This window comes from Astatotilapia calliptera, chromosome 4 (assembly GCF_900246225.1).
Source record: "Astatotilapia calliptera chromosome 4, fAstCal1.2, whole genome shotgun sequence".
In the NCBI taxonomy this organism is placed as follows: domain Eukaryota; kingdom Metazoa; phylum Chordata; class Actinopteri; order Cichliformes; family Cichlidae; genus Astatotilapia; species Astatotilapia calliptera.
Genome location: NC_039305.1, coordinates 28,248,383 through 28,392,561, shown reverse-complemented (window position 1 = coordinate 28,392,561; position 144,179 = coordinate 28,248,383). Strand labels below are relative to the sequence as shown.

Genomic DNA, 144,179 nt, shown 5'->3' with positions numbered 1-144,179 from the left:
AAAGCAGGAGGGAAGAGAATGCTGCAGGCTTTTTGTTCCTCCTGCCCTGTTCTAATACCAATAAAATATTTACATTCTTTCTTCCATCTTGGACTGACTTCTTGAAATATTTGGTTTCTGCAGACTTATTGAAAAGTGATAAGAGATTTGCTTTAGATATTATGGACCATGCTGTGTCTGAAGAAAAGCTTTTCACAGATTTGTGCATTCACACTGTTAATAGGGTCTAGTGTTTGGAGAATCCTGTGCAGGATTGTTTGAAGTTGTTCTTTCTCTTCTCTCACTTGCAGCACGTAACAGTGCCATATGTGTTTTCTGCTGGTTTAGAGAAGGGTGCAGGAAACAGAACACATGACAAACTACCTCCAGTCTTCTCAGCGGACATTACACATGCTCTGTTCTAGCAAGTTGGCAGAGTGAAAGTCTGCTTAATGTCAGATTTGACATTAGCATTCTTACACGCAGCCTTGCTGGTTAGTCTGAAGCAGTTCAGTGCTGCAGTGCATGTCCTTCTGTGGTCCCAGTAATAATTTTGCTTGCCCTCTGCCTTTGTTTTCATGGGCTTTAGACAAAAATCTTGGTATTACTCCAGAAGGTGGTAATACAGTGGAAGTTGTTTGCTACGTATATTAAACATTAAACATCATAAACACCTTTCTTACATGAACTGTAGGTAAGAATGTTTCCACATGTTACACAGAAATATGATTTAAAGATAAAGTGTATGTGAATTTAGAAGCCCTAATAGTACAGTTAAAATCATATCACAGTCAACACAGCTGTCCAAATATAGTTCAGTGATTAAAATCTTTATGGTGGTTGTAGTTCATGAGGTCTAACAGCTGGAAAGTTGGTGATCCAGTTCTGGGCTCCTTCAGTCTTCAGTCTTTTGGCAGGTTACTGAACCCCAGTATCTCAGGCGTTGGTGCACAAGACTGTGTGGTCCTAGTGCCAGCCTGAAGCCCAGATAAATTAGGAGTGTTGCATCAGGAAATGCATCTGGTATAAAACCTTGACCAAATCAAACATACAGATCATAATGAATGAATATTATATAGCAGATCAGTTCCGGCATGGGTTATCAGCATCTGGCTCCAGTACTGTTGGCTGTCCAGTTTGTAACTGAAAGAGGAGAAGGGCAAGGTGTGTTAGCAATAGAGAGTGGGAGCAAAAGTTGGTGGTGAGAGTAGGGACTTTAAATGCAGAGACTATGACTGGCAAAGAGGGAGAGCTGACTGATATGATAGAGAGAATGTAGATTAACTGTGTGTGCAGGAGACCAGGACAAAAATTAAAATTACTGAGTGGAGTTTTCTCGCCAGGCCAACATTAGTTTCCTCTGGGTACTCTGGCTTAACAGGCACTTAAAGTGTATATAATACAGCACTCTTTGGTTAAGGACTTAATTAAAACACTCTATAATGTAATATTCTCACATTTATATAACATTATTTTTAATCCTTGTGCTAGCATTCAGTATGGACTTACAATACAGACATTTGTTTCATGATTATGAGCTTTTTTGTTTTTAGTTCAATAAAATACAATTGTTTTTGCAAATTTTTCTTGCAGTTCAGTTGATGAATCGAAGGGCAGAAGCAGCTGCTGACATTATGTGTGGTTGTTGGAGTCTGGTAGATGTACCCAGGCAGTCGTCAACCCCTGTTTGATCCCTGCTTTCCACACAGAACTGGTCCTCCAAATTACATTAACCAAGCAAAGCCAACTCGATATACCCCAGTGCTTGGCCAGTGTGTGTCTCTGTGTATTTATAACACTAAGAGAGTTAGCATCTTTGAGTGTGTGAGAGAGAGTGAGACAGACAGAGAAGAGGAAGGGTTAGGGAGACAGGCAGCATGGCGCCGTCACTGCACCAACCCTCCTGCTCCCACTCAGCCAAGCCACTCTGCATGTGTTCTCTAATTCAATAAGGACAACACACTGGGAAGTGTGTGCAGTTGTGTGTGTGTGTGTTTGTGTATTTTACACAGGGTCAAAGAGCCATTTAATCTGCTCCAAAACAAGTCAAGAAGAAAAAATTTGACCAAATAGAATTTTTTGAGCAACTTTACCGCACAAAAAATGTTGTTTATTTTAAACACATATAAAAATGACTTGTATTTCATTTGACCCGAATTTGTGGTAATTATAATTTTTTGTCTTTAAAACTAAAAAAAGGGAAAAAATCTAAATCTAATAATTGCTTTTCTTATTTCTAAAATATTTTTTCTACATCTAAATCTGTCCAAGTTCTGTATGAAGTCATACTTCTAGCACATTGGTAGGTAAAAAAATAACATGTCTTTGTTTAAAAAGTGAAAATGTAATTCATTTTATTTTAATTTAGTTAATTATCTGTTTATTATTTGTGTGCTGTTAGTTTTATCATCAAGTTATTATTACACCAATATTCTGCCCATACAGACTTATATGCATAAGCAAATTATTAATATTTATACTTGTAATTATTTCTAATTATAAAATTATAATTTACATATAATTATAATTCATATCTTATATATTCATAATGAACATGATCTGAAGTGTAATTAATTCTTTATTTATATGTTAAAATAACTCATTTATTTAATTCTGATCATAAAAAGTACCCATAATCTGCAATTCCTTTAATTATTTATATTATTTATTAATATATAATATTTGTATTATTTATTTAGAATTGATAACGGCATTTATAATGTAAAACATTATCAGTCTGTGTACAGGTGGATGTCAGCAGACGTAACACGGACAGTGTTTCAGTCACAGTACAGCTCTGTAACCACGACTAAAGCATGTGCATCTGTGTTTACCACTTTAAGATGATGCATGCTCATTGTAATAGCATACTACTGTTACAAACATAATATGCCATTTGAATAAGATTATTACACACACACACACACACACACACACACACACACACACACACACACACACACACACACACACACACACACACACACACACACACACACACAGTGAAACAATCAAAACACAGTGAGAGATTTACTGATGTTAAATATGTGACAAGCTTAATAACAAAATCTCTCCTCTCCCCCTCCCTCCTCTCTCGCTTCGATTCTTTGTCTATCAGAGGGCGATCAAGGTCCGCCCTATTCTTGCTCGACCATTCTCTCTTCACCACCATTGGTAAAGCAACCCTTTTCCTGGAACGTGATTGGTTGACTGAATTTCTCACTCTTTCTCTCTCTATCTCACTTTAACTCCACCTCCCGTCTTTCTTCTCTATTTTTATCCACCCCTTTCCCCTTCCTCTCTCTTTCTCTCTGTACGTCTGTCCAATCATTGTCTCGACTATCAATCAGCTCTGACAGAAAGTGAGGATCGCATGAAAAGAAGAAAGGGTGGGGGAAGAGGGGGAAACACAGCATAAGGAGCTGTTAACCCCACCCCACCCCCACCCCACCAACCCTCTCTCTCTCTCTGTTTTTCTTTGTGTTTTGCTTTTTCTCTGTTCTGAGGCAAAGTGGAATGAAAGCAGGGTGGGCATTAATCAAAGTAACCCTTTGGAACAGCCTCACACTAACGCAGAGACACACACGCACACCTACACACACACTTAAATGCACAGGTCCATGCACATGGACATAAGAACAGTCCTGCGAATAACAATGACCACAAGTGCACGTGCACACAGAAACACACACATACACATTACAGACCCTAAGTTTCCCTCTTCAAGAACAGATGCCCTCTCTCTCTCTCTCTCTCTCTCTCTCTCTCTCTCTCTCTCTCTGTGAGCTCAGCTGGTGGTAGAAGTGTATTCAATTCCCTGTAGAAGAGGAGAGCAGCTGGCACAGCTCTGTGTGTGTCTCTGTGTGTCAGGGGACATAGGGCCAGTAGGGTCTGTTCTGGCTAGGTACCACCTGACACAAACACACACACAACAAATAGATGAATGTGACACTAAAATGATGCGTGGAGCCGTGAAAGTAATGCACTGCAGTCATCATACACCCCCTCTAGCTCCAGTATTGTGGGAAGCTGGTGACATACTAAGAGTAGCCGGAGAGTAGAAAAGAAAAGGGTCAGAGAAAGAGAAGTGGTGTGAAATAACACACTCTGACAGAATGGACATATTCATGTCTTTTACTCACTAAAGTGGGCTTCTATAGTTGACGTTACATCTGTTAATTATGGAGCAGAGGAGCTGAACATACCACATGGTCGGCAGACAGTAATTTGTTTCTCTGTGTTAAAAGTCCAGTGTTTAACTAATCAAAATCTACTAAGACCTCCAGTACTTCTTGTTTTTCCTTTCAATGCTTCAATTGCTTGTATTGACTGGGAAAGCAGTGACAAAAGTCTTAGTCACGGCTTTCTTTGTAAAAAAATATAACAGGAAATCTAGGACATTAATACATGTGTATTTACAGCTAACCATATAACTAATTTGGTCCACAATTACAACTGGTCAGTTCGATGAAAGAGACTGTCCTTGGACTATTCTGCCAAACCCTTTCTCAGCCCATCTTCAGTTATTTACTCTACTAAATAAACTAGCAGCGCTCACACATGACTCTTTCTTTTTCTGTGTACGCTGGAATATTTACACCTCATTAAATAATTAGCTATGTAGTAAAAAGTGCAGTGCAAATAAAATTATTTGCATAAAGTCACTATCCTAATGGTGGTTTTTTGCCAGGCCTGAGTCATTTATTTTTTCAAATTCCTCATTCAATATTTACAAAATTCCATCACAGATACAAATTTTGGTGAAGTTACGTATGGTTGACATCAATGGACATAACATGTGAAACAAGCAAAAATGGAGAATGTCCCATTCATGGGGAGGTAAAATGAACATAATATATATAAAAAGGGGGTTTCATAACAATGTGTGACAAAATTTCAGATTGTTCAGGTTGGCTAACTATATTTAATGATGTTTTTAAACCTTCTTTAGTATTTTCATTACATAAGTTCAGTCAACCCAAGTTCTCAGATTGGTTCAGACTAAATTTTGAAGCTTAAGTTCCCACTCTCTCCCCTGGGTGGACTGATCATAATACAGATAATATATATATCAACATTGTTATTGCACTTGATCGACATTAGTGTGAATTTACTCTCAGTTTCTCTCCCCTATGTTCCTGCTCCCATCAAAAATTACATGTCTATGCAAACACTATTCCCCTCACATCATCTAAACTCTTGGCTCCTCCCCCTTCTCTGCTTGGTGTTTTGTTTCACAATCACATATATTGGCTGCAGTGAGTGAGAGCATGATTGGCCGAGAAGAAAGAGGAGCATCCCATGAAGATATTTTTTGGCAAACTAGAATGGAAATTCTCTATTATGGCAACACCACCAATTTATACAAACACATGAAATATGATGAAAAACAAAAGTACGCAGCAAAAGAAACAAAGAAAGGAGGATGGAAATCCTCCAGGCAGACCCAGACCCCAGTCTCAGAGACCGAGGTCACTGTCAGAGTTCAGAGAGGTAAAGAATATTCAGGTTTCTTTATAGTGCTGAAAGTTATGCTTCAGTCATGACTCATGTCATGAGCCTTAGTTAATGTTCATTTTCAAAGTGTTAGCAGACTAGTTACCTGTAGACTTATATTCAGATGATGTATTAAATAATAAATATTTAGCCCATTGATTCATATCTATTTCTTCACCAAAACCAAAGGTATACCAAAAGTATCCAGTGTACAAATGGATACAAATGAGCAGTTGAGTAGTTTAACATGTGTTATGGAGCCAGTCTGAAGTGTCCATTAGAAGAAAATCTACTTTGGCATAATTTTTTTTACTGAAATTTGACGTCTTTGTACTGTATATCACATTTATGTACGACGCAGTTTCAGAGTGGCCGTGGGGAAAATTCATTAACACTAACAAACATCAGCAGTACAATCTGTTTTTAAATAAGGCTACATGTGACACCACAGTTTATGAATGACTACAGTTCGGTCGAACTTCACCACCTGAAGGGATTCCCTTTACCTTTCTAAAAGGAACATTAATTACTGCAACTGATGAGAGACAATGAAAAGTAGGTGATTATTAATGAATCTGACAGTGTCCACTCATTATAAAGCAAAATGTCCACTTAAGTCAAATAGGTATTTCACTTAAAATATCTCAACATTACATAGTATATGCCTCAAAAGTCATTTATAGCTGTATACTAAGAAGAGGTTGGGTGCTGCCTCACTGTTCAGCACCACATCTCTACCAAAACAAGCTGCCAGTCAGAATGTGTTGAAGCCAGAAACAATGTGGACTGGACAGATAATCACTGATAGCACCTATGCACTGATGACATGTTACCTCAGGGTTGGGTTTATTCTTGATCTCTTTTGGCATATTTCCACACACCAAACCCCAGTTGATGGGGCTACTGATGAAAAGAATAGAAATTAAATTTATGGGATCTAAATCAGGTTGTAGAATTTAAGGTGATAGTTACTGCTGATAAACACACACGAACACACATGCTCTCACGCTTTCTAACACAAAGTTATCAGTTCTGATAGTGACACGTTAATGGATTAGCTTCATGTTATGGTGACAATGATAGGGTGGCGTGGGTGTGTGAGTGTGATAAGCAGATTCAATGGACGTATTGATTCTGTACTACTATGCAACATCCTTTTGAGCATGTGCGCCCATTGCTTTGTTTTAGAAAAGAGCACCATGGCTGTTTAAAGCTCTGCTCTTTAGACCTCTAGCTTCAGTGAACTATTTTATAGCAACAATGTATTAAATGAAGTTGTGTCACTGACATATTCTAAAATGACATCTTTGCAGCTATATTCAGCTGTCTGTCCCAGAGACAGTATAACATATAGAAAAAACATCCAGGTCTGAAAAGTAAAGTGTCATAAACCTGGAATTCTTTTAATGGCCATCAAATGGTTATAACTGTGGGTGTGGCTATTAAAGACGTCTGGTCCTATAAGTCTTTGGGCAGCAGCTCCCTTACTTAAGCTCTATAAACACTTCTATGTTCAGTCACTCATTTAAAGTCATATTGAATAAAGAATTAAGGCTATTTTATAAATCTTGGTCATAATATTTTAAATTAAGTATTATCAGCTATACGCTTAATGCCTAATGGCCTTGCCTAAGCAATAGTCTGCTAATACTTTTACTAGTATTAGCAGACTAATAAGCAGAAATGTGTGTCATGTGATGGTTTCAAACAGAGTCCAAAACTGTGGGTGGCATCATGGTGGATAAAAAAATCCATCTTTTATACATAATTTTGATTCCAACCAGAAATTTACTATTTGTTCATTTAAACACATTCCAGCTACGTCCTCTACAACTCAAACTCGTTAGGCTTTTGGTCACATCAAAGGTTAAAAGATGATAGTTTTTTGTTTTCTTCTATTCATCTGATCCCCTCTCCCAGGCTCCCCGTGGCCTCCTTTTTCTCTGAAACTTTGCTACCCCATACATTATACTTTGCATTTTTAAAGTTTCAGATCCTTTCTAATGTTCTAATATTGGTCCTGTTTAGATTTGTTTAATCCTTTATTCTTCCAAATACAATCTGAATAGTCCGATCCTTCACTTTATATTTTGGCAGTAATGACAGACTAAGGGCATCTTTTTTTTTTCTTCAGATTTTTTCCTTTTTTCTACGTAAAATAAAATAAAATAAAATAAAATAAAATAAAATAAAATAAAATAAAATAAAATAGAATAAAATTGAATTAAATTAAATTAAATTAAATTAAATTTGCAGGTCCATCTGCATGATTCCTTTTTAGTAGCAATTATAACATTGTTTAAAAAGCCGTCACTTGACCGAGTTGTCTTAGCCAATTATAAGCCCGTCTGTTTCAAAGAGTAGTTGTAAAACACCTAACTAATCAGCTGCAAAGGAATGTTTTATGGTTTTCAGCCAGATTTTAGAGCTCATCACAGCACAGAAACAGCTTTAGTGAAGTTAGAACTGATCTTCTTATGGCCTCTGACAGTGGACTCCTCTCTGTGTTTGCCTTACTAGATCTCAGTGAAACGTTCGATACTGTTGAACACAATATTTTATTACAAAGATCAGAACATGCCATAGACATTAAAGGTACTGCACTGCAGTGGTTTGAATCAGATCTATCTACCAGACATTTTTTTCTTGGAAACGAGGAGTCTTCTTCAAACATTATGGAATTTGTCAGGGTTCTGTGCTGCGACCATTTCTATTTATATCATACATGCTTCCCTTAGGCAGTATTACCCAGCTTTATTTATCCATGAGGCCAGATGACATACACTAATTAGTTATTTTGCAGGAACATCTTAAAGGCATACAGGGCTGAATGACATCTAATTCGCTGCTTCTAAATTCAGATAAAGCTGAGGTTATTGTACGCTGTCCTACCAAATCGTAGAAATATGGTGTCTCAGCAGATACTTTGATATAATCACCTTGGCATTGGTAACATTACGAGGAATCTTTGTTTTAGCCGAATATGTCCTTCTATGCACATATTAAACAAACTGGCAGGACTGCCTTCTTCCATTTGTGCAATTTCTCTAAAATTAGAAACATCCTGTCTCAGTGTGATGCTGAAAAATTAGTTCATGCATTTATTACTTCTAGGCTGGACTACTGTAATTAATTGTTATTAGGATGTCCTAAAAACATCCTGACAAGCTTTCAGTTGATCCAAAATGCTGAAAGGGACCAGAAAGAAAGAGCATATTTTCAAACCCTCCCTTAGTTCTGATGGAGATTAAAAGAGAGTTTTCTGCACTGTTTAGAGTTTACTTGCTCCTGGCTGGTTATCTGATTGTTAGGTTTTTTTTCTCTATAATGGTAGATAGAATAGTTGCCTCAAAGTGCTTTATATTGTAAAGCACCTTGTGACAACTGTTCTTATGATTTGACACTATATAAATAAAACTGAACTGAACTAAACTGCTGGGAATGAAGTGCTTTATTTCCCTTCTGAACAAAGCACTTCATTCCCAGCAGTTCGGCTGGTAGGAAAACTGTGGGTGCTTCTATACTTCCCCCATTTCAAAAATTATAGATTTTCACTGCTTCAGAATATTTATCTAGCCTTTCCTAGATCTATGCCTCGACACAGTCACAACATCGTCATTTCCCCAGGGGACAGGAAATTCTTTCGACCCATTGATTAGATTTTCCTTCTGACAGTTGATTGTTATTTTATATAAAAGCCCAATAGACTCAAGTGAAGTGTCTCAAAGGCTGAGATCTATCTAATAAACTAAAATACATTTTTTTCCTTGTAAATGGGGAGTCTTCGTCAAACACTAAGGTTAATTATGGAGTTCCTCAGGGTTCTGTGCTGCAACTATTTCGATTTATATTATACTATTTATACATACTTCCCCTAGGCAGTATGTGAGTGGGAGAATTCAGCTTCTTCTTTAAAAAAAATCTTACAAATATTATTAAACATTAAAAATAATTCCTTTGCCAGTGTGAGTAGGTTAAAAAAAGGATGGATTGAATCCTTATTAAGATGTGTTTGGAGCATAGCAAATATGAAAAGCTTTAAAGTTTAAAGACTCTATTCATATTTATTATATCTTTGCACCCCTTGAGTTAACTCAGCCACAGGTGAAAAATTACCTGTTTTTCTATAGTAGTCACAATAAACACAAACAAATACACAGTCTAAGACGATATGTTCTAGAACACATGCAAGCAAAAAGGGCGTACAGTCATTTCTGTATGTATTCACACCCACGTGCAAAATGATCGTACACACAGACAGAAGGTCGCCAGTTTAATTAGCTGTTAATTCCCAGAATGCAGCCCAGTCTGGAAGCAGAGAGATCAGGCTGCTTCTTTCCTCTCTCAGCAGTATATGTTTGCTCTGCTATCTGATTTCATGAAGTTAAGGCTGATGGTGACATGAAGCTGCAATTTGCCCACAATTTATTGAGTGAACTGGAGTGGAGAGTATACAGTATTTCACAGCTGGCTGAAACTACAGTCCTAACTAAAACGGCGCTGCTGAACTTGACTGGAGAAATGACTCTTCAGCTCAATATGAATTATGCCATTTTTTAATGTTTTAAGCAATTTCCTGAATTGGATCTAACCTTACCTAAAAAAAGGAAAAAGAAGTTTTATTACTTATTATTATTATTACTTGTAGCAGGTGAAATGATGCTAGTGTTGCAAAGTGGAGTTAGTTAGAGTATTGTATTGTATTGTATTGTATCTTTATTTCAGACATATACAGAAAAAAAACAATATAATATATACACAAGTACACATACTTGCATTTACAAATACGAATATATATGTAAATACACACACGTATGTGCTCAGATAAAACAAAAAAAGAGAATAGAGTTAGTTAGCTTTGAGACAATTGAAATATCAATACAGAATACGGAAACTGAGTCAGCCACAGAGAGTATAAAAGACAGACATAGCTACCACAGTCATCTGTTGGTTTCTAAAGTTCTCTTTTCAAACCTCAAAATTAGCATCAGTTTTATCACTATATCCTGTGGGTGCGGGGTGGCGGCTATATAGCTAGCTATAATTCACCTATGCAACATGTACTTTGAGTTGGAGTTACTTTGTCATGTCCAAGACAGCTTTGCCATTATAGTGACATTTGCTTTATACTCAGTCATACAGCATGCTGGTCCCTCCGTTTTGTATACCATATATGACATACAATACATACAACAGAACAACATAATAAAACAGGACAGTCATATTTCATCACTGTTTTGGCTTATGCTAGCTCGTGCTTGCACTCGGCTAATGCTTCACCTATACAGAAACATAGAATACCTCTTAACCAAACAGCGTTGGGTAATTATTACCAACGGTTTTATAAAAGAACATTTTTAAATGTAGAACTGCTATATTTGTATCAAGACTGAGCACCATACTGTGCCTGGTCAAACCATCCGCATGTGAAAATATCTAGATGGGCAAAAACCACTATGCACTATCTTTTCCAAAATTATGAAAAACAGTATTTTACTCAAATGTTTCCTGACATAAATGAGATTTAACAAAATAACTGTACACATGTAAACACATGCATGTTGTTGTGAATATTCAAAATGTCCTGTTATGGAAAAGCTATTTATCTGCAAGTTATGTAATTTACTTACTCATTTAGAATTAAAGGAAAAATGTGAAATTTTGACAGTGTCCTGATTCACTGACTTTTATAAAAACAGGTAGGTCATCTGGGCTACACTAGTACAGATTGGACTGCATTTAGAAAGACAGCACATTGTTTTTACCCACATAAAACATAAGCAAATTATCAAACATAAAGACATTCAGGAAACATGATACACACATACATACATACACACACTGACGTTTAATAATGGTGTCAACAGAAGCTGTGGTGATAGTGATGGATGGGGGTGGGACCTACAAAGGGCAATTGAATAACCTCTAAACCAATGAGAAGAAAGCTAAATGACCTTTGGACCAATCACAGCACTTCCAGATCAAAGGTGATCTGAGGGTAAGCGCACAGACAATCTGTCCATCTGGGAATGAATAGATGGAGGAGAAATTGTAGGCACGAAGAAAGAAGGAAAAAAATCCTCTTTTTAAGTTAGTAATGTAGCAGTAAATAATGAGTACCAGTTGTGGTTATCTTTGTCATAATTTATACATTTGTTCCAAAGACCTCCAACATCTATACTGTGTTAGATAGAATGTATATAATATGTAACTATTTATATAAAAAAAGACATTCGTGTATCAGAAAGATGCAACTTCACATGAGAGATAGTGGCCACATTGATGCAATCCAATGAAGACTAGTGACCATGTGACACTTCTTAAAGTGAAGAAGAGAGTAACAAGAGAATAAATAAAATGTAAATCATGAGCAGAGCGCACATACCATATTCGCAGGGTATCTATGAGTCATTAATCCAATTCAATTAAGTTTTATTTATTTTTGAATATCAATGGTTATTTGTAGAAAATGTAATTTAATGTATAGGTGGTTACAACAGCTGCCTGAAGGTGCTTTATATTGTAAGGAAAAGACCATACAACAGGCTCAGGGAGGGCAGCAATATGCTGTTTGTGGGGTGAGGACAAGTGTCGTCTGGAATGATCTCGAAAGATATTTTTGAAGATTGTATTTTATCTGGCATTGCAACAGTTATGAATACATATCTGCATGATTTTTAGATTTCTATTTTCAAGTTTAACTTTATATGGATAAAAGAGGGGCAGAACTGGCATCTGTTGTTAACTACAAAATCCTAAGAATATAGTGACTTTCTTTAACCATCATTCAATGGGTTCTGTCAAACTCTATGTCACCCAATTTCCTTCGGGGTCAACCTTCAGGATCAATAAAGTTTTATTGAATTGAAAATGCCCTTGGTAAGTTTTTCAAACATATTATGCAAGGCATTTAACAAAACTGTGTGAGTTTGTGTGTGTGAGTGTTGAAGGGGTGCACTTCACCATTACAGCCATGTGTTAAACATTACAACCAATCAGAGGGTGTAACACACAAATGCACAAACGCTCATGTGGATCGAGTGGGTAAATCAAGGTATGTGGACTGCAACACAGTCAAATTGATGGATAGGAAATAACACAAACACACACAGTTCGTTTTATTTACAGCTACTGTCAGGTGACTGAGATTGATTATAAATGAACACTGGCTCATGATTAGCTTGAACACGATGGTGTATGTTTGTGTGTGTCTTTGTGTGGGTGTGTAAGCGACGTATACTTCTGTGTTTTGTAGGTTGATTGGCTTCACATTTATGAAGAGAATAATGAATTGCAGTGGTGTGTGTGTGTGTGTGTGTGTGTGTGTGTGTGTGTGTGTGTGTGTGTGTGTGTGTGTGCAAGTGTGCAAGTGTGCAAGTGTGTAAAACTGCATGAGATGAGATGCAGACCTCAGCCATTAACAAGTGGTTGTAATTAGCTGTATTACCCACATAAATTACACATGCACACACACACACACACACACACACACACACACACACACACACACACACACACACACACACACACACTATTATCATCATCATCATCATTATCATTGTGTGGGCATGCTCAGGTTTCTGTTTCTGTTTCTGTATAGTTTATAATATTCTTACATGTCAAATGTTTTCAAATGTTTTTAATTGTACTTTGTTTGGAAAAGTACTATGTAAATAAAGTTATTATTTTATCTTGATTGTACATCATCATCCTCTTCATCCTTTTGTTATGTCAAGATTACGTGTTAAATTCTGAACAGTCATACGAGTGGATACTGCACAGAGCCCTCATCCTCTCAGGCCTCTGGTAGAAGAGATGAGTTTGGAGAAGAAGACATACACACCACACCAACCCTCAGGATTGTGTATACTTGATTTCCCTCCTCCAACCACCAGTCAAGGTGGCTGGAGGAGGGCAAAAGACAAATTTGAAAAGTTAGACAACCCAATATTATTCTTGCTTGTGAACACAAACAGCTGTGGACATGACTGCATATCAGAGCCAGATTATTTTTCCTCATTCAGCTGGGATCAGTTTGCCCTCCTGAGTAGAAGTATTTATGATGTGGTGTATTTTCAATCAAGTGTACTTTTTATAATTACCCCCTGGAAAATTCATGTAAAATGTTTTCTTCCACGAGTTGTTTAAGAAAGAGTTTCCACCCCTGTCAGACAAAAATCAATACTTAACCTGAGCTTCCCCAGTTAACAGTGTGGCACAGTGAGATAAATGCCACATACTGATTTTGTTTTAACTGAATGACATGCCAAAAAAAGAGTTAACTTAAGTTCTGTGATCAAAGTCAGACATTCAACTATTGTTACAACAGCTTCCAGTTTATGGAACAGTTTCCAACCCTGTTTTTAAACTGTTGTTGTTGTTGTTGCTTGGAGTGCCTTGCATAGTGTGTCTCCTCTATTACCCACATCTGCTAAGTCCATACAGAGAAGGAGGGAACTCTGTTACATTTATTGAGCTCATCAGCAAAGTCGGGGAGTGTGAGATATAATAAAGCTGTGAACGAACTCGTTCTACAGCATCACTGACTGCAAGCTCTAACTTGTAAATGATGCAGTGAATGATGGTAAGGTTAGGGTTGATCTCTCAGTAAGCACTGTTCCTGTCTCTCCAACCCATTACAGCAGCTGCACCATCAGGATATCTTGGGAAATCCCCCAGGAAATCCCCTCCCCCATTCCCCACAACAAATCATACCCCAAAGTGTGCTGATACCTCTTCAACACAGTAGTTAGATAGTTCAGATAAAAAGTCATTGCAATGTTCTTCAAACACACACACACGCACGCACACACGCACGCACACACACACACACACACACACGCGCACGCACGCACGCACGCACGCACGCACGCACACACACACACACACACACACAACTTCACTGTGAGGTAGCACAGCTCCCACAAACACTCCAACACCAAGCTGCCATCACACGTCAGTCAAAGTCTGCCATGACCAATCAGAAAGGCCTGTCACTTCCCTTTTGTCCTGGATACCCTATGGTTATTGTTTAGACAAGCAGAACAGACAGCCATTCACACAACTGTGTGCGTGTGTGTATGTGTGAAAATATGAGTGTGAATGCCACTGTGACAATCATTGAGAAGCTCTGGCAACCACTGGATCAAAGCAGACTGAGGCACCATGTAGCAATGTCATGGTAACATCACAAGACTTTTTTACTACTTTTCCATAAAACACTCTTTTCAACACATACAGACACACTGAAATGCTTGTGTAAGGTTATATAGGATTTCAACTTATACTCACAATTATACTTTGCACAGTTCACAGTCTTGCAGTTACCACGTACCAGAACTTTCTTTAGCAGCACACCAAAAGCAAGGCCAAAATTTCAAACCAAACCTCTGTTCACGTCTATTCAATCATTTCTTTTGTCATCTGACATAAGATTTATTTATTTTTTTATAATTAACTCTGCATTTTCACACAGTGGAACAAACAGTCTTGCTACCTCTGGTTTAAATTCAGCAGTCATTTGAATCGGGCCAAATATTTTTAAGATAAAAGGGAGGTTTGGTTTCCAAGCGTTTCTTCAGCTTCCATGGCAACATGATATAATTAACCAACCCCTCCCAATGAATGACAAACTTGAGCTGATAGCTGTTTACTTTCTGGGTCCTGCTGAAGCCTTGACAGGTAGCTTTCACCATCGTTTCTCCAGACAGATCTCTTTTCTTTTTTCTTTTAGTGAGTTCTGGCGTCTGGCATTTCTCCACACAAGGAAATGTTCCAACCCCCCTCCTCCCGGTCACAATTTTTGTTTATCCTTCGTACTAGTAACTGCAACCTTTGACGTGTACAATTTGTGTATTTTCTATAGAATTTACTAATGGAGCAAAATAAATAAATAAATCAGCTATTTTGTGTATTCATGTCCAGGGCATAAGGCCCAAGGCTAAGCCTTACAGGGCACAATTTTGGAAGCTCTGCTTACCTAATGGTGAGACGCAGAGCTGTGCTTTGGTGTGACTTTACTATTCTAATCCAAATTTCACACAATTAATATGCTATTAATATGCTTATTACACAGACTTCATACAATAGAGAGAAATGGCACCTTTCACCATCGTTTCTCCAGACAGGATCCTGAAATTAATTATTTTTTTTAAGCCAAGTATGACTTATAGCGGAGTGCCCAAGTAAGTGTCTGGAGTAATTTTAAGAGTGGTAAGACTCATTTTTGGAAGCCCAATACTTATAGAAAAGAACACTGAATAACGTACTGTTAATGTCTGGCCTGGGAAATGTCATTTATTTGTCTTTAGGTTTTTGCATCACCTAGTGGTTAAATAAGTGAATAGCAAAAATATAACAAAAAAAACTAGCATACTAATTCCTTGTAATATTTATAATTTAAACTGTGAAAATTAGATTTTAAAACAATGTAATATTTATGGTCAGCAAAAAAAACAAACAAACACCTGGACTCAACTATGGTTTTAGACCAAATAATAAATAAATAAATAAATATGAAAAAATTAAATTAGATGGCACTGTAGGCCTTTTACTTGTTTTTTTTGTGAAACTGAAAAACAAAAACAAACAAACACATATGTACACACATGCTTACACACATATATAACCAAAGATTCTTCGGTTTATTTAATTCAGATCATTTTTCTGCTTCCTGGCTCTTTCACCTCCAACCCTTCTTCTCATTCCCGCTCCCTCTATTTATCAGCAGCCTGTCTCTATATGTTTACATTCACACTGGGATAAATGGTTTTTCTGTTGCTAATTGCGGCTGTGTGTTTTTCTGTTGGCTGGTTTTGTGTTTCTCCAATCAGAGCTCTGAGATCCTGCATGGAACCTGCTTGTTTTTTCAAGCACAGAGGCATCATTTATATTGTGTGCGAATGTGTGTGAATGTGTTTGTCTGTGTGACCCAGTTTTTGCTATCTCATGGGCCTAAAACGTGCCCCCAGATTCAAAAGATACTTAGAATTTACAGCTCTGTATCCAATTACATTTCATTTTAGGAATATGCCACAGATACAGGTTTAAGGTAATGTTTAAACTCCAGAATCCTAATTTCATGACGAGGTTGGTAAAAAAAAAAAAGTATATTAAAGTAATAACTGATGAGTACCAAGAAGTGGGCGTGTAGCTGTAAGAAGCCAATGACAAACAAGAGTGTTTCATTCGAGGGTGGGATGTTTTTTTTGTTGTTTATATTCACTGATTCATCTTCATCTTTGGCCAGATGGTGGCATAACAGGCTGCTCTGTTTCTTCCAGCCAAGACTGGGTTAGATTTTGTTTAGTTTGTATTTAGTGAAAAAGATGGAATACAGCCGCCCAGCAGTATAAAGGTTCTCTTTTTGCCTCTCATTAAGGAATGATGGAAGTTCGATGATGAGGCTGTTTATGGTCCTGTTGTGGGGCCAGTTTTGGTGGGCACAGGTCTGGATCACTATACTCTGAGAAGATTATGTTTTTAACTGCTTCTGGTGCTGATCAAAACTCACCATGTCTATTACTATAAACACAGAACTTGATTTAACATGTTTAAATAGTCCTGACACATCTGATACAGACTATGAAAGCAGGTTAAACAACACAGTCCAAAGATCTCCAAAAAGATCTCTGTTGTACCTGCATGGACACCAGACCTTCTGTGATCGTTTAACCTCTACTCTTTAACTTTTCAGTCATGGGTCCCTCCAGGTATCTATTTATTTTTTAGATATGAAAAATGTATTGATCTTTTTGTTTAAATTCTCAGCCAGTTTGTTAAAATGTTTCACTGGTGCTTTTGGCAAGTTTTTAGTGGAAACACCTAGCAGTCTCCAGGCATTCAGCTGGGTTCTCTCTTAGTTGCTCTGGAGATCTCTGGAGGTTTCTGGAAACTGTGCCTGCCTGCTGTTGTTGGCAGTGACTCTTTGCCTGTCACTTTACTCATTATGGTGTCACAGGCTTGGCGTTTTGAAAGTGCTAATTAATTTTTACAGCCAGGGTCCCAGCTGGAAAGCACTGTAGAAAAGTAACGTAATTACATTTCCACATCACCTAAAGATGAGGGTTTGCAGACAGAACATTTGGCCATGCTCAGACAAACCCAATCAAAACCTGAGACGTCATCTACTCTGTTTCTTTAGGAACAGGGTTATGTCATGGCGAGACATTACGATGCCAAAGAAAAAAGAGACATAACTATTGGCCACAAGAGTTCCTAAAGTAATTTATCAGTCCCGGCAGCCTACTTGTAGTCTAAAATAATGTTGTCTAAAGTTACCTTGACTCACTGGACCTCCAGCCAAAAAATTAAGTCAGACAGAAAAAGAATTCATGGAAAGTTGAAAGGTTTCTATACATATATTACATATATTTTGTCTATTTACTGTACAGAAAGATACAGATATAAGCTTCTTTTGACCTTACAGTCTCCCAAAGACTTACCATTCAGGTTTTCCTTGTATATCAAGTAGCACAGTTAGGGTTGGGGAGTTGATCAAATGGAACTGTCATTACTTTTGTAATCACACAACAAATTGTAACTTCAGCTATTAGCCAGCTTCACAGTGACCTAGTTAGAAGTTCTATTAGTGAAATTGTTGAGATCTCTCACCGTCCACTGTCACCCGCCTTTCACCAGTCAGGCAAAGATGGCTTGTAATTAAGATATTTTTGCATTTGCACGAACTAGTGGAAATGTATTCGCTTTTTCTTTTTCTTTTTCTTTTGGAAAAAGCGAATAACTTCCCAACGCTGCTCCTAAATAAGACTGGAAGTGCAGCAGAACTTTAACAATAAATGTAATGTAAACTTTTCCTCTAGAAGTCTATTTGCTGACTTTATTCTGTTTAGTTTGCTTTAATCAAGATGAAAATGATTAAATGAAGGAAATGGATGACTGGGAAGACACACACACACACACACACACACACACACACACACACACACACACACAGAGAGAGAGAGAGAGAGAGAGAGAGAGAGAGAGAGAGAGAGAGAGAGAGAGTTTTGACCGCCCACCTCTCTCACCAATGTTAAAACTAGGTCTCTTTATCAATTTTCATCCCTCCCACTCTCTCTCTCTCTTTGTCGTGCTCTCTCTCTCCCCTTCATGCACACTATGTCTCTCTCCCCTTCTGTCAACAACCCTCACTGGTGATGTCAGAGCTTAATTAACCAATCACCAGGAAGCCAGTCCATCAATGTCACGCACTTGGCCAATCATTTGCCACATTCAAATTCTCCACAAGCCAATCGCAGCGAGCCTGCCTCGGTTGGTTTGTTGTAAAACAAGGAAAAAGAGTCTAATCTGCTTACATGCAGTACACATATTAGGACAGCATGATGTGTTTTCATGAATAAAGGAAGGTACTCAAACAATATGGGGAGGTGGGAAAGTCTGGTCCATGTTTGACAAGTAGTCCCTGTCTCTCTCTCTCTGTGCATGTGTGTGTATAGATATACATACATATATTTTCCTCTACCACACACTTAGACACACACATCAGTGCCAAATCAAACAAAGTGACTAATTTTAAAAATTTTATGTCAGTAAAAGGCAGCTCCCCTTCTGTATGTAAACACCTGCTGTAATAAGAGCCAGACCATCCTGAGAGACTGGATGATGATGTTGATCATGTTTTTTTTCCCTGTCAAGTTAGAATAAATTCAGAACACATTCATTACATTACAGCCTTCTCACCCTTTAACAGTAGAGTATATTTTCCATCTCTTTGTATTGCTGAAGTGCACTGCATCTCATCTCAGTGTCAGCTGTCACAAAACTGGCTCTCTAGAGCAAATGTGAATGACTTTTATGTGCTTATGCATGCATAAACACATAAAAGGTCATTCACATTTACTTTAATGTGGCCTTTTTCACACTGATCAACAGCTAAAGAACCTTTAATGTCACAGTGAAAACTACATACTGGATACACAGTGCTGTGCAAAAGCCTTGAGCCACCCCCTTATTTCTTTGCATTTTATTTCCAAGGAGCCAGACCTTCTTATCATTTTTAAAGTGATATTGAACAACAGTTCTCCAGCTTTCAGAAGGTTTTCTTTGGACATTGGGTACTTTTCCACTCATTTTCGGTCCAATCCTTGTGTTCAGCTTTTTCAGAGGAATGTTTTTTTTTTTGCTTATATAGAATCATTCAGACATAAAACAAACGTAACGTAACCTAAAGGATGAAGTGATCTGGTGTCTACACATATTATACCAGACAACGCAGTAGATAACCAATTTTAAATTGTATTTTTTGCCACTTTGTTACTAGCAACCTGTCAAAAAACACTTAATTTGTTCTAATTTCTTCAATTGACTCTACAAAAGGTTTCAAAGTTAACACAGTTTGACAGGCATAAAATTGTGTTTTTGTATCAGCAAGGTGACTCCCAAAGAGCTATTAGCTAAAAACTATATCTCAGCATGATGTGTAGCGTGTCCTTAAAAAGTGGAGGGCAAAACAAGAAGTGGCACACCTATAAAAATATATACAGCAAATGAAAGGTATCTGAAAGACATGTCCTTAAGAAACAGGAAAAACTCCAGCAATAGCCTGACACAGGGCCTGAGAGATGCATTAGGACCTTCCATCTACTATTCATTTATTGGTTACTGAAGCTTTGCTAGAAATCGCCTTAGTGGAAGTTAAAATGACAGTAAACAAGTAAAAGTTACGCAAATTACACAAGAACTGAAATGAAAATCAGTGGCAATGGGTCTTGTGGAGTGATGAATCCAAATTGGAAATTTCTTACTCAAATTATTATTCAAATTATCAGTGAATGGTGTTGGTGATCATGCCAAAATTGATGGAAATATCAATGTAGAAAAGTGCCATCAGATTTTGATCAATAATGCGATATCATCAGGAAAGCATCTGATTGGCGACAGCTTCATTTGTCAGTATGACAGTGATCCCTAACGGGTAGAAAAACACACAATAGAACATTATCATTATCTGCCTCCCCACAGCAGAGACCTCAATATTATTTAAGTAGTGTGTCCTAAGAGAAAATGGAAAAGAACCCTGGAAAACTATTCCAGAAAACTACTGACAGAAATTCTAAGAAAGCTTAAATAAAACTGTTTAGGCTGTGTTAAAGAATAAAGATGATCGTACCAAATATTGACTTTCAAGGTTGTCAGAATTGTACACACTCTGTTTTGCCTTACTCCTTTAAGTATATTAGCCCATGTTTCAATAAACCTGTTTCCTAGTTTCCTGACAAAATCCATCCATCCATCCATCCATCCATTCGCTTATCCTTTTCAGGGTCGCGGGGGGCGCTGGAGCCTATCCCAGCTGTCATAGGGCGAGAGGCAGGGTACACCCTGGACAGGTCGCCAGTCTGTCGCGGGGCCAACACACAGGGACAGACAACCATTCACACTCACATTCACACCTAGTGGCAATTTGGATTATCCAATTAACCTATCCCCACAAGTTGCATGTCTTTGGATGGTGGGAGGAAGCCGGAGTACCTGGAGAGAACCCACGCAAACACGGGGAGAACATGCAAACTCCACACAGAAAGACCCCGGCCTGATGGTGGAATTGAACTCAGGACCTTCTTGCTGTGCGGCAACAGTGCTAACCACCGTGCCACCGTGCTGCCTTCCTGACAAAATATCAAGAAATAAGGAGTGGCTCAAGACAATGATAGATGGTAAGTAAGAGATGGTAAGAGATGGACAAATCCCTCCACATTCTGAAACTGCAACTATGTTTAGATAAAAGTCTTCTTTGTCTTTTGACTGTTCCCTTTAGGGGTCACGACAGCATATCATTTGACTCCATCTCATCCTATCGCTAGAATCCTGTTCTGTGACACCATCTCTCTGTATGTCCTCCTTCGCTACATCCATGAATCTCCTCTGGGGTGCTCCTCATTTCCAACTGCTGGGCAGCGACATATTCACCATCCTTTGTCAAATATATTACCATATAAAGCACCTTAAGGCAACTGTTGCTTTGATTTGGTGCTATATAAAGAACAAAGAGAGCAAAGCACTCTGTTGTAGAGATACGGTACTATGAGGTCTTTAAGATGAGATGGGGCCTGATTATTCAAGACCTCATATGTGAGTGTGAAGAGCAGCTACATACATATATACATATTTGTTTAATATACACACTGACGGCCATATCCTGAACAAAAGTAATGCCATCCAGGGTAAGTATCTGGTTAGACAACTAGTTTCTAAGATTTTTAAGGTCAAGTAAAGTAATGTTAGTTTCATCTGAATTTTTGCTCTGTGCAGAGGACACACCAAACACCTTCTACATCTGTACTGTTCCAGTCCCCCCCCCTACTCCCAGAGCATGCTTCGGCATCTGTATGTTGTGCAACATTCTTCTTTGTTGAACTCTCACTATTTAATTCTTGCCTCTGCCTTCACTTGCTTTCTCTGATTTCTAAAGTCCTATTACAGACTACCATCCAACGTTAGACAGCTATATTTTCCCCTGATGCAACTTTGAAGTCTTCTGTCTCTTTCAGATTGCACCTTCTGCAGAAGATGTAATCTAGCGGTCCCCAACCTTTTTTGCGCCACGGACCGGTTTATGCCCGGTGTTGTGCAAAATCTGTTAGCATCCATACTTCTGCATTTCTCTCCTTAACACCCTACCTACTCTTTCACAGTCTTCTCCATTGTCTTTTTTTTTTTAATAAATAGACCAGTTTTTATATAGCTTTTCTGCTCTATCTGAACTTCACACAAATTGTACATTCACCAACCTGCATCTATCTAACATTCAACATTAATGGGGTTAGTATCTTGGTATGCAGACTGGAGGAGACTGGGATCAAACCACCAACCTTCCGGTTAGTAGGCGACCTGCTCTCCTACCTGAGCTACAGACACCCCACACAGACCGCTCTTATCATCAATCTGTTCCCCCATAGATCAATCAATCTATCTATGAAACTGTATATAGTAATGTATATAGTAATAGTGTTTTTACAGCTTAGTAAAAACTTAGCAAAAACCTTTTGTAGACCCCTTGTAAGTAATCACCCCTCCTGCAGCCACCTGTGTTAGGAATCACATGAGATAAAAGGAGCACACTTGTGTAAAGTCTAAGAGTTCCAGTCTCTGTGTATAGACACTATAGATACTCATATATTTGTATTGTAAATATGTGTATTTGTCTGTATTCTGAGTATATTTTTCAATCTGTAAAACACATCTGCGTAAATAGTTTGAAGACTTCACTATCTTTTTTTTTTGTGACTGCTGCCTTTAGGGGTCGCCAGATCCTATATGCAAAAGTGCTTTCGGTTCTGGAAAAATGCATCTTCATTTTGTGTTGTCAGCAGCTGAGGTGGCAAAAGCACAGACTTTCTTTACTTACCTAGATGTACAGATAGCTGCAGTACTTCAACAATAAAAAGCTGAAGTACTGCAGCAACGTTTTTATTTAAGTAAAAGGGAAAAAGTACAGGCTTTCAAATGTACTTAGATTAAGAAAGTAAAAGGTAGCTCCTTAATGGATAATTCTACTAACAGCTTTTGTGCAAAGGTAGCTGAACCTTGGGATATGTTAATATGATAATAAAATAATATTAGTACATGATAATACAAAAATTGTTCAAATTTAAAGTCTAATTCTAATGAATTTACTTAGCTTGAAGTGTGTTGTCTAGGACACATGCAGTGAAAAATATTTTATATATATATATATATTTATCTTCCCCTGATTTGTAGAGGGTGACTTTACCTCCACACATAAACAGTAAAATAAGATCAGTCAGGCGTTGAAGTGGAATTCAGCAGGTTGGGAAACCCGAAGGTCAGTGTAGTGGTTCAGCATGGAGAAAAGAATCACAACTTACAATAATTTCTAATGTGAGCTTCAGTGGGTTTTCTTAGTGTACACGTTATGATCAACTGACCTGCTGCTCTTTGTGGATTTACACAGCTAAACTTAACAAGATGTCTGCAGTTTCACTAGCTTTGATGGTTCATGTCCATCCTCTGCACTGAAAGTCTTTATACTATACAGTATGCGGTTGGTATAAAGCTGGAATTCAGTGATTGAGTCTGAATTCATCATTGTAAATGCAAATTTATTTCTGCATTTAATATAACCTAAATCTTACCATGAGCACCAAAGCCACTGTGCACAAGTCCAACACAGAACTTTACTGTGAATTCACCACAGTACTGCAAACTAACCTGTTTATCCTGAACAAAACTACCCAGTATTTTCAGGCAACATCTGAATAACACAAAGTTTGTATAGCTTTGCTTTGCAGAATACTTCACAACATGAAAATATATAATTCCTCAACACATATCATATACACATGCAATATGTGATCAAAATTAAGACATTACAAGTAGGCTTTAAATTTGCAGTTCATCAAACACCCCTGAGCAGCCCTTACCTTTAAATCTAACCTCTCGTCTTTCTGTTTTTCTTATCTTTCTCCATCTCTGAGTGAAGTTAGCTCTCTCTCTTTTCTCTCGATGTGAAATACAACAGCTGGATCTTTAGCTGCAACACACTGTGAGACAAACTGCACACAAACAGTTTGTGTGTTTGCTGATGTTTGTTGAGCTGACATTGAATTTGAAATTACCTGACACTTAAAAATCGTCATTCTTTTCATGCTTCCTCCTATTCTTTTGCACTAGCTAGAGTTTTGAAGTACTCCTTCCGGTCACTTTAACTCCTGTGTATAAACGCTATAGATGATACTGCTGAACCTAAACTAATGAGTCTGTTTTGAAAATGCAAAGAGTAGAAAGTACAGATATTTGTTTAAAAATGTAGGGAGTAAAAGTAAAAAGTTGTCAGAAAAAGAAATACTCAAGTAAAATACCTGAAAATTCTACTAAAGTACAGTAATATTGTAGAGTATTTGTACTTTGTTACTTCCCACTTCTGTCAAACAGGCAAACTTAAGCTGCTGCAGGAACTGTATGAGAATGGGAAATGGTGCGTGATGGTCCCTGGGTTGTTGACCTGCTGTTTTGAGTTTTGTCATTTCCTTTTTCTTTTTGAATTTGGTGAAGTGGTTATAGTCCTCGTTCTTATTAATTGTGCTTTGTGCTTTTGTTCCACTTATTGAGCTTATTATATTTCTTCTTTCAGTTTAAACCGTCTCGCCAAGTGTTCCCCGTCTATGCTTTAGTATCTGTCAGTGATGTCCCCTTGTTTAGTTCTTCATGAGTTATTTTGTTAGTCATCTGTGCTTGTGCTTTGTTTATACTTACTTCCTATGTCTCATTATTAGATTTAGTTCAGCTCTGTGTTTTTTACAGGTGTTTCCACTTTGGCCACATCCCAATTTATATTTACTCCCTCAGTTGTTCTTAGCTCATTGTCATGTCATCCTGTTCCCCTCTGCCTATTTCCAATCTCACCCGGCATTTGTCTCCACCCATTCCTGCCTACCTGCACTCTCTTCTTCACCGCTCTTGTGAAAAATCTTTTGCTTTGGATGTTTGACCTCAGGTATTTAAAATTAGCTACCTTCACTATCTTAAATCCTTGAAGCTTCAAAGTTAAGAGATATGTATCTGTTTCCAAAATATGAATTATGATTTCATACAACAACTGATTTCTGAAAATCTGTTTGAGACACAGACATGTGTAACATGGTTTGAACATTAGCAGAAATCTAAATTGTTAAAGCGTTTTTGAACAAAATGAACTATTAGCCAGGGTCATCTGCCTAATCATAATAAATTACCTAGCCTGAAGTGCAAGCGTCATGGGTCCATTTGATCTTGCACCTGCAGATGACTCAACGGATCCCCTTTTATTCTTCATGAGGTTAGAAGAGTATCAGCATGCCAAATAACCCATTAACCATTTGGTTAATGGGTTATTTGGCATGAAAAACTCACTTCTTGTCTAAATAGACAAGAAGTGAGTTTTCATGCCTCTAACTGTATTTTTATTCATATATGTACAGTGCGTGAAAAACAGTTTACTTCCGATGCTGGAAAACCCTTCAGTGTGGCTGAATTACAAATATTCTGAAAAGAAGAATGGACCAGAATTCCTCCACAGTGATCTGAAAGACCCACTGAAAGTTAAAGAAAGAAAAAAAAAGAAAATATTTAAAGTGGGATAATGTAACAAGGTGATATAGAAACTACAATCTGTGGAAAGAAGGATGGGGGCTCATTCAAATTCATTCGTGAAAGAGAATAAGTACCATATTGTGTTATAATATATACTATATTATCGTACATCTGTTGATATGTCCAATAATGTACATCTGTTTGACTGACACTATTTCAGTCAGACCTTTAATGCCCACTTTTGCCATATTTCAGAAACAAACCATAGAAGAGCAATGTCATGCTAAACGCATCAATTTTGACAATAAAGAGAGGACAATTAATTATTAATAAAACTGAGTCAGAAGCTGTCATTCTATCATTTTTTTTGTCTTTCTCTTGTTTTGTATATATTCCTCTTGACTGTATATATATTTTTCTGTTTCCTATTTATTCTTTATGTCTTTAGTATTCATATTTTTTACTCAAGCACAGTTGGCCTGGAGCACCCATAATTTTGTTGTACATGTACAATAACCATAAAGGGCTTTTCTGTTCTATTCCAAAATTCATCTCTATGACCCCATGTTCGTTTCTACACATGTGGTACAATGGATATTAATAATCATTCTTAACTAGTATTCAGACTTGTCAGATGTATTAGGTAACTTGGCGATTCTAGATGGGCTGTAGGTGTGAAAGTCAATGGCTCTCTGTCGCTCTATGTCAGCCAGACCAAGATACTCAATATGGTGAAAACATTTTTCGGTCGAATTCCTACTAATATTTCATCCATACTAATATTTTTTTTGATTGCATGCACTTTTATTCCACCTATTTTCAGGCTGCACCTTCACCAAGGATCAATTAAATAAGAGTAGCTGCTATCACGCTGAATCTTACTGATGCTGTTATAAATGATTTACCTCTTTCTTCGACTAAATTAATAAATAATCAAAAAATAACAATACAATGCATGGAAATATATTTTTCATGACTTATTTAAATGCATTGTTACTCTTTAAACCATTAAATATAATTACCTATGAAGTAATACATCAAATAGGTCTACGATCAAATATTACGATTAAACACTGGTGAAAATCAAGAAAAGACAACCTTCATTTCAAAAGTATTATTCAGTTTTATTTCAGGATATCAATAATAATTCAATTTCAGCCAAAATAATAAATAATCTGGTAATAACATAAAAACATTAATTTTCTCTTTGTACCTTAAATTTAAGGATTTCGTCTGATTTCTTGTGCCCTCCGATGAGTTGCAGGCGTGTGCGGCAGCCAGCCAATAATATCATCGGAAAATAAACCCATAACGAACCATTGGCTCGGTGAGTTTAACCACGTGCCAACTGACGTCACCTGATTTCTGCAAATAATTTTCCAGACCACGCCCACACAAACGAAGTCCTTTAGAGTGCTTATTAATATTCATTATGTTAGACACTTTTGAACGCAAATAAATGCGGCATCCACGGGGATGAACTAATTGAAAGTAAAAATAAAAGTACAAGAATATATAATGGCTAAGCAGACCATCTGAAACCAGGACAAATATAGTTTTATTATCTCTCTTGCAGACAGAGAAAACAACATTCATATGTAAAAATAATAATTAGTTTCTCTTTGGCCATATTTCTCTCCACTAACAAAACATGTAATGTCTTTTAAAATCTTTAATTATCATCACAACAGTAGAATAGACAATATTCTTTGTAACTCTGGCCACAGGATCCTGTGCACTTTTTTATTTATTTATTTTTATCTTTTTTAAGCTCCCATTGGTTCTAAAATTCATTCACATGTGCAGACTTTCCTTAAATTAGATTTCCTGCATCTGTACCACAGTGCCTTCTTAGTGTCATAAAACATAACTGCATTTGCTTTTGGGCTTCAAAGAAGCATTATGGAAATCATGAGTGTAACGAGTCAATTGAAACTCAATACAACAAACTTTTAGTATTACCTTCTGTATTCTTGTAGTGTTGTAATAGAAATTAATTTGGCTTTGTAATATTGTTGACACAGTCAAACACACACACACACACACACACACACACACACACACACACAATGTGAAAGGGGGGGGGGGGGGGGGGGGAGCATAACTCTTCAAAGAAACCCAGAAGCCACGATCAGTTCGGTGGGACTGAGAACAATGTTGTTCCACCAATCTCTTGCACTTCTTTTGATAATTCAGGTACTGGATAGCTGCCTGCATATTACTTATGATAATAAAATAAGAAGTGTCATTTGGCTTGCTAAATGGCACCTCCACATATGGGCTATGTTTACTCCCAAATGAATTAAATACTTGTCACACACAATAGAAAAAAAATGTCACAAAAAACACACCTAAGGCAGCCTATTGGCCATCACTTCAGTAACATCCATCCCTTCAGTTTGGCCCTGTAAAATAGCTTTGGGACTGGAAACATTCTTTTTGGAAAATCAGATTTGTTTTCAGTCATTTCAGTATAGACCATTTGATCTGCTCCTTGGCTGACTGCAAAACCTGCAAAAGTAAAAAAAATGAAAGAAAATTATATAATAACAAAACATGAATGACAACTGCTTTATAAACAAACAGAAAATGCAACCTTTGTGTAGTATGCACATATATCATTTAATGTGTTTATTCTAACTTCTGATATGTATTTGGTTTAGGCATCAGAAATAGTTCGTTTTAGGAAAAGATTGGGTTTAGACTATAGTAACTTAGTTATAACACTGCTCGTTCTGTTGCTCTCATATATGTGTTACAGAAGTTTTTGAAACCTTAGCACAGTCCAGTATTACCCTTTACATTACAATATAATGTCAAAAAGTATCTTACCGTAGAATACAAGTCTGTTTAGTAAAGGTAGAGTGGTTCTAATGCTTTACATAACTGAGAACTCCTGCACAGTAAAGCATGGTGCTACAGTACGACTGTTTAAACACTAGAGGGCAGGCTGAGCTTATGCTCACAACCATGTGAAGTCATGCCACCATGTTAAAGCGCAACAAAATCGTAATACAAAACACATCTTTGTTCTACTGCCACTAAATAAATACAGTGGGTTAATGTTTTCAAAATCTACATGTTTCAACAGCTTGTTCTTGTATGTTCTTTACTGGTTTATCTTTTAACTGTTTTTCAGTCCTTAGAAGAGGTTAAATTACAGCAGTGAGAAATCGGCCAGCAGGTGGCGCACTAAGCTCAAATTTAAAGGCCCTTGATTCAGTATGGCATTTAAAGGCAGCCTAATGTGCAGCGTGTCTATTGTGTTGATCACGTAAAAACGTTAGATGCACGTTAGAGTCAAGATATACCGCAAGTTGTGTTTAGTCAATAGCATTGCATTGGTCAAGATCTACAAGCTGTCAAATTTCTATCATCATGTACAGGCAGCATAATTAGAAACTAATGGAAATGAGATGAGAATGTCAACCAAGGTATGAACGTTCATAGCTTATAATCTTTTCAAAAACTCTTTTAATTTGAGTAAATGGGGAAAACACACGAGTGGACATGATCTCTGAGTTTAGTATTCAGCTCTCCTCCATCTGTCCATCAATCAAGATAAATAATAAATGTGCATGCCAAATATTCTCGGCCAAAAAACTAACCGCAAGTTGCTCTCCGATGCATCAATCAGCGCATGAATGAATGTCAGATATAAAGCACTTTAGCAGAAAAAGCATTAAAATGCTTGTATGAATGGGTGAATGAGGCAAGTTGTAGAAAAGCACTATATAAGAACCAGTCCATTTACCATGTGACTAAAACTTTGGAAATATGTGAGGTCAGGCATTGTCTGTTATAGCTCAAAACATAATTGTAATTGCTCAGTAAGCAATTGATACATCAACTAGAGAATCTCCTCTTCTGCCACTAATGGTTATCCTCCTTTTCTTCATTGTGGTGTGTCAGTTATAGAGCATTAGCTTTTTTGGGGGTGACATTATTAAATGCCTTTATGTCCTTCCAGTGCCTCTAAAACAGCTCCGACCCACTGAAGGATTGACTTTACAATTAAAACTGCCTTGAAAAGACTGTTGTTGCAAATTGGTGCTATATAAATAAAACTGAACTGAATTGAACTGCATTTGTGTATGCATGTGATGCCTTCATGTTTGTGTGTATAGCTTTGGCAATGATATTCACAGAGTCTGTTTGCTTGTGTATTACCTGAGCCACGCTTTGTTCAGTTAATGGGTTCTCATCCGCCTGTAATCAAAATGACATGAAAAAAAGTCAAAAAGTCAAATACTTAACACACCCACACACACACACACACACACACACACACACACACACACACACACACACACACACACACACACACACACACACAGTGCATTAGATCTGTGGAACAAAGAATAGCACACTATAACCCAGTGACATTCAAACAGTGCTAGTTAACAGTTCAACCAGTCACAATTCATAGTGGAGCTTGTAGCCATGCTTGTGGTGTAGCTTCAGGGCAAGCACCGTCTGGTATGCAATCATTCACTTTAATTATCTGATTGACACAGTTCCCAGAGAATAACTCTTTTCACTTGGATGACGTCTTCAGTGTTACTCTAGCGCCACCAGCAGGTCATAGTTATCAAGTATAGAAAAATAACATGTTAGTCCACATGCTCTCCCACCATGCATTTACCTTTTCTGTTTTGCCCATTCCTCCTTCCTCCCTTCACTGAGTCTTACTCCTTCTCATCCATTCATTCTTACTCTCTCACTCACTCACTCTTTCTCTCTCTCCACGTCACTATCTTTCACATTGGCCTTCTTCCTCTCTCACCCTCGGTCTGTCTGTCTGTCTACAGCAGCTGGCTCCTGTCTGTTTGTGCCTCTAGGTTACCGGTGATGTAATCAAAGAGGACGAAGCCATAGGCTGGCTCTGACATTAGCTGACACCAATCAGAAGAAGAGAGAGAGGGAGAAGGACAGGAAGAAAAGTAAAACAGGGAAGAGAAGGCAAGAAGCAAGTCAAAAAAGCTAAAGGGAGCTACAGCAAATCTTGATGTAGCCGTTCTAATCAGACCAAACACCTGCATTGATTTGTATTTCTACAATCTAACACACTTGTTTTCTGTTTGAATTTCCAATGGTTATACTGATACAATAGGTTTTGGGGAATAACTGACAGAAATCTTACCCTGTAGTTGACTTTCTGTAGGACCTGCTGTGGATCACTCTCCAGAATCACCCTGGCAACAGGAAAAACAACCAATAAGGGTAGAGTTCTGTATAAGCAGGACTGGGATTGCTTATGGGATCATGGCATTTTACATACTAAACATTTTTTTATTTTAATAATAGAAATACCTATCATCATTTTGCCTATAAATATCAGGCAAAATGATCAAAAGGAACTCATATTGACTATTCTAGTTGGATAAACTTTTCTTTCTCTCACCCCCCATCAATGATTTCATCCACAACAAGAAACACTCCTTCCATGTTTTCCAATAAACACCTCTGCTCCACATTTTTCCTGCAGGATAAATAAAAAAATTACACGCGTCATTAGACACGTTACTTAGGATCTCATATGATCATCATCATTTTAAGTTAAAGTTTTTATTCCTCTAACTTAAGTAACTTAAAGTATTCACATTTCTGGCTTTTTAAAAACCCATTATTGCTTTATTTTTATTTTTTGCCCTCACAATAGCTCAATCTCTCCTTAGTCTCAGTTACTCACACACTGCATTACTATTGCATTGGTTCCCATAGTAACCATACCCATCATTGTTTGACTAATGTTGCAATAAACAGTGAGGGACTCTGATATGAGCTTTAACAGGTTAAAATGAAAAAGGAGTACTATTTGTCATTTAGTTTAATTTATTTATTAAATATAATTATTTATATTTCACATTATTTATTATAACACTTTGATGCTACTGAGGCTACATGGAGGACAAAAGCTCTAATTCATTTGCATGAAGAAAAGTCTGAAAAAGAAGATTGTGAATTTCTCTATTTGGGCTCTGATTACCTCTGTATTGTTCTAAACATCATTACAAAATATCAATGAAACCACTCACTTATGCAGTTTTTGTTTTTTCTTGAAAACAAAAAACTTTTTTTTGAAGACGGTACCTGAGGATGTGACTGGTGGAGTCAAACAGGCAGTTAAGTACTGACATCAGCATGAGCTACCAAGAAAAAGAAAAGTCAGTATATGAGATACAAAGATATAAATCAATGCAAATTGATGTTAAAGCAGAATCAATTAGATTTCATGGCCTAAATAAGCTAAATACTGCACATTCAACATATACCAGCTTAGCAAAGTATATAGGTCAGAGGTGTCGAACTCCAGGCCTCGAGGGCCGGTGTCCTGCAGGTTTTAGATCTCAATCTGGGTCAACACACCTGAATCAAATGATTAGTTCATTATCAGGCTTCTGGAGAACTTCAAGACATGTTGAGGAGGTCATTTAGCCATTTAACCTGCAGGATACCGGCCCTCGAGCCCTGGATTTCGACACCTGTGATATCGGTGAATATGCTGCTCATGAGAAGTGTTCTTTTATTAATCATTATAGGTTTAAAACTTTCCAACCAAGCTGTAACCCAAAATAATCTCCACACAACTGCAACATATAGAACAATCCCTGAAAATAGCTTAAAAAAATCCATAAATCCCACAGGCTGTACAAATGAAAGAGACTGTAGCTAACTGAACCTTTATGGTAAATGTTACTGCCCTGAAGCACCTCAATTTGAAGAGCAATTACTAGACTAATTAAGTAGATTTCATGGAGTATCTTATTTTTCCTTGAAAATAATCTTTAGCATTTTACAATAGAAATCATTATTATGTGAAGGTATCGCCAAGTTTTCAATTGTAGTGTATAAACACACAACTTTTTCCAGGTTTTTTTCCGTCTTTACTTTTTTTTTTTGCATTGCACCAAAGAGTATTTATAGAAACACATAAATATTATATTTATGTATTTCTATAATACATAATACAATAAAATATATTGTATTTTGTCTACAATATATTGTAGACAAAATACAATATATTTTATAGTCTTATTTTATATTATATAGTAATATTAATATAATATAATATTAATATAATATAATATATAATATAATATATAATATAATATTAATATATATGTAATATTATAATATGTATAATATAATATAATATTTTATAGTCTTCTAGAAATTTGGACAATTGACTTCATTTGATTAACTTTAAGGAGTATTTTACTTCTAACACTGAATTATTAAAGTTCAAATAACCCCCAACAACGTTCTAACAGAGCAAAGAAAACCCCAACACTGTCTTTGTTTCTTATATTCCTAAAATGTTCATTCTTACTTTGGCTCAGTGTCCAGTGGACATGCTGACCTATTCAAGGTTTTTTGTTTTTTGCTTTCTTTGCCTGTTTGTCTTAATGTCAGTGAAACATTAATCTGACTCTGAGAATGCTGCATAAGAAATGCAACCTTTCTGTGACACCAGAGCAGGCAACTGAATTTAGAAACAACAAGTAATTACCTTTAAACTGTCTTGTGTGCCTACAGCTGAGAATTCCATAAAAAAATATTGATATGAGCCTAACTCTTGTTAAGAGGTTACTACTGTAACTTATGTGATTTGTGTGAAAAATAATATTGGATGAATTTGTTGTTTAAGAGCTGAGAAGAAACAAGAAACCGTCTGGTGACATGGAACACATGCCATTCTGCCTTCAGAATACAAAGCAGAATAAAATTTAAAAAAATTAATAAAAAAATAAAAGCACGCTTATGTGAGTAAACATTTGAACAAAAATGACTGAGCTCCTTTTAAAACATATGCAGATAAACTTGACGTAACATATTCACAATGAATTTTAATTTTATTACTGCAGATGTACTTTATTGGCAGACAAAATTTAATTCACCTCATTTTCCTGAGCACTTCCCACAACGTAGAAGAAAAGATCTATACTGCTCTTGTACACGATGGTCATGCCTTCCAGAAAAGCTATTTCATCTAGATAGAGAATGAGACGTGACAGGGTTAGCATAAGCATGACTTTATTAATTTGCTTCTATATAGAAGTGTAAAATAAAGTTTATTCAGTGACACAACTGCCAAATATATAGTGACAGGCAAGCAAAGGGGTGAGAGGGAAAGAAGGCAGAGACGAGTGACAGAAAAGCAATTAGACAGAAACTTGATATAAAGAGAGGAAGGAGATGAGTCGGAGAAACAAATGATACAAATGAATGTTGGGAAGGAGTGGAACTGATAGATAAAACATAAAAGGGGAGAAGAAAGACAAAGCAGAAGTGGAGAAAATAAGGAATGAAGATTAGGACAAAAGGAGAGATAATGGCAACGTGTTAAAGAGGCCAGGGGTAGAGACTCAGGTATCAGTTGGGTGAAACTTGGAATCCTACAAAAAAGCTTATGGGTAGGTCAGGTTTTTCATCCAAATGAATGAAAACCCAAAAGTTTTACAAGGGTAATACCAACTACAGCGTTCTGCCACAAATAATGGTCTAGCATGGTTTGGCGGGTGGAAACCAGGTCAATGTAAAAAGTGATTTAGGTTACAAGTGACAAGAGAGTGTGTAACAGTCTGGACACTGGAGACGTCTGTGAACATTCAGCACAATACAAAGGGAGGGAGCGACGGGTGGGGGTGGGGGCGCATGCATCACACACCAGAACAGATCTACATAAAACAGAAGAGAGTGGAACTTACTGTCTGCTTTGTGTGTCTTGTTAAAAACATTCCTTTCAAAGGTTTTCTGCTCCTTCATGGAGGGGTAAAGCTCTGGGTCATAGTACTAAAACAGGAACTTTTATGAGTGACTCAGTTTACTTACATAGTGCATTGCTAATAAATTCTAAACTTGATAGTTAAACTTTACCACTTAGTATTTACTGTTACAAACAATGAAATCAACTCAATCAAATGCACCCCTAACCCACACAAACATATCAGCGGCATCCTTTGCACTCACTGTTAGTTACTTTAATCAAGTTGAAGCTGAGAAATCTTTTCTCAGGTTTATCTACTTCGGCCATAGCCACTTATTATTTCTGACTGTAGGTAGACGACTCAGCTGGTGATAATCAGGGCAGTCGTTATTTGTGAATCAGTCACTGAAAACTCAGATTTTGTTTTGTTTGGAAATTTCCAAGTTAGTTGGTAAGCTAACTGACTGGTTTCATATTTACTCTACAGACATTGCTTGTCCTATTTTCTGTCTTCGCTTTTCATTCACCCCCCCCCCCCACACACACACACACACACACACACACACACACAGCAGGTGACTGTCTCTCACTGATCCTGGTCCTGATTGAGGTGCTTTGAAGAAAGGACGTTCTTCTACCCTACTCTCACTAAGTGCTGCTCTTAATCATCAGAGGTCTCTTTCTAATATTGTACAGCAATAATTATTTGGAACAGTTCTGAAATAAACATTGCAGATGTATAAGACAACAATAAGGCTGATCAAGGCACATCTTAACAAATATATTAATGTGTTCCTCAAAATACTGTTTACATTTTCTACAAGAAAAAAGTACAAAAAATTCAGATACAGGGCTTTGAAGTAAATTTAAATTACCCTCAGTAGTAAATGGTTATTGTTTATTGTGCAATGTAAATTTCATGTTTAAGTCATATAAAACTTATGTCCCATATTGTGACTTATTCATGAAAGTACTCCCTTTCATATTTTTGTCATACAAAACAAAGTTTATATTAAAGCGCTTCCATTTTTTCCCTTGTGTAGACCATTGACCCTTAAACCAATACTGATCAATCTAATAAACTTAGACCTACACCATCCTCCCTATTCTGGTATTTTAAAGAGTACTTAGCGTAAATATTAAGCAACCTAACTAATAGGGTTCCAACTCCCAGCAACAACAAACATAAATAAATAAAAAATAAGGAACCACCCCTCACGCTCCACCTCATGATGCTTAATCGACGTAATCAACCTTAATTTGATGCAGTGTGAAAAAAAAAATGCATAGAAATCAATTATTTTTCAAGAAATATTAAATAGATTCAACATCTTTCTTCAACAAAATTGCAGACTGCACAGATGGTACCTTCCCAAAGGAAAAAGTACTATAGCTTACTAGGGTATATATTAGACTTAATAGTCACTATATACAGTAATTGACTTCTATTCATTTTACATCAAATTAAAACTTTGGGTGTCAGATAATTATTTATTAAAAGCTCGACATTTTAAATGAGAATAAGAAAGAAAAGTATGTCTTTGTGCCCCCTTTTCCCTGTTAATGCCCTATCGGCCCCCCTGGCTAAACTTTGCTAGATCCGCCCCTGCACAGTTACCAGCGTCAGCTACGTAGAAAAAGATCCTGGTGTAGAAAGAAATATTAAATAAATTCTAACAACAGCTTATCAAGCTTAAACGTTCTGCTGTTGTTCAGCCGCTGGTTTCCTCTTTCTGGTGCAAAGTGGGCCAAAAACAAACAAGAGAGACGGACTCGCGACAGAAAAGCCGATCAGCTGATCATTTAAGCAGTTTCACGATTGAAGTAGCAGCCGGAGAGCGAGAGGCAGTCGCTTGTTAAGCTTAACGTGGGAATGCTTTACAAACATTCAGAGATGGACTTACACACTTGCTTTACTTCTCTCGGGGATAACTTTGTCGGAGATGAAATGCCAGGTTGCTAGCGAAGCTCCACATGCTATCCAGACCACCGACAGGTCCGGCATGCCACAGCTGCTCTATCACGTGATGCATACTGCTCCGACTGCTAACGTTCTGAGGTCCAATTGAACTCACCTTTGACAAAAGTCTGTTTCCATCATTGTCGAGAATAAAAACTGCTTTAACTGTGTAGAGGGACGGTTCCTGCAGCGATAAACAGAAAGAACATTGAAAATATTTTAGCTTCGCTGAGTCATCTTGGGGAAACATCTTGAACATAATAGCATAGCTTCAGTCACATCTGTTCCTCTCATACCTGGATAACACTTAAAAGAGCATTGCAGCAGCAGCCTCTTTTAAATACTCTCTCATCTACTTACACACACTGAAGCTGCCCAGTCCAACCAGTTTCTACAATTTATGCTGCAGTTTATTCAGTGTTTTAATCTTTGTTGTTTATCCTGGTTTGTTTTACAGTTTTCCAGTTCTGGGAATTATCACATATTTCTACTTAATACATTTTCCATTCTCCTGCATCCACATCTAGACAGCTATCTGTCCATCCCTGCGATGATTTTTCAGACCCGGGACAAAGTTCTGTTATGCACTGACTAGCACAGATTCACAGTCAGAGTGTATCACAGAACTTAGACCAGACACTTAGCTCATCCAAAGTCCAGTATTCCAGGCTCACATAACCAGAGTCCTAAAGCTGTAGATGGCTCAGTCTATCCTTCATTTGATCAAACGTGTTTCTTGTTATGTTGATGCTGACTGAACTTTAAGTGATGAGTAAACATACACGGACATACTCCAACATACTGTAGTTATAGCATATAGCATTTGTAGGTAAACACTACATAACCAATGACAAGTACTGCAAGTCTTTTACTTTAATTTGTCATGTAACGAGGTCATTCTTAATACTATTTTTTACTCCTTTCTTTTCCTTTCTCCATACACCCTGGAAGCAGGTGAAGATGCAGCAGAAATACCTACTCTTAACAACATTCTGATTAGCAAAGTGCACGTGAGGTGTATGCTGACAACTGACTGAAGGAAAGCTAGCAGCTAGCTCAAGTCACAAGGCAAGGCCATAAAAATAAAGACTATTATTTGCTACCAAGTGCAGAAGGAGTTCTCAATATTTTTCCAGGAAACCAGAAACTCTAAAGTATAAAAAGAATATCTTTGATCATGGAGTGTAGGTTATGTCAACCTATAGCCCAATACATATTATATTAAAAAATGTTACATCAAATAGTTTTCATTGGGTCTTCAGAACATGTTTTAGCCGGTAAAGATGCCACTGAATTATGAATTAGTTACTAGGAGACAAATGTACCACTGTCCAATTAAACAAATATGAGTTTCAGGCATGAGAACAGATCCTATATGCTTATGTCTCTGTTCTTAGCTAGTTTGCTAATGGCTACAAGCACGAGTACATTCAGCAGTCACCTAGTTAGTAAGTTTTATTAAGTGCTGAAGGGTCCAGGTGCAATATGTCAGCCATTATTAAGTATTGTGCAGTCTATGTTTAGATAAACAGCAAACTTAAACTCATTAACAGATATCAAGCTGAAGAATCATATTTTGGAAAGAGATTTGAATACTGAAACTTCTGGTGCAATCTGCCTCTGACCCTGTCTTTCATATCCACATTGCATAACATTATGATCACTGACTGGTGATATGAATAACACTGATTAACTCTTCATCATGGCCTCTGTTCCACCAGAGAGTCTGGCAAGGGCCAAATTGTGGTGGCTAGATGACTGTCAGAGCATCTCCAATACTGCAGCTCTTTCTTGGATGTTCCCAGTGTATAGTTTTCAATATGTATCAAAAGTAGGGATGGGTATCGAAAACCGGTTCTTGTTGAGAACCGGTTCCCACTGTTTCAATTCCTTGGAATTGTTTGCCATTTTTGCAAACGATTCCCTTATCGATTCCAGTCGCCCCGAATGACGTCACCACGTTGCGGAGCGTCATTTACCTGGCAGGAAACGGCGCCTAAGCGGCTTAAACGCTCAAAAGTTTGGTTATACTTTATGAGAACGGATGACAACAGGGCAACTTGCAATACTTGCAAAGTAGATATTTCATTTGAGGGAGGAAACACTGCGAATATGCAAAAGCATTTGCTCACAAAACACGCGATGACCTTAAATGAATGTCGTGATTTTAATTCCGCTCCGGACTCGTGAATCTCAACCCAGCAGCAGCGGTAACGTTTGCACGTCTTCTCCCGTTAATGCGGCAGGTAAATAATCAACTAACAGTGCGTATTATGTTAGCGCGATCCGCCTTATTACAAAACCTGCTATTACTGTGCATTTAGTGACCATGATGAGACAGAGTCTGGCTGGCTCAGATGCTGGCAGTTCTCGCTGCAGTCTACCGGTAGCGTCTCCTTTCAGGCCAGGATAGACGAATGTGACTAAGTTTGAGCAGTGACTAAGTTTGTGGTAAAAGGCTTGCACCCATTTGCCACAGCAGATGCCCCGATTTTCGGTAAGTGAATGTATTTAATTGTAGGCAGGGACATTACTGGATATTCTTGTGTAATTGCTACAGAATAATTTATGTTATACTTTGTTATTCCTACAGAAGAATATTTATTTTATTATTTTACAGTTTTTTTTCCCCGGGGACCCTGTGACACCCCATTGAAGAGCCATAGGCTGGATCTCTTAAGATCTCACTGTTGGGTTTGTAAGGCCATGCTACTCCTAAATTTCTATCTTGTTCAAAGGGAAGATATAAAACAAAGTTCTAAGCTAATTGACTTTAGTGTTCTCCTTTTTTTAAAAAGAATCAATAAGAGAATTGATAAAGAATCGAATCGTTAAACAGAATCGAAAATGGAATCGGAATCGTGAAAATCTTATCAATACCCATCCCTAATCAAAAGTGGTCCAAGGAAGGAACAGTGGTGAACCAACGTCATGGGTGGCCAAGGCTCATTGATGCATATGGGGAATGAAGGCTGGTCTGTGTGGTCGGATTCAAGAGACAAGCTGTTGTAGCTTAAACTGCTGAAAAATGTAATGCAGATTCCGATAGAAAGGTTTCAGAATACACAGTTGGAGCATCATGGCCGCAGAACACTCAGGATGCCATGCTGACCCCTATTCACCGTGGAATGTGGCAACAATTGGAATGTGAATATCAGAATTGGACCTTTGAGCGATGGATGAAGGTAGCTTGGTCTGCCAAATCTTTGAATTTTTTTCACATCAAGTGGATGGCATGTATGTCACTTACCTGAAGAACACCTGGAACCAAGATGCACTATGGGAAGAAGACAAGCTGGCAAAGGCAGTGTGATGCTTTGTTCAATGTTCTATTGGGTTCTGCCATTCATGTGGATGTTACTTTGAAAAATACTGTCTCCCTAAGTATCCGGTCTTTAAGTGATGACGTATCAACCCTGCTTCTGGGTCCAAACTACTCTGCGTTTATTAAGGCTGTTGTGTTTTTAACATGTTTTAATGTTTTGTATCTTGTTCTATTTAATCTGAACAAGCCCCTAAAAAAAGGCAGTGATCACTGTCAGCCTCTGTTTTTATTACCACTATACATTTTAAAGCTCAGTTTTTAAAACCTTATGATGTAACTACAGCCCAGCCCATGCAACAGTAAATTAATGACTAACCTCGTATTGTGGATGGGTTATCTCAGTTCTCCTGACTGAAGTTTGGTCCATTTACAGCATCTTGCCATGCGATTGCATGGTAGGAACACAATTTGCAAAATAAAGGATATTTTTAGCTGATGCTGTAATAAAGGAAATGCTAAATGTGGCTCATTTTAAAGTCAAACATTGATTTTAATAAAAAAAAATGAACTGTACTTTATCAATGACCTCTTTGCTGTTTGGTACGGAGCCCCTCTGATGACATGGTCCAAAATATAAATAAATTGTGGCCACAAAATACTACTTCGTGCCCTTGAAATAGTATAACGTGCCCACGAAATACTTATTTGTGGCCACAAAATACTATTTCGAGGGCACGAAATAGGTATAACGCACGCACGAAATGCTAATTTGTGGGCACGAATTGAGTATAACGTGGCAACGAATTATGCGTTTGTGGCAACAAAATAGATAACGTGCGCACATCATATTGATACAATTCCTGGACAGCTGTGTAGAGACATAAGCATAAGAGTAGGCTAAACCTATACACCATGGACAGAGACAGTATGATTGAGTTTTATTTTAGGCTGGGAATGAGCTACAAATGCATTTTGAAAATCCTGGCATTGCAAGGAACCATTATTACGGAGAGACATTTAAACAGGATATTAAGATAAGATAACCTTTATTAGTCCCACACGTGGGAAATTTGTTTTGTCACAGCAGGAAGTGGACAGTGCAAAAGTTATATAGCAATTATTATTATTGAGAGCCCAGTTGCTTTACAGACGTAAGTACGACCTGGACGCCGGGATAGATTTTATTGCCAACCAACTGCAAGGGCCTGGGAAGGATCACGGTTATCGGTCAAGTGTTTTGTGCCCACAAATTAGCATTTCGTGCGCACGTTATACCCATTTTGTGCCCACGAAATAGTATTTTGTGGCCACAATTTATTTATTTTTTGGACCATGTCATCAGAGGGGCTCCGTAGTTTGGTGATCTATTATGTTTCTTTTTTGCTGAAGGGTTGTCGGATGTTCAATACTGATTATAAATTTTACCCCTGTGGCTGATACTTTTATTGTCCTCTTAATTTAATTGTTCTGGTACACTGTTATAATGTTAAACTTTTGAAAATATTTTGTGGCTCATCTACACCTTTTGGACTACAATGTCAGTCTCAAATCTCTGAGATCAGTTTTGAGCTGCAAAACTTGCGCTTTGTGTGGAAGCACAGTTAGCATGAACAAATAAACAGGGTTTAGTGATTTATCATTGTAATAGATTAGTCTCCTCTTGCTAACCACCTTGGCCAACATGTTGAGAAGATAACATGAGTTATTAATAACTCCTTTAGTACATTGACAAGCAAAGCTCTAATGATGATGGAGATGGAGAAGCAACAGCAGCTCTCACCATGTCTGGGCCAGTAAATTGGGCTAGCTAACCAAGTACAGACTTAGCTGGTTTAGCATCTATGTGAAATGAATTTGTTGGCTGAATATTTCACTTGACCTTTTTTTTAATTAATATTTTTAATCCCCTGTGTAGATATTGAGAGTTAACCATGTCCCCCAGTGTTTTAAATGTGCAACTTATAGTGGGGTTTTTTTTCTGAAGGATCAGTTGTTTTAAATGACTCCACTTAATAACAGTGATCCAAAAGAAAAGAACCAGAAAAGGCCAGATTAAAAACAGATCATGTAAATGTAACTTTAATTTCACAGACATGCAATAGTAAATAGGGGGTGTAACCCTATTATTAAGATGCAAATGCATGAGAAAGGAGCAAGACACATACAAGGGGCAGAGATGAAACCAGGGAGGCAGGAAAAAGAAAGAATGAGTCTGAGAAAGACGCATAATCAAAATCTCAACGGAAGTGAAAGAGCAAGATGGTGAGAAGAAGTAAGAGAAAAGTAAAAGAATTACTCAGATAATTTACATTAGCTAGACGTAAATCAAATTATACAGCTGGCATTGTAAGAATCATACGCTGACGATGCAGTTCTGAGTATTATCAGAATAATGTACTTATATTACTTTATTTAGGATGTCAATTTAGAATTGTAGTTACAGTTACATTTATCCAAAAGTATTTGGATAAATATCCATCAGTGCATGGATGGGGATGCAGTAGGCCAACATCTATACCAGTAACATTTGGGCAGTAACCAGTGGCATCTGTAGTATTTTAAAGAGTTGCATTTTTACATGACCTACCTTATACACGAGATACATGTTTTTATATTTGACTTTTGCTATTACTTTTCCATTGCTCACTTTTAGTTGTAAATCAGCCAGTTAATTGTAGAAGATTCTTACTTTAAACATCAATATCAATATAAACCACGATCTCTGAACATTTAGCCAGTGGAAAATGGTTGTAACACAACTAAAAATAGTACACTGATATCAATAAACACATTATCCCTGCTTTCTGTCCTATATATGAATGTATTCCTCTTATAAACATGTAAGCAGCAATTTGGTGCTGTGGCTGTTCCAGCCAATTTAGAGCTGAAAGAAAGGAATGGAAAATGTGAATCTTTCACTTAGATTAAGTTACTTTGTTGTAGTACACATGGTGATTACTTGAGTAGCAAAGCCACAATGTAAAAATACTCAACACTCACAGACTACTTACACAGAAACTACTGACTAGAAAAGTGTAAATAGATAAGTATATTGAAAGTAACAGCCCTTATATTATATGATATTCATTCGTTATCAAGTAGATTTCTCCTGTTATAGATATTCGAGTTGGGGCTGTTGGGACAATAAAGGATTTTGTATGTAAAAAATGCCAAAGTTCTACAGTAACATGCAGTAAAATGCAAAGTTTCTTTAAAATACTTTTGTAAAATTACATAAGAAAGCTACTTTTTGCCTTTGCTGCATATTGTTCAACAATATATAACAAAGCAAAACATTGTGTAGGAGTATCACTAGTTTTGTATGCAAAATGATGCAATTTACGGTCCTTTATAAGGAAAACGATGATAAGCAGGCTAAGATCATACTTTTAAGAGCCGAGAAAGAGTAAACCAAGAAGAAAGAATTAGGACAGATAGAGGTATTCTGGAGAAGCACGGATGAGAGAGAAAGAGAAACTTACACTCACACACGCAGAGAGAGAGAGAGAGAGGGCGAGAGGGAGTGAATAAATGGTGCGCAGGGCAAAAGAGGAGCGAGCGAGCGAGAGAGAGAACAGTGGACGTGGCACCTGCTCTGGTCTACACGTCAGTCCACATATGCTCAACACACGCAGGCATTTAAATACGCAGACCGGCTTTAACCATACCGCTTGTTCCATTAAACACTACAGTGTCCGCTTTACACGCGTGATCCGTGCAGGAACCGAAGCTTTGCTTGATTACCGTGTAGCGCCATCCTGTTGCGCTCCACGCTGGACTCTGTGTGGATAAGTGTGTAACAGCTGTGGGTCAGCCGCTCCACGGTAATGGAATTTACTTCACAACGTAAGAAGTTGTCGCGCTGCCAGCACCATCAGCAATAATATTTGTACATATGACATACACATAGAAAGAAAAAGTGTGACTTTAGCTTCGTGACAAACAGTTACCAGGCCTGCGTGTCCACAGTCAGCTCCAGTCCGAGTCCACTAGCATTAACTTAAAAATAAAAGCTGTTTCTGCTTTATGGACAATCTGCACCCAAGCCCCCCTCCCAGCCTCCCTCCCGCCTGTCTACCACCCCCTTTCTTGCCGAACACCTTAACTGCTATAGTGCAACAAATGTCCCGCACACTGCTAACCAAAATATATAAACCGCCGAGCACATTAATATCCCATCCACCTGGAAATGAAAGCACACTGGTTCCCGTTCTAGTTGGTGAAACGGCGGAGAGGCTCACCGGAGACGTGGAATCCATTGCTGCTGCTGCTGCCGTCGCTCCGCTCGCTCGGTGTGTTGACGTGGACAGCTCTGAGCTGTCACGCCGAGATCAGCGCTTTTATTTTTTTTCTTTCTCTTCTTTACGGAGCCGCCCGGGCGCGCTCACGCGCTCGCAGCAGCCAACCGGATAGAACCATAGGAGTGAAGCGCGATCCCGACGCTTCGCCCTCCTCCCACTTCTTGTCTGTCTGAGCCTTTCACGATAAAAGTCGAGATGCTCTTAAGGAGTCTACTCTGGATAAGAGCAGTTCATGTGCCACATGTAGCAGGCGGCAGTCAAACACACCACCCCGCACATGCTAGTTCGATCCACATCTACAGTAAAATCATTCCTTGATCCAGTTATTTACTGCAATACTTTTCCTAATCCTAGTGTGGTGATGTCACGAATATTCCACGGGGGGGATTGGTGGAAAGTATTTTTAGATCTTAACAAGTTAGATGTGGAAACTGTTCTTTGTGCATTTCTGCTATGATGTAGAAATATAATGACAGCTGACTGGTGAATTTGGAAAAGCAAACATTGTATTTTTACAGTGTAAGAAAATCACAGTCAAGGCTTTACATGTTCCGCTCTCCCTGTAAAATGAGAAAGATCACAAATAAAAACACTGTAAACCTTTTATAGAGGTAATTGGTTATTCTTTTGTGTTCTATTAGAAAAACGTATTCATTACTAAAATCAAATTCTTTGTTTGAATGATTCAGCTGAAATGTGAAGTGCACTGATCATGTTAAGTGGGGGTAGGTGATTATATTAAATACTGTCAAATCTATACGGTAGTCAAACCTCTCTCATATAGTGCTATGTACCCAGATCTTACCTGCAGAGACATCTCAACCTTAGGATCCTGCAGTGCATATAGCCATAGTCACTTCATTTGCATCCCACCAGCCTATACTGTTCACAAGCTCATGCCTTTGTTGTCACCACTGTGTTGCTGTCTCTTGTTTGATCCCCCATACTTTTGCAGATTTGGTCAAATAACCCCATGTAGGTTCTACATTTCTTTTTTTGTCAATGACATAAAAATGCAACAAGTGTTTGTTATTGTGGATTATGTAAGGACTGATTTTTACAGAAATCTGGTACTTTGTAACCTGCTGTATTTCTCCATAAAAGTAGCTATTATGTCTAGTAGCTGTGCTAATGTTGCTATCAATACCTGTGTTGCAGAGATTCGAGGATTCAACCTCTAAATGCTCAAAATATGCATGATTTTCATTCCTGACACTTATCTGCACATTAGAATAAAAATAAATACAGAGCGTGAAGAATGAATATCCACACAGATTGTCAGTTGACCTGATATTGGCTGCTTCTGTGCTTGCCCCAAATATCTATTTTATGTTCTGTAGAAGACAAATGTCCTGTACATGACATTTTATGCAACTTTAACTTCCCAAATCTATCCCAGCTGACGTTGTTCACTCTGGACTGGCTTCCAGTCTGCTGCAGGAAAGTTTTGTTGTTTTATTTATTTATTTGTTTAAGATTCAATTAATCTGTGCATTATTCTTCATAACCAAGCAAAATAAAAAATTACTAACTAAAAGAAATAATGGTATGGAGCACAAAGTATAGCATTTGAATCAAGAATATAGTGATGCAGAAGTAGAGTAAGATACAGAAAAAATATATAGAAAAAGCACACTGAAACTGTACTTCAATAAAGTACTTTTTGGAAAAGTTACTACCACTAGTCCTATCCATGTTCTCATTCAACTGCATTGGGTAGTGGGGGTGGCAATGTCACTGTGGACAAGGTCTGGGTGCTGTCCAGTAAAGGAAATTTTCACTGGTAGAGAACATGGTGGGGAATGTGACTGTATCTAACTGAAGATGGTGAAGCAGCAACCCTGAGGTGATGAAGGCAGACCCATCATTTGAAGTAGTGGTCACACATTCTGTAGCCCTCCACTGCAACCCTAAGGAGATCCTGAGACAGCTGGAAGGAGCTAAGCAGGATGGACGGAGGACCATAAGAGGGTCGCAAAATACTCACAGCAGGATGTAATCTTAGACCTAAATCGGTCACTGGTGACCTGGTAGATGTGAAGAGGTTAAGCAAGCTGTACAATTAACGGCACCGCACAACACACTAAAATAAATAAATAGATATATAAAAAAAGTCCAAATTTGACACAAAAACAATCACATTTGATGAACATACAAAACAAAGGAAGAACAACCCAAAGAGCCATTTCAACAGTTATGTCTTAGTTTTTGTACATTGATACATGAATGTTTTAAATAAAAGGCGATTACTGGCACAGCACTTTGTCTGTTATGACTGGCTTTGAAGAATTACGAGCTTTTTTCATGATGGCTTGCAGCACAATGCTTCCTTCAGAATGCCATGAAAAGAATAAAGATTATGCTCTCCTCCTCTGCATTTATCACGCTTTGTAAAGAGTGATAAATGCAAAGATATGAATTACTCCAACCATATCTCAAATTCATTTCTGGTCTAGAGTGATCAGTATGTATGAGCAAGGTATGTAAGTATACTGTTTCATATCCACCTCCCACAGAGGTCTCACTTTGTAAAATGTCATAGCTTGTGGTCAGTTTTTCAGCTGCCTCAGCCAGCAAATCTCACTATCAATGACAAAGGTCTGACAAAGGTCTCTCCTGGAAATTTAAAACAACAAAGAATAGAATATCTGTAAAATTGTTGTGGTTAATTTGTACTGGATCAAATTTGGTTTGATCCAGTGGGACTATTTATTTGGAAAGGTTTGAAAGAATTAGATGCTGGTTGAGAGATGAAACACTAGTATAAAATTAATTGTAACGGCATTAATGGAAGAGAGAAAATTGTGTTTTCAGATTAATGATGAGGCAGAACCATAAAGCGCTTTGAGGGCTCAGATATAGAAAAGCGCTGTATAAGAACCAGTCCATTTACCATTTACCATATTATTGTTGATATGTGGAACTATCTAAATCCTCTGTCCAAAAGGTATCATTCAAAGAAATCATAGGACGTATCCAGAGGTTTGTACCTTGAAGTCAAATAATTATCACTTGTTAGTATTTTTGAAGACAACACCTGGAGGGACAGAAACATTTTATTTTACGGTACATCTATTTCATAAGTTTAGTTTTACAAATTAAGATTGAAAACATGAATAGGTAACCCCAAAACCATTCCCTTCTTCTGAATACTCAAATTTATTTTTATAGTTTCAGTAACTATATACAATTGAGAAAACAAAATAAAAATATTAAATAGATTAAATCACAAAGCAACTATGGGTGCCTTTCAAAAAAAACCAAAACTTTTTTTCCTGTGCCACGCGTGGACTCTGTGTAATATAATCGATTTTACTGAATACAGTCGAAACTAGGTGCTAATTGATAAAAATAGCAAACGTGGCAGTTTAACTAATGTAAAACATTTTAACATCCTAAAATATGCTCCACTTATTGACTGAGTACAAAACACAACGGGCTACAAGTGAGTGGTAATAAGAGGTATTAGTAAGGATACTTCAGTGTTCCCAAACTACTGCGTGGACGAGCGCGCATTCTCGCTATTAGGGATTGCGCGCTCGAGCCAGTTCGGCTCTGAAGCGTTCTTCCCCATTTCTTCGTCCCCCGTTGCACTCTGGGAAAGCTCGTGTATTTATCGCTTAGAAAAGATGGCAGGCGTGCAGCCGCCACCCCTCCGGAGTCTGGATGATTTCCTCCTGTGTTCGACCCGGTTCGCCACGCCAGATGTGCGTAACTTGGACCGCTGGAATAACCGCATCATTAACAACCTGCTTTACTACCAGAGCAATTATTTCCTGTGCGTGCTTGGCTTCCTGCTCATAGTGGGGTAGGTTTCGTTGTTCTGACGTGGTCAGCACCCCCCTCTCACACTGACCATTCTCTCTCTCATTCTAGTAAGCAGCAAAGTTTATGAATTTGCAGGGTTGTGCTGAACTCCTTTTAGTGACTTGCATTTCAGCAACAGCCAAAACGAACAGGCTCCATGATCATGACATCGTCTCTTGGCCATACAGTTTCACACACGAGAGCGAGACACAGATTTGGAGTAATGAACATCTTAGTCAGATCTGCCAACCTCCATTTCTCGTGGGAATGGAAGAAGGCAGCTGATCTCAACGATCTGTTACAGCACGTTAAAGGAAATGCCACACAGTCCGAGAACTAACATATTTCCTTCCAGTTCTATCCTTAAACCCAAAATTTGAGGTTGTGCACCAAGAGTGTGTGTTGTTTTGTTTGTTTTGTTTGTTTTTATAGAGTAGCAAATTGGGAACAAACAAGTTTTAGAGACCGGACAGTGAGCTCATAGGAAGGATGAAAAGCGTATTAGAAATAAACATCAAACCAAACAACCTCCACATTGGTTCAAGTTTAATTACTTTAATTGTGGACAGACCTCCTGCCTCCATAAACGTGCACTAGGAGAATCTTCTGGACCACACTGAACCAAAAGATTCAAATGCAAGTTGTAACTTTAAGGAGTGGAGCAGATGACTTGGAGGCATATCATCCAGTTTCAATTTGACTAATCAAGATCATCTTCTTATGTGACAAGTACATAAGGTGATGAAAGAAGTTTGTAGTAGTTTCTCTTCTGGCACAATATGGCTTGCTGGTATGCACCACAATTTAGATTATTTACACTGAATGTAAGAAAAGCACTGTTTGTGTTTTTGTTTTTTTTTCCTCAAGAAACTCAAATTACTTTCTTTAGGACATTGAATGCACACACTGTTCATCTGCTGTAGACAGTTTTTCAGACCCACGTTTTTGTTGAACTTTGAATTTAGTTTCCAACAGGACTGCTAACATATTCAATGAATTCATGTAGAGTTACTTTATATAGTACACTTAGTAATATCCAAAGTCTGTATATGACAATAACATAGAGAGTGAATCAGGACAACGTTCATTACAGTTAGTCCAAATAACAAAGGCAGACGACAGATCAGGGGTCTGTACCAGAAAGCAGGATCACTGACCAGTTTCTTGGTCTGAGTGAACGGGGTTTAAGCAGCTGATTTCTCAGTGACTGGCAGAACCAACAGAGAATCTCTCAGTAATACTTGTTTTTTCCTTATTAAGCATTAAGCTCCTAGGACCTGGCGTCCACATATGTGGACATCACATTTTGGGTTGTCTGGACCAAAATACTAAATTTTGCTCTACAAGGACCTGATATCCACTTACGAGGATATTATACTGCCACTGTTCTATCGAAATTTAAAACTAATTTCTTCATATGTGGATGTCATTTTTTTCAGAACCAAAAATCAGGTAAAAAAAAAAAATCACGTAATTCTTTATTTTTACAGTCATCAGGTCCCAATCAGCCCAAATAGCAAAGAGAAATTGAAAATGCATGACATGAAAGAGTTCGGGTCTTTGGAGGTCAAGATGCTAGTCTCATTATGTATATCCATTACTTACAGTTATTCCTGTCTCCTCTCAGGTATTTCGAGCCCTTCCAGCTTTTCACTGGCATGACGGTGGTCACCTTGTTGTTCACTGGCTTTGTCTGGGCTGCAGAGAACCAAGCTCCTATTCGCCGTTTCCGTAGAAACCACCCAACAGTCTCTATGTTGGCCATTCTTGTGGCTAGCTACCTCTTCATATCAGTGCTGGGAGGAGTGGCCGTATTTCTGTTTGGGATAGCCTTCCCTATATTCAGTAAGACAGAAAAATACACACTAAATCGTATGCTGCAAATTTGACCAGATTATGAAAACAAAGTTTGGCTGTTTTGGGAACCTGTGAAGCAGGCATTCTTTTCACAAGTGCATGGGCTTGGTTTTGATAAATCAACATCTCTAAAGACTTTCCAAACCACTGCCATGTGATACATTGGTTTGCTTTATTAGCACTGGAGTCAACACTTGTGAGTTAGTCTGACCGATCAGTAAATTTGTCTTCATTGTTGTTTATCAAGTTGCTTTTTAAAAGACATTTCTGGAGTAGCCAGGCATTAAAGTCCTGATGCATGATGACCAGCTCTACCTACTGAGCCACAGCTAGGTGGTAGAGCAGATAGCATCATAGCCTGCATAACAGCCCCATCTTTACTTCTGTATATGGTGTTTGCCGATCAGTCTTGGTGTTGCAATGTAAAAAACGTTGATGTTTTGACTCTGTCTCTTGCTCATATTTAAATTGAGAGAAGTTATACATATACTGAGTTTTTGTACCTGTGCTTTGATACAAAATAGGATAAATGAGGAGTTGCAGGTGAGCATTCTGGATAAAAAAAAAAGAGAGATGAGACATTAAAAGGACACGTTGTAAATTAATGGTTATTCATTATTGGGTTGTACAATTCTCTCATTGCATTAAAGGGAAATAGTATGACGTGTAAAGGCTTCTTGCAGATGACAGCCTCACGTTTCTGTTGGATTCTCCTGAACCACTTATTGCTTTGTCCTTGGGTTTTCATAGCAATTATAACTCAGGCCATAGGTTTGTTTGTTAGGAAGTTAGTTTAAGTTCTAAAATCAAACTTATGAAATTATGCTGTGGGTAGAGCCATCATATTTTTGGGTTGTCGCTCTAGAAAAAGACTTAAAATTCTAGCCAGAACCACAAAGTTATCAACTTTTTTTGCACAAATTTGCAAAAAAGCAGCTTGTTTGGGGAAAACACAGATAAGGTTCAAACATAAATCGAAGCATGAAAAATTATAAATATTATTATAAAATAAAGGCCTTTATTATTAGGTAATGTGTTACAGATAAGAAAATAGCTGCCTGGTCATCCAAAGATAACATGATTGTTTTTTGGTGTCAATATGGACAGCTGCTGAATTTGAGCAGAAGCTAGAAGAAGGAAAGCAAATAGTTTGCAGAACTTGTTGAGGACTTATTGTGTGTCTGAATGCAGTGTGTGTGGGTCTTATTCAAACAAGAAGCAGAAAAGTTCTGTTGTACAGAAAGTCTTGTCTCTCTTCTTTCCAGTGGTTCTCATCCATGCATCAGTGAGGCTCCGCAGTCTAAAGAACAAGCTGGAAAACAAACTCGAAAGCATTGGTTTGAAGAGGACTCCAATGGGAATTCTTTTAGAGGCCTTGGGACAGGAGCAGGAGGCAGGATCCTAAACAGAATGAAGAAGATGATGGTGGACAATTGGGGGGAGAGATGAAGGTGAAGATGTAGGTGGGCGATAGCAGGGAGAGAAAACAGAGCATCACAACATTACCATAGCGAGAGAGGGGGAGTCAGCCAAAAAATGTCAAGTTGTGATTTGGTTTGTTAACTGATCAAAATCAGAAGTAACAGCATGACTGACAGGTGACAGTCTCAGAAGTCAACAGATATGAAGTCATTTCTGGTCTGTCTTTGCACTTTAAGCACATTGTTTTGCAAAGTCTGTCAATTCACTACATGTGAAGTGATGTAACCATGTATTTAGCTTTCTGTGGATGATATTTCCATAGAGCTTGATAAACTCTAAATATTTCTGGAAATTACTTAAAAAGAAAAACACATACACTCTCAAAGTGGCTTATTTATATCCGTCCAGTGTGTAATATCTAGAAAATTTATTTTTACATCAAAATATGTATTTTGAAAAGAAAAAAAAGAAAGAAACAAAACCATGATTTGTGGGTTTTATTCTGTTGTGAGATCTGATGCCACAATTTAATTTTGTCCTCTGCACTCTTCAAATCAACCGTCTGAACCAGAACAAAAACTGTGCTGCATCCTGTCTCACACTGAATACCAAGTAATCCTTTTTATTTCCATATCCTAAAGTATGACAAAGCTTATTCCTAAAAGCTGTCATATGAGATTATTAGCAGAATTCATGTTAAACCAGCCCAGCCTGTTTACTTTGAATAATGAATCTAACCGCCCAAGTATCAATCCAACCATGTTTTCCTCATACAATTACAAATCAATTGTATAATGTTAACTTCAAAAATGTCTTCAAATATATTTTTCCCTGATTTTTAGTACTCTACTGTTTTCAGTTATTTCTTTTCCCCGTTGACATAATAGTATTATTAGTACTAAAAACTAAAACATCTAGGTTGCACAGGCAAAAACCTCAACTTAAGGCTTCGCAGTGGAACTTGTGTATTCAATCAGCGACTTTAGAGTGGCTACTTCCATATTTTATGTCAATTCTTTGGTAGAGCTGAAGTGTAACGTCCAAATAAATCTGACTGTCCTGCCAATACGGGACATTAGAAGTCAAAATTACAAACTATCTATCAATCCATTTGTAACAAGGCAATAAATGTAGTGTAACCTATAAACATTATAGCATTTAAGCTAATATGGTTTTGTGGAAGCAGCAACAGAAATTGACTTTATAAGATGGATATTTTGTATTAATACAACAAGCAGAGCCAAAATCTTGAAACACCCTTGGTATTGTAGTAACCCAACCTGTATTAACCAAATTTTTTTATAAGTCAGTTTCCTGTTTTTGGTGCTAAAAATGGGGTTGTGCTACAAGAAAATCTTGGTGTGATATGAAGAATGAGGTCAGGATAAATCTGATTGATTGTAGAAATCTTTGAGGACCAGTAAGTGCAGAATAGGTGTATGAAAGAAACAAATTAATATTTAAAAATAATTATTATATCTATTTTCTCAAGAAGAATAAGCTTTACTCACATAGCTCCCCATTACATTCCACATCTTCTTATCACTGGGATTGCCCAGTCTCTCAGTGCTGACAGCTGATTAAACCATTTCAGGAGGAGATCAGTAAAGTAAAATTTTCTTAGAATTTCTTAATAAAGTTTTGTTACCATAAATAAAATGCATTGCCTGCTTTAAGAGCATTTGTGGTAACAGTACACTTTTCTCCTAGCCACACTGATGTGTCTCAGCACAGACTGTCTGAAAATCTTCTTCACTATTTTTCTGGACTGTAGAGAAAATGTTGATAGACTTTAGTGATCTCGCTTGTGACTGAATATATTATTTTAATCCTATTTGTGACTTTTCTTCTGTTCATTTCAATGCAAGTTTGCAAATAATGCTTCAAAAAGGTTCCTCCAGTACTGTTCTCTTTAAACCAGTCATTATGAAGTAAACAATATAAGATTTTGTTTATGTGTGCACTTTTTAATGTTTAAAGAACTTGTTACCCTGTTGTATATGTGCCATTACAGATTTGAAAATCTCTGTTAGTACAGGTAAACACAGCAATCGTGATTCTTATAGATCCTGAACAAGTCATGCTTCTGCTAATCTTTTTTTTAACCATCAGCCAAACCTCTTAATGGTTGGTCTGACCCTGCTTCACAACATAACTTTGGACACTTAAATCCGAGCTGCAAGAATGTAAATTGAAAGAAGTTTGTTGAATGACGATAAAAATGTAACAAATCCTGAAGTGTTGCCTTCAAATCAGCTTAATGTTTGAATTGTGTTTCTTGAACAATGTCCTGGAATGTTTATAGCATTTTTTTATAAATAAAAAAGAATGTCAAACTGCAGTTTGTGCTGATTTTCTAGTAAGCAATGCCAAAAATGGAATAAATTCAACTAAATTCATGTGCAAAAAAACATGATATAGAGATTTTCAAAGAACCTTTGGTTTGTCAGAATGATGTACCAAGTAAATATCTTACAGTAAAAGTATGACAGCGAACGCCAGACAGAGGTCACAGTCAACTAGTTGGCAGGTTAGAATACAGAAGAAATTATATCAATCTATCTTACTTCACCAAATGTTATAAAAAGAGGCAGATTTTAACCTAGGTCTGTCCTTACATTGTATGGCTTTAATGTGCTCGGCTGTGGTTATAGAGCTGACATGACACCCAGGGAAATCACTGTAGCAGTTGTGTGTTTTTGGCCTGTGAGCAGCATCTGAAGGTAGGGAGCATCTACTATGAGGCACTTTGACATTGTATAGGTCAGGGGAAACTCCTTGTTTGCTGCAAGATGATGGAAAACAATGTGATTCACCTTAGAACAGACAGAGATTTATGATCTATATATCTTCTTACTTATGTAATTCTTATTTCTTTGTGCATTTCTGGTGACCCTTCTCGAGAGAGTGAGCACAACCTGAATGCTCAGTTTCAGGTCTGTTTCTTTGCGCTTGTTAACTATACAGTGTTAATTCTAGACAAACACAGTGGAAATTTTTCGGTGTTAGGGATGTAGCCATATGATATGCTCTGCTGGTGATATTCAAAATATCATATTTAGAAATATGTTAGTAAAATTACTTATTAGTCCCTGTATTCTTATTTTGATTGCTGGGAGAAAGACACAAATCACGAGACCAGCAGCCTGTTCTTATATTTCACATTCACTAATAAATTCTAGTAAACTGTTTGCGACAGACCGAAGTAACACGTCTTCAAAATCTGCCGTCAGCTTTGCGTGAACGGAGAGGAAACTTCACGGCCTGTATTATTGTTGTCGCAGGCATTACTTGGTGAGCAATATTTTGTTTATTTCTTTTAAAAGAAGTCCCCAGCTTAAGTAGGGAAATGCTAACACACACGCCAGTGGGTTTTTTTTTTTCCTAGGGAGGGCTTATTACACGTCACCACGAGGGTGCTACTTTAAAAAGGTCCCACCCTCCAGGGCAGTTCTAGTGAACAGAAACATAAGCTGCGGTAGTGTAGGAGAGATCAACAAACACCCTGAGCACACACTAAACCTGACTGGTAAGACAGCATCTTTTATGCCCACACTTATTATCGATATATTAATTACTTTGATGTGCTTTTGTATATTATTTTGTGTCTGTATACTTCTGTGTGAGGGTGTGTTTGGGAGTCGCCAGTGGAGTCACAGCAGTATCCCGGTAATGCTGTATAATGTACGCTACTAACGTGCTTACACTGTTAGGCTCTCGTTGTGTTATGTTTCTTTTTGTAGGGTACAAATAAAATGCATGTGTATGTATAAACGGCTTCTCCGCGATAACACAGTTATCAGGATGTTCTGGATGATCGGGGATAAAAACACTGTGCAACCTGCTGCTCAGGCTCTCCGACTAGATTCCCGTCATATTTATAACCAAGCCTAATTTCAAGAGGCAATGTTACATAATACATGTAAAATGCAATCGTATTTTACAAAGTAAGATTTAACATTTGACATATACAAGAGCCAGCCGGACCAGTAAAGACACACATTAATCCAGTAGCAGAGAAACATTTTTCTGAATTATGATTACTTGATACTTGGTAATAGCCTAATACGCTTTAATTGATTCTTATGGTTATGATCATAAGATGAGAAGACTGATCAGATAACAACAACATTCCTCAATTCTAGCTTTTCATTCTTTTTCCGCTAATTGCTTTTTACATTACACAGAATTGTTTGATAAACTGAGAAGGGGCTAAAATGTTATGATTTAATATTGTTTTACCTGTTCATTTAAAATCCACTCACTTATGACCACAAATCAAAGTTAGCTACTGCTCTTCTGTGTGTAAGAGAGAGTACTGAATTCCTTTGCGTTCACACTTTTTTCACAGTTGTGGGCGCTAACAACTTTTCCGTAGGAAACCCTGAGTTTATTAATCATACTTCCCACAATGAGAAGTTTGCAGGGCTGTATTAGTTTGCCAGGTACCAAGTACAATGCCAGATGACTGTCTCAGTCAGGAGTTCTACACCACCTTCTCTAAACAGATCACCACAGAAGTAAAAGTAAACTCAATTCTTGGATGGAGTACATGGAGAGGGGTTTTCCAGGCAAACATTGGTAGTTACATCATGTGGCTGCAGCGAGTAACACAGGCGTTGTGTGCCAGGCAGGTGGTTACCAAAGACTTTCTAGAAGTAGGTCAAAGTTACTGAGAGCAGTGATACAGGCCAGCCCTGCCCTGTGCCTGCCTTATCTCCTCATACTAACTGTCAGAGCTCAACTGCTCTAAAGCAGGCTACACTGACAGTGGAAGATTACATTTGATAGCTGGAGTTAATATCAACATCATAATGGTGGGGGGTGTAGTACTAGCATCAATTATAGGCTAATCGAAGGGTAATTCTAGTGGTTAGAGCGTAGCAGTAAGAAAGTTCTAACTTTGTTACAGCTGTTAAAATGAATCAGACTTTGTGAAGTTGTAAATGGGACAGAAACTGTCTGGGCATCACAGTTTTGCAGGGCTTTGCACTCAAATTACAACACATTTTCATATGGAAGGGACTAAAATATATTTAATATATTTATTTGCAATGATTAAATAAGAAACAACATCTAAAATTTGCCAGATTGCCTTTTTCGGATTAGGCCCTGATCAATGGAGAATTGGTGTATTTTCCTATCTTCTTTACTTTCCCATTGAGCCACGATATAGAATAGAACCTAAAAGAGCTTCTTTTTGCTTCTTGCAGGAGAACCACGCAAAAGAAGAGACACCACAGCGGTGGTGACCAACATCAAGCTTTATAGTCTGCTTTTCTAAAACTACTGTCATCTGCCAAAACAATGCTGCACCTCAAGAAATACTTTACAGAAGGCCTTATCCAGATGGCCATCCTGCTGAGTCTCTGTGGCGTGAGGGTGGACGTGGAACTGGAGCCCTACCTGCCTTCCTCTTTGCATGACATGATCCTGGGTCCAACCTCAGCCCTCACCCAAACACAGTTCCACAACCTCCGCAATCACCTGGAGGAAGGCTTGCACCCCAAAAATGTTGAACTAGATGGGTTCTCCACAGCACAAAGGCTGCTGGGCTGGGTGCGCTCTTTGGACAGACTACACGTAAAAAAATGTTTTTCTTTTTAATCGTTATCTCTTTAGTCATCAATACTTTGCATTCCAATTATAAGTTCATGCAATTTTAAGGATTAAAGGAGCAGTTTAAAAGTATGCTTAGATATGATTATAGATAGAACTGTCATGTGAGTTTGTTCAGTAACAAGTTACAGCGGGCAGCAGATTTCGCTGACTTAGCACAAAAACCTGAAACATTTACCTCTTAAAATCCACCAGGTCACCACAGGAGTAGGCTTAAGTGTATTTTTACCCACACGTTAAACAAACATAGTTTCAGAAACTACAAGATCAGATCAAATCAGAGTGTTTTACACATATCTGATCTTCTGTTGTAAGATTTCTGTTTGGGCATGCTATATAAAGAATTCTACATAAAGTAGTAGCGGTGCACCTAACTCTAATCCTATACAGCTTATTGTAGGACAGCAAAATGAATGCTTTTGGTAAGACTCCTGTGATCTTGTGAGAAAAGTTCATATAATTGTGAACCTTTCTCCACAGGTTCCACATGCAGAACTAGAGACATGGCTGGTCCAGCGGGAGCCAGAACCCCTCCCCATAAGATCTCCAGACCAGGCATCCTTGCTGGAAAGAACTCCTGCTGAAATAGAGAGAGAGTTGACTGCTCTGCCTGCGGAGCCACAAGCTGAACTTGAGGATGAAGAGGAGAAAGAGGATACAGAGGTACAGCAGTTTTATATGGAGTGATTTGCAACATTCAAATATAGGTTTTTCTTCTGTTTATTTTCATCTTCATGTGCCATGCTCCTCTAAAACCATTTTGACTTATGTCTGAACTAGGTTAAGTGCAAGTGTGTGCAAAGGTTTATTACATGTTCTCTGATAAAATCATCAATAAACAGTCCCATAAGAGAACACACAGCCTTTATACAGGGATGTCTATGCTGTAATAGTTAACACTAGGCCAAAGAGAATTAAGTTACAAGGGTTGACCTTTATCCTTGAGATAACAATGTGTTATCTAGAGGATAAAATCCTGTTCACATGCAGCTTTTACAGCTGTTTGTGAAATTGTTTCTTGACAATTGGCTCTGTCTGTTTAAAGCCTTTTCTAATTGGTATATTGGCACTCATAGGGCTGGGAGTAGGGAGAAATAGATGTGAACTGAGTGGAGATGATGAGTCAATAATTTTTTCTTGTGAAGAAAGAGAGCAGACCAAGAGAACATCTGTGTATAACACCTGCCAAGCTGCTGTGTTAAACGGCCCTGAAAGTTCCATTTTTGGTTCATGAAAGTGAAAGGATACCATATGCCCGATAACCACTGTCTTACACCTCAATATGCACTGAGGCGGAGGAAGAACGGAGTGAGCGTGCTTATATGTCCAATCCATTCAATAGTTTGATTTAAAACCACAAATGTCAAACCACAGGGGACCACCAAATCATTAGGTTGCACTGAAAATAAAAATGCTGCTTCTTGTCAAATATCAACAGATTTTTACAAGTCTGTAGGTCCACCCATATTATCACTGAAGTATCAGTGTAGATATGTTGGAATGAATAGAAACCGCTGGCCATTATTTACATATATACTATATGAACGAGTGATGTCGACTAAAGAGCTGTTTTTGTTTGTTGACTGTCACCCAAACTGAGCTTGATGTCATGAGAGAGAATGAGTCAGAGATTGATGAGTCACTAGGAAACCTCACCTCACCGCACATGACCTCACTAGGAAGCTGAAGTAATAAAATCAGTACAGTTGCAACACATGAAAGAATAAAAGCAAGAGCCTGCTGTTAGCTGTAGCTTTTCTTCTTTTCTTGTAGTACACTGTTTGAGTCTTTGGGGTCACGCACACTGCTCACTACTCTTTTAATGCCCACCGACTGGTTCAACTAATGGTACTAGATACTGAATAACTGCAAGTTGTACAGTTTGAGTTTTATTTATATTTTAATCTTAATTTATTCAGATATTTTCCTAGTGAATTTCCCCCTTGAGAATTTGTTGAAGCTTGAAGTTAGGGCCTGGCCTCATTGACAGGTGTGTAGACCCAGGCAGCTGCTGATTGGACTTCTCCAGTGTCTCTGTTGTTTTGGTACCTTTTGCTAATGGCAAACAATATAACTTGTTGTGTGATATAGACTCAGTTACTGAGGACTAAATGGAGGGATCTGAGTCTGTGCTTTGCACCCCTACAATTTATGGATGAAGCTTGCTAGCTAAGCTTACTAGCGTTAACGGATAATTTAGTAGTTCAAATATAGTCACATCTTAAAAAAGAAAAAACAAACAAGCGGCTCTATAGGTCTGTGTGGTGCTCCACAGTGTGACTTGTTGAATCCATGTTGATAGTTTACTTCCAGTTCATATCTACAAATCCACTGGGGAAACAAGGCAGGTGAACTAAGGATGAATATCCCACATTGAAACAGAGCCATAAATAATAGTAGTAGTGTCAAAATGTTAACTTTAATTTTAGGTAAGCGAATGTGCTGATGAACAGTTCACTCCATGTTACTGCTTGCTGCTAGTTCCATTTAATAATGGCAACAGCTCTCACATGCCTGGTCAAGCTTTGACCAGAATTAAACACTCACATAACCTGTCTTAGTATCTGAGTACTGTAACAGTAAAAGGGCAACCACATCTCTCTCAGCTTACAGTGTTAAGGGTTTCTTGAAAAATACATAGAAAGATCACCATGAGTGTATGCTCAGAAAGGTGCATTTTACATTATTTAATCATCACTATAGACGGGGTTACACACACTAAATTATGACTAAACAAAACACTGTGACCGATGCCAACAAACAGAATGTACAGTATAAAAATAACCCACATGATGGCCAGCATGTCCAGTCAGGACAAACACACACACACACACACACACACACACACACACACACACACACACACACACACACACAGCTATCCCCTCGTCATCAAAATGAAAACAAATATAATGTCAGCTATCAGAATCAACTAGCCAGCGTACACACAAACACAGTCACACTCATACAGAATGAAAGCCTTATTAGTGTCCTTCAGCCTTGTGACTGTCTGGCTTGTTTTGAAACCCGATCACTAACTTATTGCTTACTGACACACATCGGCATTACTCCGTTTTGCAATCCCTCCTGTTTACAGCAGCAGTTCAGACATTCACAAGCAATGAGCCGTCATGCTTGTAAACAAACGCACATTATTGCATGAGGTTTTAACTTGCACTTGTGGTAGGAAGTAAACAGGAGTAGCGAGCAGTGATGAAACTGATCATATAAATAAGTAAATAAATCAGTTACATTGCTATAGTCACAACTAAAACAATTTAGCAGTTATGATGAATGGAATGATATGGGCGCAAAATGAGACACTAAGCTGAACTCCTGTCATGCAGCAGCAATCTAGCTTTGATTTATATTCTGTATGTTGAAAGCCACATATTTGTCTCAGCTGACCAGCTGCTGGGGGTCTTGTGTTTGTCTCGAAAGTCCCCAACCAGGTCAGGAAGGTCGAAGATATTTTGAGCCAGTCTGTCTGTTTGTTGCCTGGTAAAACAGAAAATGCATCTGACAGATTTCAGTATGGAAATTACCCAGTATAACTGGCACACGTGTGAAACCTTTGGTGAGCAGTAGTTGCTGGATTTGTAATTGTAATTAAATAATGTATCTTTTATTAAATGTTACTGTTTGACTTTTGTGGTAAATTCTTACAAAATGTTTACCATCTTTGGAAATGAATATAAGTGGGCAACCAGGGAGATAGATATTCGTTTAATGCAGGGGTGCGGAACTTCAGGCTTCAAGGGCCGATGTCCTGCAAGTTTGAGATGTGTCCTTGATCCAGCACTGCGGATTTAAATGGCTAAATTACCTCCTCAACATGTCTTGAAGTTCTCCAGAGGACTGGTGATGAACTAATCATTTGATTCAGGTGTGTTGACCCCGGGTGACATCTAAAACCTGCAAGACTTCTGGCCCTTGAGGCCTGGAGTTCCCCACCCCTGGTTTAATGTACATTGTTTGCTAAACTGCTGGTTTGACTGTGAAAATAAATCTTGTTTTATATATATATCCCCTCAGCCTTTCCTCTCCTCGTTACCATCTGAACGATATTCCAATGTCACGGCTGTATGTCAGTGAATCAATGTCTTGTTTGCTCTTGGCATACAGATTGATGTCATCCATGTAGAGGAGGCTGCTGACAATTGCTCCATTCTGTAGTCAGTATCCATAGCCAGTCTTTATCTCACTGAGGGGGTTGAGGCCTATGCAGAGCATCTCCTTGGTAGATCTCACATGATAGTGACTTGAAGTTGGTTCGCCACATGAGTTCCTGATGAAACAACTGAAGGTCCTGATGTACAGTTCTAGGCTTTCCTGGATCCAGGTGTGGGGCATCTTGTAACCAATCCAGAAAGTGCACAATCTCTTGCTAACCATGATTAATAAACTACAGACACCACTATCCAGACCACCCCTGAAGGTCAGCTAAAATAAGCACCCATGTGGTTATTTTTTATTAGTCCTTTATTTATCCAGGTAAAATCTCATTGAGATTAAAAATCTCATTTCCAAGAGAGACCTGGCATCATGGTAACAAATGTCAAAATACATGTACTACATATGTATATAACATTAAAACAAATACAATATCCTGTACGAACATGTGAAAAATATACAATAACAGATCAAATTAAGAGCGATATTAAAAACAATCACATTGAGTAAAAGAGTTATTCTCTCGTTCTTCAAGATGGACTTAAACTCCCCCAAGGTAACCAGTTCTGATAATTTCAGTTCCTTCTGCAGATTATTCCAGGAAGCAGGGGCAGCATATTTAAAAGCCTTTTTCCCCAATTCTGCTCTGATTTTTGGGACAATCAATTGTATGATATTGTGAAAATGAAGGCTGTATTGGTTGTGGTTTTTACGCATATAAACACATAAATAAGCAGGAATCAGCCCAAGAAGAGATTTATAGATAAAGATGTATCTGATTTCTTAGTCATCCAGCAAAGATTAACGATAGGTTAAACTCACTTTTTTTTTTTTTTTTTTTTTAGACTTCCCTCCAGGAGTGTTTCAGGTTATTGGAGGAGACCTTCCCCTCCACAGAGGAACAATGGGTAGGTTGCCACCATAGTCTGTTCTCTTCTCATTTGTTTTTAATCCTTTCCTTACGTTTAACAGTGCTCAGAATTTCTTTTGGTTGCTTTGACCTCAGCTAAATGATGTTGTTGGTGGAATGGGGGACCTGGAGAGGCAGCCCTCAGACAGAGACTCTCTACTGTTCCCCACTGATAATCCCTCCATGGATTTTGAGCTCCATTGGCAGGATTTGCTAAATATCATGGAACCTGAGGTGACTAGGAGAAAAAAAATGAAAATATATTTACTAAATAGAGTGAGATAAAATTATGGGATAAAATTAAAAAATCAAGATACAGTAAATTTAGATACAATTCTCATTTCTGCCCTCCAGAACACAGACATGGACATGGCATCATCAGACCACAATCTAAGTTCAGGACCATCTGGAACCTTTCGAGGAAATGTGTCTGGAACAATGTCTAACTGCTGTGACAATCCTGTTACAGAAGCTGATCAGGAGACTCATTTGCAACATGGTAATTAATTTCATAATAAACCATAGCTGTTTATGTTATGTCTATGTTTCCACAGCTTTTAAAAATATCTTGGGACCTTTTTCAGTAGATGCTTAGAAAAAATAATTAGGACACTGAGCCCAACTTAACAAAATTTTGTCTGGGTTTTTAAAAATAATACAAAACACTGATCACTTTCATAGTCAAGATTACAGATAGGAATTTGTAAGTTCTAATAACTTTGGAAAACCCTTAAGAAAACTCTAGAGAAACTATATAAGATCCGGACATTTTCTAAATATATGGCATAATTTGCTTTTCTTGTTTACAGACAATTCTGTGAATGTTTGTTCCAAACCCACAACCTGTTGTAAATAATATATGTATATTTTTGCCACCATGCCCACACCATCTTTCCAGGTTTATTAGAGCCTCAATCTGAGTCTGAGCCAGTCCTGCTTCCATTAACCCCTACTGCAGAATTGGATGACCACAACTCAGCATTAAACACACGGGACACTATGAATAACATTAATGGACATCCCTTGAATAGTCCTCCAGACCAAACAGATCTGCTTGCAGAAGAACCTATAGAAGACTTCAGCATGGAACTAATGGAAGAAGATAACATTATCAGTTTTTTATCACAAGTTGATGTGGGTAGGATGGAACCAGAACATCGTCCTGGCATTGATGTTAACTTTCAATCTTCCAATTCCACCCTACCTTTAGATGGAAATGTTATGACCCAAGACCTTGTGGGGTCTCCTTCCAGTCACCTACTGGGGTATGAAGACAATGAAGATGATCTTCCTGTTCCACTTAGTGATCTTTTAGAGGATGCTGCCATTTTGGATGAAATTAGATTGTTGGACCAGGCTCTGGAGGAAGGATTCAGTCCTGAGATGGCAGCCAGATTGGAAGATGAAAGCTGCTTCAACCATGAACTAGCAGAACAGGAAATTGGCAGTGATGATGACCACTTAGGCTCTAAGATTGCAGTCATAGAAAATCATGGTCGACCATCAACACATCATCATGGCAATTCCACAGGTAGGCAATACCATAACTATTTTATTTACAAAATCTGTAACACTTACAGTTCAGTACAGTTCTTTGAAGAGCATGATAAATAAAAAAAAGTGCAGATAATGAAACTGTGAAACTTACTTTGATCTTACTTTTATCTTAATCTTCCTAGATTGTGAGGGTGAGCTAGATTCAGACTCCGGTCTATCCTTGGACTTCAGCCACAGCCTTGCTTCTCCATGTACTTCTGAGGCCTCCTCTTGTTCCTCTTCGTCAACGTCCTCTTCATTTTATGTCTCAGCTACGGGAAGTTCCTTCTCCAAAGATGATGATGAAGATTCTGAGGAAGACTTAGCTGGTTCAGATGTGGAAGCAGTAATGATGATAAAGCAGGAAGAGCTTGAAGAGGAAGACATGGGGGCAGTAGGAGGAGAGAATCATGAAAATAAGCTTGTTCCTGTCGACTATTCTGATCATAGTCTGTTTCATGGGTTTTCCTGGCTGGAGCATATTGGCCATGATCACACGTATAACATGCCCTCGTCCTCCGCCTGTTCTATCCCCCTCGGCAAGATGCCTACCAAACACGCTAAATCGACTCGACAACACGATAGTGTCAAACCTTACCCACAGTCCTTTTCTAGATCCATCTCAGAGAACAAAATTTGGAGTCAGGATGAGTGCCGTGCACGAACCCTGAAGATCCCTTTCTCCAATGAGCTAATTGTTAATCTGCCAGTGGAGGAGTTTAATAGCCTACTGTCCAATTACCAGCTCAGTGAGGAGCAACTTACCCTTATCAAGGACATACGACGTCGTGGTAAGAACAAGATAGCTGCCCAGAACTGCAGGAAGAGGAAACAAGATGTGCTGTTGGGCCTGGAGGACGATGTGTCCTCTTTAAGGCGGCACCGTTCACGTCTACTAAGAGAAAAACGGGAAACCCTAAGGAATCTGCAGGAAATTAGACGCCATATGGAAAGGCTATACAAGGAAGTATTTTCCAGGTTGACAAGGGAGGAAGGGAGTCCCATGGATGCTACAGAGTACATGCTTCATTTTAAACCTAATGGAAGAAACAGTAAAAAACAGAGTCAAAGGGACAAGAAGAAGTGAAGAGATATCAAAAATGTAAAGAGGTTCTTTAAAAGGAAGTGTGACCACAAAAATGAAGGTGGTAGGTTGGTGAGGAAGGAACCCAGGGTCATTTTTAAACAAATAGTCCTGAGTGTCCAAAACCTCAAAGAACCAAGCATGTTTCCCTAAGGGTCCTTACTTGTTGGCATGATTGATGTATTGGGAAAATGGAAGTTGAGCAGTAAATGGAAAAAGACTTGATTCTGGCTTGTGTTAAGCTTCAGGGCAATTTGAGTTTTTATTTAAGTGGGTAGCGAACCCGGGACCAGCATTCTAGAATGCTAGTTTAATGCCTAAGAATTTCTTATGCTTAAAAATATTGTGTTCAACAGCCAGTGTATAGAAAACGGATAGAAGGCCTGATCCTTGCTATCAGCTAATAGACCCCAAAAGTCGTTGACACTCCACTGACTATGAGCCAGCGTACACGAGTTGTTTATAGTGATACAGGAAACCTGCACAGGGAAGACTTGGATTTGTGGGGCTCAAACCTGGGTATATTCAGTTCCTAGACTGCACTGTACCCACACAGTACCCTCAGGACAACATAGTTAATTTCCCAAAACTTGAAGACATAGGGTAGAATATTCAGATGTATATTTTCAGATCTAGGCACATTGGAAGCTTTGTGGTATTGCATATACCTTTTTTTTTTTTGGCTAAATAAGCTATATCAGTAGGTTGTAGCATTTCATAGGACATATCCAACAAAAAAAGATTAAATATTAGCAACATCATGTGTCATGATTTAGAATTATATGTGAGAACAAATTCTGGTAGCAGCACTGTATATTGTTGATGTTTCAGGACTGTTGGTTCAGAATGTGTGTCAATTCGGATGGACTGCTATGTAAACAACCAGGAAAATGAACAGAGATTTGCTCAGTTGTTAACGCAACCAGATGGACATGCTGGCTGATACTATTGTCTAAAACACTGGGAAATACAACTATCATGGCAGGCGTTCAGTGCTTCACACAATGTAAAGAATCATTGTCTGTGATCCCTGTAAGTCAAAGAAATGCAGTAAGACAACTACATAATCAGAATCCTGTTTTTGAAATTGATTTTAAAAAAAGGGTGAAATTTCCAACCTGCATACAAGCCTTGTTTGTATTCTATTAATTCCCAATGTGCTTGCTGGTATTCAAGGACATGGGAACTTAACTTTTTGTAATATAAAAAACATGAAAAAATAAAAATAAAAGTTTTACTTTGCGCCTAGCAGTGTTGTGTTTCTGGCCATTGATGCTGAAATATTGAATTTGGAATATATAACCTGTATACGTTTCATTCTGTATTTTTTCCCCTGCTGTTACAGTTATATATGTCAGGCAACTATTAAGGAAAAAAAATTGCTGAGAGGATGCAATCTTGCATTACAGCTAGTGCGCCCCAAAATCAAACACTTAAAATGGAAGGATAATGCAATAATGGTGAGGATGGCTGACATTATGCTAGCAATATTAATAAACACCATTTCATTGAAAGCTCTTAGTGGAAACTATCTTTTAAATTCTGCAGAACAATGCAATGTCATGTTATCACTACTGAATTTTATCCAAGCAGACTAAAGAGTCCGTGCACTCTCAGAGGTGGCATCATCTGCTGTTATAACTTGTCCTTCTACATTTTTCTAGTTTTGAGTTTAAGGTTCTCTGAGTGAGAGACTATCTCTCCACTCCGTGCATATGGAATATGTAATAGAGTGGAGAGATAGTCTTGATATGATAGAGAAAATGCTCCACACAGAAAGGCTCCAGATCACCACACCGTTCAAACCAAAGTTTCTTGCTGATAAACAGTTGTTTATCAATTTATTTATGAGCACATTTGAACAACAACACAAGTTGACTAAAGTGCTGTACAAACTAAAAAAAACAAAAAAAAAACAAAACTATAAATAAATATAGAAAAATAGAAAACAAGACTCAAAAGCCAAACAGCTCAGTCACAATTAAAAGCTAGGGAGTAAACATGTTTTAAAAATGTTGAGTGTTAGAGCAGTCATAATTTGAAAAGGCAGACAGCTGGCTACTGCTAAATTTACACAAATTGCGCCAAATGAATATATAGGAAGTGGACTGATTTATTGGTTATGCTGAAAATATAGCCTTTGCCAGATGTATCCTTTTTGGTTCTAGTACCGGTATATTAATAGTATATTCACAATGATATGTAACAATAAGGATAGAGTTTGTAAGAAATGTGTATTGACCCTAAACAATTAGTAGCACAAAGGTATAGAACAGGTTTTATTCCAAATTCAAACTTAGAAACACAGTGTAAAATCTAAATACTACATGATATCCTGATGTTTTCCATCAGTAAGCAGTGGCAATCCTTAGTGAAACTTGTGGATCTAACATTGCTGGACTCAGACACTGTGAATGGGCGAATGTAAACTGTTTATCAGAGAAACAGTGTGACTTTTAGAACACTTGAACTTCAAGCTAATCGGTGTACATGTACTGTTACTGTTTTATGATTTAAATAAAAAAAAGTATCTTTAAGCATAGTGGAATTAATGGTGACGAAGGGCTTTCAATTTCACTTTGGTGGCCTCAGAATCTCATCTCTGCTTTTCGCAGATGATGTGGTTCTGCTGGCTTCATCGGGTGATGGCCTCCAGCTCTCACTGGAACGGTTCGCAGCGGGAATGAGGATCAGCACCTCCAAATCTGAGGCCATGGTTCTCAGCCGGAAAAGGGTGGAGTGCCCACTCCGGGTCGGGGATGAGTTCCTGCCCCAAGTGGGGAGTATCTCGGGGTCTTGTTTGCAAGTGATGGGAGAAGGGAGCTGGAGAGCGACAGACGGATTGGTGCTGGAGTTGCAGTGATGCCGACGCTGCACGGGTCCGTTGTGGTGAAGAGAGAGCTGAGTGTAAAAGCGAAGCTCTCAATTTACTGGTCGATCTACGTCCCTACCCTTACCTATGGCCAAGAGCTGTGGGTAGTGACCGAAAGAACGAGATCGCGGATACAAGCAGCGGAAATGAGCTTCCTCCGAAGGGTGGCTGGCCTCTCCCTTAGAGATAGGGTGAGAAGTTCAGCCATCCGGGAGGGGCTCAGAGTAGAGTCGCTGCTCCTCCACATCGAAAGGAGCCAGCTGAGGTGGTTCAGGCATTTCACAAGGATGCCTCCTGGGTGAGGTGTTCCGGGCACGTCCCACCGGGAGGAGGCCCTGGGGCAGACCCAGGACACGCTGGAGAGATTATATCTCTCGACTGGCCTGGGAACGCCTGGATAAGCTAGAGGAGGTAGCTGGGGAGGATGTGGTCTGGGCTTCTCTGCTTAGGCTGCTGCCCCCACGACCGGCCCCGGATGAAGCGGAAGAAGATGGATGGATGGAATTAATTTTTAAAGAATCTTTTTTCCCAAAAGTGAAATATTGTTCCTTTCGTCACAATGCATTAAGTACATGTCTGGAATAATTTTAATCTGTCTGCTCTTTGTTCCATGCATGTGACCTCTAAGACATTATAAACAGATGATAAAATTCTGATGATCTAATGTCATTCATCTCAATTATTTCAACAACAAGCGTGAAAAAGAAGCTTTACAAGACAGTTGTGAAACTTGCTATAAGGTATCGTTTGGTGCCGGTCAAAATAAAAAGACAGGAAGCAGAGCTGGAGAGTGGATGCTAGGGATTTCATTGTTAGATACCCGGATGGACAGGATTAGAATTGAGTATGTCAGAGGGTTGAGTGGCTTGGACACATGTAGAAAAGGAATAGTGAATATATTCAACAAATTATGTTGAATATGAAGCTGCCAGACAGAGGAAAACCACACAGAAGATTTAATATGTGTTGAAGGACATGCAGATGCTACATCGACATAGGATGCTACGGCTAGGGTGAGATGGAGGTAGAAGATCTATTGTGGCAACCCCTGAGTATTCGGCCATTAGAAGTAGTTCAACAAATGTGGTTGGTTAAACTCTGTATTTAGGCGTTGAAGGCTAGGTGCAGATAAGCTGTTGCTTTGGCCTACACCCTGCCTGAAAGGCTTTTTTTTTTTTTTTTTTTTTTAAACCTTTTTGTTTTGTTATGGCAGACAGACACATCCCTATCTTAGATTATACAGAATCTAGAATCTTAATCTGCACTTAACAACTCAGGATATTTATTTCAGCATCTCCACTACTTTTCTTATTCTGCATCTGCTAATACTGAGAAAAGTGGCTACTAGAAAAGAACACATTTTAAGTGTCTTGGTTGGTAACTGTATGGAGATTCTGCTTTTGCAGTTTTTCTGGTCAGAGTAATACATCTTTGTGTGCACCTTTAAAAAGTAATTGAGAGTCCAAAGCCCAAAATAATTAGAAAACAAAAACCTTTTATTTTTTTCAAAACAGCTAAAAGTAGATCAGCCATGATGCCAACATAGCAAAGGAAAATGAACATGCAACAAGACAACACAAGCTAATCCACTAAAAACAAACAAAAACACAACAACAAAAGTTTGACACAAGATGAGAAAACCTAAGTAGCAGACCTGGGTGCAGATAGTTCAGTTCCTTCCAGTCAGTGGTGAAGTAGTCAGGATGCAGGACGTGTCAGGACTTCACAGTAAAAACTTAAACCAGACTAGTTTAGCCTCTTGTGTTTGATTTAAAAGGCAAGAAACTGTTGCAACCTTTACCCAGTCTGTGTATGCATGAAGTACTCTTGTACGGCTTCCATATGTGACAGTCAGGGCTAAGGCTAATAAAAGGAGCGAAAAACAAAACAGGCACAGCAAAACGCCACCTGAAGTATGAACCGTTTTGAACCAGCTTACCCAGATATGCCAGCTACTGTTCTAACTTTAATACAGTATACATACATGTACACAACCGGGCTACATTCAACACAGAACACTTGACAAGTATTTTTAAACTGATTCTGCTCAGCATGCTAAAGTTTTAAAGATACATCCTAATTTATTCACCAAAATAAGTGTCAAGCAAAGAATGTGAAAGAATACTGTATGTTAAGTGTTGCCCGGGCAGTGCAAGCTCAAATAATACAGCCTACAAAACACAGGTAAATGTGTGTGAAGATATAAAAACAAATTAGTGGAAATAAAGATCATCTGACAAACTTTCAGCCATCTGCCACAGCAGTGAAACCCACTTGTTTGTTATCGAGTCAGAAGACACCGCCACCTACCAGCCAAAGTGGCAGCAAACTTAACAAGCTGCCTTTATAGTTCAGCAGTTCATATGGCCGTTTTCCTGTTCTTTCCAAGACTACAGAAGCAGCTGACCTTCAGTGGACTTAGTTCACTTAAATGTTTTGCCCAATCAGAACAGCTTCTTAGGAGAGCTCAAGATGTGAGTTTTTTCAACTTAGGCCCCTTCCAGACATGCACTTTTTTCCTGAAAAAAAAAAAAAAATCCTATCTATTACCAGACTGAGACTAACAGGGCACAGGTCTGAAGATCACATGAATAGATGGGACCAAAATGTCCCCCCATGTCTCAGTCTCTTTCGCCTTTTACAAATTCAGAAGAAAGATCCGACTCACCAAGTGTGCGCAGCAGAGGTTACATGTTCCAACCCTGGCAGCACTTCAAGTCTATGCACATTGTCAAAAAACATGAAGTCTTAGCATACAAGACACAAGGCTCTTGGAAACTGTATGTATCAGTGACCCATGTTTTAGTAACAATGTAACAACTTTGACAGAATGTATCTGAAAGGGGCTTTAGTATCACTAAAATAGTTTTGAGTACAGACAGAGTGGAGAGAGTAACTTTCAGGAAACACTGCATACAATGTTCACAAGCAGCTCGTTTAAAATAATAACCACACCAGACAGTACTAGGTAACCAAACAACCAAGTATAACATGGTAATACTGGCTGCAGTTTGGGACTCAAAACCAGCAACTAACAGCAGGTAACATACTCCACTCTTCACATTTAACACAACCTTTACCACTTGAAATGTCTGTAAACTAGCGGCTAACAAGAGCCTGTTTATCCCAACACATAGCTTATAACATGAAGCTACTGTCATAGTAGTTGAGTGTCAAAATGTCCAACTATACTGCATTTTTTTTGGTGAAAATACATTGACTGGTATTAAATCCACATCTCAGAATAGTGGAAATTCCCTGGTCCACTTGTACTGTGACATCCGTAGCTGCCACGCTGGCTGGTAGGATGATTAAGGCCCCTCATGTAGTCTAACCTATCACTATGAACAGTCAATGATGCATGAGATTAAAATGACCACATCAACAATAATGAGAAAATGGGTGGCACAAAGAACAGACACTGAAAGGACATTGTTTGTCCATTCTTTCACTCCTCACTTCATCCCCATTCAAAAGAATTTCCCACCTTTGTATCCTGACAAAGCAGGAAGTAAACTTTGTCCTGTCTGTCACAATTTGTGATCTTCTTTTACAACCTCCCCCCCTCTTCTTTTTCCCCTCCTCCCCCCTCTTCAAACAGATATCTGAAATAAGGAACAGTGACTGGAGGAGAAAAACTTACAAATCACAGCCAAATTTTGAGCTTGCTTCAAGGCAAAGAGGTAAGCTGACAGCTGGCTGCCACTTTTCACTAAGTGTAGGAGAAAATTTCATAATTTCCACTGTTTTCAGTTGAATATTGGTAAACATAGTGGGGGTTAAGGGAGGAAGTTAAGTATCAGCATACTTGTTTAAAAAAAAGATGGTAAAAATAAATAATTAAAAATTTTTCGGCCAAGATACAGGTGGGACCATCTTTTGAGAATTCCTTGCAGGGCAGGAAAACAATTCTTATTCCCCCTCTGTCAGCCACATTGGCAGATATTTTTCATTGCTTTTGCTGCCAAAGTTGCTGCTAGAGCTGACCAACCTGGATGACACCTCACCAGGGCACAGTTGATTTCCTGCCCTGCACCTCCCTTTTTTCTTTGCACCCCCCAAAAAATCTAGTCTTTTTTGTCTTCCTCTTTCTTCTCCTCTTCTTCTGTGGGGTAGGAGTGCCATGTGAGGCGTTCCTCATAGAAAGAGATGACCACTTGTGGACATTTGACGTTTGCTTCCTTAGCTGGGACAAGGTCAGCCTCATCTGAGTTTTTCCTGTTGAGTTTTATTGAAGAGAGAAATCTCATTAATGTCAAGAACCAAACTTCTTATTTTGAAGCCATAGCCAATGGACTCACTGGCCTTTTTAATAGGCCCACCTGTTCAGCTATATTCTGACAGCTGGTGCGTACATGCATGCTGTGCTGAAAATACATTGTATATTATTCTGTAGATGTGGTTACACTACAGACACTTCTTAAATATTGACAAAAATGCCAGATCTTTTCTTGTAAATGTCCATATCCATGCAAAACAAAATGATTTTATTTGGCTGTAAAATCTCAGGAACAACCCAGTCCAACCAGACACAGATAACCTAGATGGGATATTGTCACTTAAAATCCTTCTCTTAATCTAAAATCATTCAACAGCCCTGAATGATCAGGACCCAATATATCTTAGACCTCACAACACTTCCCTCTCAGTCTGCAGGCTTATTTGTACTTCCTGGAATTTCCAAACAATAATCACTTTTCTAATCATTAACAAAAATGTAAAATGAATAACCTTGAGTAACAAAAAACCCATAAAAGAGCTTTACCAAAAGCTCTTTGAGTTAAATTGATTAAAACTCACAGTTTCCCTAATAAAGTGCTCAGTTACACAGTACAATAAACTCTGGAATCCAGAGTGAGAGGAAAAAATAACTTGCATCTATGAATTTATAAGACCTTTCGCTGAATTTGGATAACTTCTAACTTCCAAATGACAGAGCGGAGAAATAACGGATTCATTATGATACGTTTGTGACAATGAAAACTTACCACTTCATAAGGAACATCAGCTCTCCACTCGAGTCTGTCGCTCCAATAATCCTCTCAGGCTGCAGTCCTCTGCCAAAACCTCTGGCTTTCTCACCCTAGACACAGGAAGGCATTTGACAAAAGGTAAGGAAAACAAGCAGGCAGGGGACATCACTCCATAGACATTAAAGCAACTGTTTCTCAGGATTACCAATGATGTTTGGGGCATGTTTACTTATCCAAAAGTCTCAGAAAACAAAAAATTCCCAATAAACATTGATTATATCTCATTATAAACTCCATTACTAACCATTTCAATCAATATTTGGTGTAATGGTGTATACCCCTCACAGATCACGGTTCAATTAGGATAATTCACTCGTTTTTCATAAAAAACATTTTAAAACTTAATGTATGTTGGAAAGATCAACATATATCAATAGTTTTACATGAAATTGATTATTTTAAAGTTATTTTACAATTTCTATTTTTCTCTTTTTTATGCAGTGATGCAGAAAAAGTAACATGTGACATGTCTTCTGGGTTAAATTGACCCGCTGACTTAAAATCAAAACTAATGACTCAAAAGGATTTGTAGTGAAAGTAAACTTTATTTAAGTACTGTTTTAGATCCAGAAAGGATCAAAATACAAGATTAGCAATATGAAGACAGTGTGTGTGTCTGAGTCGCCACAGTACACTAGTGACAGACCATCAATGTTGTGACAGCAACACTATGCAATGTTTAGAACTAGAAATACACAAAAATTAATAGGTGGAACTGAAACAGGTGCATGTGTCTACACAGCACATGAGGGACATGTCATCACTGAATGTTTTGTGCAAATGAATTTTGCACTTTTTACAGAGGTCATGCTTGTCTTGACATCATCAGATGGCTTGCAGAACTGGCATCTCTGCTTCTTCCCACCAGCAGCAATCTAGAAAGAAGAGGATGATGATTACTATGTTTTTTGCTGATCTCAAGACACACACAACATACTCTCACAGAGACACACACTTACCTCAAGCACTGGTGTAATGGGTGAAGCCCTCTCCCTCACTGTAGCTGCAGCAGGTGGGGTCCTTGGCATGTGCTGCCTCCATTGTATATGAGGTACCACAAGTGCCTTCCCCAGCTCCTCAAGAAAGATGCGCCTCTTGTACAGCTTTGACATGTACCACTCAGGAAAGATCTCCGTCCAAAGGACAAATGCGTCATAGGCGGACAATCAATCATGTTGTAAAAGATGACCAGTGGCCAGCGTGCAGTCATTCGCTTGGTCCTGTAGGACACTGTGACTTTGTCCAAGTTGTCCACCCCCCCTTAGGTGGCACTGTAGTCTTTCTCTTTAGAAGCTCCTGACCCAAGTTGTAGCTTGTGAAAAAACTGTCACATGTTATGCTGTGCTCCCTGAGACCTTGTGCCCCGATTCTTCTCTGGGACTCCTCCACCCAGCTTTTCAGCATGCATGTTCAATGCATAGCTAGTGTTTGCATCACATGCTGCCCAGATTTTTATGCCATATTTGGCTGGTTTGGTAGGCATATATTGCCTGAATGGGCAGCGAGCTCGAAATGCCACTAGTCTTTCATCCACTGTGACATTAGGGCCTAATGGGCCTTCGGGGTGCACATACGTAAATGAACCATTTTTATTTTATTTGTTGATTACCCTCATTAAGCCAAGTACAAGAAGTTCCATACTCAAAAAACCCTTTTAACTATTTTTTTTAAAGATTTTAAAAATGGGTCAGTTTGACCCAGACATAACAGGAGGGTTAAAGCAACTGTGGGGAGATTTACAACACAAACAACTTTTGCGGGGGGAGCTTGACTGCTCAGATTCTTTACTGAGGTTCTCACCTCCTCCTTCTTTCTTTTGCTTCCTCGCTCTTCTCCATCTCCCGAGGTTTCACTGGCTGCTTTCCGTTTGCTCTCCTTCTTTTTCTCTTCCTTCTCTTTGTGTTTCTGCATGTACTCAGCAATAAGGTCGGGGCAGTCCAAGTTTTCTTCTGGCTCCCATGTATTGTCCTCACTAGATAACATGAGTGCAGATGGAAAGATGTGATTTGCAGATATTCTAGCTCAAATTAAATCAATCTTTAATCTAAAATGCCTAATTGTATTCCCTAGTTCTTTTACATTTTTCAGTCCATTGCCTTGTTCAATGAGCACGTCACCATGACAAATATAAAAGCTACAAAAAAAGCTGAAATTTGGTTAAGCTAAAAAAACAAAACCTCAGACATTTAATTTTAAAAAGTTAAAGTTTTGTAAAGTTCACTTTTCAATTGAACACAGTTAAACAAAACTAGTCACTACATTTGATAAAGATGTGTCAGAATAAAGAATCTAACTAAAATATGAAAGATACATTTGCACTCACTCTGAGAAGCCCTTCCATTTGAGCAGAAACTCCACTTTGCCCTTCACCACTCGGCGGTCCAAAACCTTTTCCACCACATACTCCTCTTCTTCCTCCTCCTCAGCTGCTCCTGCTACAGGGGCTGCTGTTGCTCCTGCAGCTGGTGGTGGAGCTGCTGCAGGCTGCTCCTCCTCCTCTGCCTTCTTGGGCTTCTTTCCTGCTTGGGTCGCCAGCTTGATGTCTGATAAGATAACCTCTGAAGGTCCCAGGAGGAAAAGTGCACAGGTTATAATGAACTGGTTAGAAAGTTAAAAGTATCATTGCAATTAAAAGACATCAAAATATTACTTTGTGGTCTGCATTATCTCCTTGATCAAAAACTATGAAATGTTGACAGCGCATATCTGATCAGCAGCAATTGGTCAGCCTGTAGATGACAAAAGTGGGTCTATGTGTTTAGCAGAGACTGAACATCTAGAATTTGCGTGAGAGGGCCGTCTCCAGGTAAAACAAATGTTCATGCAGATGATTCTCAGTTAAAATGCATGATGCTTCTACACTACCAAATTATTTTTCCCCACAACTCGTTCTACAGGTCAATAGATTACACTTATATGTTGCATACTGTCTTGATGCATGCTCAATCATCCAGGCAAGGAAATCCCAAGAAGTTGATTCTGCAGGTTTCTCCAACCTTAAACAAGTTGCACATTAACAATCATAAAAATTAAACATATGACCCATTGCTGGTCAGTGGTGCTAGTTTCATTCATTATTCAAATGTACTGTTTAAAAGGTTGGGGTTACCTGCATCTAAATGTCTTATCTAAAATACATTTAGATCATTCTCATTTAAACCTTACTGTCGGTAAAGGAAAAAAAAAAAAAGGAAAAAAAAAGTCAAGGTCTCTTTCAGCCAGTTTGCGTCACAGGTGAACTCAAATGGTGAAAACAGTCTTTGTTAGGAATGTGATCCCCTCTCTTTTCTCCTCATCCCAGCCCCCTCAAGAAACAAATTCCTCCAAGCACCCAGGTCATTAAAACATGACCAGCTACAGGACTTTTCGGAACTGGTCCATTTCCAAACTGCAGACAATCACTCAGTCTGTTTTTTTCTACATTGACAGCATTCTTAGACAGTACCATAAGCTGGAACACTACTAACTGCATCTGCAGGTTTCCATCCAGCTTTTCAAATGTTACTTAGCCCTGTTTGTGCATTGACATGTTTCTGTTTAAAGTATAGCTTCCCTAACCCTAGTTCATGATCATTTAAGGATTGTTCTGCTCTTAATGCATGCATTGGAGCAAAAACAAAAACAAAAACTCCCAAAACAAAATAAAACTAAAAACTGGGTTCTCAGAACTTTGCCAGTATTCTTGCTTCCACAATGTGCACACAGAAAGTGGGGGATCGTAAGAATTATGCAAATTATGAAAACGGTATAAAGTTTGGAGAGTGTTAGTTGGCCAATTTTGTGGAACCAACATAGGCAAATAGGAGAATACTAAATAGGATAATACAGTAAATACTAGCCAGGAAGAGAGGACGGTGCTGATGGCTTAATGGCTTGACCAAATCACTGTTTAATGGCATGCAGAGGTTCCAGCTGAAGCAACAAATGGTTGTTCGCCTATACTGCAGGCTAAACTTTCCCTGCGATTTCGAGCATCAAAGATGAATGCACCGAGGCGGTAAAACGCCGATGACCACACTGCCTACATACGTGTCAACTAATACGTTTTTCCTATTCACTCTTTAAAAGACTAATGATATGAGATGAGCCTCAGTCGGCAGCAAATTTCTAGCGCGAAATCCTAAATGATACGCCGTTTAAATTTCTCGAGTCTGGTGGTTTGGTAGCGAAGAAAAGCGCCCGCCTCCATGTTGCCTGTATCACCATGAATGCAGTTTGCAGCATGCCACCACCTGCAAACGCAAACTGCGACAACCTGTACACACAAATTCAATGATGAATTTGTAATCACACATACAACAATACCAGTGTTTCCAATCTATTTTCAAGTGCCAAAGACAACGAGTGTGGCTCGCAGTTTGTCCCTTATGCATGCACATGACGTGAGCTCCTTGCGCAGCACTAGCTTAAGAATGGACGAATGCTAATATAATTTCCAGACTAGTTGGGTTTACTTGAACTGGACTCGCCAGAAATGTAAAGTTCACAACATGAGCACGGAGACTAGCCAGACGATCTGCCTCCTGCAAGCGAAGGGCAGGAGGCAGATCGCGGGCACGTTTTGCCTCAAAATGCTAACGAACACGAGCCTTACCTTTGAAAAGAAAGCTTCGCGGCGGTTGTATGGCTTAATGGCAGGCCCGAGGGAGATTTAGCCGTATCCAACAGACGAGTAAAGAAACTGGATGCACGGCAGTGACAACACAAGAATATGAGCTGGCTTTGCAGCGTGCTCGAGAACGATATTTGCAACGTGCTTTCTTAATGAGTCACACAATAGCCTCTGCCTCGATGCTAACAATCCGCACGACCACCTTCTGCCCGCCAACAGCACCACCGGATGTTACGTCAGTAGGTAACGTTACAAGCAAGGCATGGGAGTTGAAATAAGAGCTTGGCCTTCTTTTAAACCGTTTGTTCAGAACAGTACCACAGTGGATTAAGTAACATTTTGATGCAGCCTAAACTATCGATAACCAACCCAAGCAACCCAAAGGAGATAAAAATGAATGTAATGTGGTGACGCTAAAACCTGCATTTCCTCTCATATCCGCTTCAGACAGGCTTCGAAAATGAGCCAGTGCCCTTGGACTTTGCAGAGCATACAAAAATGTTTTGGCTTCTATGGATAGCTTCCCCGTTTATAACACGTGTCGTTGGATGTTGACTAACTTTCCTTTGCAGAGTAATCGGTGACACAGTAAAGTTATTTATTACAGAGATGTGAAGAATCTATCTATCTATCTATCTATCTATCTATCTATCTATCTATCTATCTATCTATCTATCTATCTATCTATCTATCTATCTATCTATCTATCTATCTATCTTCTTCACATCTCTGTATATATATTAGTGATGGTAAATTTTTACTGACTTTGAATGAGTCACTCACCAAAGTGAATCGTTTTTTTGAGTCATTTGAGTCACTGAGTCAGTTGGCCAGAGAGTGCAAAAAATTTACATTTTCCCTCAAACTTAATTTATTTCTCTTTTCATGTAAATCCTACTGCTAAGATGAGTGATTGAAAAAGAAAAAAAAAACTATTTTTATAGAGCATAAAAGAGCAAAAAAATATTTCTAAAGGGAACATTTATTTTATTTATCTTTATTTAATTTTATTAGTATTTTCCTTAAATGTGTCAAATATATATTTTCTCATCTAAATGTCCACTGAGCTGTGTGCCAGGGGGGCGGTAATGCTCCTTAACATTGGTTGCCAACCAAGAAGAAGAAGAAGCTGTGAGGGGGGGGAGTGAGTGAGTGATTTGCTTATGCTACGATCAGTGTTGGGAAGGTTACTTTTGAAATGTATTCCACTACAGATTACAGAATACATGCCCCAAAATGTATTTTGTAAATTATTCTGTTACGTTACTCAATGAGAGTAACATATTCTGAATACTTTTTATTACTTAATATGTTATCATGCTTTTTACAAGTATATGGATGTACTATTGCTGTGTGATTTATTACTATTATTGAAGGTTACTCGCCATACAAATATCAACAAGATTTTTAAATCTTAATATAAAATGAGTAACAATAGGATGGACATTAGGTAAAGATTGAACTTTTTGCAGTCATCTCATATAGAAAACTATTGCGCGCATATATAAAACAGGTCCGCGGCTCCAAAACGTAGTAAAGGGACCTCTGGCTAATACGTCGGGTTCGTGTCGGGCTCGTAGCCAAAAAATAGCTTTACTTTGTTGTCTTGGTCAACTTTGCTAACGAGAGACAGAGAGAGGCATTGAAAGGCTGCTCCAACTGAACTTATTGTTTCGGAGGAAAACACGAACACAGTGTACAGTCGAGTCTCAATAGCTTACTTACAAATGGGCTCGTCAGGCACTCTTTTTGGCTGCACTGGTTATTATTATATCTACATGATTCCATCTCCCGTTTCTGGTTGGTGACAACTCGTACTGTTTGGCTCTCCTTTTTCTCCCTCCCTCACTCTCACAGACACATAAACGGGTATGGCAGTCCATTCTCCCCACAAACTACACTGCCCATGAGGCTACATTCCTTAGGGCCAACACTCTGCCTATTGCCTTCCCATTAAAATAATTTTTTTAATAATAATTAAAAAAATATTTCTTCACATCATTTATGCAGGCCACAAGTAGGGGTGACTTGGGCCGCAAGATTGAGACCCAGGCATTAGAGCCTGTTATTGCATGTTTTGTTTGGGTTTCCACTGGCGTGGAATTACCAAAAATAAAGAGGGCATAGCCTAACATATGAAGCAGGAAAAGACCGCCATGTAATCCTTTTTTAATTCGACAAGTAAATGTATTCTGAATATCACTTTTTTAAACGATAACTGTAACAGAATACAGTTACTCATATTTTGTATTTTAAATACGTAACGCCGGTACATGTATTCCGTTACTCCCCAACACTGGCTACGATTCAGCACAGGAAGGGAGCGGGTGAGTAACTCAAATGTGCTGTTAGCATGTTTGCAGAGCGATGCTACTGTGAACCGAGGAGCTATTGTATTGATGTGAGCTTTCTACTCAGGGTTTTTCTTCCAGTTCAGAGCAGCTAGATATATTTCTACTAATGAAATTAGTTTGCTAACAGCAACAGGGATGAGTCAGTGAGTCAGTTGGGCTTGTGAATCATGATTCACGAGTCAGTAAAGTGATTTTCAAATTGAATGATTCGTTCATGATTCGCACATCACTAATTTATATATATGTGTGTGTGTGTATTTTTTCTTTCTCAATAATCGAGTAGTTGAATTGATTTGATAATTTCATCATTGCTTTTGGGCCTTTTGACACCTGCGAGTCTACTAGAATTTATCCTTAGAGTTGAGCAGGTTTGTGAGCAGGTTTGTGAGAGATGCAGCTATGGTAAAAAAAAAAAAAAAAAATCCTGCAGAACTGCCTAGAGGAAAACACTCAGCATACTCACTCCTATAAATCAAGCTACAGTGGAGTTCTCTTAAGAAAAAAAACCCTTAGGATTCATGGATCATTCCCATACTACAAATGCTGGACAATGCATTTCAGCGAAATGCCTCACCTGTATTCACACAAACTGCAACACAGCTCAATGACAAACTCATAGAAGAGTCACAGATACACTGCGCAGTCTGGAACCATTCAGCTTGACGGGACTTGAAACACTGCTGGACCCATAGCTGGACTGGCCATCGGCCCACCGGGCATTTGTTGATTTTTCATTTTTATGGGCTGATGGTCTTTTTCTTTCGTTTTTTTCCGTAACGGTATAAACACTGAAAGGTGGTGGATTGGCCAGATGAAGGGAGATGTGTAAAAATAACTCAGTTGTTTGGTAGTGGCTATGGCGGAGCTTCCACAGATTCAGTAACATTAGCAAGTGGTGGAAGCCTGCAGATGCAACACACTGGCAGGTGGATGACGGAATGGCAGGAGGAGCAGAGACCTGAGGCAGTGAACTGAACTTCAGGTAAGAAGTTATGACCTGCAGTCTATCTGGGTCAGATATAAACCAAGTTTAGGTGTAGTTTATTTTCGTTATGCTGACTTTTTACAGTCAGTTACAATAACTCGTACTGCGTACTAGCTAGCATGACGGAGTTTATATACTGCTGGGCGGGTGCTATGATATTATTGATGTTGAACTTGTTTTTATCTTATTTTATTTATAAGGTTAGTTATTAGAGTTGCCAACCGTCCCGTAAAAAACGGAATCGTCTCGTATTCAGAGAAAATATTGTGCATTTCGTATTGAGGTGAAAAGGAACACAGTTTGTCCCAGACTTCAGCTACAATGAAAAAGACACAAAGCTGGAGTTATTCTGTGTCTTTGTTGCACAGCTGCCTCTTCTCCTCTCATTCTCACCCCCCCCCCTCTCCTGTTTCTACTTCAATCATGAAACTGATCAATGATCAGCTGATCAGTGTTTCTCTCTCTTGTTTGTTTATCGCCCAGAAACCAGTGGATGTCGCGCTAAACAGCAGCAGCATGTTTAAACTTGATCAGCTGTTGTTAGAATTTATTTAATATTAATTTCTAGTATCAGCTGATGTTTGCTGGAGCCACAGCTGTAAAAGCTGCTGGTCATGATATCGGTTTGGTTATCTGGTGAGAAGGAAACATGAAGATGAAACCAGGAGATGTCCTTACTGAATCATCAGAGCTGAACAGGTGATGGAGAAGTTATGAACTGTTTCTGAGAAATAACACCAGGATCCTTTTCTAAGTAGCTGACAGCTGGTAACTGTGCAGGGGCGGGTCTAGCAAAGTTTTGCCAGGGGCCCAGGTAGGGCATTAACACAGAAAGGGGGGCACAAATAAAATACTTTTCTTTCTTATTCTCATTTGAAATGTCTCACTTTTAATAAATAATTATCTGAATCTTACAACAAACGATTTCATCTGATCAAAAATATATAGAAATCCATTATTGTACATAGTAATTTTTTTAGGGTCCCATCATAATTTCTTCAGAAGTAAGTACTGTATATGATGCCAGTATTTTCCCACATTTTCTAGATACTGTACCAGTACTGTGTGTACAATGCCATCAAAAAGTCAATTAAGTTTTATTCTTTCTCAGCTGTCTTTCTATCTCCTTTCACTTTTTAAAGGTTGCCATGTTAGAAAAAATATTTTGCCCTGCCATATTGATGTGGCAAATGAATGGTTTATCAAAATATATCTCAATCTGTCATCAGTAATCAGTAATTATCATGTCTCACCTCTAGTCTTCTCTGTCTTAATTTCAGGTTTTCACCATGTGTTGTAGATAGTTCAGGAGGTTAACTCGACCAAGCAGTCTACTTTCGGGTACTGTTTAGAATACCAGAATAGGGAGGATGGTGTAGATTTAAGTTTATTAGATTGATACATATGTACCAACAAGACAGTGTACATCACTGTGATAACAGTGTTTGTTTTCATTCAAAGGCTTTATGGTTTTTCCTATAATACCTGGTGGGCAGGTCTCTAGTCAAAATGCCCGGGCCAATTTTTTGTCCCAGTCCAGCCCTGGCTGGACCCCAGATACAAGAGTCTTTTCTTTCTAAGTTCATCTAAAGTCAATGAAGCAATAAAATGTGTTAGCCCTGAGCTGACCCCATCAATTGCTATTGGGAGAAGATTGGAAAAAGCACAACCTGGACCTTCATCACAACATTTACCATTAGCACCCATTTCAGACATCTTCTTTCTTAGTTAATCTATGGCAGCAGGTATATATGGAAGTTTTGGAAAACAGAATGAATTCTAATACAACTGCGATAATTGAATCCAGTGATATCCGTCACAGGGCAGGATACCTTAGAATACTGACAGAATCAAAAACACACTTACTACACTTCTACAAATTGGCTTTAATTTTTTTTAAGACTTGAAATTGCCTCAGTGACAATACGCTACAAAAAAATTCTCATTATTAATAAAATGTGTAAACCGTACTTTCTCCCCTCACACACAAGTACACAAGCACTCCCACTGTCACAAGCACCCATTTCCTGAACAAAACTTTGACTTTGATCTCAATTTTTCACTTATACTTGCTTGCAAAACATATTTTTGTAAATTTTGCATTGGACACTGTATTTTTTAATCCTATTATTTTTTTGTTATAATCAAATTATCTGAAATAAATATTTTTCTCTTTTATTCAGTTAGCACTTCATCATCAGCTGATTATGTAAACAGGATCATTCATCACTCATTTGGTGTGCAGATGCCAGAATGAATGAACGAAGTTCTGACCCTCTCCACACTCTTTATCTGGGTTGCTACAATGATTCTTAAATCTAGCTACGAGAAACACATCAAAACAATGTCACTACAATGTCAAAATATTAAGGGAAACTGTGTCACACACTCCGTGAGGTGTCCTCTAACCCATCACTAGATATCATTAGTGATGGGATGTACTGTGCCGAAGCTTTGGAGCATGTATCAAGAAATCCAGGAAGTTTTTTATAAAGCACATATCATGGCCTGTTTCTTTCAGGGTGAGTGATGTCACTGATCATGTCTGAGGCCTCGCTGTTATAGAAGGTGGTTCAAGTGTTACTGTTATAAGACACCCAAGAGGCCACTATAAACAGCTGAAATGACAGCAAAGATTATGACCGGGGGGGGGGGGTCTGAAGCCTCATGAAATTACACTTTTTCTGAACCAATTACACAGGAAACTTCACGACTTCCTGTGGTGTCATCTGGTCATCACTAGGTATTATTGATGCATGGTGCATAAATGCAAGATGTTAAATAAGGAAACAGACACTTTCTAAATACATACTTATGCTGAATGGTATTATTTTTGCTTACAGTAATATGGAGAAATTTTCACCTATGACACTGTGAGAAATCCTGGAGTCCTTTTTGACCACCTTATGTCCTTCAATGTGCACATTCAACACGTTGGCATATTAAACAAATATGTAGGACTGCCTTATAAATCAAGAATTGAATTCAAAATCCTTGTTCTTACATGCAAGATTTTGAATAATCAGGCCCTGTCCTAACTTAAAGATCTAATGCGCACCATATGACCCCAACAGAGCACTTTTCTTTCAGATTACAGACTTATTTTTAGTTTCTTGGGTGTTTAAAAGTATAAAGGGAGGCAGAGCTTTCAGCTTTCAGGAAGCTCTTCTGCAGTTTGGATTTGGGAGACAGACACCCTCTCTACTTTGAATATTAGGCTTAAGACTTTTCCTTTTGTTACAGCTTAGGGCTGTATCAGGTGACCCTGGTGTCTTTTTTTCTGTCTCCCTCCTCTCACCCCCAACCGGTCGAGGCAAATGGCCGCCTCTCCCTGTGCCTGGCTCTGCTGGAGGTTTCCTCCTGTTAAAAGGGAGTTTTCCCTTCCCACTGTCACCAAATGCTTGCTCATGGGGGGTTGTCTGATTGTTGGGGTTTTCCTCTGTTTTATTGTAGTGTGTCCCACCATTAATTCAGTTCAGTTCAGTTTTATTTATTATGTCCTTTATCCTGTTCTATGTTGTAATGAAGGTGTTTCCTTGCTTGCTGAGAGTAATTGAATTCTTTGTTTTAGGTAACAATGGATGCTTTTCTGGGCACATTTACCCTTAGTTAGCACTCCTCACTTTAGGAAAACATTTGCCATACCATTAAGAACCATACCTATACGTGATAAGTCATACATATTTATTAATTATTTGTTGACTACTTTGATTATTTATCATTCTTTTGTACAGCTACTCAGTGTATAATAGACAGATGCCATAAGACAAAGACATAATGTTAACCCTGGTCAAAACCAGTTTCTTTCAGGATGCTGACTCTGGAGATTATCTAAAACAAACAATCCCTGGCCATGCTCTTGGCAGAGATGAAATGCAAAAGCAGTGCTTCTGGATATCATGTTACATAATGGTAAAATGGTCCAATGAGGTTTAAATAGAACCTCCATTAATGGTAAAGGATGCAAAGGTAAGCCTAGTTACATCAGTGATGCATATCTCCTCGGATACCTGGCTAATAGAATTGGGTTAGAATTCGATGCAGAGTTTAAATACATCCCATGTGACCAGCCTTGTGGTTATAATGAGCTGCCTGTAAATAGATTTCTGGCAGCTTAGTAAAGAGTTTTGGGTGAAGAGTTTGGTCATTCAGGTGTGAGGCCCTGGGGCAGACCTAGGACAGGCTGGAGGGACTACATTCCTTTGTGGCTTGGGTATGCCCCACGATCCAGACCCGGAAAAGCAGCAGAAGATGGATGGATGATGGATAAAGCTATTTTCACAAAAAAAGAAAAAAAAAGTGATCTAATGCAAAATGGTACCAACAGCACAAACAAAAAATTTAGAGGACATAAGTAGTAATGGCAGTAACAGTAACTTGTGTATGGAGATTGACTCGCTTACAGAAACTGCAGTTTCTGGTATTTCTTTGCAGGCATCATTTTTCAACTCCAGAAGTTCCCACTTGGCTTGCACTAAGTAAACACAACGTAATAACGTTCCCTTCTGTATTCCTGTTATTATTTGAAAAGGAGAGTTTCTCTGACTGTTTCCTTTCTCTTTATATAGCTACATGTTTCTCCTGCAGAGTGCACCAGATATTGGAGACTTCAAAGAACCCAGGAGCTTTTCCATTCTACAGGTACAAGTAGTTCTTCTTTAGTCTTCTATCCCTGGTTCTCAGGATGAAGGTAAATGTATGCATTTTTCACAAGATACCCCGAGGAACCTGGTTGAATGCCTTCTCCAAGTCAACATTGCACATTCCCAGCTCAGGCTCCTTCCCCACCAGTGAGGTTAAATTCTGTGTACTACAAGCTTGTTTTGCAAACTGGATCAGGACCTGCACCTCTGAGTGCCACCCAATCCACTAAGCACTTAACCCCTTACGGCCACTTCTGTGGGTGGTGGACTCACAGGAAGACGTTCCCATGTCGTGTTTTTGGCCCACCAGATGCTCGCCCTAGAGACTCTATCAGGAGGTTAGTGTAAATCGACTGCAGTCTTGCCCTTCACCTGGGATCAATCTGCCATGGAACAACATAGCTCCTGGGATCACTGGGAGACACAAACTCCTCCACTGCAATAAGATGGCAATTCATAGAAAGCTATGTGTTAAAATGTTGTCTACAGGAGAACTGAAAGCTTGGAGCAGACAGTACAAATAAGTTATAGTATAAATAAAAGGACTGTGAGCACTGAAATGTGCGTGTTACGCTGGGCAAAAATGAACACTAACGTGCGTTACAATTTCTCTTGAATTAACTTGCCTTCCAGCTCTCATGTCCTATGAAGCATTTTTGTCGTTCTTAGCCCATAATCCAGTCTGAAAGAGCAGGACCGGAGTTAAAAGAGCTTGCTGATTTTAGGGTGAGGCTGCTCTCTTGGCTCTTGTACCAGTAACTCAGACCATGGTGAATCCTGGATGGGTTGCCAGTCTGTCACAGGGTTAACACAGAGAAACAGAATGACTGGCAAGCTATCAAGGACGCACCCTCCCTCCCTATGGCAGCCGGAATAGGCTCCACCCACCCTTCACCCACCTCGAACCTGAATTGAATAAGTGGAAGAGAGCGGAAGTAATATAAAGAGCCTGTTCATCTTTATATCACAGTTCTTCTGTTGAGTATAAGAAAAATGGAAACAGCCATATAATGACTGTAGTTCCATCAGAAAACGACAACTGGTGGCTGCAAAAAGTATTTATAAAAGTCCTGACGTTTAAAATTTGGCTAAACTTATACAATTACCACATCTAGTGGCAAAACAATGAAGGTGCAGCTTTTAGTATTTGTTTTGAAGAAGAAGAACAACTACTACTATTATTAAAATGAACATTTTAACAAACATTTAAAGCCTTTTAGAGGAAACATCTTGTCACAGGATAAACATCTAGAAACATATTAAAATCTAAAATTAAAAATAGCAATACAAAACAGTGATGGGGTAAGCATGAAAACAAACAAAAAAGTAAAAAAGAAACCCCCCCAAAACAAATCCCCACAGTCATATAAAAAGAAAACCAAAAGGAGGAGGTCTTCCTTAAAATATCATTGACTGTTGGACTAGGAAACAAATTAGTCTCAGACAGGCTAAGAAGAGTAAAAAGTGAAAAAATGTAAAGAAAAAAAAATGTAGCAATAGGAAGAATATAAATATATATGAAGTTTGGACAGACATAATTTCATTACACATTTCATTTCATTTCTCCCCATGTCCTTTAAAAAATATGTATTTAATTTTAATTATACTGAAAGATAATGTTCGTCATGTTTTATGACTGCAGTGCCAGTACTAACAACCAGATGTCGGCATTGTGAGGCTTCGCGTAAATGATCTCCAGCGTGAAAGCGAAACTTTTTGTTAGATATCACAAGCCGCAGTGATCCTTATTAACATTACAAATATACAACAGCTGTTTACTCTTTGTGTGTTTGAATGTAGAAGTGAAAAACTGTAGTGACACATAAGTGAATGCGTGGGAAGCTCTGCTCTGAGGTAATAAAGTCAAGGAGAATGCTGAACACTAAATAACTGCAGGAACTGTTGAACACCACAGACTGCTGGTGTGTAAGAGCACTAGAGCATCAGCAGGGGATTTCAACACCATAAAAGAACCCAAATGAAGTAATATAATACCTCTCTAAATGGTGTGGAAATACATAAATATAATGTCATTTGGTGAACACAATATGATATAATTTTAAATATGCAACCTGGCTACAGGAGAAAGATTTATTTCTATTCTGAATGTATTTATTTATTTATTTTAATCTTCCGTCTGAAACATCGATCTTTCACTATTTTCTGTATTTTCTGTTACCAACTCATTCTATGCCAGAAAACCTACATCTCTAAATAAATTGCCTAAATTATTTGTTTTTCTGTTATTAATTTACCATTATGTTATGCAATTACTGCACACACCTTTTCATTAGAATATATTTAAAAACAAGTATTTTAATTTTATAATTCATGATATTCATTTGAATATGAATGTTATTTTAATTATTAAAATAATGCTATTTTTAATATTTCAGGGTTACTTGTAATGAATATAAATATATATAAATAATATAAAAATATACAAATAAGATGCACACACACACACACACACACACACACACACACACACACACACACACACACACACACACACACGCACCTTTTACATGTGCTTGTACACATTATAATATAACAATATTCAAGAGCAACTGACGCAAGTATGTCTTCAGTTCTTTTAAATTCATTTTTTTGCTGTACAAATATACAAAAATTAGAAGACGGACACATTTATTATTATTATTATTATTATTGACAATGTTATGAAAGCAAAAACAGTAATTATAATTGTAATTATGTTTAAAAAATAAAATTGTATTCAACATTCTTGTGCACCACTCCAAACCTAATAAAAGGGACTAGTTTCCGTTAAATATTATTTTCAAGCAGCAGAGGGCGCAGTGCTGCAGTCCAGGATTTCAGGTCAAGGGACTGTAGGTAGATTTGTCTGATAAAATAAGATTAGATTTTCTGTTTCTGTCAATTAAAAAACAAAACAAAAAAGACCTTTCACCTACCTTCTTGGTGTGAGAAGTAGTCAACTAATGAGTTACCTGTCTGTGTTCTGCCTCCTGCATGCTCTTGCTTCACATGAGAAAGAGCAAACTTGGGACAGTATCCTAGTCTGAATATCCTGACAGAGGTTGGAGTTGAAGAATGAAAACAGCTTAATGGACTTGCTTTTCTACTGTACATGAGCACTCAAAGCTCTTTATACAACTAGATAAGAATAGATACTGTGTATACTCCCCACATAGAGCCTATTTAATAGGATAAAAAAAGTAATACCAAGAATTAATAATTTAATAACAGTAAAATTAGACATAGGATTGACCTTCACCGGCCTACATCATAAACCCAAGTTTCATGGAAACCAAAACTTCACTGCTGCTTTTCTTCAAATCTACCGCTTGGAATTCTTACACACATACACACACACACGCACACACACACGCACGCACACACACGCGCGCGCGCGCGCACACACACACACACGCACGCACGCACACACTCAGCTGAACATATGCACCATCTAAAGAAATGATCAATATTAATGGTGAGTTAAACATCTAAACATCAGCTGCACCATCAGTTCACCGCAACACTTAACATGCTGTGCGAGCATGAGATAGAGAGAGTTGATACTGACTGGTGCAGTGGTGATATGAAGCAAATCTCAATAATCAACACTGTGAAATTCCTGAACCCCGACCCTGCAGCTGACTGCACATAATTTTTAGATGTAAGGTGGCAGCTGAAGGAACCATTTGTTTATCTATCATTCCTAAGAGACTACAGCATTGAATTGGCTATCATGCAGGTCAACCTGTTATAACCCCTTAGCCACACTCAACCTTTAGAACATAATAAAGGTAAGGCACCACTTTACGAGCACACCGACACTACTTTTCCCATTAGGAAAAGTTTTTGTTTTATCCTGCATACTGGTCTATGTAAAAAGGCTAAGCAAAAGTGACAATATAAAAGTCAATTCTTAAGGGTGAAAAATAATTCAGATACAAGCAGCCTTTGCTAGTTTAGTTTTTTTAGATAAGCAAACTAAAAGCAGCAATGGCAAAAACCCAAATGAGGAGCACACCAGTGAATACTAGTACTAGTACTGGTGACATGTGGACAAAACACAAAGATCATCTTATAAACAAGAGTAAAAAGATATAAACACAATCAGTGACAAGCACAAGGGTGGAAAACAATTTGGAAAGACAAGGAAAGTAATACTTAAAAAAAACCCAGGAAAAATACTTAAACATTCAAACCTAGCGTTAGTTTCTATGGACAAGAATCCAGGTGAAGGCTGAAATGGGAGTTATCTTTCAACGAGCTTTATTATTGCAGTCGATACATAAATTCTGAAATACATTAATACTTACATCTTTAAAATAAGCAAATATTTAACCAAGACTCAATCTTAAAATATAGCTTCAGTTTTGTACTAAACTGATTTCCTGTCCTTGCACATAATTTTGCGCCTCTGACTTTTTAATCAAAGAATCTGATATTTTGTAATGCTCATAAGTGGAAAAGCTTGATCCATGTATATATAAACGTATCAGTTTTGCTTTTAGGCTTTCTCTGGGGCCTGTGTTTCTAGACCAGTCTTTATTTTTACATTTGTACTTGCAAAATCCAGTAAAAATATTGAATGCAGCTCTTTTGGAATGGCGTAAGCTCTGCAAGAGAAGATTCAGTACATATGCATTTATCAAGCTTTGACAAGTGCAGAGATCAAAGAGGAGAGGAAACACAGGAAATACATGTGAAGATGAAAACACAGCAAGTGATGGGAGGATGAGAGATTTTCATCAGTGGCAAGCAGGCAGCTCAGTTTTCCTTCCAACCTTAAAATGACCTGAGAGTGGATGGATGGAGATACAGGAAAAAAACAGATAAGTAGAGAGTAGCTAATGGAATTGTAGAGAGAGAGAAAATGAACATACTCACACACACCGATTCCAATCTAGTGAAGACATTCATTGCTTTCAGAATGGCAGAGAAAAGAAGAAACCAAGTGTGTGTCTGTCTTTCAAATTACCATGACAAAACGCTTGCCACCATGTGTTTAGCTTTAGGAGAAGGTATTTTTGTTTGAGTGTGACTTACTCAAATTCTTGCAGAAAGGGTAGTGAGGTCATTGAAAGGTTTTGGAAAGCAAAAGCTTTTTTTTTGCATGGTGCATGGTAGTTCTAGACATTAAATAAAAAAGAAGTCAAACCAACCAAAGTCACATATATACGACAACAAACCTTCCGAGGTCTAAGTCATCAAAGGTGACGACCCTAACCCTAACACATTAAAACATTGATTATTACAGATATAATTATAATTACTTATTGTCAGCAGATTCCCATCCCATCTCCAGACAGCTGACAAGAACCCAGGTAAACAACAACAGCTGGTTATATGCTAATATTAATAAGATTAAGATGTTAGGCTCAAGCAGTGACTTATACAGAAAGGCAAACAAAGACAATCCCAAGTTTTCTTGCTGATGTACTAAAGGAGTTATTAACAAACTTTTCCCACTCCATCTTCTCTACATAGAAGACTTATACTTCCCCATATTTACAGTTGCTTCCACAAACTGTGGACATTGATGCAGGTGATTTGAATCTGAGCACAGTGCTATAAATAATCTCTGACTGCAATAGGATCTGCCTGTCTGTTATGTTTTCTCCCTCTAAATGTTGAAATATTTTAAAAATAATGAGCCTGGTTAGAATATGTAAGTAAGAAGGAAGTAGTAATATTTGTTAAAATGTAGATTGTAAAAGTAAAAAATTGTGAAAAAATATTTTGTAAATAAGGGTAAATATGTTAAGGCTTTAAATAATAATAATAGCAGATCCTCTACCCTCAGGAGGACAGTGAGGCTGCAACTCTAACTCTGAAAACAGAAGCTGTGAGATGGACCTTTAAAAAGGTAAATCCTCACAAAGCTCCAGGACCAGACGGCATCCCAGGCCGGCTACTCAGAGTGTGTGCCGACCAGCTGGCAGAGGTGTTCACCAACATCTTCAACCTCTCCCTGAGGCAGTCAGTGGTCCCCACGTCCCTCAAAGCATCCACCATCATTCCCGTTCCCAAAAAATCAGTGGTCTACTGTCTGAATGACTACCGTCCTGTTGCACTGACATCCGTCATCATGAAATGCCTGGAGCGGCTGGTCAAAGGTCGTATCTGCTCCTCCCTCCCTGACACACTGGACCCTCTTCAGTTTGCCTATCGGACAAACAGAGCCACAGAGGATGCCATCGCCCTGGCAACGCACACCACCCTCACTCACCTGGAGAAAGGGAATACATATGCAAGGATGCTCTTCATCGACTACAGCTTGGCATTTAACACCATCATCCCCTCAAAACTTGCCACGAAGCTCGTCAACCTTGGGCTGGGAACACCGATCTGCAGATGGATTCTAAACTTCCTCACAAACAGGCCCCAAGTGGTGAGAGTTGGTAAGCACACCTGGTCCTGTGTTTAGGATCATCACTCATCCTAAACACAGGTACGCCACAGGGTTGTGTGCTTAGCCCCCTCCTATATTCCCTGTTCACACACGACTGTGTTGCTAAACAAGAGTCCAACATCATCATCAAGTTTGCGGATGACACAACCATCATAGGCCTCATCACAGACAACGATGAGACGGCCTATAGAGAGGAGGTGATGGCGCTGTACGAGTGGTGCCTGGAAAATAACCTGACTCTCAACATCAGCAAAACTAGAGAGATGATAGTGGACTACCGGAAACGACCAGTCAGAGAACACCAGCCCATCCACATCAAGGTGTCAAGGTCGAAAGGGTCAGCAGCTTCAAATTCCTTGGAGTCAACATCACTGAGGACTTCTCCTGGACCCTTCACACAGACACTGCTATCAGGAAAGCTCGCCAGCAGCTTTACTTCCTGAGGAGGCTGAGGAAGTTTAGCATGAATGCCAACATCACCTCAAATTTTTACAGATGTGCAATTGAGAGCTTGCTGACGAGCTGCATCACAGTTTGGTACGGACGCTGCTCTGCCAGCAGCCGTAAATCACTACAGAGGGTGGTGAAGGCAGCAGAGCACATCACTGGCACGAGGCTTCCTGCCATTCAGGACATTTATCTCCAGCGATGCCTCCGTAAAGCACACAGCATCATCAAGGACCACAGCCACCCAGCACATCAGCTCTTCTCCTTGTTACCATCTGGCAGACGTTACAGTAGCCTGTCTGCTTGGACTACAAGACTTAAAAACAGTTTTTACCACCAAGCCATAGAACACCTCAACCACAACACTTAAACACACACAACACAGCACTCAGAAGCTACCCTGCAGCTTCACAAGTACTCTGTTTAATCTGCACTGGTCACTCCATTTTATTGTCATTGATATTTATATTTAAAAAAGTGCAATACTGTAATTTTCTGCTGCTCATTCCTGTGCAATATCCCATCTGCCCTCCCGTCATATTTCTTTTCAAGATTTTCTTATTTAATCACTAGTGTACATATATTTATATTTATAGATACATATATATTTAGTCATCTTTTCTCTTTTACCATGTCTCTCTAATATTTGGCTCCTTACTATTTTTCTATTTTCTTTAATATTTTCTTTTCTTTTATTATATTTTCTCCTACTGTATCATGCTGCTGAGTGACTGCTGCTCGTCAAACACATTTCATTGCAATGTTGACCCTGTGCTAACTTGCATATGACAAATAAAACTGAAAACTGCAAACTGAAAACTAACAGTTATTCAACAGCAGACAAATTAGTGTTTTCGCTCTGCCCCAATCACACTGTCTTCCTTTCTTTATTGTCAGATCATCTGTAATATTCAGTGATTTCAGTCTGTTCAGTTCTCCCTGTTTTGTTCAGCTTTGTGAGTGTGTGTTTTGGAGACTTTAGGACTTTTTCAAGGACTCCGTATTCCACCAGAATAAAGTCTGATCTTTTGTTTATCCAGGTTGCTACAAAAGTCTGCATTGGGTCCCACCACAGGGTCTGTGTCACTCCTGTTGGCCTCTGACCAAGCCTCTTGTGTTGTCCTGCCACCTTTGCTGATGCCAAACACTATAGACAAGCTATTAATTAATATTAATTACAATGAATGCCACAACCGCTTTCAGTCAAACACAGTGCATTACTGTGAACTTCCCCATATTTACAGTTGCTTCCACAAACTGTGGACATTGATGCAGGTGATTTGAATCTGAGCACAGTGCTATGAATAATCTCTGACTGCAATAGGATTTGCCTGTCTGTTATGTTTTCTCCCTCTAAATGTTGAAATATTTTCAAAGTAATGAGCCTGCTTAGAATATGTAAGTAAGAAGGAAGTAGTAATATTTGTTAAAATGTAGATCGTAAAAGTAAAAAATTGTGAAAAAATATTTTGTAAATAAGGGTAAATATGTTAAGGCTTTAAATAACAGTTATTCAACAGCAGACAAATTAGTTTTGTCTCTCTAAAGCAGTCCTGGGAACATCTTCACTGGAAGTCCTTAGTTTAGCTTGTTTCTTGTGGTTGTAATTTTCAATTTTGGTGACTGATGTCAGCCTACCAACTACATACGTCCCTCCACACTACATCCTAACTGTCATCATATCCTGCCAACCTACTAATCTCTGCACAGGGAGAGCAGTTAGTTAGTTCTTCACCACTTTACCTTCCTTTACTGAGATGAACCAGACAGAAGAAATACTGTTGACTTCAGTAATGTTGGAATGGAAAACTCTGATTAAAGCTCCTCTAATCAAAATGGGATGATGCCAGCAAAAAAAAAAAAAAAAACTTTGAAAAATTGGAGTCCTTAAAAGTTTGCAAGTGTTTGCTCTAAGCATCTGTTTTTTCAAAGTCATTTTTTATTAGCCTCAAGTCCCTCAAGTTTTGACAGTTAGGGAATGTAACCATACACATCATACTCATACCACTGTCAATAATGGTGGTTTAGGGGTAATAATTTGGGCTTGTCTTGTAAACAGGACCTGAGCCCTTTGCAGTCACTGAGCTGACTATAAATTCCTCAGTATAGTAAAATATTTTAGAGTCAATGTGAGGTCATGTAACTGCTAAAACCAGACCAAAAATTGGGTCATGCAACAGGACAATAATGTCAAGTGCACCAGCAAACAACAGAATGGCTGAAAATGTAAAAGCTCAAGATGCTCAATATTTTTTAAATGCCTTGGCAGGCTCCAAACGACACATATGCATAAATAATTCTCACAAACCTCAGTTAACTGAAGAAACTGTAAAGTAGTTAAGGCATAGTGAATTGAATGAAGTGATATCTTGATAGAAGATGCATATGGGCAAAATGGTTGAACGACAGTTAATTAGAAATGTTAAATCTGCTAGTTTCTCAAACCAGAAAAAACTAAGCATGCCTGTTTAGCATGTGGCTAAATTACAAATCATAATTTTATGTCTTCGCTAGTGACCTGGTTAAGAGGTTAATCTCAAAAGAACCTATTTGGTCTGTGGATTGTAAGTGGAGCCACTCTACTGTCTCCTTCTCTTTCTATTATTTACACCTTTCCCTTCACAGTCACTCATTGAGCCGGAGCAACCAGAAGGTGCTCATTTGGTATATCTGCACACTCACAAGCACACATACACACTCCTTAATGCATGGCAGCATGCTGTGTCGCATGTCCCCAGGGTGTATGTGTGTGATGGAGAATAGGAAGAAAGTCATTGCCCTACTGATGAACCCACTATGGTTCTCTTCTCTTCCATCACCTTCCCATGTGTGACATATGCAGTGCAATGATAGCAAGCCTGAAACCGTTCCTGTCCATCTTCATTTCCAAAGCAACAGAACAAACTAAAGGAATTTACAGAATTAATGAATTAAACACCTTGTAGGAAGTGCACATGCACACTCACCCCCCCCCCCCCCCCCCACGCACCCACACACACCCCCACACCTTGGGGTCATCACTGATGACCTCATAGGTTTAAACCTGGCTAGCAATTAAACACACTACTTATGAGAAGCTAAATGCATGCAAACACAGAGTTACTGAAATACCAACTATAGTTGGTATTTCAGTAACTCTGTGTTTAACAACAGTAACATACTGTTGCTAGTATGTTCAGTGTATAGTTATTATGTAGTTATAGTTATTATTATTATATAGTTATTATATAGTTATTATATGGTTATTATATAGTTGTTAGTATGTTCAGTCTGGAAAGTGGTTTCTATAGAAACCACTTTTCAGACTTAAACCAACTATTGGATGAGGCTCTATAGAAGTGACACACAGAACCTACAAGCACTTTTGATTTTCTCATTAGCTACATTGGGTAAGATGTTCACTCACCCAAATAACCTACCATGTATGTTAGGACCACAGGAGGAAGCCAGAATCCCATTGGGAAATCCATGCATCTATCTAGGATCTTTCAGTATGTAACCACTGCCAATATGCCACTCAGGGCAATCACACCAGGAAGTTATTTTCAGTTTCATTCATAGTGCTAAATCACAACAACAGTCACATCAAGGCGCTTGATATTGTAAAGTAAAGACCCGACAATAATACAGAGAAACCCGAACAATCAGATGACCCCTTATGAACAAGCACTTTGGCAACAGTGGAAAGGATAAACTCTCTTTTAACAGGAAGAAACCTCCAGCAGAACCAGGCTCAGGGAGGGGCGGCCATCTGCTGCGACCGAGACAGGACAAGAGACAAGCTGTAGTAGAGAGCTAGAGATGAATAATAACAATTGTGGATAGAATACCTTGTATCACAAATATCCACTGTAACCATCAATAATTTGAACAAGAATACAGTTGTGAAATGTGTATTTATTAATTTTTATATACACTTCTGGATGAGAATGAACTTGTTCTCAGTGGAAAAAACAAGCATACTATAAGAGCACAAAAAATTAGGAAGCAGACAAATTCAATTGTGGTGATATAGTTGACCAGACTAATCAGCAGATGAACTTTGTATGGCTTTTATGACTCAATCTGACCTAGATTTGAACCGTTGTTGACCTGCGTTACACTACACAATAGAAACCAGTTAGCATATTTCTGTGAACAAACAAGTTCAACTTGCAGGGGTTACTCCACTTTAATACCCCCTTTACTTGAGTGACATTTAATTATTCCTTGTATTATGATAAACAGGAAAATTTCCCAGTCCTTTGAGTGTGGAATTGTGGTACTTTGCTGTTTATAGTACAGATCTTTAATCATGAAGGTCAGAAATTTTACCCACTATGAAGTTTGGAATTAATTATATGAGGAAAAATTGGGGCAAGTGCACATTTGTTTGTGTGTACCCAAATACTCACAGACAACCTTTGTTCAAAATGGTGAGACATAAACCTACATTTAAATTACATTCTGTACCAATAAATGACTCTATAACATATTTTGAAAACAAAAATAATACAAAACCAATCTATAATGCTTCAAATTATTAACATAGAAAATGAACTATTTAAGATCAGTGAAAGAAGAAAAAACAGAGATGGAAACAAACAAAGATGAGAGCAAAATGCTGGCAATATTTTTTGACAGTTTAACTACTCATAGGAAGCATACAACAATGTAAATTTTATTTAACAAGACTATCACCAACTAAAAATATCTACCAAAAGTAAAGTGGATTCATCTGACAAAATGTGATATAAACAAGATTGTTTAGCACAGTGCTTTTAGCTGAATCTCATTAGAGAAATGGGTATTTGATTAAATATGAAAATGTAAATGCATGTTTTTAACACTCGGGACTACAAACTTTCCACAGTTTTAACCATAACATATATGTTATCACTATGGTATCAGTTTTCATCATGTCAGTTCATACTCCAAATGTCATTACATATCAATAAAATTTTTAAAGCAGTGCTTTTTCTCTCTTTAAAAAAAACAACAACAAAAAAACAAAACAAAAAAGCAAACAAACAGAAACACACAACCATCTCACATGATAGAAAGAAAAAGGACAATTTTTGTTTTTACATGCACACTTCACTTATATGTCTATGTACATAAAAATGCAACCTTTTGAACTCAGTTTGACCCCATTTAGAAGCCATTCAGACCCTCCCAATGTTCAAAGCTTGAAATTTATGAGGCTATAATTGCAGCAAAACCATTTGTCCGTGCGTGTGTGCGTGTGTGTCTCAATCATGTATTTGTCACGGTACTGTGTCTGTGACCCAGTATGTATAATTCTGTTTAAGTTATATTCTTGGATTTGTTGGATATCTTTATTGTTGTCTGTTTGTGTTATATTTATAGTTCTTTAGTTTTCTGTCACTGTGCCTTCCCCGTGTTCCACGTTTAGTTACTCTTGTCTCTGTGTTTCGTATTCCCTCTCTTTATAGTCAGTCATGTCTCCATGTCACAGTGCCAAGTCTGCATCTTTGTGAATGTCTCATGTTTCTTCTTTTATTTTGATAGTCCCTCCCCTAGTGTTCAGTGTGTTTAGTTTTACTTCCTCCCTGTCTCATTGTGTTTGAGTAATTCCAGCTGTCCCTTGTTATCCTTTGTGTATTTAATCCTCTGTCTTTCTTTGCCTGTCGTTGGATCATCTGCGTATCTCCACTTGTGGTTCCGTGGGCCAGGTTTCCATCTTCTAGGTTTCATGTTTCAGGTATTCAGGTCTTTAGTTTCTTTGTACTTGTTTTTTAGTTGCTTCCCAGTTTAGGTTTGGTTAGTTTAATCTTTATTGCTTTCTGCTTTTGTTTATATTTTTCTCTGCTGCAAATAAAGCCACGCTTTCAGTTAATTCCTTCTTCAGTGCATTGATCTGTAAATGTATGCCACCATGTGTGTGGAGAGTTGTCTGTAAGTCAAGGGTTCATTAACTATGAGCTCACACTCACAGGTTCATACTGTCCTTTAAGCTCAGTACATGCCACCAGTAATTATGCTTGAAGTACTCAGGCCTATAAGAACTATAGCTATAAGTACCTTATATTAAAGCTTTGTAATAAACAAACAAACAAACACCCCCCCCCCTGCCGAAAATAAAAATCCAAACAAAATGTTATGTGAAACTGGGAATAGTTCATGATTCACCTAGCAGCACCCACTACCAGAAAGGAGCTAGCTGAAGTAGTTAGCTACAAAAAACAAACAAACAAACAAAACCAAACAAAAAAAACCCTCACTATATAGGAGCTACTGGAGAATTTGATATCTAACTAATCCCGGATATTAAAGGTAATTTGGATTAGCATTGAGCCTGCACATCTCTGGATCCCCATATAGTGTCCTTCATAAACTGTATCCTACCATGCAAAATGAAAAATGTATGCTATAAGTGAAAGAAAGATGTACCCTTTCGCCATCTTACAATGCTGTGATTGCAGCCATTCCCAAAATTTCTGTGAATGGTACTCATGACCATTGATCAGTGGTCTCTGATCAGTGGTTGTTGATCAGTGGTCATGAGAATTTGCATAATTATGATGAAGGAACTGACCTCCCAGCCCATTGTTCCTTCAGTGGGCTGGTTTCAGTCATTATAAAAATGTATTGTTTATAAGGTTGGTGAAACCTGCAGTCAGCTGAGACTAAAGAAGTCACTTGGATGAGTGATGAAATGTTTCTTCCACTGAAAACGTTCAGGTGAATAGAATTAACTTTTGAAGAAGTTAAAGAAATGTTTAGGGGAAAATTATGAAAACTTTATTTCCACAGAGCCATTATGACATTATATGACTCTATATAATCAAAGGTAATGGCACAAACATCATACCATCATTGTATATATTCAGATGGAAATTTAAAACGTATTTCAGAGTGGATTCAAAGCATTGTACTGTTTTTTTTTTGTTTTTTTTTTTTTTTTTTTTAGCAAAAATCACACATGCAAAAAGACTTTTCAGCCATTATTATCTATGCATGCTTACACATTTATTTACACAGTCACAAATCTGATCAGAAACTTTGGCTACACATTTGCAGATTCCTCTACAAATTCACAAATCTCTGTATAGATTCACAAATCTATTGACCAATTTTCACAACAACCCTCCACTCAGGCTGAAATACACATATGCAGATTGAGATATACACACAGAATCCCAATAATAGCCTCCTTAAAATTCAGCTTTATTTCTGCTATTACTGAGTAACCAAACATTTGCTTTTATTTACATTTTTGTTTTTCAACAGTGAACCAAAAGATAAAATTTGATTTAGTTTACTTTCAATTACACACACACACACACACACACACACACACACACACACACACACACACACACACACACACACACACACACACACACACACACACACACACACACACACACACACACAAGTTTCCATAGTTATAGAGACCAATACAATAATTGGGCCTAAGATATTCTATATAACAGAAGGGATACAGAAAGTGTCTTTATATAAATTCACTTTCATTAAGTAGAATTGTGATATTTCAGCAGTGTTTTATTTTGGCAGCTTTAAAACTCTTGCAGCAGAAACTGAAAACTTGCAGTCTGCAGATGCACACATAAATGTGGAAAAAAGGACACAAAAAAAATCTATTTTTGCAGCTATTTAAGATTAAAAGTATGGTTTGTAAGGTTAGGCATCAGAAGAGTACATCTGATATTTATTTATTTTTTCTTCTGTGATGCTTAAAATTATATTTTTATCAGCAGTCGGGTAAAAACTAAAACAGGCTTAAAATGAGTGAATGGCTTACTTGCAAAGTGGCCAAAAACAGAGCTCCAAATGACGGCTAATGTTCCTGACAAAATTACTAATTGATATTCACTGGAAGCTAGTGACTAGCTGTGATAGACTTCGGAAATGCAAACTTTATTTACACAAAAAAAATGAGATCAATGAGATGGGACTTTTTGGCCGACATCATCTTCATCTTTAAATGTTTCTCCTATTTATACAGTGACAGTCAGAAGAAGTTTTACTGTATTTGGTAGATACAGTAGTAGTGCTCTTTAACAGTATTTTATCTTATTAAAGTGTTAGGCTTAATGTGATGGAAATAAATTGCCAGTGCCTAAAGTAGTTGTAACAAGAGCAGCAGCTGATCAACAGTACCTGCCCACTGCCCACTCTCTGAACCTGTTTTGTGTAGGAAAGCTGACCCCAGGCTGAACTAGTTGGTAGGGGGTAGGAGCAAAGGTCAGGGTTGAATGCCAGGTCCCTCTATGCCTCTGCAGAGGCATAGAGTTGAAGGCCAGGTCACTGTTGAGTATTCATTATGTGTGTGGGCAGAGCCTCCTGCTGGACAAAAATGACTGCAACATTCTTTACTTCTGTTAGTCTGTAATCATATCTGGTTATAATGTTTATTATTATCTTTATTGAGCAAAATATTGCTTAGAATTTGATTCAAAAGAACAAGTGATTTTAGTATATTCTAAATCTCCAAATATATGCTTACAAATATTTTTACTGTTACTACCTGACGACTATATCATTAAATATATTGTTAAAAATTATTAATTATCTTTGCAATCAGGATGGGATTTGTTGGGAGGAACAAGGAAAAAAGAAAAGACCCCCATGGCGGCATAGTAAAATTATTGGTAATGCTGTTTACCAGGTGGTAATTTGTTTTACCACCTGGTTGTATTTGTAATTACAACAAACAATTTTTGGAAATAAGAAAGAAATACAATTAAAAATATATATCAATCAATAGAATTATACAGATAAATAAATAAATACATTAAAAACACTAGAATTGTGGCTTATTCCAGGATTTACAGTTCTTTCATTGGTTATATGTAGAAACTCAATATGGGTAATTTTTGTTTTAGAGCAACTGATTTTAATATCAACATCAGCAGGCTGACTGTAGAACTGGTATGTGCTTGTTGATTAACACCAAGTGTATTTAATACAAATATACTTTGAGCTTTTAAGACCTCCATATCAGCAGTGGAATATTTGTTTTCTTGAAAAACCTGAATAAATTGCACAATTAAATTTAAAAAAGAAGAAATGTTCCAAATTTTCTAGCAAAAATTTATGGTTCAGGCTTCACAGGGTTAAGGAAAATTGTAATGGGATGTAAAAAAATACAATACCACTGGGTGTTAGATAGGTCTGGGTTTGATCTGTTAAATAAAGGTAATTTAAAAATGTAAAACTTTTTTCGTTATGTACATTTACTTATTTATTTTTCAAGTTAAAGTTTTGCAATTATAGACGCTGCCCATAAAAATCCCAAATTTTACTTTAGTTAATCTGGACTAGTTTCAGACTGGAAGTCATTTTGTTGAGCAGCAGTCATTTCTTTAGTTATTTACAGCATGTCTTTGCTGTTTTGAGTTTCTGCTTTGAAGTTAAGACCATCCATCCATCCTGTTTTTGACTCCTCTGTGTAACTTATCCAGCGTGTTCTTGGTCTGGGGTGTCCATCCATTGGGCCATGTCTGGAACACCTCACGTCCAGGTCCCAGTTCTACAAATCTTTTAACATTTTATTTTGGTACAATCATTAGAGTTAATGAGCTCAGCCATCATCCATCCATTTGTCCGGCTGGTTTTATATGAATTAACACTTGTTAGACTTTTTTGTTTAAGGTTTCATATTGTGATAATAGTATATTTTAATATTGTGTGTGTGCATACATTTAATCCAGTCTTGGTATTTGACCATTTACTGACCTTGCTGATGTTTGACTGCTGAGAAACTCTTGTCTCTGTTACCTTGGTAACATAGTGACCCCAGACTGACCCTTGGACTGGTCACTGTAGCTGCTGTTACTTTTCTCAGGGCCAGAAGAGAGAGAGAGAGTGTGTGTGCGCGCGTGTGTGTCAGATGTCCACCGGTAACTACCATTTTGCTGGTCAATGAGTGTATGTGAGGGAACAGATAAGGAAACAAGTACCACTGATGCAGTAAAAGCTTGAATACACGGAGATTAAATCAGTGCCTTCAAATACAGATTATTTGTCATTTCCACCTATTTGTTGTTGCCAAGATGTCTGCTCTGTTAAGCGGAGTAGAAGTATCCATAGGCTCACTCTATAGGATCAAGAGACTTAAATTCAATCTCTAAAGCAACAGCACAACCACAGCAGGAGCCATTTAACTTTTTCAGTATATGAATGTTAAGGAAACAGGCAGCTTGCTTCAAGATAAAAAGACTGATCCTATTTCGTTGTCTTTGTGGAAGCATGTCTTGATATAAAAAGTGGAACTGTAGGATGTGGAAGTGTGGGAGCAAAATGAACAGAGAAGGTCAAACAGAGATAGTGAGACAAACGGGAAGTCAGCAGGTCAGAGGTCAGAGAAGAGCCTCTTTATGTGTATATATGTTAAGGAGGAGTGTGGCCTGGCACCTTTGCCCTCTGGACTTCTCTCTCTAATAGAGAGAGTGACTAAATACACATTGAGTCAATATGGACTTGGTCAGTGACTCTATATGTCTTTCCCACTGTTGCTGATGAATTTTGAATAAAAAAAACTAAACTAAATGATTAGTCAGTTATTCTGTCACCAGATGGGATCAGGAAATAACACAAACACGTTCAAGTATCTTCAGTTTAACTTCATTTGTTTTCTCAATAGCTGATGCATGTAAGTGTCTGTGCATTGCACCCATGCATTATATGGGCACAGTTTTATTTAAGTGTGCTAGCACTACTGGAAAGCTTAACAACATTATTTAGTCTAAATATGGTCACTTCTGACTCAGAGGAACCAAGTGGCAGTTTTCAAAACACTAATGCTGAGACTTCTGATTCCAGAAACCAGCAGGGGCTGGCTGGCAAAATGGACTGGTACCTACATTGTGCATTTTTATTCAATTTTAACATCTAACCCTTTAAAGCCTAAAACAATTGCCTGAAAATTCAATTTTTTTGAAAATGAAATGTTTTTTGAATCTTCTGACAATCTAAAATATGTATATATATTTGAATTGTGTCATATTCGCTACATTTAGCATATTTCTGTGCAATTTTACAATGTATTGTGCAATTTATTTAGTTTTTATAGGGGGAAAGTCACAATGCTGATGTCAAAGGATAAAAACAACCCCACAAAAATTTTGTGTATGAAATATGACACACCAGGCGTTAAGGGGGTTCCCATTTACACTCTCAAATTCACAGAGTGCTTTTAGCTATACCTAAGCACTTTTATCCAACATTTCCAGACATTCACATGCTGATGGATACATTGTGGCAGCTTTGAGCAGACCAACAATTCTTTGACACATCGACAAGAGGAACCAAGGACCTTCCGATTTACAGATGACCCACTTTACCACCTGAGCCACAACTGCCCCAGCTGGTGCTAAACCTCCCAGCAGGCAGGCAGGTTTGGCTCATAACCTGCCAGATTTTGGACAGGTTGGCAGAATCTGGCCTCCTTCCAAGGACATCCACCATAGTAGGTTAATTGGTGATTCTAAATTTTTCAAAGTGGTGAATGTGAGTGTGAATGATGGTGTCTTTAAGTTGGCCTTGTAATAGACCATTAAACTGTTCTGGCTACCAACTTTCTGTGACAGCTGGGACTGACTCCAGCTAGCTCCTCATAGTACCATATCACCACAATAGAGCACTTCGCTTTTAGACTGCAGGCTTATATTTGTGGGTCAGAGGGTATTTAAAAGTAGAACAGGAGGTAGAGGTTTAGCTTTCAGACCCCTCTTTTGTGGAACCAGCTCTCAGGTTGGATTCAGACACTCTCTGTACTTTTAAGATGAGGTTTAAAACTTTTAGTTATGCTTGAATGGGCCGAGACTGCTGGGAGCTTTCCATTAGGAACTGAGCATTTCTTGTTTGTTCACTTATGTTGTTTATGGATTTATTATTAGAGAGAGCAGACAGCTGTGCAAAGATCAGTTGTGATAAAGAAATGTTGTGAGCTAGCCTGAAAAGGCAACATGGAAATATACGCACTGTAGAACATTTAACAGCTGTGTCCACATGTTACTTGGCGAATTAACACTGACGTGTGTTACAGATGTATTTTCTTTTTTGTGAGTGGTAGTAAAATATCATAATATCAATATCATGTAGTATTCTGGGTTTTTGGCTAGTTTTGCATTAGCTATTAGTTATTGCTATTAGTGCAGGTGCTTGCAAAGAGCTGAAGTTCTGTTAGCAGCACAATGCCTCATAAGAACCATTTGTGGTGGTTCAAAAAAGTACAATGAATAAGATGAATTCTTGCACCTCTGACAGAAAGGAAACAAGCTAATATCTGGTTGGTTGTCTCACTGGTTGACTTAATCCATGACACACTATAAAGAGGTTGTTGTTGCAACTACATGACAATAAGTTATGATAAAAAGCACATTTAATGTATTCATTATTAGATATTTAAGATTATTACTGCATATACTGAAAACAAAAAATATATTTTGTGGCTAACAAGTTTTTGGATTTCCAGCAAATCTTGTTGCGCTATTCTTTTTTGAACAAGAATTAGATGCGTTGTTTTTAAATTACATTTCAGGATTTCACAACATAACTAACAGAAGGTTTCTAACCATTAAGGTTTTCATTATGTTCTTCTGATAATATGGCGTTACCTACATATTACCTGTACTTTATTTATATAGTGCCAAATGACAACAGTTGCTTCAAGATTTTTTTTAAAATAAATACCGACTGCAAATCCAAATCAAATTTAACTGTAATAGCTATGAGGGACCACAGGCACCCCTTTTTTTTTTTTTTTTTTTTTTTAAACTCGGCAACAAAAAGCCAACAAGTTTGGCAAATTAAGTGTGTTGTTATGGAAACAAGATGATAGACTTTGTTTTGCTGTCACATTTCCCTCCCTCAAAATGAGAAAAATTCACATGTGAGCTCAGTGTAATGGTGTAATTTTATTCTTGTCTTTTCCATCTGTGTTCACCACTTTACAAAGACAATTTTTTAAAGGGAATATGTAATTTACTGACAGCAGTGGTGATGAGAGGAAGAAGAGAGTAATGATGGAGAAGAGAAAAATAGAGAAGGGGAGAGGGAAAAAGAAGAAAGGGTGAAGGAGGTGTAAGCACAGCAGATGGATGATGCTACTGGACAGTATTTCATGTCCGACTGTGCTGACTGCTGCTGCGCTCACAGCAGGGTGTGTGCATGTGTACTTGCTTATCTTGTGCTTCAAATGGGAAATGGTACATGTGCATGTGGGAGAGCGAGCACACGCGTTATCCTTAGGTTACAAAATCTGAACGTAGTGTGTGTGTCCGCTGTGAGAGTAATTCAGCCCAATTAATTGGTTTGAGATTGAAAATGAGATGAGAACACAGCTGAGCTCATCCCCCCTGCTTTTACTCCATCCCTGTCTGCTCAACCCCCTTTTCCTCTCTCCCCTGTGTGTTTCTTTTAAATCATTCTGGCATTCATTTCACTCACTTAAACCCTTTAGATTTAAATACATTTATCATGGTATGTATTTTGTGTAACACACAGCACTGGTAACCAACTTTTATAAACACACACACACACACACACACACACACACACACACACACACACACACACACAGTTACTGACATTACAGATATTTTGCAAAAGAAAAACAATGAGGACAAAAAAAAATAAAATAAAATAAAAGGCCTTGCATGCAGAGAGAAATGTGACAAGTAGAAATGATAAGAGTAATATCTCGGTGAGACTTGAGGGTTTAACAACGACCTTTTCAGAAAAATGAGTTAGGCCAGTTTAACCCTGATGTATTGGCTTAGTGTGTGTGAGTGCGTTTTGTGTGGCGCTCAGTCTCCCTGTCTCTCTGCAGGGTGACACACAGAATGCCGATTGGTCCTCGGTCTGTTGAGCAACTCAATTATGCCTCTTAATATCACTAACACCATGAGACCTCAAACAGCGAGCCTATTAACACTACACATAGTAATGTTTCCATTAGCTCAGAGGACATCATATAGACTTACTTTCACTTCCTGTAGACTTAGATTAACCAGAATGCCGCTACTGGCAATGCTGCTCCTTTTTAGTGTAAAGAAGTGTAATTAATAATATTAGTTTAATAACATTACCCATTTTGTAGTATTATCACTTTTTGCACAATATAAGTGGCCATGTAATTGCTTGAACTTTTAAAATGTAAACACTTAAACCTTTTTAGTGTTTGCACAAAAAGTACAACAATATAGTGCATAGTTTCAGTGTAATTCAATGTAACCAGCTCCAGGAGTCCATCCCTCACCCTGAGGAGAGTCCCCAATTTCACATCCACATTAAACAGACTCATGTACAAATGAAGACCATTAAATCATGTTAAAACATTACATTCAAGCTCAAGTACTCAATTCTGTTCTGTGGAAGGAAATAAGGTACAGTTGGAGTCTAGCTTTAGCTTAATCATCAGAATATGAATGTTGCTTTTGCTGCATAAATGCTTGTCTGTGTGGTTCTGGTCAAAGGGTCACACAGAAGGAATGGGTAGAAGATGTTGGGGCAGTGGAGGAGGAATTTTTGTGGAGGAGGATCGATGGGTGGATCACATGGAGAGAAGGTTGAAAGGGAGGAAAAGTGGAAGGAGGTGAAGGAATATAGGAACAAGATGAGGAATAAATCAGACCCTGTGTGAGTGTGTCCGTTTCTGCCCGTCTCGCGCTCTGTGTGTGTGTGCATGAATGTTTAGGAACTTGGGAACACATTTAACAAGATATGACAAAAACACAAAGCCTAAATTTACTTATGTACTCAAATGAATAGAAAAGTCACATGTGTAGCTCTTTTCTTAAACAAGTTCTCTTTTCTAAAATGTATACTGTGGCTACCTTAGAGCTCTGTCTCATAAATATGTTTTTGTTTAGATTTTGTGGATCGTCTCAAAATTACCAGTGAACAGTTAACTATTCTATAATATTTGTGAAGCAGCTGTGGAGACTGAATAGTTCATTATCTGCAGTATTTAATACCATCAAAAGACTATGAGAATGTGGAGAAATTGCTGTGTATGTAGTTAAAAAAAAATAAAAAAAAAATAAAAATTCACTGCATAGGTCAGAAATGCTTCCAGAAATCATGCCTGTGAGTGCAAGTCATTGTGCCATCAGCACTGAATGAGTTGTAACCAGGCACAAAGAAGCAGCTGTATGTGAAGGTGAAACAAGCTCATAAAAAGGACTGAGGAAAAGTGGAAACCTGTTCTGTGGTCAGACAAATCTAAATTGGATGCTTAACTGGAAAAACAAACAAACCAAAAAAAACAACAACAACCAAAACACATTATCAGGCCCATCTTATCTTACAGGCCTCATAGTACCATATCACCCAAATATAGCACTTCGCTCTCACACTGCAGGCTTACTTGTGGTTGTTAGAGTATTTCAAAGTGGAACGAGAGGCAGACCTTTCAGTTTTTAGGCTTCTCTTCTGTGGAACCAGCTTCCAGTTTGGATTTGGGAGACAGAAACCCTCTCTACTTTTAAGATAAGGGTTAAAAGTTTCCCCTTTGATAAAGCATATGAATCCTTGTTTACTTGTTCTACAATAAGTCTAGGCTGCTGTGGGAGAATTTTTAGCTGATTTTATTGTCTCTTTCCATTAATATGAAACTACCATAATATTAGAGGTTGTTTATTTCTTTGTAAGTGCGAAAACTTACAAATTCAGCAAAGGATCAAATAATTAATCTTGATAACCCCAGGCCACACATTCCTTGGCTAGTTAATGTCCATTTGACAACCAGCTGTCAACCATCTGAGTGCTTGCTGAAGGTGTCATGAGCTGTGTGCAGGCAGGAATGGTGGACCCCATGTGCAGAAGCAAAAACGTGAACTCAAACATACCTAAACTGAGAATACCAAAATAAACTTACACATGCAGCCAGACAGAACACACAGCATAGGATGAGGGAAATCACAACACTGACAAAGGAAAACACAGGCCTTAAATAAACAGAGGGAGCAATAAGGGAATGGGAGACAGGAAGGAAACACAGCTGGGACAAATCAGGGCTAACGAGAGAAAGGAAGCAAAACCAGATACATTAACATGAGACACGGACTTTCAAAGTAAAACAGGAAACATAACACAGAGACGCGGACTTCACAAGGAGATACAGCTGACAGGGGAGACAGAGCAACTATGGAACACAGAGACATAAACCAATAGACCGAGAACTCTAACAAAGAAACCAAAAGACTAGAAATGATAAATAATATAAAAAAACAAAGTTCAATAATAATGTAAAACCGAAAACTCTAACAGAAGGTTGTTGGCAGACACTATGAAATTCACTGCTAAAGCTGTATTCAATGGAAAGGAAAATGGAAGACACAGAAATACACAATTTTGAGTGGACCTTAGTTGTTGTATCCAGAACCCAGAAGGAAATAAATTAAACACGAAGACAAACACACAAAAGAAAATAAAACAAAATCTCTCACTTTCCAGTTTAGGTTTGAAATTCTGATTTGTTTAAACTACAAGTTAACCTATATTAGTTCCTTAAGGGGTTAACCTGGATTTATTATAGCTGCTGTTCTCTATCTCTGATCAACATGAGTCGACTAAAATAAATGACCCAATATAAAATACACTTACTGTCATCTTAGCTATTAGTGTGTTCAACAGCTTATTTAGTAAAGAACACAAGGGAATAGCATGCTATCTAACAGCAACAAAAAACAATTTGACTCACCAAATCCTCATTTTAGTCGAGCAAAACATATTTTATCTGCAAAGGCTGAAAATTGGACACTATCACCCTCAAAGATTTCAAATAAAAATGCATCTAGTCCCAACTTAGTATGTTGATTAATTTTTTTCCCTCCCTTAAGTTTTTTTTTGCTATTTATGCTCGTAGAATATCCTGCTCACTCTCGTCCACTGTTGTTTTTTTAGCCAGCGAATGTCACTGTGGTTCCAATGGTTGGCTACCACTAATAAGTTTCACAAAGGAACAATAAAACAAAAACAAAAGTACAAAATAACAACAACTATGAAACTATAACTACTAAAACTTACTTAAAACATACTTGAAGGACAGCTTGCATTTTCTTTATCAAGATATTTTGAAGAAGTGATTAGAGACACTAAATCTTAATTAAGGTATTAAATAATGTAAATAAGTGGGAAGGAAAAACTCCCTTTTAACAGGAAGAAACCTCTCAAGGAGCGAAACCAGGATCAAGGAGGGCCAGCCATCTACCACAATTGGTTGTGGGTGAGGATAGCAAGACTGGACAAAGATGTGCTGGAAGAGAGCCTGATTATGTATAAATGTATACGTGTATGTTTATGTATATGTATTATTATTATTAAATAATGATTAAATAAAAAACAAATGAATAAATGCAGAGTGGTACATATATACATAGTGAGTGAGTAATGGGTGGATTTTGTGCTATGAAATCAGTTATTTAAGTGATCGTATGTGACAAAATGTATTTTAAATTTGATTCTGGATTTAACAGGAATCCAATGAAGAGAAGTCAGTAGACATATGCTCTCTCTTTCTAGTCTCTGTCAGTGTTCTTGCTGCAGCAAAAGCAAAGAAAATATGTATCTGGAGACAGATAGATATGTATACTTACTTGCCCCCATACTGTGCCAAGTCACTGGTGTGTACGATTTTGCATGATTCTCACAGTGTGAAAAATGTCCCTTGTGTCTGAATCGGAGAATTATCACGAAGGAAATGACCTTTCTGACACTTCACCTTTGACCTCTGCTGTGAACCCTGAGAGGGGGGACTATGCCGGATAAGCCTGTTCCCAGAAAGACAGTTACAGCACAGCAGGAGGCAAAAATACTCTCTCTCTCTCTCTCTCTCTCTCTCTCTCTCTCTCTCTCTCTCTCTCTCTCTCACACACACACACACACAAGGAAAATACCATTAAATAGCTTTGTGAGCATAAATACAGATACATAGTCCATATGAAAACACATAGTATTTTTTTTACAGTATCAACAATCCTGGGAACTGCTGCAGGAACAAAAATGAAAAATTGACTTATTTCCCTTTGCTGCCTTACTGTGTGTTTGTTGTTAAAATAGCCTAGCCTCAGAGCAATACGGTCTATAACAGTAATGATTAGGGCTGCTTCAAATATTAAAGCTGGAGAAAGTAGCCATAAGAAGGAGAAGATGTCTGGATTGCTTGGATAGTGACACAACCAAGTAAGGTCAACCAATCAAGATGCAATTGAGGTACCGATGCTCAGCTTTAATTCAAGGAGTTTAACAAAAGTATTCCTTTAATGTTTTCAGAAATTATGACCATTTTTATACATATCCTATTTTCAGAGGATGAAAATAATTGCACGATTGATGCCCCTGATCTCCCCTGATTTCCATGCAACAACGATTGAGTTTTTTTTAGCAAGGTGAGTAACTAAATAAATTTTATTTATATAGCGCATTAAAAATGAATTAATAATAATAATAAAAAAATCACAATTCACAGCAGTTCATACTAAACATATTTACACTATTCACACACAACAAGCCACAGTTCCAGGGATCAGCTACCTCAAAAAGCCTGACAAAATGGTATGAGTATTTAGATTTAAAGACAATCACCACTCTTTAGTCAGTTGAGAGATCATTCCAGAGTGACAACAAAAGCATGACACTCTTTCAGGTACGATCAAGAGTGATTGGGAAGCAGACCTTAATGATAGTGTGTGGATGCAGCGTGTCTATATGCAGGTGCAAGGCCATTTGAGGTTTAAATACAAATAGCTTCACTTTATACTGGATACTGTAATGCATAGGGAGCCAGTGCACAGCTGCCAACACTGTAGTAACACAAACTGTCTTTTCTGTTTTGTCCCATTCAGTAATCAGGTTGCAGCAATTTAGACTAACTGTAAATGAGCAAGACAAGATTTAATAACTTCAGTCTACAGTGCATTATAGTAGTGCAGTCTAGATGTACCAAAAACAAGCACAACACCTTCTGGATCTGATAGATTTAAACAAATGTTTTAGTTTGGAGATTGTTCTCAGTTGGGATAACCTGCTCTTGACTACAACATGGGTTTGTTTGTCATATTTCAAATTTTAGTCAAAGATTATCCTTAAGTTTTCACCAGGGATAAGATAAGATAAGATAAGATACCTTTATTAGTCCCACAAGGGGAAATTTCATGTTAAGGCTGCCGACCTATTGCACGCAATGGCGGCGCCATCTTACCCTCGACCATACATACATTTCACAAAAACATCAAATGGGGAAGACAGGTCAGAGAGGTATAACAATGGAAAATGCACCACATGATGAAAGATAAGGAGAAAAAACAACCTCCCCCCAGACTGAGCTCCAATAGGGGGATCAGTTTGAGAACAGAAAAAAAAATAACACCTCTGCACATAGCACATGAAAAAAAAAAATCTTAATACACCAGAGAAACACACGACAAGCAACAGGGATGGGTAAAGGGTGAGAGACAGTACATCCGGGCCTGCAGCCTATGCGCTGGTTTCCTTGATCCACCGTCAGCATCGGAAGGGAATAAGCGTCAAAGGCGTTTGGAGGGGGAGGGGGGATGAGTGTACATCAGCATGTGCATATATATATGTCTGTATGTGTATGTGTGTGCATGTCCAGAGTTCAGCTGAGACAGAGTCCTTCGCCCTGTCAGGCTAAGTAAACAGTCTTACAGCCAACCCAGGTGACCTTGCATAGAATGGGAAGAACAGTCTAAACACAGTCGTTATCAGGGTGTTTTAGTTAAGCTCCAGCCTTGAGCCCGCAGCTGGCGCTGAAGGGATAGCCGCATTATAATGGTGGTTTTTTCTTTAGTGCGAACCACTGATGAGAATTTCAAAGCTGTTCTTAACAGTCCGACACTGGTCTCTCAATCTCCCGTTGGAGAGCCGCGAACCATGATGTTATCAAACTTGCGCTCCGTGGTCTTGTCATTCTTGTACCCAAAGAGCAGATTCTGAGAACTCACGACCGCAGTGAGCTGCTCCAAGATGTGATCCAACTTGCGCTCAGAGGTGTTATTCTGAGTGAACTTCTCCAAGATGTAATCCAATTTGCGCTCAGAGGTCTTATTCTGAGCATTCACGGCAGCTGTGAGCTTCTCCAAGATCTTATCCATGCTGCACTCAATAAGCCCATTCTGAGAACTCATGCCTCGTCCCATCATTTCAATCCCAGCGGGCAGCCTTGTGGGGGTTTGAACAGCCAGTTCCGCTTTCTTAATTCTTTGATAAGCCAGGGCCAAGCCAGCTCCGATCAGCAAGAACCCTGTTATATTGGTTCTGAATAGGTAGATAGGTTCCGAATAGGTAGATATCTTCAGCGTCTTCGATCAACAGCCCTGCCAGGCACACAATTCTCCATTTCTGCCACCCGTCCATCGTGTATCCGGCAGGGAAAGTACCACCTGGACACTCAGGCTCACCTGAGCCCAGACTTCTCGTTGAGAAAAGGGTGTCAATAGCATTCAGGGACCAGTTGTTCTCTTGGACCTCGGACGAGGTGTTTAACTGCCTCAGTGACCTTGCCCCCAGAGATTGGCGGGTCAACCCCTTCGTCCCCAGACTCTGCTTCCGCCACGGAAGACATGCCAGTGGGATTGAGGAGGTCCTCGAAGTATTCCTTCCACTGCCCGACAATTTTCTCAGTCGAAGTCAGCAGCACTCTACCTGCACTGTGTATAGTGCAGGTAGAGTGCTGCTCTACCGCTTTCCCCTCTGAGTCGCCTGACGGTTTGCCAGAATCTCTTTGAGGCAGTCCGAAAGTCTTTTTCCATGGCCTCTCCAACTCCTCCCACACCCAAGTTTTTGCTTCAGCCACCGCCCGCGCCGCATTGTGCTTGGACTGTTGGCATCTATCAGCTGCCTCCGGAGTCCCACAGGCTAACCAAGCCGGGTGGGACTCCTTCTTCAGCTTGGTGGCTCCCCTCACCTCAGGTGTCCACAATTTGGTTCGGGGGTTACCACCATGACAGGCACCAACTACCTTGAGGCGCGGCTCCGTGCAGCGGCTTTGGCAATGGAGGTGCTGAACATGGTCCAATGTCCCCAGTCCCCAGAATGCTATTGAAGCTCTGCCGGAGCTGTGCGTTGAAGAACTCGCGGACCGGGGCCTCTGCTAGACATTTCCAGCACGCCCTCACTGTACATTTGGGTGTCCAGCGTCCTCCCTCGCCACCTGATCCAACTCAACACCAGGTGGTGATCAGTTGACAGCTCAACCCCTCTCTTTACCCGAGTGTCCAAAACATATGGCCTCAGGTCTGGTGATACAATTACAACATCGATCATCGACCTGTGGCCTAGAGTGTCCTGGTGCCACATGCACTTATGGACACTCTTGTGTTTGAACATGGTGTTCGTTATAGCCAAACTGTGGTTTGCACAGAAGTCCAATAACAAAACACCGCTCGGGTTCAGATCCAGGAGGCCATTCCTCCCAATCACGCCCTTCCAGGTCTCACTGTCATTGCCCATATGAGCATTGAAGTCTCCCAGTAGGACAACAGAGTCCCCAGGAGGAGCACCCTCCAGTGCCCCACTCAGGGACTCAAAGAAGGCTGGGTACTCTGAACTGCCACTCGGCACATAAGCACAGATGACAGTCAGGACCTGTTCCCTGACCCGAAGGCGAAGGGAACAAACCCTCTCGTCCACTTGGAGAAACCCCAACATACCAGCAGCAAGCCGAGGGGATACCAAGATACCCACCCCAGCCCGACGTCTCTCACCAGGGGCAATTCCAGACTGAGACAGAGTCCAGCCCCTCTCCAGGAGACTGGTTCCAGAGCACAGGCCATGCGTTGAGGTGAGCCACGACTATATCTAGCCGGTATCTCTCAACCTCATGCACTAGCTCAGGCTCCTTCCCCACCAGAGAGGTGACATTCCATGCCCCAATTTTCAGTTTTGGTAGTCAGGGATTGGTACGCCAGGGCCTCCGCTCCTGGCCACTGCCCAACTCACATTGCACCCAACCCCTACAGTGCCTCCTGTGGGTGGTGGGCCTGCAGGAAGATGGGCCCATGTCCCTTTTTTGTCTGTGCCCCGCTGGGCCCCATGAATTAAGGCCCAACCACCAGATGCTCGCCCTCGGGCACCCTCCCCACCCTGGACCTGGCTCCAGGGTGGGGCCCTGATAACCCTATCCCGGGCAGGGTGAACTGTTTCCTCTATGGTCTTTTCATAGGGGTCTTCTGAGATAGGGTGAGAAGTTCGGCCATTTGGGAGGGGTTCAGAGTAGAGCCGCTGCTTCTCCACATCGAAAGGAGCCAGTTGAGGTGGTTCGGGCATCTGACAAGGATGCCCCCTGGGCGCCTCCTGGGTGAGGTTTTCTGGGCATGTTCCACCGGGAGGAGGCCCCAGGGCAGACCCAGGACACGCTGGAGAGATTATGTCTCTCGGCTGGCTTGGGAACGCCTTGGTGTTCCCCCGGATAAGCTGGAGGAGGTGGCTGGGGAGAGGGAGGTCTGGGCTTCTCTGCTTCGGCTGCTGCCCCCGCAACCCGGACCCGGATAAGCGGAAGAAAATGGATGGATGGATGGATGGATGGATGGATTATTCTAAGTGTTGAAGTAATATTTGGTAGTTGTTCACATGCACTCTCAACATGAGGTTCAGAGATGTTGATACAAATGAAAAAGACAATCATTACGCTGAAAACTCAAATAAAGACAAAGAGAAAAAGACCTAGAAGACAACTAAAGTGGATGAAGTACACTCTTGAGGATGTAGGTGCGCCATTGTCTAAGTCTATAATCAAGAGACACGTAATTGAATGCAAATACTGAAGATTTACAACCAGGTACAAGCCATTGGCATGCTCAAGAACAGGAAAGTCAGATTAGATTTTACCACAAAAAAACATTCAATTCTGGTAAAGAAAACAATCTGTGGACAAATTAAACCAACTGAATTTAGTGGTGAGAAACAGCTTGTGATCATCATTTGTTGATGATATTGGCTCCACCATAAACACAGTGCAGGCCATGTTACTACCAATGGAATTGGGTCACTAGTTTTTATTGATAAAGTGACTGCTGCTAGCAAGACCAGAGTGAATTCTAAAATTTACAGGGATATACTCCCTGCTCAATTTTAGAAAGAAAATTTATCGGTCTTAATTTATTGCCAAATCAGTCACTTGATCTCAACACAGTAGAACGTGCTTTTCAGTTATCAAAACTGAAGGCCAAGAATTTTGGGCCTCCAAAAATGAAAAAGTCACATCTTTTATCTTGTAGTGCAATATTGCCATTCTTGTTTTTGTCCCATTATTTTGTTCTTGTACAATGCAGAAAAACTGAGGGAATAAAAGACACAGGGAAAAGAACAAAATCCCATAAAGAAACCAAACCCACTTGTAACATTAGAATAATTCCCATATTGCTGGACTTTCTCTTATTGGAGTCAGGAATTCAGCATGGGAGAGGGAAGTGGATATGGGAAAGAGATTTGATCAACCAACTCAGATATTTTTAAAAGTCTAGTTTCACATGTTATTTCAAATAAAATTAAGAAAAAAGTCCAATATAGCAATTATGACAAATATTTTGGATGTAAAATTACTTTAAATTTAGGAAACAGTTTAAATGTTAAAATGTCTTTTAAGTAGAAAACACATGTTACTGTGCTGGAAATGATGAACTTCCATAACCACAGTCCTCCTCTCTCTCCTTTCTCATTCTTCCTTTCCCCATCTTCTCTTCATTCCTAATCTGTGGAACATGTTTAAGCTTTCCTGCTTCTTTTCCTTCTTCTCCTGTTCCTCAGTTCCCTTCTGTCCTACTACTCTTTCTTCAAAGTTACTTTGGTGTATGGATGAATGTGTGAATGCCTTTATTCATATCCTAATGAAGATTCACGATGCTGTCAGTGAGGAGGTATGAGAGAGAAAGAGAGAGAGAGAGAGAGAGAGAGAGAGAGAGAGAGAGAGAGAGAGAGAGAGAGAGAGAGAGGAGACTGAGGACTGTGTCTTGCTTGGATGCAGGCATTATAAATGCAAGATACTGTGTTTACTGTTAAATGGATTTTACTTATATAGAGCTTTAGTTTTAGTGAATGAAATTCTAGTTTATCAGTTTTCTACTTAGTACTAATTAGCAGATAAATGTCTGTGTCTGTGTGTTGCACCTGTAGCGTTTGTAAATGCAGCTTTGAACCAAGCTAATGGTACTTAGCTACTCCTAATCATGTTCTGCACATGCTGCACAACTAAGATGTCCTACAAAGATGATGTTGTATAACATTTTTTATAAACTTCTGCTAGTTGGGCCAGATTGTTTGGGTAGAATTAGAGGAGAAAGACATAGAAAACTTACTTACTCACCTGTAAGTCCTGCTCGCATACATGCTTTTAAAATAATACCATTCCAACTAAAACACCAACAACAAAAATAATTAATCTTAGAAATGCATTTTTAAACAGAAAATAATGTGAGTAATTCTTCTTTTTCCTCTTCTTTTTTTGCATGTACTATTCAGAATTGCCATTGTTTTAAATGCATGCATATGTGCACATATTTAAGTGGGCCATCTGTGCTGTTTTGACCGATCATGGTGGGTCGTCTGGTCCAACAACAACTGGAACGATTTCTTGTCCCTTGAAACATAGATAACCTGGATAACTTAGCACTTCACAAATTATATAGAAAAAATATCTTACTGTAGTCTGTGAAATATATCTAGTAGAAGAGAACAACATTACAGATTTACAGTATATCCTTTATTGGAGAATACTATGTGATAGTGATATACTTATACACATATATGTCATGCCACAGCGAATCTCATGTACAGTGTGGTCCTTAGTAAATCTGTGTTTGATATCTCTGCTGCTCAGCTACTGTGAAATTTGTACAGACATGGCTGGATTGCCACAATATTTGGTACAGATATCCATAGATGCCTGTTTAATAACAAACAAACAAATGAAAACAAAACAACTGCACTCTGGCCAAACTGTTTGAAAGGACAGTGCAGAAGCCAGGTGGTTTTAGATGTGGGGAAACCAATAGTTTTCACACTCCTAGAAAGGATATAATATTCTAATTATATGGATCATTCACATTTTTTCCAAATACCTGAAAACCATGCAACAGGATTCTTCTTCGTGAACTGACTGATTAAAAAATAAAATCAGTTGGTTCTTTCACATTTAAAATTACTGACAGTCATTTTGGAGATATACTCTAAAAATCTGTGCTGTGCTAACCTGACGCAGCCTTCCAGCATTTATTGTTTAGAAATTGTTTTTATTCTGCAGAAAGAAAGAACCAATCAGAGCCAGAAATGAAGATACAAAAACATGGAACAATATAAAGTCATACAGGAAAGTAGGAAGGAAGGAGGAACAGAAAGAGGAATAGAAGATGGGAAGGAGAAAAGACTGAGGAGAAGAGGATAACAGACTGTTTGAAAGAAACAATTTGATTCAATTTTCCACTCAATAAAATACAACCATCAGCTCTACACACACACACACACACACACACACACACACACACACACACACACACACACACACACACACACACACACACACACACAGTGTCTGTCTCCAGAGTGGTGTTTTAATTGAAGCAGGTTATGGCCGTATCTCGATGAAATTGGAAAAATTAATCAGCTGGAAAATGGTGTGTTTTCTTCCCTTGGGCTTTCCAGCCATCACTCTCGCCCCCTCTCTCTCCAACAGTCTGATATGAGATAGCTGGCAAATTAATTTGCATGACACAACTTTGTTTGTATAAGGATTTACTTGGTGTGTTTATTTGGATAAAGATTATGCCTTATGTCTATTTATGTGTTTTTTCATGTATATTAGACCTATGTGTTTGCTTATACATGCATCCTGACATGAAACTTGATCCCAAAAGTAACCCTGTCATGGACATTCACACATCACTTTAGTTCTTCAAGTGCAAAGTCATTACAGTAATGATGAGTGACAAATTCATTAATTAACTTGTTAGAGTTTGATGTGGCAATGGTGAAGTAGTGTGGAATGATGCAAAGAGAACTTTATTTAGTTGTACTGGTCTCTACTACAAAGGCAGTCAAGGCTGAAGCCAGAATTTTAGAAATGTACACTGTACAAAGTGACAGGAAATTTTAAAGTAATATTCCAACATCAGGCATCAGTCATGAATCACTATCCATAACATTTGTAGTGTACACCAAACGATGTCTTTTTCTGGGTTATGATAAAAACCAAGTGAATCTTGGGTCATTACAGAAATGCCCCCCCCCCAACGCACGCGCACGCGCGCGCGCACACACACACACACACGCACACACACACACACACACACACACACGACTTGACATTCCTCTCTGACTTAGTTTTCTCTTCTCTGATTAGTGAAACCAACACTTTTGGGTGCATAATACACCCAGCAGTAGATGGTATGTGATTGGTGATCTGTGCTTACCTGTACTGGAATTTCATCTCCTTTCTGTGTGCATACTGACCTTGAGAGTTAGAGTCAGGTCAGCAGAATGTATAAGTGGACAGTAACAGACAGATGGACAGAATATGATGTAATCCCGTTTCCTTCAGTGTGAGGGAGGAGACAGACTGTCACCCCCCAGGCTGGAAGTGGATGACTGATTGTCCAATCACTTAAAGTGTTGCTGTCCATGCAACATTACTTCAGCCAATTGAGCATCACTTTATATTAATATGGCTATCAGTCTGCCTGTTTACAAACAAAAAACCCAAAACAGTCAGAGGAATCTAGTCTGACCACAAAGACAATAAGTGGTATAAAACATTACAAAGCACAAAGTAACAGCAGAAGTCATAATAGTAATGTACTAAAACTGTGATATCATGAAAAGGTTTAGGTCTCTGTTTGAATGCATTAATCAGATTGTTTTACCTGTAAAACAACTATACCGCATGCACTTTTAACAATGTACGATCAAAATGTAAAATAAAAATATATCAACTATGTATTTAATATAGAGTGATCATTATAGTAACATAAACTTAAACCAAACCCATATCTACCTGCCTCTCCTTGGTTAATCTGTGTTTTGGTGTCTGTGCTACATAATGTCTTACCAACAATGGAATAAGACAGGGTTGAAAATCAAGCAGGGTGGGGGCAAACCTTTGTGTAAGTGTGTGTTTGTGTATGCGTATATAGGTGTGCTACTTTGCTTCAGTGCCTCCTCTTTGGCAATGTAATGCTAATGACTAACCCCAAAGCTAACACACAAACGCAAATGAATTTCTTGGTTGGCTATCTAAGAGGTGACGGTGCACCTCTGGGCAACAGCACTGCTCTAGTGAACATTCACACACGCACAAACATGTCCAGAAGTGTGTTTGTGCATAGTTATTACATTCTGTTGCCAAACATTTTTATTCATTGTGCACAACACTGCAAATTCATTGAGGTATGCACACAGGTCGACAAACGCACACACCCGAGCAAACAAGCAGTAAATCAGTAAATATTGTCAGAGAGCAGGAGACAAGGAGATAAGTAGAGTGAAGGTGGGAGAAAAGGAGACAGGAGGAATGAGCAATCAGATTGAAAACACATCTATATTTCCTGGAAGAAAAAAAATCTTTCTCTTTCTCTCTGTCATGGGCTCGCTATATTTCCTTCAACAGTGTGCGTGTGTGTATCTGTTTTCATGTGTGTTTTCAGAATAGGTGAGACAAAGTCAACAACTGTTTTGTTAAGATGCCACAAAAGGTTGTCTGTGTTTGTATGTGTCAAGAAGTGTGTTAACTGAGGAATGACCTCTTTTCTGGGAACTGTGCAATGCAATGTGTGTGCAGGAAATGGAAGAGACTCTTTCAGGTACCTTAGGTCATTGAGTGATTGAGTATTGCTTTTTTCTTTGCTCTTTTTTAAACTGCTCTGTTCAAATCTGCTTTATTGACAGACTGATTTAATCTCAAAGGGATTAGGGAAAATGGAGGTTTTGAGCACAGTAGCAAAGAAAGATATAGAAAGACAGACATTTAACAATATCATTTACGTAGTGTCTCAACAGACCACAAAACTTATTATTAACTTCATATATTTGTAGAATATAGAGCACAAAAATGATATTCCCTATAGATCACATTATGTAGATTCTTTGCATGGGATGGGATTCATTGAGTGACTGTATGACAAACATCAACAACAACAAAAACCCAAAACAAAACAATGTGTATGAATATTATGTTACAAATGCTATGGCATAGAAAAGAACACTTATCTGTGTGTGTGCAGATCTAAATAAGACTTATGATTTAAATAAGAAGACAAGCCAAGGGTGCCAACTTTATTTATAAAGTACTCTAAAAACGGCAACCACTGACCAGTGGAATATAGGAATAAAAATAAATGAGCCTGAGCCTCTTCTGTTTTAGTGGCACATAAACGTGAGTATTATCTGCATAACAATGAAAAGCAAGTTTGTGATTTCTAAGAATGGAACTGAGGGGCAGCATATACAACAAAAATAGCAGAGGCCCAAGTATTGAGCTCTGCAGAACTCCACAATAAAAACTGGAGCTGAGAAAGATCTGAAATCATTGACACCAACATAAATAGTTCTCTAAGCCAAGTAGGATCTGAACCATTTCATGTGTAGCCATGTACAGAAAATATTATGGTCCTCTGTGTGAAAAGACACCAGTTAAGTCTAAGAAAAAAAGGATCAAATAGGCCTCTGAATCTGTAGCCTGGAGGATGCCATTAAAAACCTTTAAAGCTTGGAAATGTAAACTCTCCACAGAAAGGCCCTGGCCAGATGGCCCCAGGAACTTCATGGTGTGAGGCAACAGTCTTGACTACTGCTTTGCTTGTAATATCCATTTTAAATTAATACCTTGAAAAATGCTTCTTCGAACTTTCCACGAAGCTGCTGTTACACTACGCTACAGGCAGTCCGTTTTGCTGCTTGTGAACATTACAGAAACATTTAAATGTGAAGCTGAACTTTTCTGGGTGGCCTGATGCTTGGTTTAGTTTTCTGTTGGCTAAAGTATTTTTCTAGTCATTTGAGTGTGTGTTTTTTAGGGGGTAAAGGAAATAAGAGAGGCCCACCCTGCCACCCTATGAGCATCATGACAGTTTTATAGTGACAGGGTGTGGAACTCAGACAAGATGGGGGTACAGGAGACAGAACATAAGCCAAAGAAAACACACAAAAATGCAATTAAAGGAGAGAATAAAAGAGAAAAGTGTGACAAGGCCACTTTGGAGGGAGATTCAATAGAGATGCTATCTGTTCCAGACTGCGCCTCTGAGCTGACATTAACATGGGCAGGGAAAGGATGGGTAGAAAAGCAGAGAATTGACAAATGAGTAAGAAATACAGAAAGGGTAATAGGAAAGTAAGGCACACTTACAAATAAAAAATCAGTGGTCAAAAATTGTAAGTTTAAAGGAGATTAAAACATGGAAGCAAAAGAAAAAACTAAAAGAATGCCAAAAAAATAATACAGATGATAGCAAAAGGTTAAAACTGAGGTTAAGTCTGAGGAGGACTGCATGAACAAACAAAACTACACGGAAGGGAAACAAAGTGAGAGAGAGAGAGCAACGAGTGACTGAGGTCCCACTGAGTAGTGGATGAAGTGGAGAGATAACAGTGACAAAGGTACCAGCAGAGACTATTTATTACCAGAAAGAAGGAGAGGCAGAAAAAAACAAGGACAAATGTAAAAAAAAGAAAAGTTGTCATCCAAAACATCGGCTGGTTCTGTTTTGTCCAATCAGAAATTAATAAAAGAATTAAAATGTATGTTAAACAGTAGCGATGGTAGAGGAATATTAAGTATATCCAGGTAGCGCTGAAAGATGAGTGTGCAATAATTAACAATTGTTAGAAAAAAATACAGTTACTTCATAAGTGATTCATCATTCCACCTGTCATAAATGCCTTTCTAAATAGATAAAATTGCCATTTTATCAGTTTGCGAGTAAACTCAATATAGAATATATATGGTGCTCAAGGAAAATTAGATTTTGTAATCCTGTAAATGTGACTAGAACAGTGGATCTCAAATGCTATGCCTTGAGTCAGTGCCATGTGTTTTGGGAGACTGTGTGACAGCAGAAATTACAATATATAATCCAATATAAAGTTATGAAAGATTGTTTATTTACTGTATCTTTGTTTTTACATACTTATTTTACATAAACATACTAATTTTACATACTTGTACTCATTTATGCTTTTGTTTGGGTTTGTGGCTCAGTTACTGGCTGCTACAGTATCTCTGGGCAACATACTGAACCCCAAGTTGCTCTCTGATCCATTTATTGGAATATCAGCATTAGAAAGAAAGCTCTTTAGAAAAATAGTATTGAGGTCTTGATAGTGGCTAGGATTCTCCATGACCTTAGTCTGACTCTTCTTTAGCCACTCCTATAATGCCTTGTCTGTATGTTTTTGATTATAGTCATGATGAAACACCCATAGAGAACCCATCTTCAGAGCTCTGGCTCAGTGAAGAGGGTTCTCACACAAGATTTTAACATACATGGCCCTGTCAATTGACCTCTCAATGCAGTCAGGTCATCCTGTACCTTTAGCAGAAAAACAACACATAGCATAATGTTTCTTCCTCCGTGCTTGACTGCAGGGATGGTATTCTTTGAGTTAGATAGATTAGATTACTCTATTACTAAAATAATAGATTGCTGCAGCCCAGCTTAGATCCAATTCTCTGTACTCGCAGGCGAAAAAGGCATGAACAACTTATCTCGTTTGCACAAAATCTTTACATCTGGTTCCTCTTTTTATCTTTCTTGATTTCACATCTTTTGAGATGACATTTGGCCTCACCTATTTTGACACCCAGTCACCCAGGTTCTCATCATTTCTCTCTCTCCCTTATTTCAACATGATTTAAAACTAAATTCAAACTTCTTTTCTATTTTGTATTTTAATAGGATTTATCACAAACTCCATCACATATGAATATTCAGTTAAATATCAGTATATTTTCCTTCATGTTTCATTCAGTTTCTTTTATTTTTGAAAATTCAAGTTTGTGGGAAGAATTTTGCAAAAAAACAAAACAAAAACAAAAAACCCTTGACAAAGTTTTGGCTTCTGGTTTGGCTTCTTCTCCTCATTCTCCTCAGCGTGTTTCATGTGTTATTGTCTGAATGGCGACATCTATTGCTCAGGAGAATACTGCAGCAGCTAAAGCTGAGGTTTAAATGACTGGTATATTGACAGCTTAACACAGAGACAAACAACCATTCACACTCACTTTTATACCTATGGAGAATTTAGAATCACCAATTAACCTGTTAGCCCACTAACGGCATATCTTTTAAATGTGGGAGGAAGAAAGAGTACCTGAAGAGAACCTGCACCACAAAGACACTAATCTGCCAAGGTCTAAGCTGAATCATGTCTACACATCTGTCAATTATAAATACTTTTTAAGGTATAGATGAAGTACTTAATTAAAAACTAGTCACTGCCAGAATTAAACATGAATTATAAGACCTGTTAACACACTCACAAAAATAATCTCTTATTCTGTATATGCATAAATATGTATCTAAAGACATGTTAATCATTTACTTAGACTTTGTAAATGATGCAATTAATCATCAGCAGCTTCTAAATTTCTTAACTTTGGTTTTGTGCTTGATGCCATAAGTTAGTTGGAAAAAGTCAATCAAATAAAAAAATGCTTGAGATATGAAATATTATTTAATACCTTATGCATGCTTTTTAGTATGAAGTAGTCTGAACTGTTTAAAGTATAAAGTGTATGATATGTCTTTGATATCATACACTAATCCAATTGTGTGCTCTATGATTTCTCCATAAACCTCAAAATTGCAGAAAACAAAAATGCTTGTCTTCTTTTTCGGTGACCCAAAGGTAGCAGGTCAGGTGAGGACCAAGACCAGGAACATGCTAACCATTTTTCAACAATCAGAGGGTTATGTACCAAAAAGTTAATTCCTCAGTGCAAAACTGTTAATACAGTTCTGCACTGCGACCGGTTCTGGTCTGTTCTTCTGTTCAGCAGAAACAGTTGGAACTGTGGTGTGTTTGCTGTTGTGTGCCAGCCCAGAATTCACCAAAAAGTGCATTTTTTTCATGTACACAACACATCTAACACAATATTCAAACCTCTCTCCTCATACAAACATGAATTTATGTGAATCAGAAACTCTGAAATTCAAGAAAACACACTATCAGCAATCTATGGCAAAAATGACTGTTTGGACAGATGAAACAAGAAGAGCTATGGTTTTGTAAACCTCAAACTCAGAGACAATTAAACACACACACACACACACACACACACACACGCACGCACGCACGCACGCACGCACGCACGCACGCACGCACGCACGCACGCACGCACGCACACACACACACTTTTACAGCCAGCCATCAGGGTGTATTGTCCAAACAGCAGGTTGTGTTTTGGACGGCTTGCTCACTAGCTGGAGGGAGACAAATGATCATACACATTCATGCATCCACAGAAACAGCACTTCATCTCTGCCTGCGGGATGGGAGATACAACTGACATCTGCTAAGTCTGCATGTGTGTGTGTGTGTGTGTGTGTGTGTGTGTGTGTGTGTGTGTGTGTGTAAACGTCTTTATGTAATTTGATTTTCTTCCTACCACAAACATGTCTGTCTCTGTGTGCCTCTCATTCAAATACACATCAGTTCAGACTACAGACTGCACCTGAACCACTCACATATAAAAAGGTCATATAATGAATTTTATTAGAAGAAGATCACAAGTCTTTGCTTTCATCTTCATATGACTTAATGAGTCTTTTAAGTACTTCCAGGCCAAATCTGAGTATAAAATACAATAGTACAAGATACTATATAACTTAATTCAAATTTTGATGATGTCACCTTTTAAATCTCTAAATCTCTAAACTCTCTACCCCAAAATGGTAGTGAGATTTGAGGTCCTGTTCCTTGGATTACGTTCTTCTGGACAGAGATCTCTGATATTGTCCTGGGATCTGCTGGAGCCACTTATTCCTGTGCTGCCATGATTAGCACTTTTGTGCTGTATTTCAGTCCAGCTTTGTCCAACCACTGGCAGGATTTCTCAGTGTCAGCCACTTCTCTTTTCTGGTGGCAGACGCCATGCAGTGGCCTGTCCTTCGATAATGGTTCCTTTTCTTGCTACTCTTCTTTCTTAGGTTTGTGCTGCCTGAGGTATTCACTGAGCAAATGACCAGTTGTAGCTATCTACCTGATGGCAATCTTATTCGTGGATATTTATTGTTTATTCCTGGATAGTGGTTCTGACACTCATTAGTCTTTGGCCTTCTTCCTTCTGCTTAATGTACATTCTCAGGGTGCTTGACTGGTGAAACCCCCCATGCATGGTAAGGAGCTTTTATTTCTTGATGTCTATGGCTTCTATCTTCTCCTTTTGCCAGCTTATTATCCAAGCAAGGTACCTGATCACCAGCAGGGTGAAGATACTGATTTCCCGGATCTTGTTTTTCCCATATTTGCTGATAGTGGGTAGCCTCTTCATTTGCCTGTGGAATTCCCAGGTACTTTTAGCTGTCCTCAATGTCTGCAATGTTTCCTTAAGGCATGACATGAAGACAATGGTGGGTAGAACCAAAAATCTCAAATTTGGACTCATCAGACCAAAGCACAGATTTCCACTGGTCTAATGTCCATTCCTTGTGTTTCTCAGCCTAAACAAATCTCTTCTGCTTGTTGCTTTTCCTTAGTCGTGGTTTCTTAGCAGCTATTCGACCATAAAGGCCTGATTCACACAGTGTCCTCTGATCAGTTGATGTAGAGATGTAACTGCTGCTGGAACTCTGTGTGCCATTTATCTGGGCTCTAATCTGTTAACTTGAGATTTCTGAGGCTGGTGACTCGGATGAATTTATCCTCAGCAACAGAGTTGACTCCTGGTCTTACTTTCCTGGGGCGGTCCTCATGTGAGCCATTTTCATTGTAGCGCTTCATGGTTTTTGGGGACACAATCAAAGTTAGCGATGTTCCGGACTGACTGACCTTCAGTCGTAGTGATGGAATGTTGTTTCTCTTTAGCTAATGGTTTTTGCCATAATATGAATTCTAACAGTTGTCAAATAGGTCTGTTAGCTGTGCACTAACCTGACTTCTGCACAACACAACTGATGGTCTCAACCCCATTAAGAAGGCAAGAAGTTCCACAAATGAACCCTGACAGGCACACCTGTAAAGTGAAACCAGTGAGCTTTGATCAGTGGTTGTTGATCAATGGTCATGAGAATTTGCATATTAATGATCAAGGAACTGACCTCCCAGCCCATTGTTCCTTCAGTGGTGCTAGTTTCAGTCATTATGCAAATGTACTGTTTATAAGATTGGGGAAACCTGCAGTCAGCTGAGACTGAAGAAGTCACTTGGATGAGTGACGAAACGTTTCTCCCACTGAAAACGCAGAACATAATCAAACTTTGGGGATTTACTTACCTGGATGATTGAGCATACATCAAAACGTTTATTTTAATATAATAATAATAATAATAATAATAATAATAATAATAATAATAATAATAATAATAATAATAATAATAATAATAATAATAATAACACTTTGATTTTGATGGAGCAGTGTTTCATTTGATGTTAAAATCCATGTACTTACAAAATGGCCTGTATTTGTATAGCGCTTTACTTAGTCCCTAAGGACCCCAAAGCGCTTTACACTGCATTCAGTCATCCACCAATTCACACACACATTCACACACTGGTGATGGCAAGCTACATTGTAGCCACAGCCACCCTGGGGCGCACTGACAGAAGCGAGGCTGCCGGACACTGGCGCCACCAGGCCCTCTGACCACCACCAGTAGGCAACGGGTGAAGTGTCTTGCCCAAGGACACAGTGACCGAGACTGTCCGAGCCGGGGCTCGAACCAGCAACCTTCTGATTACAAGACAAACTGCCAACTCTTGAGACACAATCGCCCAAAATGCATCATGTCATTTTTTTTGTGGTTGGCAGGCTCATTATTTGTCACATTATGCTGCCAATAACATAATCATGGTCTATTGTGTATAATATGTAGGTTTATGAGATTTGTTCATCATTTTTTTCTGTTTTTATTTAGTATTTACAGAGCATCCCAGCAAATTAAATCATGTTAAGCAGCATTTTAAGTTACATTAAGTCTTTTAGTCTCTTAAAGTGAAAAAAAAAACCTAGTCTTTCCTTATAGACGTGTAACCTCTGACCTTTGCTGTCTTCCAGAAAAGGACAATCATTGACACTCTGGCTTCAAAGGACATGCAGCTGTGGCTGCTGCTATTTCTTTACAATTGTAAACACAAAGTTATATTTCATGTTTCAATATTATTAAAGAAACAACAGATAACATTTATAGCTTCAAATTAACTTGATCAAGGCTACTGTGTTTTCGCAATACACAGAAAAGTTTGTACAGAAAAGAAGTCTTGAAGTCTTAAAAAAGTGTTTAAAAAAGTTTTAATGAGTTTAATGAGTTTACTAATGAGATAAATACACTTAACCAATTCTCCTGTGTGCTGTGGAATTTTAAAAATTAGATATTACACAATATGTACATGAGGAATGGGAATGTCATGTCCAGACTTGGCTCTGTCCTGCTCTTTCTCTCTCAGTGTAAAGTAAAACAATACAGAAGACGTTATGTTTAAGGACAACAGATGGAAATTAGCCTTTGGCTATAATCTGGCATGTTTACATTCATGTCATTTTTTTTTTTTACATTTATGTTCATTAACATGCACTGTCCTAAATAAATAAATAAATAAAAAGACTCTGAAGTTCTGGTCCAGAAGATGTTGACCTATATCAAAACACATTGCAGTGACAAGAAAATTATCTTTCATAAATCTGCGTTACCGATTTTATTGTGTCTAATAACTTGTGTGCTAAATTTAGTAAATTCTATTTCATTTTTTTTTGCCTCTGTTGCTTTATTTCTATTTAATTGGCTATGTGCAATCGTATGTTTTTCGTATGTTTTCCCAATGCCACTACTGCATATTGTGATCACAGTGTCTATGCAGTAAAGCTTTTATACAAAAACAACACACACACACACACACACACACACACACACACACACACACACACACACACACACACACACACACACACATGATTGCCATTTGAATTTGTTGGGGAGACACAGACACACTAAGCATTGATGGGTCTAAGCTGATGTAAGATCAAAATGACAAGTTGAGAATTACTGCTGCTGTGTGATGGCAACATTTTTTTTAACAAAGTCAAAATTGAACTGACATTGGCACTGGTCCACTGCAGAGCAGAGCAGCTGCCTTAACTCTACTCCCACATACATCAATTATCTTGTTAATATTATTACATCTTCACTGCGTATGACTGCGTGGTTACTGTGGCTCCTTTGAAAAAGAAAGCCTTAAATCAGATGTACTTGACTCACTGGTAAAATTCTCAAACACGCACTCTAAAGCAGGTAACTCGTAAGCTGGAGAGGAAATGGTGTCTCACTAATTTAGAAGATCTTCACTTAGCCTGGAAAAGCAGTTTGTTGCTTGAAACCCCCCCCCCCCCCCCCAAAAACATAGAACATCTTAATATTCACCACTGACTGTAGAAAATAAAAACAACTCTAAGTTGCTGAACAGCACTCCAAGCTGACAAAAAAAACAAGCCTTCCCTTAACCTTAACCAATAATGACTTCATGAATTTCTTCACCAATAAAAGAGATGAGATGAATTATGTTGTGGTTATGAATCAATTAATTATAGGATGCTTTATTTGAAGAGTCAGGTTTCAGAACTCACTACACTAGTACAGCTTTAGTGAAGGTTACAAATGATCTTCTTATGGCCTCTGACAGTGGACTCATCTCTGTGCTTGTCCTCCTAGACCTCAGTGCAGCATTTTATACTGTTGACCATAATATTTTATTACAGCAATTAGAGCATGCAATAAGTCTTAAAGGTACTGCTGTGCAGCAGCTTGAATCATATTTGTCCAATAGACTCCAACTTTTTTATGTAAATAGAGAGTTTAAGGAGACTAATGGAGCACTAAGGTTAATTATGGAGTTCCACAGGGTTGCGTGCTAGGACCAATTCTGTTTACATTATACATGCTTTCCTTTGGTAGTATCATTAGAAGGCCTGAGCACATTTTCACTGCTATACGGATGATACCCAACTTTATATATCCATGAAGCCAGATAACACACTTTAGTTGCAGGAATCTCTTAAAGTGAAAAGACCTGGATGACCACTAATTTTCTGCTTCTAAATTCAAATAAAACTTCAAAATCTTGCAGTCTTAAAATTCTTAGAATTATGGTGTCTAACCAGATGCTTACTCTGAATGGCATACCTTGGCTGCTAGTAACACTGTGAGGAATTTTGGAGTTGTTTTTGAAAAGGATATATCCTTCAATGTGCAAAAAAAATGTTGTATTGCTTTCTTCCATTTTTTTCTATAATTAGAAACCTCCTGTCTCAGAGTGATGCTGAAGAACTAGTTCATGTATTTATTACTTATTATTATAGAGTTAAATAGAGTATACTTTATTACTCGAAAGTAGCTCGAAAGTAGCTCGAAAGTAGCTCGTCCACAGAAGGACTGGTAGCTCCCCTTACGATAAGGGTTCAGATCGCGCGAACAGGTGTGAAATGGGTGTGTTTAGTTAGTTTGTTTGTTTGCTTGAATTAATCAATTTTAAATCATGCTTTTTATATGTTTTTGTTTCTAATGTCTCTGTAAAGCACTTTGAATCACCTTGTTGTTGAATTGTGCTATACAAATAAATTTGCCTTGCCTTGCCTTGCCTTACTTCTAGGCTGGACTTTTGTAATTCATTACTATCAGGATTTCCTCAAAACTCCTTGAAAAATGCTACAGTAAGAGTGCTAACAGGGACTAATAAGAAAGAGCATATTTCTCCCATACTGGCTTCTAAGTCAAGTTTGGAATTGGAAGACAGACACGTTCTCTACTTTTAAGATTAGACCTCAAACTTTCCTTTTCAATAAAGCATATAGTTAGGACTGGATCTGGTGACCCTGAATCCTCCCTTAGTTATGCAGCAATAAGCCATTTTTAGGTCTTCATATTAAAAACACAAGCCCCAGTGTGATAAAGCCTCCCTAAACATAAATTATTACATGGTAACTTGACAGCCAAGGGATGTTTAAAAATTGGCAAATCTATTTGATAAACCATGACATAATTTTTTGTTTTTATTGATTCAAAAGCCCCAAAACAAAAACAAGGCATAGCAAAATATAACTTTCTAAAGGCAACAACTGTAATTCCTATTAATATCTCTTATTACTTTCTCTTAGTCTCCTTCTCTTACTGTGTCATCACTTTAACTTCCGTCCCTCTCTCATGTCCTGCCCATAAATCAGACAGGGAATGAAGCACCTCTTAGCCAGTTGGGCTAAACCATGATTAATGTCACCATTAATTAAGCAGGATTTTATTTTATTTCCAAAAGGCCCATCTCTCTGTACAGTAAGCCTCATGACAATTACAACTTGTCCACTAATGGATGGCTTTCCTCCTCTTTTCTGATGGGATAGATATGGAAATGTGAAAAAAGGAAACACTATGTGGTGAGAAAATGAAAGCTTTAAGCCTTTGCAGAGATGTTCTACAGAGGAAATGTTTGACAAAGAGTTTAACCTGTATTAAGGCTGAGTGACTTACACTGACTGAGTGTCTGGAACTTGTCTGAGAATCCCTGTTCTTTAAATAACTGACTGTCTTTGTTATTGACTATCTGACTATCTTTAGTTTTGAGACAACAAGTTATAAATATGACATTAATTGAGCTTCAGTACAAAATATAAATATATTTATTATATCAGTTCATTATATGAGAAATGTGTCAAATCTATCGGGGCCTATATATAGGTTTTGGGTTCTATATGTGATCAAAAGGTCTCAAAACGTTTTTACATGTACCAAATTTGCGTCCATCTTGTGGGTTCTTACCAAAGACTCAAGGTATCTACTGATTGCAGTATTTTAATGTGTGAGGTTTGTAACATCTCAAACCACTGAACTACAGCCTCAACTTACGAGTTATTTTGTTGCTTGTTATGTTTGTCATTTGACCAAATCAGGAGCTGAAAAGTTATGTAAAACATACAAGAAACCACAGTAGAAGTATGACAACACACAAAAAAAATCTTACAAATATACACATGTCAAACACATGTTTTGTATGGAGCTAAAGTCAAAGTAATGCTTGTAACCTCCACCAGTTAAAATACAGAAAGGAAGAAATATAGTGCAGACAAGAACAACATCAATAATAATATGGTGTGCATATTAAATTCACAAGAATCTCTTATTCATACTGCTTGCCACCGCTGTCAGTGCAATATTACGTCCAGGTCTTATTACTAATATGCTGTACTGAAGAGAAGAACCTCTGACTGTAGGCTTTCAAAATGGTGTTAGTAGATGTAGGTGAATAAATACAAGAATGAAAAATAAGGCAAGGTTCAAAATCTTTAAAAAAAGAGACAAGATAAAGCTGAGTTCCAGCAGCACCGTGGAGATTCCAGTGTGGAAAACCACCTTAGCATGCGCTTTCAATGCAGTTTCTCTTTGACTGTGTCATTGTATTTGTCACGGTCTGCGGGGCAAGCCATGTGGATTTGTAGTAAGGACCCAAAAGGCGGCAGCTCTGGTGCAGGTGAGTGTTTATTTACAGCAGTGGGTACAAACAGCAACGGGGTGTGAACATGAAACCGAAACTGGGTAAACTAACAACACAAACCAGGAATGACGGTGCAGGGAGGTCCGGGGAAATACATACAGGGAGACCGAGGGGAAACAACACAGACGAACCAGCAACTACTATGACAGAAGACACAACTTAAATACACTCAGAGAACACAGGGGGATTACATACAGGTGGGAACACAGCTGGGAGTAATTAACATGACGAGACTAGGGAGGCAAACTGAAAACACTCACATAAGACACCGACCTTCACAATAAAACAGGAACTTACACATGAAAGGACACAAACTAAGAAACGCGGACTAGATACAGGAACACACGGGCAGAACAGAGTAAACACTAACCAGAGGAAGAACAGAACCAAAATCGCGAAGAGAAAACACAAAACGCTGGGTCAAAAGGACCCAGGATCATGACAGTACCCCCCCCTCAAAGGCTGGCCCCAGACGGCCCAACAAGAAACAAAACAGCCAGAAAAAACAGAAAACAACCCGACCAGGGCGGGCGGCGGGGGCCCAGGAAGGAGGGCACGAAGCAAAACAAAACCGGAGCACCAGAAGGCCAAAAGACAAAAACAAAAAACGAGCCCAAAACCAAAAGAAACGAAGCACACCAGAACACAGGAAAAAACAGAGTCCAAAACAGAAGAGTTCAGGGGGCCGACAGCACAGGAGTCCAAAACAGTTCAGGGGGCCGGCCAGGGGGCCGACAGCACAGGAGTCCAAAACAGTTCAGGGGGCCGGCCAGGGGGCCGACAGCACAGGAGTCCAAACAGTTCAGGGGGCCGACCGTGCGGACGGCAACGGCGGCGACGCGGACACAGTTCGGGGGGCCGGCCGTGCGGAAGGCAACGGCGGCCACTCAGGTGATGGCGGTCCGGGGGCCGGCCGTGCGGAAGGCAACGGCGGCCACTCAGGCGATGGCGGTCCGGGGGCCGGCCGTGCGGAAGGCAACGGCGGCCACTCAGGTGATGGCGGTCCGGGGGCCGGCCGTGCGGAAGGCAACGGCGGCCACTCAGGCGATGGTGATCCGGACCAGGCGAGGTTGCAGAGGCTGGACCAGGCGAGGATGAAGACTCGGATGAGGCTGGACCAGGTGAGGCTGAAGGCTCGGATGAGGCTGGACCAGGCGAGGCTGATGATGCTGCTGCAGCCGGCGAGGATGATGATGATGCTGCAGCCGGCGAGGATGATGATGATGCTGCAGCCGGCGAGGATGATGATGATGCTGCAGCCGGCGAGGATGATGATGATGCTGCAGCAGGTGGCTGGACGGGCTCCTCGGGCCCTCCAGCTGAGACAGGTGGCTGAACGGGCTCCTCGGGCCCCCCAGCGGAGACTGGAGACAACGGCCGGAGCGGTCCCTCGGACTCTCCAGCGGAAACAGGAAACAAAGGCCGGAGCGGTCCCTCGGACCCTCCAGCAGAGACACGGGACGAAGGCCGGAGCGGTCCCTCGGACCCTCCAGCGGAGACACGAGACGAAGGCTGGACGGGCCCCTTGGACCCTCCAGCAGAAGCCATCACAAAGCCAACAGGCATGGAGTCCTCTGGCAGACATGAAGGCAATGGGTGCTGTGCTGAGCACTGGCCCTGCTCAGACAGCACTGACACGGAGTTGTTCTCTGAGGGCTGCTTAATCTTCAGGGGTCCAGAATCAGCTGGGGACTGAGACCTAGCCTCTGGGGAAGCCCTGGAGTGCAGAACGGTGCCTGAAGCAGCTAAAGCGCGAGAAACTCCCTGACTGGACCTTAAATTTTCTCCCTGCATGGAGTGAATGAGTGGAACCGGTACTACTGGAGTCAGAGCTACGGGTAGCGGGGGCACTGGAGCTACTGGGGCCTGCGCTACAGGCGGCACTGGAGCTACTGGGGCCTGCGCTACAGGCCCCAGTAGCGCCAGAGCTACGGGTAGCGGGGGCACTGGAGCTACTGGGGCCTGCGCTACAGGCGGCACTGGAGCTACTGGGGCCTGCGCTACAGGCGGCACTGGAGCTACTGGGGCCTGCGCTACAGGCGGCACTGGAGCTACTGGAGACTGAACTGAAGGGGGCACTGGAGACTGAACTGAAGGGGGCACTGGAGACTGAACTGAAGGGGGCACAGGAGACTGAGCTGAAGGAGGCACAGGAGACTGAGCTGAAGGAGGCACAGGAGACCGAGCTGAGAGGAGCACTTGCTGCGGGGGAGCTAACTGAGCTGAGAATGGCTACGGGGGAGCTAACCGAGCTGCCGGTAGCTGCACAGGCGATAAGCAGCTCGCGTTGACATCCGCCACACAAAACGCAGCCCCTGAATGAACAGTCATGCAGTCTGAAAATGAAAAAGAGTCCTCACTCACCACAGCCGGCGATTTAGAAGCCCGAACGTCCGGCTGTGGGGTGGCGCGCTTGCGGCGCGATCGGCGTTTCCTCCCCGCAGACGGCTCCGACGGGCCGGGCAAGATCACATCCGGCGAGTCGGGCAGCGAGGCAGGAGTGGCTGAGAGAAGGTGAGGTGTGTGCCGGAGAAAAGCCTGTATGGTCGGAGGAAGTGAATTCAGTAGCCATGGCAGGCCGGAAAAGAGACGTTGTAGCCGACCTTCCACGGCGCGGCGAAGCTCGTACGGAGGATTCTCCAGCCACAGCCCGAGGAGCATCTCCACATTGTAGCCGATGTCATCCTGGAGCTCCTCGGATGGATTGACTGCCGCTGGGTCCATGGTGGCTGGTTCGTTCTGTCACGGTCTGCGGGGCAAGCCGTATGGATTTGTAGTAAGGACCCAAAAGGCGGCAGCTCTGGTGCAGGTGAGTGTTTATTTACAGCAGTGGGTACAAACAGCAACGGGGTGTGAACATGAAACCGAAACCTAAACTGGGTAAACTAACAACACAAACCAGGAATGACGGTGCAGGGAGGTCCGGGGAAATACATACAGGGAGACCGAGGGGAAACAACACAGACGAACCAGCAACTACTATGACAGAAGACACAACTTAAATACACTCAGAGAACACAGGGGGATTACATACAGGTGGGAACACAGCTGGGAGTAATTAACATGACGAGACTAGGGAGGCAAACTGAAAACACTCACATAAGACACCGACCTTCACAATAAAACAGGAACTTACACATGAAAGGACACAAACTAAGAAACGCGGACTAGATACAGGAACACACGGGCAGAACAGAGTAAACACTAACCAGAGGAAGAACAGAACCAAAATCGCGAAGAGAAAACACAAAACGCTGGGTCAAAAGGACCCAGGATCATGACAGTATTACTTATTATATTTATACATTTTTTGTGACATTATATTTCTGTATGTCACATGTAGTTTTTTCCAACATGAGTTCTTCATAAGAAGTATTTCTTTTTAGGACAGGACTTTTTTCTTTTTTTCATGATTTACACTGATTCATACTAATACATTATAGAATAAACATATAATATAAAATATATATAATCTAAAATGAAAAAGTACCATTTATATATTAAAACAAATCATAGGGGCCTAAATTCATAATCTCAAGGGACTCAATATTGTGATTACAGAAATATTACATATATTAATAGTGTTGTAATTATATTCCTAAAAGTTTAATGTTTAAATATCCAAATAAATGAAGCTAAAATAACAGTAGGTACCTTGCTATTTCAATTGGTAATTATTATAAAGCATTTTTGTAATTTTGCATTATTTCATGCTTGAAATGCATAATAATTTTACAGAAATGTGATAAAAAGTAGAACTGTATTGCAATTAAGTGCGTTAAGGAAATAAAAATGTTAAAAACAATTAAAAGTACCATTAGCAATTGCCATTACTCTAAATAATATGAAATAATATATTTATGTAGGTAATTTGACTTTTTTTACTTTTTCCTCCTCTACTCTTTCAGAAATAATAATAATTTGCCACTCCACTACACATATTACCTTTAATGAACCTGTGAAAAAACCCCTTATATCACTGAATATTACCATGTAACAAATTTTTTTCTCATTTTATAATAAATATAGATCGCTACATATTAGCACAAAATGTAAAGCTATATATATGATAATATGTGTGTAGATCATAATGTGTAATACCACTATCAAATGTAAACAAATGTGCACAATAGAAATGCATGTTACACACAGAAAACTGAGTTGGATAACTTATAATAGCAACAGTAAAATTTTTCCCTAAAATTGTTATATCAATAACATTAACCAGATAAAAAGTTAATGTAACATAAATCTGGATAAAATATTTCTCATCAAGACAAAAAAGACAAAATGATCAGTGTGTCTAGTAAATTCATTAAATATCATACAGATTCACTATTATTATGATTCTTGATATTATTATTATTAGTGCAGTATAAAAGTATTAGAAGTGGTAATAATATAGTAAAGAAAACTATTAGGGACAAAAACAAAAAAAGACAAACATCCTGTGATGTAAAGGGTAGAAGGCCAACACTCATACAGCCTCCTGTATGGCCACTTGGAGGCACTCTGACATCACCCATGTACACTATGGCCATCATGGTTGCTTTCACTCACACACGATCCTACCCCTTTTACCTGCAATATCTATCTATCTATCTATCTATCTATCTATCTATCTATCTATCTATCTATCTATCTATCTATCTATCTATCTATCTATCTATCTATCTATCTATCTATCTATCTATCTATCTATCTATCTATCTATCTATCTATTATACTCGTTTATCCAAAGAGACAAAACAAATTCAGGAGTGCTAGATATGTTACAGAACAGGTCAGGAGAAGCATTATGTCATCCTACCATCCCATGTTGTTGTCCACTGCTAATTCTATGGTGACAATAGCGGTGATTAAATCAGCAGTGCAGCAATGAGTTCTTGGGATTATTGTAGATCAGCTGAAGCACTCTAAGAGCTTTTCGGTCACACTTACAGTACAACAATCTCCAAAATTTGACTCCATTTCCTACATTTGACTCCATACAGGAGAAAAAATATGTTTTTCTATGGGCAATTTGTTGCCTTGTGCAGCAAACAGTGCAGTAAATACATCAAAACTAATGTGTGCTTTCAGAAAAAATTCATTTTCAAATTCTAGTTGTAAATATAGCTACCAGTAGTGAAATACTGTCTTCTGCATCTGCAGTAATATTCAGTAATTTTTATAAAATTATTTGTATCTCATATCATTTACAAGTATATTGTAGAGCATTTGTAATGTGGCTATAATGGAAATTTCTGTCAACAAAACACAAGCACCCCCCCCCCCCCAAAAAAAAAACAACAACAAAAAAACAAAAACAAAAAGCGGGCACATAGGTGCACATTAGGTCCTTATAGGTTTTTATCTATTTCAGATATTATGGCATCATCATATCGCCTAGCAACCCCCTACCAATTGGGTAAAATTGGTAGGGGTTTTTTGAACCTATAATACATTAGAAATGCTTAGCATCATTTTAATTTTAGGAGAATAGGATCTAATTTAGGTTGCAAATATAGGATCAGAAAAGAAACAACTATAATTGGCATTCAGTATAGGCAAATGAACAACAAACACCTGATCTGGTACAATAGCATATGGAGAACACAAGCAACTTTCAAAGCAGTCGTATTTACCAAATTAACTACTATCAATCCCTTAAAACTGCCATTAGTGATTCTTTCTCAGTCTTTTTTGCTATGCCTCACTTCGGAAGCCATAAGAAATTCATGTCCCACACCCCACAGTCATAACCAAATTTATCAAAGCTGAACTTCTGTTTAAGAAAGATCAGCACAGAAGGATCAGTAAACTATTGTTAAGTTTCCATGAAACCTCATTTTCAATTAGCTTAATTTAATTTTATATTTTTCCCGTGGTCATCAAACCTTACCGACTTTGGGTCTACACCCACCAGCTTGAATCTCATTTGTTACACGTGAGCTGTATTCTTGTTATACCTTCATGTAATGTAACTCAGTCTCTGTCATTACAGAGTGTCTGTCAGTCTAATTTACCATCATGAAGAGTGAAATTAATATGTCCGGCCAAAACAACAGCTTCCATTGTCCTTTGTTTCATTTCTCCAGTTCTAAATTTTGAAGGGATAAACACCTTTCTTCCAAAAGATATTCCCTTTCTTCCTAAAATGTTGTATTTCACTAACTGCCATGAGACGGTATTTTTCCATTATGACAGAACAGATTTCGTCACACTTTTGTACACACACATTCATATGACCACTAGATGTCGCTTAACTTTAAAAATCTAGCTGTATAGGCCATTTTTTGTAGCATGACAGGCTTGTTGCAAACCTGGTGACGATTGCACATTATATGTTTGCTGAAGACAAGCACAATAACCACCTGGAATGGCACTTAAGGTGGATTAACTTGAAACCTGACCTAATCATCCTGCATATTCATCTACACGTTGACATGTGTGAGGTTGATCACTATTTTCAGCTCCTAAGAGAGGAAACTGAGGTTTACCCAAGTAAGAGACATTCTCTACAACTGGGGTCTTCAACTGTAGAAGACCCCAGTTGTAAACAAAAACAATTAGCATTTTGTTACTTGTGCAGGAAAATAACAGAAAAAAATATCTCCTTTCATAGTATTTTTAAATTTTAAACTTTAATTTGTTATTCAAACATAGTTTGAATAATCTGAGCCATGTGGTATAAAAAGAATGTGTATATTTTTTATCTTTATAAATGATGTATGCATTTTGTTTTAAGTCCCAGCTACAGCCAAAGTTCCAGTAACACAGCTTTAAATTTCAGCATAAAAGCGAATCTATTCAGTTCTTGGCATTTCTTTTCAAGGTTGATGAGAATTGACAGACATTTGAGCAATTTTGAATAAATGTATACTTGTCACTTTTTACCCAGGGACAATTACACCAGCCAACCACCATTATATTGCTTGCACTGATGAATAGCAGTGGAGAAAAGGAAAGTACTGCTAATTTTGGAGCATCCATGTCTGCATATACCACGATATAAATATAAGAAATAATGTCTGCGGGAATTTTTAGAATGTCTTATTCAACAGCAGTCAGTTAAAATCAGGTAATTGCTTCAGATTATTTCTGTGGATATTCAATATCACACACACAGGCGTACACTAAAGGTCCATACCTGTACCAGCTACAGTCGACACAAATCTGTCTCTTAGGGCTAATTATTGGATCTCAAGATAGTGCGCCCTTGAAAAGATTAAAAAGCTTAATATCTTACTAATGAGTGAATGGTTCATATCCAGACTGTTTCGTCTAGAGTTTAAGCAACAAAACTCAGTACACTATGTTCAGAAGAATACAAAAAGAAGTGAGATAAAATATGAACTTTTATACTATAAAACTAAGGTGCAAATTCGTCATGAGGGGCTTACGTTTCTGTAAGGTACAAACTACAAAGGTACACGTGCTTTGTACATGGATATAGCATTCCACCTCTAAAAGTAAAAACTATTTTTTTTTCACTATTTTTTTTCACTGCCTTCATACAGTATATGTCACTTATCTCTAGTTACCTAATCAAAATTAAGAATGGGTGGTAAGTAAAGATAGATACCTACAACCGTAAGCAGGGCAGAGGAGAAACTGATCTCACTCTGACTGACAAGCCAGTTATTTAACAACAGAGGAAATGTTCATGTAAACTAGAAAGAAAGTGCTTGAGAGAAGTATGCTCTTGAAAAAGTCATGGAAAAATATCAGTATTTCCAAGGAAGGTAAAAGGTCATAATAGTTTCTGTTTGTATTTGGGTGTACATTTGTGTGTGTGTGTGTGTGTGTGTGTAGATTTATCTCTTCTGTAGCTGCCTTTGAGATCGGGAGCATCTCCAAAACAATTTACAGCTGACACATTTATAGTCCTCCATCGTAAAATCACCAGATTCATCCCTCCACTCTCTCTCTATCATATACAGTGCTGTACGCTCCATTAAAAACTAAGCCTCAATATTTTAGGGTGTTTCAAGCGGGTGTATTTCTGGATGTCCCTGGCAGCCTGTATCTTAGGGACCTTTAAGGGATCCCAAAATATTTGAAGAGATGTAAAATTGTATGTGTTTATAATGTGAATATGGCTGAGCATTAGCACACACACACATGCACACACACACACACATGCACATGCACAGGCACACAAATGCATTCTTTTACAATAACAAGCTATTATAGAATGTGATTAAATAAATAACAGCTAGAAGGAATTCACTGATATGGGCTCATAACAGTAAATTCCTGATACTTTTTTTGTAGTTCATTTTAAAAGCTCACTGGTCCTTTCCTTTTTTAAATCCTGGATTAAAGCAGTTTATTGTCTTGCAATTGACACTTGATTCGTGTAGATATTTTTGTAAATATTTGAGGTGCTCCAGTGTTAGATCCTGTCTTCATTTGCAGGACTGAGGACTTTGACTTATATTTTTAATTTAGAAATCATATGCTGTAGAAACTGTAATAGTTTTAAGCATTTTGTTGTAATATTTATGTCAGAATTTTACCTGTTTCAAGATGAAAAAAGCTAAGATATTTTAGAACAAGTTTAAAGAGAGAAGAGGAAAGATTTATATTGACCGTTTCAATTTATTATAACAACTAAATAACAAACACACAAACAAACAAAATAATCTGTTTGCATAGTGTTAGTGGGATGTGGCCACTGTTGTCAAAAGGTTTGCTGACTGGCAGTTTTGGACACCTGTCTGATGGGTCTCTCTCTTATTTGGATTTCATGACCGTGTTTATGCATTTGGAACATAATATTTCGTACCTTTGGTAGCTTTACATTGTGACAATGTTTGTGCTAACCAGTGATGGGAATAACGGCGTTACTAATGGCGTTACTTTTTTCAGTAACGAGTAATCTAACTAATTACTATTTCTATCGTTACAACGCCGTTACCATTACTAACAATAAAATGCAGTGCGGTCGCGTTACTATTTTTCAGCAAACAGGCGTTTTTTTTCCTGAATAGTTTCGTCACGTTTATTGTCTAAGGATAGCGCTAGCAAGCACTCTCTGCTTATGACCAAGAAATGAAAAAACAAAACAAAAAACACCCCTTTCGTGTTGGTGGAAAAATGATACACCTCCTGCTGTCAGACCTGCAGATATCAGGCTTGTGATGTTCTCCTTTATACTGGACAGAAATTACTTTTTGAGTGTTCAATGCAGAACACCGGATTGTTATGTAAATAGTTTGAAATGTTGTTTTTTTTTTTAAAGGCAAGGCAAGGCAAGTTTATTTGTATAGCACAATTCAACAACAAGGTGATTCAAAGTGCTTTACAGAGACATTAGAAACAAAAACAAATAAAAAGCCCGATTTAAAACAAGCAAACAAACAAACTAACTAATTAACAAACAAACAAACAAACAAAACAGTATATAAAATCAAAACAGATAAAATCAGAACAATAGATAAAATCAGTAGTTAAATGTAAGTTTTGAAATTTAAGCTTAAAAGTGTGGATTTGGTGCTTTATTCAAATGCAGCTGAGAACAGGTGAGTCTTCAACCTGGATCTAAATAAACTGAGCGTTTCAGCTGATCTGAGGCTTTCTGGGAGTTTGTTCCAGATATAAGGAGCATAAAAGCTGAATGCAGCTTCTCCGTGTCTGGTTCTGACTCTGGGAACTGATAAAAGACCGGATCCAGATGACCTGAGGGATCTGGTAAAAGGGTAAAAGGTAAATGGCTCCAAATAACTCTGTTGTTTGCAAAACTTGTGCATATGATTTTAAAATTGACAATTTATATTTGCATTTAAAGTTATGAAATATGATTCAATAAACATGTTTGTGGTTGTTACAGTAAAAAATATAACTTTTTCTACTCTGATTTTATGTTTTTTGTCTGATTTTAAATCAATTGTGTTAATACAGTATGTCAAAATGAAAACATAACTGTAAATTCAGACTGGTGAGGTTGTGCAGGAAAGGATGATACAAGGCAAATTAAATAGTTTTTAAAGGTGAAACGTAGAGGTAAAATCAAAAGTAGTTAAAAATGGCCAATTATACTCTGGACCCCAGAGGGTTAATCATTTTATTTAATGCAAAGTAATTACTTTTAGAATCTGGTAACTCAGTTACTAACTCAGTTACTTTTTTGAAGAAGTAACCAGTAACTATAATTAATTACTTTTTCAAAGTAACTTGCCCAATACTGGCGTTAACAAATGATGAGTAAAATTATAGCATTTGATTTGTCTGCTACTTATTAGCACATAGGTAGGTCTGTACATTACACATGTACAGTTATACAAGACGCTTACTAAACAGGATGTCTTGGGTTGGCAAATACTTAGTACCCATTATGTTATGTAAACTTAGCAGAAAAAATTAAGGCATTTTTTGTGTTGATTATTTCTTTGTTGTCAGTAAATGTCATGCAGTTTAAAAGCCTATTTATTACCTCTTAAATGGTCACAGATTTTGGGGTTGAGCAGCAGAGTGGAGTATGAGAGTTGTGCCCACATACATAATGAAAAACCTAACTCTGCATGTTGGCACTTCAGTGAAAAATGAAAATCTTCTCTGCCAATGGTAAACTCTTTTTCAGCTAATTCTTGTATCCTCGCTGCTCACAATCAGGTGCCTGACTGGTGCCTGATTAGCAGCACCTGTGAGCATGAAGCCTGTTACAGTGGTCAGTTGGTGTCTGTTCTAAGCATGCCACATTTGACTGATCTGAGCCTGTTTCATATGGCATTATTTTTGTGTCTCTATTCTGAGCACAAATAAAAAAATTGCAAGTGCAAATGTTGCATTTTGAGGAGAAAATTATTTTGAGTGAAGAAAAGTTTCACAGGACAACTTCAAGCAGGTGTTTTGTAAAACCATGTTGCAGCATTATGCCCAGGTATCACCTCTAAACTGAAGGCCAAGTTCCATATAAATGGTAAATGGCCTGCATTTGTATAGCGCTTTACTAGTCCCTAAGGACCCCAAAGCGCTTTACACTACATTCAGTCATTCACCCATTCACACACAGGCAATGGCAAGCTACATTGTAGCCACAGCTGCCCTGGGGCGCACTGACAGAGGCGAGGCTGCCGGACACTGGCGCCACCGGGCCCTCTGACCACCACCAGTAGGCAAACATGGGGTTAGTATCTTGCCCAAGGATATTTGGCATGCAGCCAGGAGGCAGCCTGGGATCGAACCACCAACCTTCTGATTAGTGGCTGACCTGCTCTGCCACCTGAGCTACAGCCACCCCAAATATAAAGGGGCTGCAAAGTGGGCATCCCAAGAAGACAACACCAGAAAAAACTGTATCATTTACAGATTTGAAGTCAAGGTTTGCAAGACAACATGGCTGATGGCTCTATACCCAGGCAATCCGAAACAGACTTCACACAGCCAATGGTTGCCATCGTTGGAGGCAATCTCAATGGAGAAATATCGATATGATTCTGCAACCAGTGGCAATCCTATATCTGCATATTCTGGGACCGAACTGTATCTTCCAAGACGACAACGCTCACCCCCACAGAGTAGTGTTTATCAGAGACTACCTTCAGAATTTGTCAGTGGAGAGGATGAAATGGGCTGACTGTAGTTCTGACCTCAACCCCATTGAAAACTTGTGGCATCAGCTTATTAGTGCCATACCCCGTGACGAACACAATCACATTAGCTGATTTGTGACATATGCTGGTTGCTTGCGATGAGAGAGCCAGAGATGAATAATAAATAATGATTAATTGCGGAGTTGCATATAAACACAGTGAGTGAAAAAGAGACAATCGTGCATCTTAGGAAGTACCATCAGCCTAGACCTAGTGCAGAGTAACTAAGGGAGGATTCAGGGAAACCTGATCCAGCCCCAACTATATGTTTTATCAACAAAGAAGGTTTTGAGAATAATCTTAAAAGTAGAGATAGTGTCTGTCTTCCAAATCCAAACTGGGAGCTGGTTCCACAGAAGAGGGCCCTTGAAGCTGTAACCAAATGTAAGCCTGCAATCTCAGAGTGAAGTGCTCTAATCAGACCATTCTAATTCCCAACACGTAACATACCAAAGATTTGTCACGTCCTGAGGTGTCTCATAGTAAAGCAAAAGGTAGCCTTCCATGTCCCTATGATACTCACTGGATTGTGGATATAATCCAATAGAATGACACTCCTGGCGGTAACACACATTCCAGCTGTGTATTCCAGTCCTAACCCTAACCTTAATGCTAACCATAACCATAACCTTAACCTTAACCACAGCCGTATTTAGATAGTGTTTTCCAAAGCAATGATGATGAGATGAGAAAATAAAATAAATGTAGATGACTAGATTCATTCCAAATGGTTTTCATGTTTTTGAAAGCTTAACATACTGACGATTTGTCACATAGGGTGGGTATGTTACGTTTTGGGATGAGAACATGTTGGCTCTAATTGGGCGATACAGTACTATAAGTACTATAAGTATACTCTTTCCGGTCTCCGTTCCACCTCCACTGGCTACCCCCAGGGCTGTGTGCTCTCCCCCCTGCTCTTCATCCTCTACACTGATGACTGCAGATCCACACAGCCCAACTGTCACCTGGTTAAATATGCTGATGACACAGTTCTCCTGTCACTGCTGTCAGGCCCCTCACAACATCCAAAGTAAGCGTCTGGTTAGACTCCACATTTCCATGATTTTTAGTGCCGAGAACAAAAACCTCAGTTTTATATGAACCTTAGAAGCAGAAAAGCACAAAAGAAAACCCAAATGGGTTTGTGTCATTTGGCTTCATGTATAGATAAAGTTGGAAATCAGCTGACAATGTATGCTAAACCTTCTAATGATAAGATAAGATAAGATAAGATAAAACTTTATTAATCCCTCAGGTGGGTTCTTCTGGGAAATTTGGTTTCCAAAAGCACAGCACCGACAGAAGTTACAGTTACAGAATATTACACACACACACACACACACACACACACACACACACACACACACACACACACACACACACACACACACACACACACACA

The 144,179-nt window shown here is 38.7% G+C and overlaps 4 protein-coding genes across 5 annotated transcripts; 2 read left to right on the top strand and 2 right to left on the bottom strand.

Annotated features, from left to right (window-relative positions):
• Positions 1–27,609: 27,609 nt before the first annotated feature.
• Positions 27,610–43,831, bottom strand: copz2 (COPI coat complex subunit zeta 2). Of its 2 annotated transcripts, XR_003272282.1 has the most exons (10): positions 43,704–43,831; positions 36,313–36,381; positions 34,239–34,323; positions 33,429–33,520; positions 31,621–31,676; positions 30,932–31,009; positions 30,671–30,722; positions 30,314–30,422; positions 29,698–29,736; positions 28,011–28,038 (listed from the first exon to the last, which is right to left on the bottom strand). XR_003272282.1 is itself a non-coding variant. In XM_026165939.1 (9 exons), the coding sequence occupies exons 1-9, from the start codon at positions 43,719–43,721 to the stop codon at positions 27,991–27,993; spliced, it is 537 nt and encodes a 178-aa protein (XP_026021724.1). In that variant the 5' UTR covers positions 43,722–43,824; the 3' UTR covers positions 27,610–27,990. The 2 variants fall into 2 exon arrangements, 1 of the variants encoding a protein (XP_026021724.1); XM_026165939.1 differs by lacking the exon at positions 30,314–30,422 and having other exon boundaries at positions 27,610–28,038; positions 43,704–43,824.
• A 3,531-nt stretch (positions 43,832–47,362) lies between these two features.
• praf2 (PRA1 domain family, member 2) lies at positions 47,363–53,190 on the top strand. The gene is made up of 3 exons (XM_026165938.1): positions 47,363–47,571; positions 49,198–49,415; positions 50,693–53,190. The coding sequence occupies exons 1-3, from the start codon at positions 47,393–47,395 to the stop codon at positions 50,830–50,832; spliced, it is 537 nt and encodes a 178-aa protein (XP_026021723.1). The 5' UTR covers positions 47,363–47,392; the 3' UTR covers positions 50,833–53,190.
• A 1,121-nt stretch (positions 53,191–54,311) lies between these two features.
• On the top strand, positions 54,312–65,413 carry nfe2l1a (nfe2 like bZIP transcription factor 1a). Its single transcript, XM_026165937.1, has 8 exons — positions 54,312–54,378; positions 56,063–56,432; positions 56,949–57,131; positions 61,487–61,549; positions 61,648–61,785; positions 61,906–62,050; positions 62,450–63,082; positions 63,231–65,413. The coding sequence occupies exons 2-8, from the start codon at positions 56,157–56,159 to the stop codon at positions 64,172–64,174; spliced, it is 2,382 nt and encodes a 793-aa protein (XP_026021722.1). The 5' UTR covers positions 54,312–54,378; positions 56,063–56,156; the 3' UTR covers positions 64,175–65,413.
• Positions 65,414–68,518: 3,105 nt separating this feature from the next.
• Positions 68,519–90,679, bottom strand: cbx1a (chromobox homolog 1a (HP1 beta homolog Drosophila)). The gene is made up of 6 exons (XM_026163600.1): positions 90,543–90,679; positions 87,643–87,722; positions 74,400–74,634; positions 73,877–74,048; positions 72,032–72,126; positions 68,519–71,261 (listed from the first exon to the last, which is right to left on the bottom strand). The coding sequence occupies exons 1-6, from the start codon at positions 90,677–90,679 to the stop codon at positions 71,111–71,113; spliced, it is 870 nt and encodes a 289-aa protein (XP_026019385.1). The 3' UTR covers positions 68,519–71,110.
• Positions 90,680–144,179: the final 53,500 nt, after the last annotated feature.

What these genes read in the sequence shown, in the direction of transcription:
- nfe2l1a (XM_026165937.1), top strand. Translation starts at nt 56,157, where the DNA reads ATGCTGCACCTCAAGAAATACTTTACAGAAGGCCTTATCCAGATGGCC. An exon ending in GCTCTTTGGACAGACTACAC is followed by an intron (nt 56,433 to 56,948) that starts GTAAAAAAATGT and finishes CTTTCTCCACAG; the next exon opens with GTTCCACATGCAGAACTAGA. An exon ending in CCTCCACAGAGGAACAATGG is followed by an intron (nt 61,550 to 61,647) that starts GTAGGTTGCCAC and finishes CTTTGACCTCAG; the next exon opens with CTAAATGATGTTGTTGGTGG.
- praf2 (XM_026165938.1), top strand. Translation starts at nt 47,393, where the DNA reads ATGGCAGGCGTGCAGCCGCCACCCCTCCGGAGTCTGGATGATTTCCTC. An exon ending in GGCTTCCTGCTCATAGTGGG is followed by an intron (nt 47,572 to 49,197) that starts GTAGGTTTCGTT and finishes GTCTCCTCTCAG; the next exon opens with GTATTTCGAGCCCTTCCAGC. An exon ending in GATAGCCTTCCCTATATTCA is followed by an intron (nt 49,416 to 50,692) that starts GTAAGACAGAAA and finishes TCTTCTTTCCAG; the next exon opens with TGGTTCTCATCCATGCATCA.
- cbx1a (XM_026163600.1), bottom strand. Translation starts at nt 90,679, where the DNA reads ATGGTGGATGCTTTGAGGGACGTGGGGACCACTGACTGCCTCAGGGAG. An exon ending in AGGAGGCAGAACACAGACAG is followed by an intron (nt 74,635 to 87,642) that starts GTAACTCATTAG and finishes TGGGACCTTCAG; the next exon opens with AGGTTATCTTATCAGACATC. An exon ending in AAATGGAAGGGCTTCTCAGA is followed by an intron (nt 74,049 to 74,399) that starts GTGAGTGCAAAT and finishes CATGTTATCTAG; the next exon opens with TGAGGACAATACATGGGAGC.
- copz2 (XM_026165939.1), bottom strand. An exon ending in GATGAAATCATTGATGGGGG is followed by an intron (nt 30,723 to 30,931) that starts GTGAGAGAAAGA and finishes TCCTGTTGCCAG; the next exon opens with GGTGATTCTGGAGAGTGATC. An exon ending in CTGAACAAAGCGTGGCTCAG is followed by an intron (nt 28,039 to 29,697) that starts GTAATACACAAG and finishes TTACTTTTGCAG; the next exon opens with GTTTTGCAGTCAGCCAAGGA.